The sequence below is a fragment of the Lonchura striata genome, chromosome 2 (assembly GCF_050655825.1).
Source record: "Lonchura striata isolate lonStrDom1 chromosome 2, ASM5065582v1, whole genome shotgun sequence".
NCBI lineage: Eukaryota > Metazoa > Chordata > Aves > Passeriformes > Estrildidae > Lonchura > Lonchura striata.
This window is the reverse complement of record NC_140704.1, coordinates 14,337,728-14,477,055: the sequence shown is the minus strand read 5'-3', so window position 1 is coordinate 14,477,055 and position 139,328 is coordinate 14,337,728. Positions and strand designations below refer to the sequence as shown.

The 139,328-nt window shown below is 40.4% G+C and overlaps 1 protein-coding gene across 4 annotated transcripts; it reads right to left on the bottom strand.

The window, feature by feature from the left end:
* Nucleotides 1-18,189: 18,189 nt before the first annotated feature.
* On the bottom strand, nt 18,190-133,321 carry NRP1 (neuropilin 1). 4 transcript variants are annotated; one of them, XM_021542956.2, is made up of 18 exons: nt 133,033-133,321; nt 132,372-132,693; nt 128,991-129,165; nt 86,271-86,452; nt 81,588-81,815; nt 73,869-74,024; nt 71,043-71,209; nt 51,754-51,909; nt 48,936-49,080; nt 47,182-47,513; nt 42,565-42,709; nt 39,567-39,671; nt 36,527-36,586; nt 29,392-29,523; nt 25,418-25,692; nt 24,841-24,934; nt 23,187-23,246; nt 18,190-21,942 (listed from the first exon to the last, which is right to left on the bottom strand). In XM_021542956.2, the coding sequence occupies exons 2-18, from the start codon at nt 132,436-132,438 to the stop codon at nt 21,656-21,658; spliced, it is 2,766 nt and encodes a 921-aa protein (XP_021398631.1). In that variant the 5' UTR covers nt 132,439-132,693; nt 133,033-133,321; the 3' UTR covers nt 18,190-21,655. The 4 variants fall into 4 exon arrangements, with proteins under 4 accessions (XP_021398631.1, XP_021398632.1, XP_021398633.1 ...); XM_021542957.2 differs by having other exon boundaries at nt 25,418-25,689; XM_021542958.2 differs by having other exon boundaries at nt 39,588-39,671.
* Between the last annotated feature and the right edge of the window lie 6,007 nt (nt 133,322-139,328).

Genomic DNA, 139,328 nt, shown 5'->3' with positions numbered 1-139,328 from the left:
GCTGGCAACTAAACACCACACAGCCACTCACTCATACACCTCTGCCCCTGGGTAGGGAGAACTGGAAAAAAATTAAAACATGTGGATTGAGATGAGAACAGTTTAATGATTGAAACAAAGTAAAACATAATGCTACTAATAACACAAATGAAAACAACAACAACAATAATTGTAATGGAAAAGAGGGAGAGAGAGGAATACAATTTAAAAACAACACATGATGCACAGTGCAATTCCTCACCACCCACTGACAAATGCTCAGCCTGTCCCTGTGCAGCAAACTTTAGTTCTTGGACAACTCCCTCAAGTTTATATACTGAGCACCAGGTCCTGTGGCATGAAACATCTCTGTGGCCAGTTTGGATCAGGTGTCCTGGCTGTGAACTTTCCAGGCTTCTTGCACACTTGCTTGCTGGCAGAGCATGAAAAACTGAAAAGTTATGGGTTTAGAGTGAGTGCCACCAGCAACAACTAAACCATCAGTGTGTTATTGACATTGTTCTCTACTAAATTCAAAATACAGCACTGTACCAACTACAAAGAAGAAAATGAACTCCATCCCAGCCCCAATCAGGTATGCATATGTACACAGAGATGTGAACTTTATCAGAGATCTTAAAAGAGAACTCTACAGTGTAACTTCCTGTTTAGAAGAGAGCAAAGAGGTTATCAGTCATATATGTGAACACAAATACTTTGTATTAAAAGAAATAAAACATTATCAAACTAGAATAAAGTATTTGTTAATTTCAGGAAAAATCTGAAGGAAAAATTAAGCCATATTAGTACTGTGAGTTGGGCTGCGTACAATTACATTATGATGTTGGCACATTGATGGATTTCTATAGTTTTAACTGAGATCTTATATTTGTGTCTCCTCAATTTTAACCATACAGGAGTATTTGTTCTTTCTTAAAGCTCATATCTGAATTTACCTCGCTAGGTTAAATAACCTAACATTTACTGTGTTCAGAAAATAGTTAGAGAGAGCTGGCAGCAATTCTGCAGCTGCTAAAGGTCCACAATGCTGTTAGGGATAAAGCAAAGGCTTCTTGATTTTTAACATATACAAGTTGTAACTACTATGCTGTTATTGCATATGGAGCATTTGTTACAAATCTGAGCCAGTTTGCCTTCAATAATCAATCATTTGCTGTGAGAGGTTTAATTTCTTGTTTGAAGCTGCTGGTGTAAGTGTCTCTCTGAGACAGGATGCTAGACTTGATAAAAACAAAGAAACTGCCAGGTCAGTTCAGCCTGCAAACTTTGCAAAATACCAAAGGAGTATTTTTAACCAAGCCTCAGCACAACTCTCTTGACTGCACTTATGATACTCTGTGACAAAAATTAGGCTTGATTGCAGTTTCTTTTTATCATGGTATAGTTTTTCATCTGCAATAATAACTTTTTTTTCCCAGTGTGAATGATGAACATAGAATAATGTTCACTTCTAAATAGGTTTGTTCAGTGAGAGAGACAGAGGGACAGAGGTTGTGCTCCATTTGGCTCAACTGAAGTCATCCCTTGAGCCCTCAGCAATTCTCTGCCTTTCTTATATCTTTTTTCATGTTCCCTCTGGTTCCCATAGAAAACCAGCAGAAACTAAACCAGCTTTTTACTGAATCTCTGGCTTCCATGCATAGCTCTTTCATGATCCTGCTGATGTATTTATTGGCCTTTGGAGATTAAGTGAGGCACAAATAGCACATATAGCTTTTGGAGATGAATTCCTTTATTCTGGCTATGTCTGGACCAGAGTTTAAATAGTTGAGCTCACACTAGTTCAACTTATTAGTACTGGTATTAAAATCAGAACCTCTAATGTCATTGTACAGCTTGATTGGTTTCAAAACTCAAGAGGCTTGTTTTAACTAACACTTATTGGTGCACTTCTGAGCCTGTAGGTGCAAAAGCTTTGACTTTCATTTGGTTTCTTCTCTGCAAGAGAGCTGGAAGTGTCCCTGTGCAGTGTCCTGAGGCCAGCAGTAGAGCTCCTGGGAGTAATGCCAAATATATGAGGCATGGAAAAAATCATGAATTGAAAATAGTACTAACTAGGCCAATCTAATTAATACCTTCTAAACCCAGGAGTTTACAAAATGAAGGATGCAATTAGGAATAATGCGAGTCCTTTGAAATCCTGGCCTTGAGACACATGGATGTTATGTGGTGTAACTAGAAAACAGGATTGGGATCATTAATAATATTCCTAAAAGAAAAAGCAAGTCAGTGAATGGAAAAGACCAGGCTCTGATTGTTGGGTGTGGAAGTGCTTAATGATCAGGACGCCTCAACTCCTGTGACTGTGCTCAGTGAGTTGTGCAAATTGAGTGTGGCAAACAGTATGAGACAGAATCTTGGGCCCCTCTTTTGCTATTTAAGCTATGAACAGTCAGCCTAAAAAAAAAAATGTCCCAGGGAATTTGTGGGTTTTGGGATTTTCACCTGGAAGGTGAAATAGGTATTGCTGGTATGAAGCTCTGACATCATTTATAGCTTCACAGTGATTTAATGGAGACAGAGATTCCTTCTTGGGCTACAGAGTCTCAGACTATGAGTACTTGAGTGGCAGTGAATTGAGATTTTCCTTTTGAGGTAGAAAGCCTGTTGGTAGGATAATTCAGAGTGGAAATCACTGCTGCAATGATATTCTATTTTTGACATAGCCTGTGCTTGGGTTCAGTTTCCTAGAACTTGCACAGTAATAACCCATGCACAGGAAAGCCCTGCCTTTGGCTATCTCTGCTGCAGCACCCTCTGTTTCTAGGATGAATGGAAAATACAAGAAGATCCAAACGACCATGAGCTTTTTCTCCTCTGTTAGCCATTGTCTTTTCTCCTCTAGCCATTGTCTTTTCCATACCAGATCGATTCTGTTCAAAGAGCCTGGTCCAAAAGAAGAGATTTGCCATTAACCTTCCATGTGCAGTTGCTTGGCAACACAAGGTAAAGATCTAAACAAAAGGACAAAGAAAAATTATTTAATTCCCAAGACAGCCTGAACAGCTTTGGAAGTAGTTGCTGGTAGTCTTTCTGTTTGGCTTATGCTACAAAATTTTGCTCACAAAGCAGTGTGACACCCTCAGTTATCGCCGGTAGGCTGAAAAAAAAAATCCTTGTTGCAGACACACATATGGCTTCAGAAAAGAGTTTCCTGGCTTGGCTCTTGCTGTCTGGGGAGGAGGTGTAAATAGAACAACAGAAAGCTGCAGCTTGGTGGCATATGTTCCCCCTCACCTGGGAGCCCTGGCAGCAGCGTCCCCTGCTCCTCTGGGCAGAGGGTACCCCAAGCATGTGTCAGCTGTGACCCCTGTGTCCCGCTCCTCTCATCTCTGGCCGGGAGGAAGCACTGGGGGCTGATTGATGCACGTCCCTTGCTGTCCCCAGCGCCGGGTGACACGGCTCATTGTGTACCGCGGTGGCAATTGGCACTTCCACTCAGTGCTGGAATGAGATGAGTCCTCGCAAGGCGTGTAATGTATGCGCTATCCGTGCCAAAGTGGAGCCTATCTCTTGTAAAATGGCTTTGATACATCGATAAATGGAGCTAGCTGACAAAAAATTCCTTAACAATGAAGTATCATTTCAAAGCCAATATTTTTTTAGAGTGCTGAAGGTACAAGAAGCCCTAATGACTAACAGAGGATCGTTATGTATGCAGGTGAAAAAGAAAGATGACAAGGATTTTAAATCAATCTATCACATTATGCAGTTACCTGCCAGCAGTGAGTTTTTCACCCCTTTCATTTTCCGCTGCCAAATACCACATATTCAGGCTTGTAAGCAGAACATTTGGGGGCAGAATTTACATTAAAAATGAACCTTTTACATAAATTATGACCTCTTTTGTTTCCCTCCTGACTGATGCTCTTTAGCTGTCACATGCCCATTGTAGAGGGACTATTCTTTCCCTGATGCGTTCGTGCAATTCTCATTAACATCAAGGCGACTTACAAGTACTCATTTGGGAAAGACAGAACCCAAAGTGCCTCTAAATGCTTATGACAGGGGTGCTCAGATTGCCAGGTCCTGCAAGCAACAATCCAACATGTTCATCTGGCTGGGAGCCTTTCCCTCCCCAGTGACTCTCTCAGCCATCCTGCGAGTCCCACTGCCCCAACCCAGATGTCCCCCCAGACACTGGCACAATCCCCTTCTGCTTCCCTCAACCCCCCCCCAGCAACTTGAATCCCTCACTGCCTCCTCCACACTCCCACATCTCCAAAGAGCCTGGGCCACCACACCTTGCTGCTGCTAGCCCACCCTCTCTGCTGCGTGTCCCTGCTGGTCCCTGCTTGGTGCAGCAGCAGCACTGTCAGAGGCAGGCGGTGCCGGGCAGCACCTGCAGTGCTCCCAGCTGCTCCCTCGAGTGCCCCACGGCACAGGCTGGTTCTGCAATCTGCTGGCTCCTCTCACATCATGGAGCTCCCCGAGTACCTGTGTATCATCCCTGAATCATCCCTCCTGCCTCCTGAGCAAAGTGGCCTCCTAACCTGCCACACACATCTCCCGTCCTCTAGTCTGAGCTGCTGTTCTCCCCAGGTCTGGTTCTGTGTCGCTGCAGTTCCCAGCTGGGTCATAATTAGCATTGACTCCATGATTGCAGAAGATTGATCAATTGCTTTATTATATCATCTTATCCTATACAATACTATACTTATTAAGAAACTTAATAACCCCTACAGCCAGTCCCATACAGCTTTGTTCTAATTGGTCAATCCATCCAAACATCATCCAGTGTCCAATTAAGAACTCACCCTGTGGTAAACAAATCTCCACGACACATCCCACATGTGCACAACAGCAGGTACAAGTGGAGGTAAGAATTGTTTCTCATTCTTTCCTCTGATCTTCTCACAGCCTTCCCCAGGAAAATGCCTGGGAAAATCTGTGCCTGCTCGCTGTGGCCAGAGAGCTGCTGCCACACATCTGGGTGTAAGAAAGTGAGACCATGCTGGGAGTAATGGTAATCCAAATTGTGTGGATCACACACCCTGCCTTGTGGTCACCAAGTGCTGGGACTGTAAAGTAATGGTGCCACTGTGGGAGGTTACCCCTGAAATGAGGAGTTATTTGCACTTTGAGAAATGCTTGCAGCTTCATGCCCAGCTGATGTGATCCCTATGTTAAGCACAGGCAAGGAATTCGGCTACCTGCAGTTTCTCTTATTCCCAGATCCTCTTGCAGCCTTAATACTGCCACAGGAGGTGTGAGACCAAATCTGAGTCTCCTGCAGACTGGTGGGATTGGTAGGTGGGGGAGAGGAAAAACTGCACAGTTATTCAAAGGGGAAGGGGAAAACAATTGATGAAAGTTTGATAGGACTTGTGTTTAGTGTCTGTAACTTGTCTGAACTGTAAAAGAACACTGAGGCTTAGGTTCTCATTTGAATAGAGCTATCATTTCCTCCTCTGTAATACCTCTTTCCATCAGTGTAAAATAAAAACCAGCCAAAGTAGTGGCCTAACTGATGTAGAGAATGAGAACATTTCTATATCACTGATTTTTAAGGGAAGTCAGCCCCTGTTCCAGCCTTTGAAGAAGCTGAAGATTAATCACATCAATACACTAACTCACGAAATAACAAGATATTTACAACATTAGACAGAGAGGAGAGAACAGCGTCACGGAGGAAAATTCCCTGCCCGTGGCATTGGCATCATCTTAAAAGTAGAAGTCATGAAAGAGAGAAGTATGGCAAAACTGCAGATATGAATCATAGTTTCACCTTTGGGAAGATGTAGCTCTGAGAGGAGAGAGTAAGCTGCTCCCTGGACAAGCTGTTTGAGTGCTGAGGCTGGAGTGATTCTCAAAATCATGGGGATATTGGGCACTTGAGGTTTAGATGAGTTTAGAAAGCATTTTTTAATCTCCAGAATTTGCTCAGTATGAAGTCTTGTGGGTCTATCCTAAATTAAAACAACAGAAAAAACCCATGCCTCTGGTTAGCTTATAATTCTCTATAAAGATCAGTCTGGGGATATGTAAGTTTGAGTTAGACATTTGCCTCCTGCCAGGCAAGTGAATGAATTTAGTTTCATAATATGTTGCATTCAAGTTAGTTCAACAGGCCCAACAACACACATTGTGATATTTAATTATGCAGCTATTTTCAGTGAGAAATGTAGCATTCTTCCCCCCTCCCTGCCCCCCGCCTTAATATCTCCTTCTTTATTACTAATCTTATTTAGCAAAAACTCATCTTTTTAGCAGCAGAATGGATGGGTGAACTGAGAGTGGCAAAATGCTCTTTGCAGAGAGTGAAACTGGCAAGTGCTTGATAGATCATAATTGTATTATGTGGCAGGGCTTTCAGGCTGGTAAACATGTGCAATTCTCAGTATTTGCTTTCATGTGGGGGGGGGGGTGTGTGTAGTCTCAGTATTTCACATATGTCACCTCAGAGGAAACAGAGCCATCATACTGGTACAGACCAGGTGTACTGGTGTCTGTGCTGAGACCAGTCTGTTTTTTGGTAGTTCTAAAATATAACGGATCTCACTGACTCTAAAAGCTCAAGTATCTTTCAAGAGCTACTTCCTATGTCTGAAGGAGGGAGTAGAAGGATGAACTATAGAAGTTAGATGTGAGAGAAGATCAAGGCTGTGGGAGTGGTGAGCAATGCATATATTGACATTTCAACCCTTGATGAACCAATAAACCTTGATTCAGAGGTGGCTGTAGCTACATGCCTGCTGGAACACGAGGGGTTAATCTTACCCAGACAGACACCAGAGAATTGTGAGCTGAATTGCCATGTGGAGGTGCCCATCTCTACTCACAGGAGGAAATTACATGGCTGGTTTATACCTCACTTTGAATGACTAGAGAGAGATGAAGATGAATCCCACTGCTGTGACTGAGTGCTTGCCCTCTTTTTTTGGTGTTTTGCAGGAGGATGTTAACTCACTCCTTTCAAGTTTCCAGCTTCCATGTTCTTTTTTTTGTTTCTTTCCACCCTTGTCCTTTCCTCTTCCTCATGATATGACTGAGCAACTCTTTGGCTAGAGACAGCAAATAGGATGGAATAGGATCATAGAATATCCTTGGCTGAAAGGCTGCGATATCAAGTTTTAAAATTTGTTGTGTGAATGTGGAAAAAATGAGACCCCCATTTTGTGTTGCTTTGTTTTCTTTTTGGTGGCTGACTGATAGCCTGGTGACCATACTTACCTACAGGATTCAGAGCCCTCTCTGCCCTAAGATCAACTGAACTGTGACCTTGGGTTCTACTGGGTTCCTCTCCACTTCTAGGAAATCTACCACATCTGGACAGCTAACATAAGAATTTTAATAGCAGAAGATGTTTAATGGCAGAAGGAGTAGAAATCTACTCTCCTAAAAGCCTTTGTGTTTAATTAGCTAGGATTTTCAAAGATGAGTAAAATAAAGCTACAAAATACTGCCCACTGTCAATATATTTGGGATTTTGGCTTCACCCACTCTGTGACTCCGGGTGGGAAATCTGTCCCCTTTGTTTGTGACATGAAGTCACTGCACCATGTATAAACTTTTCCAGTGTGATTTTGAAGTGATAACTTGGGTTTTACTAACAGGACAGATGATGCCTTTCTGAACTAATTTTAGTTGTCTGTGCTGAGCTCCGTGTTCTGACCATGACACCCAGTATGGGGTCAGAGTGTGAACACAACTGCCTTCCTCAGACAATTGAACATGTAAGCAGTGGAACGCTTTAGTTTTAAATAGTAGCTTTGTGTTACATCCCTTTTATGCAGGAGACTTTCTGTGTTCTAGGACTGCCTTTATATGTGCTCAGATGCAAGGGGAGAATCACTGCAGCAGTTCAATGGTAGCAGGAAACAGTAATGTCTGGAGCAAGAAGGAAAGAACTATATCCAATTGAATCCAGGCAGGTGGACTTCTGCCAAGCTAGAACTCAATTAAAACACTGGGATTAAATCCACTTTTCTAGTAGCACCCTCTTTAATTAAGGCAGTAATATGACTAAGCTGTGTATATTCTTGTTAGCCATTCAGTGCAAAATGTTCAGAAAAGAGACAGATGAACCTGTATGTTGAATAGTTAGAAAAACGAAACAATTTGCCACAGCCAAATGCTCTGTTTTCTGAAAAGGCAACAGTAAAAGGTGACAGCTGGTTCTATTTCACAAGCTAAAGAAAACAATAGAAACCATTGTCTGTACAGAGATGAAGACATATGTTAGGAAACTGCAGTTACACTCATTGCTTAATTAACTATTTCTCTTCACTTATATTTAATTATTCTATCCATGTAGAATGTAGGGTCACACATAAAATATATAGTATTTTAACTACTCCTCAGTAACTCTTTCAATATACTCAAGCAGGTTTCAAAGCAAGCTTTAAAAAGGTTCTCAGAATGCCAAATCCCTGCTTCAGGGGATCATTTCATCTTGATGGGCTGACAAGGTATGTTTTTATTCACTCCATGGGGGTAGTTTGTTTTAGAGGTCCAAAAATATCCATAGTCTTTGGAATATTAATTCTCAGAGGCTGACTTGCATTGCTCTTCAGTGTTTGGAAATAAGTGAAGTTTTTGCAGTCAAATTATAATGATTTATTGGAAGGTGGAATTCAAGCTTCTAAGATCAGAACTATGGTGCAAATAGAGTTCAATTAGTCTAGAGATGAGATGGAATTTAAAAAGACAAATCCTGTCACTACTAGTGGCCATCAAACAGATTTTACAGTCATATAGTTTTGTTGTGTCTGGAATATTGAGATGATGCCAAACATTACAGATATATTTTAAAATATTCTTGCTGATGCACACAAGGGCCACCACATTCTTGGGTCAAAAATCCTGGAGAGATTATATGTCCATGTGAATCAACCTCCTCTGTTTTTATCCTTTTCAGTGAAATAAAGAGCAGAAGGGTTTGAAAAAACCTGAAAAACTGCTGAATGTTTTTGATATGCTTGCCAATAGCAAACAGGCCAGCAAGTTCTCGAGACTTTGGCTTGCATTGAATAATAATTTACAGCAGGAGCTGAGCACTGGAACTGATTTGGAGGAGAGAAGACGAGACTTGTCTTCTAAAGTTTCTTTTCTATTGAGAGAAATAAGCTCTCACAAACTGTAATTCAGAACAGCTAAATTGGATGTTTAATGAGTTCTGTGAGTTACGTGCCTGAGGTGAACCCGTATCTGCTGCAGTCACGTACCAAACACCATGTCTAGGGAGCAGAAGACATTTCAACTGCTTGAGGAACGAGGAGCTACTAACCTTATGTAAAAAGTGGCTTTGTATATTTGTTAGCATCAGGAGTTGTTTGAAACTTGCCATATGGGAGCTTTTTACATTCTGAATGTACATTACAAACCTACAGATCCTGGTTTTCATACAGTAAAGTCAACAAATATACTGCATTGAATGTAAAAATAGATTCAGTGCTAGGAGATATAGCTAAGCTGTTAGGATAAAAGGCTGAAACTGTGGTCTATGCAAACAGTTATAATGACTATTTCATATTTGAAAGCCTGTGTGAATGTTAATGGGCAGTCTTCTCTGCTTCTCCCATCAGTTAACATTAACTTTGCATTTTCAATTTTTTCTACAGTCTTTAATTTTGGCACTTACTACTTCTCTGTTAGCAGTCCTCTAAGACACTGACATTGTTTTTCAGTGGCAAGAGTGTGCAGTGGCCCTGAACATCGCTCCAAAAAACTCCATCTGACTTTCTGTGCTGCTTTACTTGAGTAAGACCTGTCAAACTGGGTCTGGCAGCACCATTAGCAGGAAGAGCAGTGACATTTTGATAGCTCTGTACTTTCTGCAGCTCCAGCATAGCTCAGCAGATTTGGGGACGTCTGATTTAAAGGGCTTGGAAATGACTAGCCATTTTCCATTTCTCTATCCCCTGTGCATTTTGTTTGCACAATATCTTCTGACATTTGATAACATATGCACCTAAGAGACCACAGATGTCTCCTGCACACACATGCACTAACCTGAGACAATAATCATAAAAGAAAAAAAAAGTGGGTTTTTTAGAATGATTGAAGAGAGAAAATCTTTATCTTCATTCTGCACAGTGAGGATGGAGAAATAGAAACTGTTCTTGGAAGTGACTATAATATGAACCATAGAGATTTGCAAATATATTGAAAAGTAACATGAAAATAATATGAGTAGCTGTTTCTTTAGTGCAGCAAGCACCAAAACATCAGAACAAGATTCTTCAATATGGTGATTCATATGGCATCTACTGGGACTGGTCCTGTTTGCCCACATAAATGCAAAAAGAAACAAGACATGTCATGGCCCTTTTATTAAAATATATGTTCAGATAAGAAGCATGATTTTTCCTAATAAAAAACAATCAGAAAAGAGCTGGAGGTTTGCTGCAAGCACAATTGTGTCAATAATAATAACTGTAGTAGTTCTTACTAACACTTCTGATGATAGTTTCTTCCAGCTCATTTCAGGGTTCTGACAGGTTTCATTAATATACTCACTAAGACTTTTTCTGTATTAAAAGCAGATTATGATTTTGGGTCATCCTCATGCTGCCTGTCATGGACGTAAGTATTCTTGTTGCTGAGAAAAATACTTAACAAACTATCTAAAGTAATGGTTAGAAATGTATGTGAAGTTATAAAATAAAGCTGTAAGTTTCAGAAGTTTGAGACTTCCTGAAGAGAATTAAGAGCTGCACCTCTGAAATAGATGCTTTTTATTCACAGAGTTACAAGAGAATAAAACTGTAGGTACAGCAAATCTATAAGAAGAAAACCCTAAGCTTTATGTGAAGTTACACACATAGATCAGAACAAAACCAAAACACAAAAAGAAGTGAGAAAATGAATAGATGATTGTGAGGTAGGTGACTATGGGTCTGAACTGCAGCACTGTAGGAAAGACTATAATTACCTTGTAGAGCCAGAGCAAAACCAATTTAGGAAGCAAATTTAGCAGACCTATAAAAAACGAAGTTGAAATCTTAGTTCTAGACTCTGAATAAAGACATGACTAGACCCAAGGCTACCTAAGTATGAGGGTAGGATAAAGCTTCTTCTTCTTCAAGGCATATCATAAATCTGGAAGTAGCAGTGGCTGACACAGTGATGAAGGATCCCGTGTTCTACCTACCTTCAAACAGTATTTGCATCTATTACCAAACCTGAGCCAGTGGGCTCTGAGACTCCTACTATGGCCTAGGTGGTGAAATTTTTCTTGTGCTCACTGACTAGCAGGTGCACAATGCTTTCAGATGTCAAAACAAGCTATGGTAAAAATCAGTCAGTGGAGTTAAGATCCTTGTCCTTGGTAAAACCAAAGCCACAACTAGTTCGCATGTAGTTAGAAATTATTAGAAGTTTTTTTTTTTTTTCATTTAATTTTATCCATCTAAATATAAGTCCTTAAATCCAAACTATTAATTCAAGCTACTGTACAGACAAGAGAAACTGGGGCTGTACAAGAAAAGTTATTCACCTCATCATGAAGGTGTTTGAAGCAGTGAATGAAACTCACACTTTGGACATGATGTCCAACATAGCCAGTAATAGACAAGCTGGATGCTACTCTTGAAGAGTAATTGACCACATTTTTTCTTAGCATCCCATGCTTTTGATATATTGATCCTAAAATCCAGTAACTGCTCTGGAAAATACAAGAGACAAAGCTGGAAATAGAGGCACTTGATGAACACACTGTGCTCAGAACCACCTGTGGTCACAGCAGCCATTACAGCTCTTCTCTGTGAGGCTGGAAAGCACATTTTCTGTATCTTTTAATAATGATTAGCTTTACAGGACCATGAATTGTAATCCTGTAGGGACTATCCAAATATAAATACTAAATACAAATTCATTTATCTCAAAGAATATTATATGCATAAAACAGTAGAGCAAAGTATTTGCCAAACATTAAAGACTTTCTCAAATCTGAATTAGGAAGTGAACTAAAAGAGCAGAAAGAACAGCCTGAAAATACTTCTGCTTGTAGAGAAGCTCTTTGCATTTTGAAATGCATTATACCATCAGAAGCAACCCACAAACCTGACTAAAACCTTCAGATATTAAGTAACTGCACACACCTTTACTTTTAGACAAACACTCCATTCTAGTGCTTCTAGTGCTTCTTCACTTTCTGATGTAGAACCACAGCTGCATCTCAGCAGATATGTACATATGTGTGCTTTTGATATTTAATCAAGAACAATGTGACATTGGTTAATATGTATATATTGTTAATCAGCAGCAGATCTGAAGAAAGTTGGCAACAAGGTTGAAAGCTCTATTGCCATTGATGTCTAATGAAGTGACTTTAGCAAGTATGTGCCTATATGAAACCACAAAGGTCAGGCTTGTGTTGAACTGTACACTGTATTTGAAATCCAGAAGAAACAGCAATCCATATTAAAGTTCACAGCCTGTGTGAAATGAGACTTGATTAAAATTACACAAGTTGTTAGCTCTGAATGGCTTCTTCATGTGAAAAGAACAAAACTTACCCCACATAACTGTTCAGTATAAAAAGCAGTGAAATCTTCTCGTGCATTTAAATCAGTGCTTAGGATTGTAATAAAACGCATGGTTCAGTTATAATGTGGGGTCAGTAATGCAAGGAGCAAGAAGTATAGCGTTAAATTAAAGAAAATGAGAGATCTGACTGACTATCAGTTTAGCACTATTACTCATGATGAGAAGTAAAATGAAGTTCATGACCCCATCTACTCAGCCTCTACTCTCTGCTCCTTTGTGTCCTTCATCAGGAGTCACTTCCTCAAGGAGATTCATAAATCCATAGTTTTCTCCAATGAATTGGCAAGCACAAATTCTAACTCTTCTAACCACTATACTTCTGTAAACAGAGAAAGAAAAGCTGCTACTCTGAGGCAAGTTACTACATCTTCTAGTTGTGAGAAGTTTGGTATTTTTCACTTAAACCATATGGTGACATCCTCACAGCATTTTTTCAGTCTGTCTAACTAGTGCTGCATGCATTTGCATACAGTACACAGCACAAGAGAACCAAATGGTGTATAATGATTATTATAATGTATATAACCTATATATTACCCATAGTAATAAGCTGGTAATGGTTTATTTCACTTAGAGAGCAACCTGATCTTTTCCAGAAAGCACCTACAATTCAGGTTTTCATAAGCAGGACTACTAACAGGATCTTTGGTAAGACACTTACCCTATCGAGAAATCCATCTTTTGCAATAATGGCTATTAAGAGCCATAAACTAATTGTAGATAATGGGCTCCCATTCAGCAGCAGTAATTCAGCCACTTTATCAAGATAGATGGCTTTAAGTTGACCACTTTAAGACCTCAGTATGCATGAAGAAAAGGGTATAGATTGTGAAAAGACTTGTTAAAAGTAGCAAAGATGATCCTTAGTCACCTAGAGACTATGGCAGTGAAATAAGAGTCCGGATTTCAGGTGAACTTTCAGTGACCTCCCATTGCAAACAAGGTAGTGATGTAAAACAATCATCAAGCCAGTAGAGGCTGGGTCAGAGGAGCAGCATCAGCTGAGAGAATGGGAGATCTGATCCCACACTGGGCTTCCCAAGCTGCTAAATGGGAGCTGGGGTGCCCTGCGCTGTACAAGACAGAGCCTGGGGAAATGTGGCTTAAGTGGCAGCCCTCATCTTAAAAAGAAGAAAGGCCAAAGAAATGAGAAAGGAAGATAATGTAGCGTAGGGCATGAAAAATGCATTGGAAATGCAGGTTATGAGTACAAAATGGTATAATTTCCTGCACATAACTGTTTGGAGAACATGCAAAGGTCTTGGTGTTGAGGGCCTGTGACCTTGCACATGAAGAGTCGTGGTACCACCTTCTCCTTGCCTCAGTCTCAGAGGTGCATGGTTGTGAGGAGAGGGTCTGAAGTGATGCAGGGTCCCCAGGCAGGTGCAAAGGGGAGCCCTTTATTCCAAAAACCCGGCCTTTTTAAGCAATTAGACAGGCATCAGCTACATAGTTTTTAATCATAACAAAAAGTTCAACCAACCACCACAATGTGAACATGTGATGGTTTTTCTAGTTTTTCTTATTTTTCTTGTGTTTCTACCTCTAATTCAGCTGAGTCACTTTCCCACAGCCCTTTTCTGCTTAGCTGAAGTAGCAGCTTGAGCTATGATTTTACATGGCCTTCCCTTCGGAAAGTTTTACCTATATGCAACATGGATTAGTCCATGTGAGTTGTAGGTGGGAACAAGTTGTAGTTCAGTCCATTCCTTGTTTTGCCTCCCATCTTCTGAAGACTGATTAAAAGAGAAACTAATAGAACCAAGATCAAGAAGGTCCTTTCTGATTTACTCTTAACACTGTTTTCCTGCTTTTCTTCCATTTTGTCAGCCATGCTTGGGGTAAAACCAATACTTGCCTACTTTGATATTCCTGTGTTCTCATCACTTGGCAGACTTGTTGACCCTTTCCAGATGTTACAGGTTAATTTTCAGAGGGTTTCAGTAGCCTGTCTCCTTACTGCTTCACAGACATCTCAAATACTACCTTCCTCATTCCACAACTTTCCTTTTCACTCCACAAAAATATATTTTAAAATAAAATAAATTTATATTTCTTTACACATTCAGTGGATTTTTAAAGTAATGTAAATAGAAGGTAGATAGAGCTATCTTTTGTATTGTTTGTTTTGTTTTTCTTGATGCTAGACCTATGAGAAACATAGATTAGCAGTTTAAAAGTAGAGAAAGATGAAACACTGTGGTCTACTTAGTAGTCTCAAAAGGCAAAATGAGTGTGATACACTGACCCACCCTGGTATGCTCACAGTTATAAAGCTAGTAAGTAAATATTTAGTAAGAATATTGATATAAATATTTAATTAATGCAAAGATATCAGGCATGATGTTGAAAGCACTGAGGCTTCCTGAAAGGTAGATTATTTATTAAAGATGTAGTGTCTGAGTCTCTGATATGGAGTACACTTCCCCAGCAGGGATGTGGAAGAGGAGGTGCTGGAAAAAGTGGGTTCTTCTCTCTTCTGACACATGGTATGTGTGGCATTGGGTGGCTTATTTCAGGCTATTCCTTCCTTAGTAATGCATAGGGAAATACAGAAATATTTGAGCAGTGAATGAATCAGAAATTGCACTACAGAAAAATATATCAATAGTAGATCACACAAGCCAGTAGTTCAGCAATTTAGTTTGAAACAAGTGGCATAAACCAACATGTTGCAGAGAAAAGGGAATAATGGTGAAAAGATTTCAAGATGAAAATGATGCATGAAGAATGCCAGTGTTACAGCCCTGAGATGCTGCCTGGATCTTCAAAGCCACATCCACACCTGTTGCCTCTCTGAGTTAAGTGATCCACCATTCAGGTTCAGCTAACAGACGGGTTGGTACCCCCACTCCCTTCTTCCATGCCTGTGGATTTAAAAAGTGCCTGGCAGGTGCTGGAAACATTTTTATATTGCAGATTTTTTTTAGAATTGTGAAGTTGTTTTTTTTTATTCTGTCAGGGAAAATGAAGTAGTCAAAATGAAGGGAGTTTCCTGGTAATTCTCTTAGCAGCTCCTGTCACCAGAAGCACTTGTTTCCTCAGGCAAGCCCTTTATCCTTCAGACTCAACAGTGAATCCCTCAGTCTGTCATGGCAGCACCTGCCAAACCCTGCCAAACCTTGTCCTTACCTTCTACCCCTGAGAGAAACACCAGACCTCTCTCTCTGGTACCAATATACTTCAGTAAGACTGCAATTCCTTTTTCAGTTCAGACCTACATCACTCATTATGGAAACACAACTATCTGTAATAAAATACAGTGCATGGTGCACAGTGATGCAGTACGATGACAGGGATGTGAATCAAATGTCTGAGAGATGAGTAAAAACAATGTAAATTTAAAGAGGAGAATATGATTATTGAAGATGGAATTAGGTTTGGACACACGATAAGACTCCATCCATCTGTGAAAAATGCCAGAAGATTTTTTAATGAGATTTTCCATTATAAACGTGGAAACACCATCAGTCCTGAGGTGATAAGATTAGAGCTTGATTGTGTGTAGCTATGAGAATGGAAATACATATAGAGAACTGACCTACTGTGGAAAAGCAATTAGGGACTACAGGGGGACTAATCAGCAAATAAAACAGCTATACAACATATCCCGTGGCAAAGAAAAAAACCAACAAAATCAGACATACTCTGTTACAATTTAACAGACATTTGTAGATAAAATTGTGGTTATGGGTGACTTGAGGCATAAAATGTTATAAAATAGGAAATTAAAGCTCTAATAAATTAATGTTGCTTGAACCAATATACTGTTAGGCATAATGTATTGCAAAGGACAGGACAATTAAGGAATGGGAAGGGAAGTACATATGGATGTCCATATGCTACAATCTGAAAATCCAACCCAACTTTGACATTTCACTTTGGCAGAACAGCTTAGAAGAATCGACTTGGGAATGGACTAACTGTACATATGACAAGACTTGTGAGGGTCAAAATTATGGCTGTATTAGCTTGGACCTGTCAGGTCTTCATGTGCCTCATAAAAAGTAGCTTCTGAGGCTGGAGGGGCTTCCTCTCCACCAGGACTGGCAGCTTCACTTCGAGGGCAGGTGGCACAGGTGGGCACTGCTGTCATTTCCATGCTGCTCACACAACCTTACACCAGCAGTGCTGCCCCCACCCTCTCCTCTGCATCTGCCTTTCGCTGTGCAATTTTATGTCCTGCCAGAAGGAAAGGAAATGGGATTGGCTACATGGCTGCTGGATGTGGGATGGTACATTTCAGTGGATAAATAATAAATGGGTTTGCTTTCACTACCTGCCACAGACCCCTCTTACAGACCATGACCCACATGGCTGTGCACTTCTGGCACTGTTTGTCTGTAGCTGACCCATCTGTTATTTCCATCTACTCTTTTTCTTCAAGTTTTCAAGTTATATTCTGAAAAGTGATTCAGATTGCATGGCACCATTTTTGTTCTTGCTTTATGCAGCCTATTTAGTGTGGAAGACTGAAGGTTTAGTGCCAAGCACTTGTTATCTTCTAGGCAAATTAATGTTATCTGAATGAAAGAAAGAGAATTTTACCTTTAAATACTTGTCTCTCTTTCTTGAGCTTCACCCTCAATAGATTCACTTTATAGATTTCCCTTTTTCACTGATCAGTTCTATTGCCATTAATTTTGGCTAGTTATCACAGAAGCAGAATGCCATGAAGTACACCTCTAATGAATTTGGGTATAGGGGTTCTATGGACAGCAACTTTCACAACCACCTTTTGGGAGCAATCCCTACTCTGAGCAGGCATTTTGCTCAGGTGCTTGCTGGAGTTTCATCTCACATTTTAAACAGGTACACACAACGCTGCTCCCTTGAGGAGACAAGATTCAATACATTCTTTTCAAGTGTTAATGATCAAGTTTATGGTAATAGGTACAGTATTTTTCCCATGAGTAGTAAAGTAGCTGAAGTAAAATGTTTATACTCCACCTAATGACATACTGACAGTCTGTGCTTTGTTCGTGTGTGCAATGTAAAGAAAAGATTTGTCAAACTTTAATGTGCAGAGTGCTGAGTATTAAAAGGAAACAAAATAGGCAAGTATTGCATAGAGCATGAAATGTTGAATCTAAAGCTTCTGATCTGGATGCAAGCTTAGTCAAGGTCTCTCTGCACATGACCATGTGTTCCACACATGAATTTGGCACCCAACTGATGCCAAACCAGGCCAAATAGGCCACCCTGTCTGCATTTGCTCCAATCATCAACCTGTGCTCTGTCTTGGGCAATTTGGCCATGGTTGAATAAGTCCTGATGACTCCCCTGGAAATTTGCAGGGAGCTTGGTGAAAACCTTACCACAGGAGCAGGGACTTTGTGGAGTAACACACCAATGTGGGCAGGACTTGGCAGTAAACCTCCCCCCTGCCCAAGGGGGGTGTAACACCTGCACAGGGCGTTACATTGGGTGGCCCATGGCAAGGGGCAGTGGTGGCAAATTTGTCCTCTTAAATCCCAGTTGTTTGGCTAAAAAGCAGGTTGTGGGAGTGTATTCCATCAAGGAAAGAGAATGGGTCAGGCAAAGGTGAAAACCTCTATCCTAAACAATCAACAAATCCACCAAGATGTCCTCTGGAGCTGCCTACTACCAAATACATTGTGCTTGTGGCAAGATGCTAAATAAAACCATCCATTTAATAATACCAATAAATTTTAGTATAATAAAATACATCAGCTATGGGATATTTTATGAAAATGTTTAATTCAACTGTTTCTTTGGAATGTAGTAGTCATAGTTTGGAAATTTAAGTTACAGTTCAGTTCTATGTGATTTTTTTATGCTACTCAGTGTCTGAGAATACAAATGTCATTTAAAGTTAAGGCTTCGCTGTTCATTTTGAAACAATTTACAAGTGTCATATTGTCATAGAAAATAAAAATTTCTGTAAAAAAAATTTGCACAAAGTTTTATGATGGTACAAAACATGAAGCAATAATATACCAGTAAAATGAAATCATTTTACTACAGAAGATTTTTATAGTTTTTCAATAAAGAAAAAAATATGTTATTTTACACTTTAAAAATTATGAAACAATCTAAAACAATATAAACTGAACATTTTGTAACACTGCCTTTACAAATTAATAACTTTATAAACATATAATTTCTTAAATATATTTATCAGTGCAAGATACTTTTCAATGTAAAGTTGCAGTATCATTTTTCCTTTATTGAAGGGTAACTTTAATTCTATTACCTTCAGAGAAATAAAATCTTCAGTGCTAGATCCTCATTATCATAGTTATGTCTGAAGACCACAAAGGAGATATTTTTTTTTTAATATTCACTATTCTCAGTATGTTAAAAGAAGGAAAAAACCCACCAAATACAGCTTTTCTATTCAAACAGATCAAGAACCAAAGCTGGTCTGGAATCTATTGAAATCAGTGGGAATATTTCAAAAGGTTTTGGGCTTGGGCTCCCCAATGGGATTTTCTCTTCAAGGCAATATGAGCATGTAGCTCTTAGTCAAGTTAGTGGACTAGAAGTTTTTTCAGCTAAGGGGAATAGACTCTTAATTCCTGACTCACACAGTGGTGGTCTGATGAAAATAGTTTTGAAAAATCCTTTTCTTCTTTGGGTTAATTAACTAGCTGCTGCAATGCCATTATGGTCCAATTACAGTGTTAGAAACCAATGAAAATTCTACCTCTGACAAAGTGAGTCTGTCGCTTGGGACATCTCATGGACTAACTTTTAGGCAAAACTTTCAGGCCTTAGGTGAACTGTCTCACCCCTTGGAGGATCCCAGGTTGGGAGGCTGGGGAGGTAGCTCTTCCATCAATCTAAGGTTTGATGATCTGAAGTGGGTGTTTGGGTTTTCATGATAGTCATTGCCTTTAGGACTCCTCTGAAGTAGCAACTGTCCATGCTTTTTTTTCTACTGGGTCATCCTTTAAAATATTTTCAACTTCAAACCTCATTTTCACCTACTGTCTCCCTCCTTTTTCTTCAATTTCTGGGTTACTAGTGGATTTTGTACATATTTTTCTATTTTATCGTTCATACTGGTGAAATTATGCACTTACAAAACATATGGTGTGTAAATGGAGGTGGATTCTTTTGCTCCAAGCAATTCAAGGCTGAATTAGCCCTTCTTTAATCCTAATCCTGGACAGGATATTTTATTGCTCTTCTACAAAAGCAATTTTGGAAAAGACTAACTCAGGAAGTCCCAATCGCTTCCCTGACTCTACTCAAGAATTTCAATGAGGAAAAACATGAGTTCAGCACTTGGTAGGATGTTCCTTTCCCCATGTTTGCACTGGTTTTCTCTGCTGGTTGGTGGATACCCAGGGGAAGGCTGATGCTGCCCCCCATCATGGCTGTGCTGTGTGCAGGTCACTGCAGAAAGCCAGGGGCTCCCCTTGCACCTGCAGGAGGGGAATGACCCCTCTGCTCTCCCACTGCCTTGTACAGACCCCTGCAGGAAACATGCTCTTATTTCTTTTTACCCTGTTGGACCAGCTGCATAGGCTGTTGAATATTATTTAACCATTAGTATTTGCCCTAAAATATTTAAAAAATTGTCCCACCATTGTCAAGCACATTTTCCCAACAGCTTAGAATACTCAGTTCACTGCATTGGTCACTGCCTGCACTTGTGGTCAAACAGAAACCTCCTGGTATGAAATGCCAATTGGATATAAAATGATGGTAAGAACATATATTGTGGGATTTCATTCTGCCCTCAGCACACACTCCTAAGCTCAATTAGCATTGATTAGCATGAAAATACGTGGTTACTGAGAGAACAGAACTCCGAGTTCAGGTAGGGGCAGGAGGAGGAAAGTTTCTCTTTTTAAAGGCAATCTTTTCTGTAAGGGAAGCATTTTCCCCAGTGTAATTAACAGGCATGCTGTTCAGGATAAAAGACATGTTTCATGACATTCAGGAAAAAAGATACTGTCACTTTATGCTGTTAAGAAGAAACCCAAAGTTCGACTTTGGAGGATAAAGTTAAGAATTTTCCCTTATTTTTTAACACAAACTCTAATAAAATCCTTTGCCATTACCAGCAAGTTAAAGCTGAAGTTTTCTTTCCTTGGCAATGGCAAATGCTTATGAAACCTACTCAGAGAGACAAAGAGAGAGAGAAAGAGAAGAGAAAGGGAGAGAGATTTTACATTTGAAAATACATTCTATATGAAAGAACAATAAAAGGGAATATTGCAGCTTTATACAAAAGGGTCAAGAGACATGAATTGAAATACAGAAAGCAGAACAATCAAGCCAGGTTGTCAAATCTGATTAGCCCTTGCCTTGGCTGAGGCTGTTTTCTTACACTAAAATATACTTTTCTTTTAGTCAGTGAGCCATCAGAATATGATTAAAGACAAGGGCGAAACTGCAGAGAAGCTGTAGTTAATGTTAACACAATGAGAAGCAGTACAAACAAAAAGGCACTTGAGAGGACATACACTAGCCAGTGCCAAGGACTTTTTTTTGTTTAGTTTTTAGGCAGTACACTTGGTTACCAGTTGTGTCTGATGATGGCACATACTCTTTTATGGAGTTCACAAGCACAAAATTTAGTACAACACTGAAAAACATCAATAAAATTTGACAGTATTGCTTCGTAAACAGAGCTGACACGCTATATCGGTACTGATGCAGCAGTACTTTCAAAAACATCCTAACCCTTCTTTGCCTATGCACAACACGAGCAATTATACACAAATACAGGTGTAGAAGTCCACTAAATTGCTGTTACTCCAATATTTTCTGGGCACTGAGCTACAGACAGCATGTCCATCCAAAGAACCCCACTGAATACATTTTGTGACAGCATCTTGGATTTTGCACAGTAAAAACAAAATTATCCATTAACAGAAAACAGAAGAGAGGGAGAGAAAAAAAGACAAAATGAACTATAAGTCAATCATACTTGGTCTCAACACCAGCATTCGATTATTTCAAATAAAACCAACAGAAAAAGCAGACTGTACATGATTCAGGTTGTTAACACAGATTGTTGTCCATGTTCATCGGTTACACACTCATTGAAGCTCCTGAGAAAAGCTTGGCTCAGTGTCATCAATGCACTTTTCAGCCTGTACAGTAAAAGATCAACAGTTCCCCAGCACGACTGAGCTATGTCCTTCCATCCCAACTCTCTGACTTCTCCAGTTGCTTTATGCCTTCATGCTTCTGAGTATGAATTCTGTGTGTTTAGTTTATCTTTTTTCAGTTTTACACCATCGACCAGTTCAAAGTTATAATTCTCCAGTGCAGACAAGTTCCTCTCCGACATCCCATTGTGCCAACAGGCACAGTACAGCACAACTCCACAGATGGCTCCTAAAAGCACCCCGAGTGCACTCATGGCTATGATGGTAATGAGGATTGGATCTAGGGTCTTCAGGACATTGCCTGGCTTCCTGGAGATATCATCATAGTCATCACCTGTGCGGTATGGAGGTGTAAACCCTGAAATTGAATAAAGAATTGCAAAATTTTCAGAACTGATCTTAGTGAGAACTTTGTCTAATGAATTGGAAATTTTAAGAAGACCATGACTAATTTTTTAACATAAGTTTTTTACATAATTTTAAAACCTAGCTTCTGCAAGTAGCCATAAATAGATGAAAACTGTATTTTGGCCTAAATAGCTGTGGATTTTTTCCAGAATGTTGTCCAGTCTTTAAATCTGCTAGTAGAGCTGTGGTTCTGCCTTGGATTAAGTGGGAGTCTATGGAGTCAGTAAGGAGGCCTTATAATTATATTTTGCCATGTTGCAGTATATAGCTCAAAAATATTTATCAAATCCTACTCAGCTCAGTGTGAGAGGTTAGAGCCTTAGACATCAGTTAGGAATATCTAGCCATTTTATTTCTACTTCAATGACTTTAGGATTGAATCTTGAAGTGCAAATAGCGGCAGAACTGACACAGAAGAGTACTCTGCCCTCTTGTGTAAAATATTCACTGGGTATCATAATGTTCTCCCTCAACTTATTTAGTTTATGAAAATGATCCAAAAGCAGCAAACCCTGTAATTGTTGCTGGAAAAGCCAAAAAGTCTTTTTGGACAAACTCACTCTCTTTCACTGAAATCAATTATAGCAATCCTGTTGACTGTAACAGAAAAAGATGAAGCTCATTGCCTGAAAAATGCAAGTATATTTTATTATTGGAACAATATGAAAATTATGACCCATTTAATGATCCGTTTACTGTCATCATCATTGGAAATGATAATGCTTTGCTAGACTGGTCATAAAATGGCATTTTCAGCCAGGTCTGTGAAACATTTAACCTGAAGAGTTTTGAGCCTAATTACTGAGGCACAGTACGAGTCATAAATTGTAAGATATAATGATAGTGCTTTCTTCAGCAGTGGACAAGCCTTCTAGGTAACAAAATATTGAGGAGCTATAATGTGCTTGCATATATATGAATATAATGTAACAAATTAGGTATATGAAATTTGAAATGTTTCAGATAGGCAAAAGTAATAAAAAGGACATAAGTCCCTATGACATGGAAGAATAAAACTATTACAACCTTCAAATAAATGTGACACTTCTAATAATCTCATCCAGAAAAATCATAACACCTTAATACAATATGCAGTCAGAGAACAAATCTATAAATAAATAAATAGAATGCAAAAATTCACATTAAAATACACATTAAAATTCATTCCCTTTTAAGAAATAACGCAAATTTTACCTGTTTGATTACTTTCTGGGTCTTCTTCTTCATCTATTTCATTCTCCACATCAGTTGATTCTAATGAAGCAAAAGAATTGACATTGATTATTAGGGTTACAAACACTGATTGACTATCATGCTGGCAATAATGGTATAGCAGATTTTCCTGTGTCAGAGCATCATTATGGTGGCTTGACAGAGCTGTTCATTATAATGGGCTCTGAAAATTAATGGAGAAAAAAAGAAAGATTAAAAAACTCCCCTCCGCCCAGTCTTGGCACAATTTTAGTTATCAGCAGGGGATTTCCATGCTTGGAAAAGAGAAATCAGTGTGATGAATTAGCATCTCGTTCACTGTATTTACAATTTTGGAGCCCAATTCCATAACACTTCATCAGCATAGGCATAGTTAATCACAAGAATAATTTCATTGGCTGCAGTGAGACCACTTGTGTTTGGATTTCAGACTGAGCTTTTGGGTTTTGTTCCCTCAGGCAGAAATCTTTGCTCAGCATTTGGTTTGAACAACCAAAACACAGTGATAGGAAAGAAGTTATTTTCCTTGCTCATGCTGGAGTCAATTAAATGCAGACATTGTGGTCTCATCACCTCTCTTGGCCCTGGGGACACTCCAGGAGGACTAAGCAGTGTGTCCTGCCTTCCTTTCCTGCCAATTGCCACTCTGGTGGCATTTGATAAACCCCAGGGGTTGGACTACATGGTAAAAATATTGTTTCCTCATCCTCCAGTGAAATTACCACATAGCTGAAGACTGTCATGTTACCCTCAAAAGGATGTTAGCTACAAAAGGTTAGGAACACCCTCTATTATTGCTCTTAGTTGTATTGTTAACTCACACAGAATAAATTTATCTTCTTAATGCTAAGAGTTCTCATTTCTATTCTCTCTTTTATATAAAAGTAATTGCTTCATCTCCACTATGAAGGACAGTGTTCTGTTGCTTGTGTCTATCTGGGGCTGCTGCTGCCAAATTACGTGCAGTATGCAATGTGCATATGATCAGCAGTGACTGGAATAACTCAAGGGCTGGAATAAATAACTGGCCAGGAATAAAAGGGCTCAAAGAGCATCTCAGGAATAGCCTGGCACAGATGTGGGAAAGGCCATATCCTAATATTGCTTTGTGTCCCACATGTCTGGGAGCTGACAACTACAGCAAATGAGCTACAGCAAACTCAGAATGACAGGACATCAGAGGACAGAGCAGAGGCCTTTTCACCCTTTCTGCTTATCCTGTAAGGCTTTGATATGGCCCTTTAAGAAAAATTAAGAGGGCCTAGTAGTAAGTGATCTAAAAAAGGGAGAAGAAATAAAATTGGATTTTGTGCATTAGGTAAAATAGGGTCCTGCAATAGGAAAATCAGAGAAATTGAAAAAGGGCAGCAATATGAAATACAGGGAGAGACATGAAATTGTGAATTTGCTGTGACCCATGTCAGTAGGATGTCAGTTTTGATCCAGACTGCTGCCATATCAAGGTGACACCAGTGGCACTGACCATGAATAAAGCTATGGGCTGAATCAGGATATTTTCAGTGGAAACATAACGAATAATTATCTATCCCTTTCTCACAGATAAAACCAGCTATCAAAACAAAATAAATAATATTTTGGATGAGAACCTCTCTATGTTCTTGCTAGTCACACTTACTTCGGCAATCCTCTTGTGCTATGTGATTGTCAATTTTAATATCATCCACAGCAATTCCTCCGGTTCCTTTTCCAATTTCTCCCTCAATAACCACCTGGAAAAACAAGACAGTGTGTTTTCATGCTAGCATACAACTGCAGCAGTCAGGATTTCTTAATCAGTTATTAACACTTATCTTCACTTGCCATGATGTCACTCTCATGCTTCAATTGTGGCCTGAAAATCAGCATTGCTTTTATTAACTTACACAGGCAAATGTAAATTATGTACTGACACGACTTTATGACAGACTTTTACATCAGCAAAACTGTGGCAAAGAGGCAGTTTTGTGACTGATGATAAATGATATATAAAGTATTTATCTGGCCTCTGATAAGAAAGTACTTGTATCACAGTAATCTGAGATACCATGAAATATTTCACTATTATTAGTCACAGCAAGCGTAGCTCATCTGTAGGTGTAATATTGTCTACATAAATCCTCCAGTGCCATCTTTTACTGTGGTGTATAAAACACGGCCAGCAAGGTGCTGCTGGCCTTGGCCGTGGTAGCTCAGCGAGGAGCAGCCAAGCTCACCTGGTAGTGTTTCACAGACTTGTGAAGAAGAACACGTCCCTCCTTCCAGTAGTTTGCCTGGTGGCCGCTCAGGGTCCACAGCACCTGGTCGTATTCATCCGGCTTTTGGTAGCGCAGTTTGATCTTGAGGGTGCCGACGTGCGCGCCGGACATGTGGTACCAGAACGTCATGCAGTGGGCAGAGTTCTGCGAGTAAATCACGGGGCTCAGCAGTCGGGCGACTTTGCCTTTCTGGCTTTCATCAGCTTGTGAGTAAATGAAGTTGCCATCTCCTACTGTGACAGAAGGACTGTGTTAAGAATAGCCACCAGCTTTAATTTTCTTTGTCAACATAAGAATCCCTGACCGCCCCATATCTTTTGCTTTCTTTCCATGCTGATGGCTCAAGCATCACAAAAAAAGAGTCAGAGTGCATTGTTTTGGGAGCTCTAGGAAAGCTGATACTCTTTGAGAAGAGGGCCACAAAGCTGATCAAAGGGCTGGAGCACCTCTCCTCTGAGGACAGGCTGAGAGTTGGGGTTATTCAGCCTGGAGAAGAGGAAGCTCTGGGGAGACCTTATTGCAGCCTTTTAGCCACTAAAGGGGACTTACAACAAAGATGAGGACAAACGTTTTAATAGGGCTATTAGTAACAGCCTAGAGGGTAATTATTTTAAACTAAAAGAGAGTAGATTCAGACTAGATATAAGGAAGAAATTTGGTGGGTGGTGAATCATTGACACAGGTTGTCCAGAGAGGAAGAAGACCCAACCTCTCCAGAAACATCCAAGGTCAAGCTTGAAGATGTCCCTGGTCACTGCAGGGATGTTGGACTAGACGACCTTTAAAGGTCCTGTACAACCCAAGCAATTCTATTATTCTACCCTTTTTTTGGCCACCTCCTCTGCTTTCCACCAGGGTGTTTTGTGCCAAGAGTAAGCCCTTACAACGTGCTCACCTCATGAAACACACAAGGCATTTGCTTTTGTTAAGGGAAGGAGGCACAAGCATGTTTGGTGAGACAGCATTATGTGCTCCATTAGACAGTGTGCACCTCCTGAAAACAGCCATCCCTGGTTCAACAGTCTAGAGAGAAATCCCTGGGGCCTACTCTATGTTAATTGTGCAAAGAGCTATTAAAAAAAAATTCTGTTTGAAGTAATCTGTGCTCAAGAGGCAAGATTAGAACAGAAAGAATGCTGAGAAGGGTGAAATGGCTTTGAACACCCATGGCCAGAGATCAGGAACTGAGATTTGAAGCATGTTCCCAAACAGAGGCTGAACGTTGTTGCAGATGGTGTCAGAATTACGCCCTTGATTTTTGTAACAATATGTTGGGGTCTATATATTTATGAACCCTTTTCCTGAAAGAGTAAGATTATAGCTGATACTTTCTCAAGGGCATGATGGATTTATACTCGTTGAAATCTGAGCACCTAATACCCTTAACTTGGAAACTTACTTTCTCAATCATGCTGAGAGAGAAGCATGTGGGAATGTGATTAGTTTGGTAACAGAAAATTGCTAAGTAAGATACTGACTATAGAATTACATCAGCCACACATCCATTCCAGTCAGCTTTTGAACAGTGTCTTTGCAGAGAGTCATGGTGGAAAAACACCAAGTTCATCCTGGGGTGTGTAAGAATAGATTGCATGTGCAATGCACTCACACAAAAGGATGGAGTCAGCATTTATTGACATCATCCTACTGAGAGTAGGAAGGATAAAAGTAATAATAATAAAATACTATTTCTCGAGTATTGCTGAAATAAGTATACATATAACTTTTTATACTGACACCCAAAAGAAAGAAAAGTAAAAAGAGGCAAAAGAAGATGTCTTGCAAGGGTGGTGTTTTGTCAGCATTGGTCTTTGCCTATACATAACGTCCTTGAATTTCATGTGAAATAGTGCATTATTAGATTGCAATGGTATAGTCCTGCACCAATGAAGACAGGAAGATGAGCATTGCTACTCTTGTAAGCAAGACAGAGTAGTGAGATGGGAACTAGGAACTAAGAGGAGGGGGTTAAACTCAGTGGCTAGACCTAATAAATAAGAAAGGAGCATGTTTCTTCTAACATGAGAAAAGAGTGTTTTCTTTTGTTTGGATCTTTCTGTGAGCAGTAGAGGTATCCTGTCCAATATGCATGTTGAACAATTGTATAGAAGATGATGTTATATTGTAAAAAAAATTAAGCTTTTTTTTTTTCCCTCTGTCTTTCTGCACTAACATCTTGTCCAGCTTCTCAAACAGGAATGCTTATGTCTATATTTTCTTTCCAACTTTGCTTCTGTGCAGAGCAGCACAACGTGCAAATCTCATCAAAGAATGGGGAAATACAGAGGGAGGAAAAAGGAAAATAATCACAGCATTAGGATGGCTGTCTGAGTTGGAAGACCTAACACTGGCCAGATTTCATCACAAGATAAATAATTTGAAGTGACATGCAGTGTATCCTGCCGTCTACAAGCAATTGCTGTTGAAGATTACACCTGTGTATTTTTTCAGCTTTACACGTGTCTGAGAGAAAGATATGCCTGGGAGTTGCTCACTGTGCTTCTCCAAAAATATATGGTGGCCTTGTTGTGCAGCTTTGGGACATCAGTGTCATTCAGACTGCTCATGATCTATGTTCACACCCATCCCACTTTGCCTGCTGGCAGGCAGGTCACAAAACTGGCAGGTGAAGGTACTCTTAGAGTCCAAGGAGAATCTTGGAAAATACTGAAACTGCAGTAGAAGAAAAAGGGACTGCCTTTAAGATTTACTAAAACTACAGCTCATGGAACAAATAAGTTTTCTGTACTAGCAGGGCCCAGTGGAAACAACAAAATCTCATTTGAAGAATATAATTTCTTCATCTCCTGATTGAAAACGAGTTCTTTCTCTATAATCCTTGATGGCAAAGTGCAGATAGCTCTCATTTTCAGAATATTATTGCAGTGCCAGGTCAGGAACTCTGTCTTCATTGTCTTAATTAGAGCTTTACTTATGCATGCCTTTTAGATTTTGTCAGTCTCTGGCTAACATAGCTTTTAACCTCCTTTCAATGTCAGATCCTACTGAGCCATTTCACTTTTCTCTACATCAATTTTTCCACCATTACAGCCTTCACTTCAACTAACTGCATTTAGTTAATTTGATGCCATTTATTTGTACAATGCCATTTATAGTCAAAGTATTACAAGTTTTTTTTTTTTTCCCCTGAAACTACTGTTCTTGTCTTAAGATTCAATTGAAAGTGTCTCAGAATTTAAAAAGTCCAATTTTGTCTAATTTCCTTGTCATTCTCATTAAGCAAAGGGTAGCAGAAATGGGAAGGGGGATTCATCTCAACCCATTTGATTAATCTGCACGTATGCAAGCGAGAGCACTAAAGTAAGAGGCTGTACAGGTCGCACAGTGCCCTCCCTTTTCCACTAGCCTGCAGCAAATTTATTGCCTAATTATACTGAGCTATGAGTTAGTTACTGCAAAACAAACCAATCAATTCCCCAGCGAGATATTTCTTGAAAAACTGTTTGTGAGCAGAGGATGGCTATAATATCCAACTCCTGTTGGAAAGGAGAGGGGTGTGGTAACACACCCTCAGGGAAGTTTCACTTACAGACAACACTTTCTTGTGGTGGATAGTCCCTGTAACTACAAACAGGAATAATGTGAGGTCATTAACTGACTGCCTGTATTACTTGGTCAATGATATTTTTAAAATATTTGATGATTCTGATTTTTTCTACCCGAGATTACCCAAAGGCAAGTCAGGGGAAGGGAATATCTTCAGTTCCTACCAAGAAACAATATTCCCCAAGAGAAAGGATAGTTACAGTCAGTTGTGATTACCAGTAATGGATTAGGTTTACTAGAGAGCCATCTTTGTGACTTAATGTATTTTAGGTATAATTCACTCTCCTGTGATTTTGGAAAACACTGGCATTAAAAAGAACAATCTCCTCCCATGTAAAGCAGCTACATCATGAACTCATGATTACCTGAGTGGTCTTGAATAGGCCCAGTTTTGCTGGTCAGGATTGCCCACTTTAAATCCACCTGGTTGTCATGTTCCCAGTGGCACAAAGTCTTTTGGGATCCCCAGCCAAAGGCACAATTGTATAGTGGTGGCTCTGCAAGGAAAGATTTAAAAGGGGGGATGAAATGTGAATATTAATTGCATAATTCATATTTTGTACTTCAAAACAATTGCATACATTTGACATTAACAGAACCATTCCTTCCTGAGACTCTGAGAAGCCATAGCAAGAACAGCCCCCCAGGGAAACAGATGAAAAAAATCACTATTTTTTTGTAAAAGATGTGGTTGCTTCTTGTCTCTTTATGACCCATATGATGGGATTTTTTTTCCTGTGGTTAGATTAATTCTTCTGATTCACCCGCATTACCTGATAACTGCGTTGCAGCACAGAAGACTCATAAAGAAAGCTCTGGCTTACTTATCAGATGTATTTTCTGGTTGTCAATATCTCTGCACCATAATGGTGCCACAATTTGCAACTCTCAATGAGATTTGGACAAAAATAAGTACAACCAGAAACATTAATGGAATATCCTTGGCAGGAAAGGATTTCTGCTGAAGTCTACAGTTTTTGGCTTAAATAAGGAACTTTTTCAGCATCTTCCAGACAGTTAAGTAGGCCCACAAGATGGCAGCATTGAAATGGACAAATTGAGAGGGAAAAGGGACAAATGTGGCTGATTGCCAAATGAACTCAAAATAAGCTTCAAAACAAGCTCTGCATAAAATAAGGGAAGTCTGGTATTATGGTCAGGATGAGATCATATCTTGTTTTCATCTTCTTTTCAATTCTGCCCAAAGGTTTAATACATAGTAGGTTATTTTCTTCAATAGAACTAGGAATTTCAATGGAAAGATTATACAAAGATAGCATATAAATCCTTTGCAGTTCTTATTTTCAGAAGCAGTTTGAAATCTTTTGGTTCCTACCGCATTGGTATGAACTTTTATCTCACCTTGAGCAGTGACAACTCCCAGTAGAGCAATACCCTCCCAACAGCAATGTGACCAAATCTTGAGTATTTTCTCAGGCATGACTCACGCCTTATTAAAGGAATAACTTAGGTTTACTTTAATGAGATACTTTGTGCAAGTATGAACTAAGAACAAAGGACTCTATGCTTCCATCAATATCAGCTCTGGGGGAAGAATTGTGTTTCTTGCCCATTATTAATAAAAAAAGCCAGGAAAGATAATGCAACTCTTAGAATGTGCTTGTTTATTGTGGGAAAATAATGAGAAATATGGGAAGTGTGTTGAGACCTGCAGTTGGCCAGACCTTTGAGGTGGAGCTATTCCAGTCTGAAGAGGCAAAGACCTCCTGCATGTACTGAGCTGCCAGGGAAGACTGGTAAAGCTTTTGAACTCACAACCCAGATTTTAATGGAAGGTAAACTAGAATATTAATTTTAACAACACAAACCCTCAGGTGAGTACGTTGAAACAGAATAGATGTAAAAAGGGTTCATCTATCATTCTCTCCTTGCCTGCTGTGTCCTTGTTTGGCAGGCCCTTGCTCCCAGACATCGTTTTTTCTCAACTCACTAGATTCCTGCACTGTGGCTACCATGCCCTCTCCCCTCTGGCCTCTAGAAAATTTCATTCTGTCTGCAGAGACATCTGAGCCTATGGCAGATACTGCCCCTCTGCTCTGCCTGTCAGTGGCTGTGCTGTGCTGTGGTGTCTCTCTGCACTGAGCCCTCATTCTTCAGTCCTTTCTTTCATCCTCCCCATCCCATCTGCCTCCCCCTTCTCTCCTGCTGGCCTCCAGAGGGGTCTACTCCAGATTGTCATGAATGCAGCATCCTAGTTGGGAACAAATGAATTCAACAGATAATGTCTGGCACAAGAATTCAACATGGAGGAAAAATGTTTCCCGGAGCACCCTAGCCCTTTCTAGGAAAAAAGCAGATAGTGGTGAATAATCTCTCCTTGCCCTCAAAAGTTGAAGAAGCGGAACTGAGTCTGTGCACACATGAATGCAGAAAGGCAATCCTGGAATTGTGGCTCTTTCGTCAGTGTATTAGGTATTTTTTTCTAGACAATGTGGCCATGATCAAAGACATCTTGCCCAAAAGGGGACATCTGAAAATCAAGGGGGGTTTTAAAAGAAACAGAGTGACATTGCAATGAATTAAAGAGTATTAAGATTGTGACAAATAGCCTTTCATTGTCAAGGAGGCCTAGGGAGAGCTATATTGCATGGCTTTGACATCAGAGCCATGAGACAGAACTTTATAAAAGGTTTTAGAAAATGTAGAACAAAATTAATCTTATTAATCCCAAAGGATTATATCAGTCAAAGTACTGATAGCCTGTGTGTTATTCAAACCACAAGAAAAGAGAACAGTGGTAGATAGATCACATCCATCTGAAGATACCACACAGCAGAAATGAGCATATAGCACAAAGACAGGACTGGTATTGTTCAACACTGAATAAAAATAAATAGCAGAATACATAGGAGAAGTATGTAAATGAATGATGAATCCAGAGACTCAGAACAGAACAATATTCTGGTTTTTCCATTTCACAGCCTAAGTAATGTGAGATACCCAGTGAAGTCTGGTGTGGATCAAAGGAGAAAAATTCTCATATTATGTGAGTGGTACTTGCTCCCTTGAATGCTGCTAAGATTGAACACAATTCAAAGAGAACTGGACACTGACATGGACAAGGAAAACATCCAGAATTTAGTTGTTAATTCTGAAGTGCAGGAAGTGACAAAAGCCTTTTACTTCATGCTCTGATGACAGTTCTGAACACTTGGATCAGAAGGAAAGTTTCAAAACAGAGCTACATTTCACAGCTCCATCTAATAAATACTTTCTTACACTTTCATTTGAAATATATAGTCCAGGAAATTGGCAAAGAGCCTAAGTCTGATATGCTTTGGCCATGCCTGTGTTCCTTGGCTTCAGACTCAGAGACAGCATGGTGTAGCATAAAAATGAACTTGTTTTCCATGCAGAAGTAGAATCCACTGAAACTGAGAATTTGACAGTAACCTGCACACAGTTAGGTGTTTCTTGCTAGGTTCCTATTGTTTTCTCAAAAGTTATTGTGTTACTATATTCCTTAGACAATCGCAGCAATGGGATTGAAGGTCAAAGGCAAGGCAAGAGTGCTCTTATTTTACAAGCTTCTTAAACATGCCATCTCTTATTGCCTATTCTTATACCTCTTCCAGTGCTTCTCCCAGGGACTCATAAAAAAGGAAAAATAGGCCTGCTAGCCAATTAATAATGGACACTTGTAGCATCAGGATAGGTTCATTATGGCTCAGCATGGACAATGGATCTGCCCCAGGAAAGACAGGCTAGTTCAGCCCTTCTATTAAAGGTCCCAGGGGGCTGATAGAGTAGCTCACAGCAAGCTACAGGCAATCTGTCCCCTTCTTTGTCCTTGAACTATAGCCTGGCAGCTCTGGTGGAAGGAAGGAAACTAGGGACGAGTAGCAATTGTTGGGCTCCCTCTGCATTGCTAGCCCATTCCCGTGCTAGGATAATTCTCCTGGCAATAGGTGATTGATCTCTGGGTTTGTGTATATTGAGAGGACAAAGAAAACCAGCTATTATGTAATCAAATAGCAGCAGCTCAGATGAGAATCTGGGAGGGAGGTGTGACAAAATCCCATATGCCTTTTTCAAAATGTAGGGTACGTGATACTGAATTAAAACAGATTTATCCTCTCAAAGTATAACCAACAGCTGTACTTTTTGACCACATCTTGCTCACAGCTGGGACCATTACTGCACATGAACAAAGTAATTTGAAAATCTAGTTGAGTGAGTTTCTTGCGAGTCCATTAATCTTTTGTGGCCCACAGACTTTGACATATTTTTATAACTCCTCCAACAAGAGGCAAGAAGAAGCAATAATGGCATTAAAGATGATATGAAAATGTTCTCTAAGATGCTCTTGCCAAAGGGTAAATCAACATTAAAATAGGAAATTACAAACATAATTTGGACCACTTCAAAGTAGTATATTTGGTCTGATTTATATTTGCATTTCAGCATTTTATACCATTTATGCTGGCAGCACAGAATTACCTTAAATGATAGTAAATGATAAGTTAACAGCCTTAATATCCCTTTACTGATACAAAGTTGCTCCAGCATAAATGAGAATCAGTCTTATTATACCTTTAAATAATTTCTTAGCAGAGCTTTAAACTTCAGGATTTTTTAGTTATGTTTTTCTGACATAGCTATTACATGCATGAAAAACAAGGTACTTCTCAGAACAGTCTGCTTTACAAAGGACTCAGATTACACACTGAGAGCATGTAATGTAAATGAACAGCTTGCTTTGTATGTAAATAGCTAAGAGACAAGCATTTCAAATAGTCCTTTAGAATTAAAAAAGATGCATTCAAAAATGACTAGATGTTAGAAAGTCTTAGGGCTGAGAACTGAGGTATTTACCTTGACAGATGGATTTGTAAAAGGCATCTTTTTAAGTTTGAGGAGGAAAGTAGGTCCCCTCTTAAAAAAAAAAAAAATCCAAACATTTAAACATTTTTAGCATTTTGAAATCATGATTCTTTTTATTTTCTTTCAATTCAGTCCCCTTGAAACAAAATGTAAACGAGTCCTTGATGGAACAGTTTGTTTATACACAGAGGCTTTCCAGCTATTTGCTCTTAACTGTTTCCATAGTGTATGAAAGCTGGTTGGAATAGGATAATCTCAGGCTTTGACACATACAAACATGTTAGTCTCGGATAACAAGATTAGGGATATTTGCAGGCTGGAATGCAGGCAGAAGGACACTGTACGTGGCGCTGGCACCTACTGCAGAGCACCTGTGCCATGGCACGCGCTGCTGCTGGGAGGGCTGGTCAGCCTCTGTCCCCAGTCACTGTGGCACAAGCTGCTGTGGCCACCACTGGCACCATGTACCTGCTGCAGGGTCACCCGCTGGAGTCTGCAAACTGCAATTGATCTGGAATAGCTCCTTGCCTTGGAGATCATCATTTACCTCATGGTGCTTTAGCACCTTAAGGTAAACCAGGCCTTAAAGGGAATTAAGGCCAAAGTTGAAGGCTCAGTCCTTGATGTGTTAAATTCCTACCTTGTTCAGTTTGAGAAGAGTTGAAAGAGTGCACTTATCCTTAAGCAGGCAGAAATTTCCCTGTGGCACTCGGGTCCAGCCATGTCCCATCAGCAGAGGGAAATGTTTCTACCACCTCCAGGCCAGGAGGGGTTTCCTCATGCTCAGGGAAATTTCTGCCTGCCCGTTTTTGGGAGTTTTTGGCTGGTTTTCAGTGAGGGATTATGAGGCAGCTGGAAACCTTTATGTCTCAAACTGGAAATTCTGGAAACCTTATTCTTATTTATTAGCGTCTGGCTGATCTCTATCTATAATCTTTGTAATGTGCTGCCATGTGGGAGCCTGGAGTTTGGGATGTGAACTCGTCCCTGATTCCCCGGAAGGAAATGGTTCCTACAAGTACAATGCAGGGAAGTAACATTGGCATGCTCTGAACAGAGGCTCAGAAACTCTTTTAATAGAGAAAAATCTTGACACATGGCAGATTAAGCAAAGGTGGTGCAGGAGGGAAGTAAGGAGAAAAAATGAGGATATCTTAATCTCTGGTAGTAGCAGTCAATCTGTTACTGCAGAGTCCCACCCATGCCAAGGGGATTGAACACAACCTGCAAAGCAGCTGGCACTGCTGGATGGGAGTGAAACTGCACTGCACAGAGGCACTTTCTAAGTCTGCCATTTGTTTAAATGCAAGAAGACTGTAAAAAGTCCTTAATCTCATCAAAATAGAAACCTAACAGATAATTTCAGACATAAAAATTAAAATGCTTTGCTCTAAATTCACTGCACAGAATCTTTTCTTCCTCTGCATCCCCAACCCCTTTGCAGAACTGTGAGACCAGCAGCAGCCATCCAGTCCTTCAGCAGCACTGACTGTGAAGAGGAGGGTGGAGAGGTGTCCCAACAGGGGGGACTGGCTCACTGTTGTGTTTCTCATTGTACTGGTGCTCCACGATTTGCCTCTGCTTATAAAGCAGGGCAGAGGTAAAAATAGTGTATGCTGACTTAGGCAATTGGGTGACCCTGGAGACAAATTTTGAGGAGAGTAAAAGCATTGGCCTCTGCAATATCTGAATGCAGAGGCTGAGACTGGGAACAACGTCTGAGCTAAGTCAGCTCTATCTCTTAATCAGATCAACACCATAAGTGTCCTTTAGGAATTTTTTTACATTATTAGTCCCTTTCATTTGAAGCAAGACTGGATTGTGTCACATGGTTGAGGAAACAATGATAAACATTTACCCACCCTGTTAATAAATCACTTGCAAGACTGTGCCTGACTGTGCTTTAATGGAGGAAATGGAAGTAACTGAAAACTGACCTCTTTACCACTCCACAATTATTGATGCAAAGGATTTTTAACCAGTGCTTATAGTTTTTGGAGTTAAGGTTTTCTGCCCAAATCCATCCTCTCCCCCACTCCCAGTAAATTGTACAGGATATTAAAAAAAGGGTATGAAAGCTGAGGAAGCAGCAAACTAAGGAACTTAAAAGCTTCTAGCTATTGTATTAAGTAACGAGGACCTGCTGCCACTGACAACTTGATTTTCCCTTTTCAAGTACATGGTAACAGTTTATGTAACCCCATTTTAAGAAAACTTGCTAGAAAACAATATTGTAGAACTGCCAGCTCCCTAGTGGAAAAAAACTGGCAAATTTTGCTTGTTTTAGTTTTGCAAAACCATGGATATAAATAGTGAGTGGGCCTGTGTGGCTGTTTTTGTTTTCCTGGAGTTTGCAAACACACTTTGTGTCACTGACATGCCACATTTAAACAGTGCACTGTGTGATTAAGTTAGTTTAATTTTGTCAGCACTTGGCATTTGCTGATGCAGAAGGAAATCTTGTTCTCTGCTGTATCTACATGTGGATGAAAGGAATAAAATATTTACTGTACAGAGCTAACAGACCAGATGCTTCTTTACTTCAGAGACTTCAAGGAATGGTAAGTCAGGAAGTGCTGCAATTCATTATTTTGTCTCTGGCATGAAATTTGGGTATGGAATTTATTGTGGTTTTAATAAGAATTTTTTTTTTACCTGGTTGTAATGTATTGTCAATTACTGTTGGCTTTTCTGTATTCAGCACTGTAGTCCCACCTGGAAAAGAAATTATGTGTATCATGATACATGTGACACAACAAAGGACACAGCAGTCATTAGGAATAACCTATATATAAACCTGAAATATTACTGTCTTTGTTAGACATGTAGCTAACTGAGTATGAGAGCTTAAGCATGAAAATATGACATTAAAAGTCTGTTTTCCTTTATCAAAAAAGCCCCACAAGAACTCTTCATTAAATAAAGCTGTGTATTTTTGGAGTCCTTGCAAACGCCAACTAAATCATCCTCACCGTGTCCCTGTGACCGTCCTTGATTTATAGACACTGATTTGCTCCAAATCACATGGGAAGTGAGCAGCTGGTCTTCATGACACCTCCTAAGAGTCACTATTTTATTCATTTACCCATGACCTGCTGTTTCTCGTACCAGGCATGTGAGGTAAAACTGGGGCTCCCTGTAAGTCTTTTCATAGCTGTGTTGTGAGACCAGCTCACAGGAGAGGTGCATGGGAATTGCCAGACTTTAGGATCTAGTCTAAGGTAGGTTTCACTTCTATCTCAAAGTGAAGGAAGAATTAAGGACTTCCCCTTTGTCCTTTTCTTCATGCAGATAAACAAGAGGTGAGTGGGGTCATGGCCCTCTCCTAGGTTTACTAATTGATATTTTTAAAATACTTGACTTTTTAAAGGAAGCCTCATATTCATAAGGAAACAAAAAGGAAATTAGTTCAATTATAAATGCACGGTGGGGTGCTGATTGCCAGTCAATGACTCCTGTTTTTCTTTTCTCCAGCAAGCAAGTGCTTAAAGCATTATAGAAAGGATGACTATGATGACTTCCAATGAGAATGAATGCCCAAGCTGTATCAGCTTTATGTTTGTGAGAATGATCTGATGGGAAATGCTATAAACCACACAAATAGAGTAGCTCTGTATGGGGTCCAAATAGAGCAGGAAGGAATTTGGCCTACAGCACAATTACAGTTAATTGCAAGGGAGGCTTCACTGTGGTACTCACACATGTGCAAGTGCTGTCAGGGAAGTGACTCTGCAGTGGCACCCACGAGAGCACACACGTCACGCTTGCACTGGGAACGGGTAAGAGAGGGTAAGGCACTCATGAAATCCCCTCTGCACTGCCCTGCTACCCTTAGTGGACCCCAAGACTTACACACTTGCCTTCTATGCAGTTTGGAAGAAGAAAAGAATGTTCACAATTAATTTATTGGTAAAATCATTTCTGTGCATTTTTCTGTTGTAAGTAAAACCATATGTACAATGCAGCATTTCTCCAACGTCCAGAAGAACTGGGCATGCACTGCCTAGGGTTTCTAGGTGTTGTAATAATAAATTGTACTTAAATGTCTGCACTTTTGTAGGCAGGCAGTGCAGTAATTTTCAGTATTGATACTGAGAAACATTCAGTTCCCTAGAAGAGATGGTGCTCAGGAAGGTTGGCAGCTGTTCCCTTGTTTTAGAGATTATAAATTGCCCCCTAAGCACAACCTGCAGAAGCTGCCAGAAGGGTTTTCTTCTGCTTAATAAACCTTCCCTAAGGGAGATGTGGGATGGAGTCCTGAGCTCCTTGAAGTGCAGAGACTATGAACATGGAAGGTGCTTGCATAGATCTGTCTGCTTTCCTTGACAGAGCCTCCTCTATGTGCAGTATGACTCTACCTATTGGGCTTTGCAAGACAATGTAGGGCTCTGCAGGAAGATCTAGTGTTTCCTGACCTGCCTCTTTCTTTTCTGAATAAAAAATAAATAAATTACATTGTTTAGTAACATTGAAAACTTTCTGAGCTACCTTAACACAATACAGACTATTTTATCAGACTCCCTTCATGGCTGTTTTCAAAAAGAATAAGGTTAATCTGAGACACTGATTTGAAAAGCAGTGACAGTGACCATGCACTGTCTTTTCCACTCAAGAATTGTTTTTTTCAATTTATGATTTGCAACACGCAATTACAGGAGATATTGGCAAATCTCAGAAAGGGTTTGATATTGAAATTTCACTTTCATTTGTATCTGTTGCCTGATGTTCAACTTGGCTGATTCCAAAAAGCCAATCTCTTACCTAAGCTCACCCAATGACCTCTTGGACAGCTAGTCCCAGATTTTAATGCTATTTTATGTCATGGATATAAGAAGCAATGAACATTTATTAGATAAGCACATCAGGGAGCAGTGATGAAATAACTTGTGTCGCTGCATCTAAAAACAAGCTCCGTTACTGCAGATTATAGACCTAATCAAACAGACACAGAGATTTGTGGAACAAGGGACCTCCAAGAAGAGATCAAAAGCATAGAGTGCAGTGTCAGCTGTCTTAGAAGGGCTAATGATTCTGTGCAGAAGTGTGAGGATATGAAACCTAGCAAGCTTCCTCTATTTCAGATGCAGTCTATGTTACATCTCCCACTCCTACATTTCTGCTGCTGATGGCAGCTTGGAGAGCATCAGCCCCTCTGTGGCTGTAACACTGTGTAGGCAGGGAAGATCATGGAAATATTACTGTCAGCATGAGTATGTGGCAGTGCAGTTTGATGAAACAAATCTGTTTTGTTTCTATCTGGGAAAGATTTGGGAATGAGATTTGAGTCCTATACTAAGTTTTAGGTAGGAAGCCTATAACTATAGCCTATAATGTAAACCAAGTAATATTTCAAATTCTTCAATCTCAGACAATAAATCTCAAGAGTATTGTCCAGCTTTTCTTCTTAGTAAGAGAAAGTTTGATTAGAAGATTTGATTAGACACAATTACCACTCAAAAAATTGCCCTCTCTTCCATCTAGTCACTATTATTTTCTTCAAAAATTACATAGCTGAGAAAACAATCAAAAGTATTGTCATATATAAAAGGCAGATGCCCATGTTTTGACAGCACTAACAATACAAACTGCATACTAATGTCCATTAATACTGAGTGGTTAAATCAGCGCAAACATTAAGCTGGTGATGGATATGAGCTACAATGAAGCTGCAATGGAATGAGGATGGTTTCTGCACCTGTCAGTTGGTAGTCATCACCTGTGCCACTGTGGCAGTTTGCCTGGTCGTCATCACACTCATCCACAGGCTTGCCTTCGGAAACGGTAGGGACAGCAGTTGGAGCTGAAACAAAATCCAGTTGTTCAGTTAAAACACGAGCTGGAGAACCAGCATGCAGTTGGGAGTAACATCCTGATGAGCACATGTGTTGTGTCTGATGATTGAAGCAACTCTACTTTGCAGGTTGCTTAGCACTTCTTTGGCATGGGGAGTATCTGTTCTGCCTCCTGCCCTGAGGCATAACTGAGCTGAAGGGCTGAGCAGAGCTGGGCAGCGAAGCCTCAGACTGTCTATTCACTGGCTGAGGGGTGTTTGTTGCTCCTATCAAGGAACAGTGAAAGCCTGGCCAGGCAGAATGAGAGTCCTGAAGCGCTGTGTGTGGCATAGAGATCCCATACTTTTCTTGCTCTCCGAAGTCCCAGTGAGTGAGCCTGTGCAGAGGGGTGGGGGGGTGCGTGCTCAAGGTGGTAACTCTCTAGCACCCAATGAGTTGCTGAAGAAACCTCTCTGCAGAGCACACTTAAGGGAGGAAATGTCTGAGCACGGTTCTGGTAACAGCAGCAGGAAGGCATTGTGATGTGGAATCACTTTGTGCACAATGAGGACACATGGAAGGTGGTTTGTTTTGTTTTTTTTTTTTTTAAGCTATAAATAAATAAGACATCAGTGATGTCAGTCATCCCTCCCAGCCACCTGCCTGCTTCTTGCTGGTGATGACTTTCCGGTAGCTGCTGTCTAACCAGTAAAAGTCTGAACCTTGTTATTACAGTTAAAAGCTTCAGGTCTGTGAAGATGCCAGAAAACACAGAGCCCAGAATGCAAAGCACACCACATCTGGAAAACCAGAGCACAGACACTTGGTGCTGCATTTAAGTTTGTGTTTTATGCTGCACGTATGAAAGTTCCCTGGCTTAAGATAAGCACTCCTGGAATGTGATCTAGCCTTTTGTCTCTTCTCACTTACTGTTATTTTCATCAGCAATCTTTTTCACTCATTATAGGCTATGCAATAATGTATGTCTTTTGCAGATTCTTCTTTTCCCTTCTACTGCCCTCAGAAGATCACATATGCTGACTTCTTGGCCTGAAAATGTCAGGAGAGGTGGTACTTTTTGAAATAGCTATATTATGGGATAAAACATGCCTCTTTAGGACCCTGACCTATGCTTTACAGGTTCAATCTATCCCTAGTTAAAGAAACAGTTCTGTACCTATTGTAAATTATGCAGAACATTTGTTACCCACATTGCTATAAGAACCCCTCTGGGGGATCCCTCTAGATTTCTACATCCAGTTAAGTTTCTTATCTTGATCTTTGTGTCCCTGTATAGCCTCAAGCTTGCCTACATCTCTGCCATCATTTCATATATGCCCCCCTGGGATGTTTCAAGAACACAAAACTTGCCCACGCTCATTATTGCTGAAGAGCTGATTTCTACTCCACTCTGCGCCAACCTCCACGCTTCTTTTCTCATCTCAACTCTCTTCTTGCTCAGTAAATCTCAAGTGACTTCATTCAACTCCCTCCTTAAGATGCAATTATACAACATTAAGCATTATTTGCTTCTCCCACAGGCAAATGGGAATTGACCTCACCTACCCATGGATGACCTACAGGAGAGCATACATCAAAAGTGTACCATAGCAGAAGGAAAACATGTGAAAAGATGTGTCCCAGTGGAAAAACAAAAATGTACTTGCTGTTTCAGTTTGCCTAAAAGCAAAGGGTCCTCCATCTCACTGGGCAATATATTCTTGTGAGGTGGTGCACAGGCTCACTCCTGGATGGCTGGGTGGCTACAGAAGGCCTGTGGCTGAAGGGCTTTGTCCAGAGTTTGTGAGTTTACATAAAGCAGGTGCTGGGTTTTCTTTTTTTCTGAGCAAGTAGCACAATAGTCTGCAGGAACTAAGTATTCTCACAGGAAATGAGGGCTTCCTGCGGGAACTAAGAAGTATTTCCAACCTCCCCACTTTCCGGGCCAAGTAAAATCATACTAATTCAATCACTGAACTAAAAAAAAAACAACACAGAACTCATCAGTTCTCACAGCAAATGCCTCCCACACTTCCCTCTTGGGGGAGAAATGGTGAGAAAGAAATGGAGGTAGAGTTGTTTCCATTCATCTTGGGAGCCTGTTCTATAAGAGCTGCTTCTAGAAGAGGTGCCATATGAAACCCCAAATAATATGGTTTGTTATTCTATATTTTTAAACTGTGTGGTTTATAAGCCTCACCACTATACTATCATCCACCAGATAAAATTGTTAAATTCACATAGTGTTATCTGTAGTTATCTATTAAGTTAAATAATTATGTTTATATAAGAAAAATCAAAGCGGGCTTTATGTCACAGTCCAAGGACAAATGTCTAAACCTTGCTTTTCCTGGTCTTTCATCTCCTACATATTCTTGCAAAATTAAAGCTTAGTAAAGAACAAAGAGGCCCCCTTTACCCCCAAAAGTAACACCACAGACACTGTCTACTCAAGTGATCTTTGCCTACCATAGTTTGTGGTGTGACTTTCAGGCCCTCTGAAGGATAGAGGAACATAATTACTATATTTAGAGCAAAGCTCCCTCTGCAGTCTCGGAAAACATCTCCTCCAGGGTTGTATCATGGTAACATAAAATTTAAGTTCCTGTCTTTATTCTCTCCTAATAGCTCTATGATTCTCAGAAGTATAATCATAAGACTGCTTAAGGGAATGGAAAACCATGTGGAGAGTGTCACTGTGATTTAACAAAAGAATGGGAAAAAGAATAATAAATGTGCCTTGGGCAAATTCAAATGTTGCAGAGAGGAACTGAAGAGGCCAAGAACCAGCACTAATGGCAGTCATGGAAGTGAAAGTCCGATGTGCTGCCTGTGCAGACACAACAGTCTTCAGCAGCAGACCAAGCAGAGAATGTATTTATGAAAATAATAAAGTGCATTCATTTCTAGCAGAGCAATTACCTTCAAGTTCACAGCCCAGCAGCTCCATTCGCAGCCCCAGTCCCCCGTGTGTGGCTCTCTCGGGGTAGACACGTATGAATCGTGTCGATACCGGTTCAAAAGTCCGCAGCTCAGGCGTGTCGTAGTTGGTGTTGCCTTCAAAAGTCTGCAAAGCATGACAAATGCTACTTGTTAAAAAAGCAAGAGAAGTCTATTTTTCACACTCATCTTTTTTCCTTCATTCTCCAGCCTTTGAATTAGGTGAGCCGTAGGCCATATTCTAATGGCTTAGTAAGTGTCAGGCATTCCTATCCTAAATGAGAATAGAAAATACATTGTTAAAGCTTCTCGGAAAAGTAATGCATTTCATTTTTCATAAACTCGGTAGCAACTAATCCATCAGGGTCATAACAAGAGCTGAGTGTTTAATGAGACATGTTTTTAAATGGCGTTCTGATCTGAGGTTTAACTGGGTGACATTTCCAACACTTCTCAGAGAAAAAAAATGGCTGAGGTGAAGATCCTGTCACCTTTTAAGTGGTTACAATAATAATCCAACTATTCACAAGAAGATTTCAATCTGATTTCCCCCAGTGACAGAGCTTCACAAGTTGTAGCTATTTCAAAAGGCATAAATTAAACTTCAGGAGCAGTAGCTGCAAGAGTTTTTCCAGTGAGTCTGCTATTGAAGAAGAATTAGAAGAAAGAGAAAAAAGCTGCTTCCTGACAAAACTGCAATATAATCCAACAGGCAAGGCAGGTCAGCAAATGTACATTTCAGACAAAAAATATATTCTGTGAATTGCAGTTTGGGCTTTTCAGACATAATGCAACCCTCAATAGCATTTGTTTGATACCTTCAGTTTCTCATTTTCATTAATCTTTTGCATATAGAGTACTGTATAATTTTTACTCATAGCAACACCTCAAGTGCCTCCATGTAGATGATCAGTCCTTAGAAGGAATCAACTGAACAAAGAAACAGTTCTTGGCATGAAAGCTTTATAGCCCAAGATAGGCAAAAGTATTTATTTTTACCCTATTTTACAGCAAAAAATGCTTTCAGAAGTTTTTAAAGTACAAAATATGAAAATGCAAATAACAATGAAGTAAAAGTATTTTCACATTTCCCATGAATTAGTGAAATGGCAAAACTCTAAAAACCATCTTTGAACTGGTGGTCAAATTTAAGATTAGAAGTGCTACCCTAAGATAGTTCTACGATATTGCTGTGAAACTGGAATCATTCTTAAGGAAGAAACCATCAGATGTCCTTCATTTTGGACGAGAACAAAACCCAACTTGCAATGAACTCCTTGTATTCATCTGTAGCAGAGAAAACAGAGGCCATGGGAAAAGCTGGCTGAATTCCTAAGGCAGAAAACCAGCACAGGTAATTCTGATTGCTTCTTATATTTTCAGTACAGTTGTAAAAGCCTCCCTTATTTTTACTGTACGCCTCTGCATTATGATCACATTCCTTCCAGCCACTGCTTACAGAGTGCCAGTAGCAAAAGCCAGTGGTGATGGAAGACTGTGAAGAACTAAACCAAAAAAATAATTTTAACATCAATGCTGCTCCTTCTATTTCCTAGGGAAATTGCACCTCCAAGATGGCTTCAAGGGGCACTGGTTGACCCAGTGTACTGCTAGTGCTTGGAAGACAGTTGTCACAAATTCATGTGTAGAGGGCCTGTCAGATCTAATTGACATGGAATTACATATTATTATATTTGAATAACAATATAGTGCAAATGATCAGAAAAGCTACCTACTATATGAAAAAGAATGAATGCCATTTTATGTGTAAAAAGCAGACAGACACATGTATCTGAGGAATTCTTGCTCCCTTTTTTAATAGTAGTCTTAATAGCAACATATAATAATGAAAACTGATTTATAAAAGACATCACTATGGAGTACTGACACATAGACATTAGGATTCAATAGGCATCTAGAATTACATTGAATCACTGTCCTTTGTAGAGCAGAGCTGCCTGTGATTCAATTTTGACTGTTCATTTAAAACACATACTGATACTCTTTGTGGGAGAGGAGAGAGGAGTGTACAGCAAAACTTCAGTTTGTGAGTGTCCTTTATACGAGCTATGTCACAAATTGCTTTACTCCACTACAAAGAGAAGGTATAATAAATAGTAGTTAAACAGAAGAGGCGCTAAGATGGTGAGCAGAACAAAATCTGCCTAACTTATTTTAAAATCAAAATAAACATTACAGAAAATTTTTAAAAGGATGTTCCAAATGGCAGGATGTTCTGAAGTTTCTTGTACAGAAATTATGAGAGGAACTATAAAAAGAAAGCAGCAAAAAACTCCCACAAAACAACTTCATCCCACCCCCATAAAAAGTAGAAGGATTAAAGAAGTATGAAAGAGAAAGACGACTTTGTGGAGTAAACTTGAGTAAGCAAGCCCATGGACAAGAAATACAAATTGGACCTTGAAATGGAGTTCTGCATGGTTATTTGATGATTTGTGATTTTCACTCCTTTCAGCACTTGAGCTAAAGCATTCAGAGGGGGAAACAGTTTGCACACTCAAAAATAGCTGAAATTGGGTCAGTTAAAGAGGAAGGAGTTATGGTAGTCTTTGTGAAAGCAGCTGCAGGCATGAATGACAAGATCATGTTAAGAAACAAGGTGATGCTTCACCCTTTGGACACATTCTGTTATGTTTAGCCTCTCACTGCTCTTTCTTCTCTGAAATGCAGTTGTTTGTTTATTGAAAGTCATGACTTTAACCAAATGAAACGATGTGTTTCATTTCATATAAAGGGCTGTTTCTAATCCATGTTCCTTCTGTGACTCATTATAGCATCCTGTCCCATCCAGCTCTACTTACAGTTAAAAACACTACATTCCAGCATTAACATTTTCAATTCCTCAGGCTCCAAAATCATGGGATTTATCCTATTCTCTTTAAAGAAGACTCTTGCTTTGGAATAAAGTTTATTAAATATATTGAATTTTTAGGAAGGATTATAATTATGCCACAAGAGATTTGAATTCTAGCCCTCTCCATTCCATTAATCTTGAAACTTAATTTCTGGTGGTGGTGAAAACTGAGGATGGGCTCAGCGCATTAGTTAGCACACTAGTTTTCTTGTCAAACTGCTAACTTCTGACAATGATGGCAAGTGCCTGTATTAGAAAACAGAAAGCCGTGCAGCAGACGGCGCGCTGCTTCGAAAGCATATGGCATTATTTTTTTCCCTCGTTGAGCCACAGTGTAGAAGTACATGTCAAAACAACATCTATTTTAGAAAGAAAATGGTAAAATCCCATTGTTGATTTACACTCCCTTCACACTTTATGATGAAGTCAAAACTCATGGTAACAAGAGAAAGGAGATGACTGCAAAGGCTGAATCCATTTAGTTTTAATCGCCCAAACAAATGATGAAAAGTGAGAAAATGCAGACATATTCAGTGAGATTAAAACAGGAGAGAATGAAGTCCAATATTTACCAAATGCGCTTGGAAAAGCTACATCCATGGGCCCACTCAGCTTTTCCTTCAGGGAAACACAGGTTCCTCCAATGGATGAGTCTATACAGCCAAACAGCTTTTACATCTAATTTTCAAACCAACACAGATGATATATGGAGCAACTCCCAGGATTCCCATCTGCCAAGCACCACAACAATTTGCCTTTTGAGGGCACGTTTTGGTACATGATTCCCTGGTCATCTCAGTACTACAGCACCACTTTGTGTACAGGGCTGCATGCCTACTCATTTTCTCAAGCAACTGGGTAGCAGGACTAAGAAAGAGTTGTGTCTTTTGAGGCAAAAATGCACTTTGTGAGCAGAGATAGCAAAATGGGATGGAAGAATTCAATGGGATCTGGTGTAAATAACCTAAACCCCCAGTATAATTTAGGTCCTGAAATGCATACATCCAAAAACAAATCAAAACAGATACATTCCCAGAAACTCTTCTGGGCCTCAGTTACTTTCTTTTCCTTGGAATCTAATTCAGTGATTCATTTGGCCCTCCTCTGGAAATGTCTTCCCAAGCAAGCTCCAAGATTCTTCCCTTGTGAGAGTACAATAGTACTTCCCACTTGGGATGGGATAACATGATCAAAACTTCATCACTTTCTTTTGGAGGGACTTGGATCAGATCATTACAGAAAGCCTGTAAAACTCTCAAAGCAATCTACAGGCAGCTGAGAAACACCTGAGATACCCCATTGAGCTGAGTAACACCATTCTCATTCTATAGCTCTGGCAGAAAGAAGCAAAACAAAAATAATTCAAAAAAATGTCTCAAATAAGTTGGATTCATTCTCAGTTTTAGAGTTTGGCTTTTTAGAGTAGACTTTAAAATCCCATTGCATGGGATTTTGCAGTAAGTTGTGGGCCACAGAGGCATCAATGTTGCCAGGAGTCAAGCCTGAGCTAACTGTTGAATAAGCAAATCTTTAAGGCCAGTTCTTGCCCTCAGGCATGGGACAGCTCCCACAGCATTCCTTCAGGGCTGCTCCCCTTGGAGTCCTCCTACTTGGCTTCACCCCAGCTGTGTGCCTTTCCTAGGGTCAGATAGAGATGTGTAGAAATGTAATGCAAACTATTTTTTTTTAACTCAACTTTTCTTTAGTGCAGTTTTTGCCCTTACCTTTATCTTTTTCTTGCTGGAATCCATGATCATTTTCCAATCTGATCCATTGTTGCTGTAGCCAATTTTGAATTTTTTCATGAACACTTTGTTTTCTCGGTGCTTGCCTCCTTGGACAATTATGCCCCTCACTATCTTTTCCTCCCCGAGGTCTATTTGAAGCCATTCATTTGTGTATGGATGCGTAGTTGGTGGCAGCGCCCAGCCTGAACGGCTCGTTATGAGACGAGCATTTTCTGGGATCCAGTTTCGATCCACTTGAGTAGATGCAGTGATCTGAGAGTCAGGAATAAGGCCAGACACCATTCCCAGCATCCCAGAACAAGGATAATCTACAAAGAAAAAAAATCCAAATAAATTAAATAGTTATTCTGAACAAGCACCAAAACAGAAACAGGACACTTCAGTCAATTCAACTATTCCAGCTGATTACTTATGTATTTCTTGTATTCAAGTAATCTAATGGATTTTTATATAATTTTCATTTGTTCAAACTTACACATCCTAGTTTTAGCAGGAAGTACCAAAATACCACAAGTATTTTTGGCTTGGTGGGAGCCAAAAGGATCAGAAAATCCTATTCTATTCTTGTTTTCTATTCTTCTTGCTAAGGCAAAGAGTGTAGGGCCATCTGAATTTGTGAATATTTCCTCAGAGAAAACTTCCAAAGCCAGCCAAAACCTGGTTGCAGATTACCTAATTTTGGTGACATTGGAAATGGAAATCTTCATACATTAAAATATAATTTACTGATGCACTTGAGATTTTCCTAATGCATTTTTTGTCTCTCAGACTTTTTCAGGTGACACAGAAACTAAATAGTTGCTTCTTTTTTGATCCTAGATAGAAATAAATTAGAAGTACCTGCTAACAAGAAATTAAGAATTCTAATACAGAATGAAACACTAGATCTGATTACCTACATCTAATCTGAAAAGATTTCATACAATGACTTGGAATTCTCTAACAAAGAAATCAGTAATCTTATTTTCTTTCTATATGGCAACCAGTTCTAAGAAACATCTTCAAGACTAAAGAAACACCACAAAAGAAGAAAAAATATCCCTAAGTATTAAAAATTAGTACAATTGAACTGCATTAAGTACTAAAAAATGTTCTAGAAATATTAGCTTTTTAAAGTCTAATAAATCATTATAATTTTCTTTCAAATGTAAGTTGTATTTCTACTTTAAAGATCAAGGCATTCCATTGCATAGAAATTACAGAAAACTTAAAATTTAAAAAAAGATATTTATAAAAATTAACTGTGTGATATAAAGGAATTACATTACAATACTGATCATGACTGGGAACTTGACTACAAACATCATTATTTGCACAGACTTCAGACTTGAGTGTTTGTACCTTGCAATTCTTTAAATTTAGTCATGTGTGTTTGTTCCTTGAGAAACCTGCTGAGAGCTACCTATGACTAGCAGACATAAGAGAGAAGAACTGGAGGGTTAGAAGGGAAAAAATGAGATGGGAATTTACAAAATATCAGTGTATCTCAGGAATTTTGCATGAAGCTGTAAAGTGACTGCAATAAAAGTAACTAAAACTAAAATATAGTGTCATAAAAATATTCAGATAACACTGGATGTATGGATTGTGGTGTTTTATTGTCTTTTTTTAATAATTTCTACATTCAGATCATAGTGGAAATAATGATCATTAATTTTACTCATAAAAATAAATCCCACAGCATAGGCACAATAAATCCCCCTGATTTTATACCCTTTCCCAACACCTACCTGTTATCTTGCAGCCATACACTTCAAATCTCAGTGAAACTCCATTTTCCCAAGACACAGGTCTAATTCTCACAAACCTTGTTAAAACAGGTTTGGCAAAAGCTCTGTAAACAACATCAGTGGGATTGCTATTCCCTTGAAACACCTTTGTGTGAAAAGAAAAATTATATATTTGTTAGGTTTTCACTTAACTTGTGTTTACAGTTCTTTGTTTTACAGACAGTTTTGATATGAGGTCTAACCAGGGTTGGTTGTGGGGATTGAGACAAAAGACTTGCATGGGAAGCTATTTAATTAATCTCCTAGCACAACTTTTGCAGACAGGTTTGCTTTCCTTGGGGAGGAAAGAAGATGTAAGGCGTTCAATGATACTAAAAAAGTTGTTCCTAATGCCCAAATTTATATGCAAGAATGACAAACACTGGTCTTCATCACCCAACAACTTCTGTGTCCTGGAAGAATCCCCCAATGACCCACTAGAGCAGTTTTATTTCTTGTACTCATAGAATGATGCAGGAAGCTAAAGAATCTCAGGCTCAAATTAAAGATATGGTTTTCAATTAGACCATGTAAAAATCCTATATAGAGTTATGATAAAAATATGCATTATCTTGCTGAACTTGGACTTAAGATTTTTTAAGGTGTATTGAACAAATCTTACTTTGTTAACACTCTGTTTTCAAATCCCTTTCAACAAGGTCTCAGAATTTCTTTTTCCTTGCATATTGAGATTGAAGTCTATTTAAAATCTGCGTAGCAGGCTCCAAGATTTTCCCTGCATCCCCCGAGGCTGGCAGTCAAATTAGATGAACAATGAGACTTCCACCAGAAGCACATGACTGTGCTGTGCTTTCATGTTGAGGATCCTGCAGACACACTCTTTCCTAGCCCAGCCTAAACCTTGCAATGTTCCAGTCCAAAGAAGGTGATTCAGCTTCCTGCTTCTTCCTCCTGTAGAGGGGACCAATTTCCTGTTTTTTCCATGGATGCAGACCCCTCTCCTTTTATGGTAGATTCTCCCATTTCTTACACACACTGTCCTGCTTTCCTGTTTGTTCCTTAGAGTAGCTGCATTAATTTGGAGAGGAGGCCAACAGCACACAGCTGTCAACTCATAAGGCTCAGTTACAGCTCAAGTAATTTAACATCATAGTTTTATATCTAGTAAGAGATTTTTTAATGGAAGTGCATTTCTTTCCATCAACTCTTTTTTTTTTTTTCTGTGAGGACCAGCTGTAGTTTTCTCAAAGTTTGCATCTGACAGAGAAAAGAAATCTTTCCTCAAAAATACACAGATTCTTATATGTAGTTAGTGCAACACTGGTATATGGCTGCCTTGAGACCTGCAGCTGCAAACTTTTAATTTGAATTAAAATATCTGGGAGGGAGACTGGCGCATACGTTTTTCTTGTCTTGATCAACAGCAAAACATTGCCATTTTAGAAAACTTGTTTTTTTAATGAACCCTTTGTATAAGTGACTCAGGTTTAGGAAATGTTCTCACTAATTAAAGACAGCATGTGCAAGAGAAACTCATGTAAAATACACTTTTGGAGAGTTTACAAATTGAAGCTGGTAATGAAAATCAGGCATGGTCTGATTTTGAAAGAAGCATTTGTTCAGATTACAGAATCCAGAATCAGGACACCCCGTGTCTCATACCAGCCACTGTGCTGGCCCCTCTTGTGACTTCGGGCAAGTCAATTATTGTATCTTTATATACATCACTCTACAGTGCCCACATTGTGTCATCTGAGTTTCAGAACTTCCAATAAAACCAGGATAATACCTGTCAGAGAGAAACTTTCAGTACTCATTTTTTATTGTTTTCCAAAGTGCTTCAAAAAACCAAGATGTATTTGTTAAACACTGCTACCACATTGATTAGATAAATATAGTGGACTTGGCATAGAACTTAGAGATGAGTCAGAGACAAACCAGTAACCAAATATTTAGAACTAGATAGGGTTACACTGATAGAGTTTGATATTGTACAGCTCTTCTGTGTCTTTACAGAAGGGTCACAAAAAAGCTGTTTTGAAGGGAGGTACCACAAAACTTTCCCAATTGCATCAGACCCTGGCAGCCTCTGGGGATGCTGCTCTCAGACACATCCTGAGAAAGGTGGGAAGGGAGGCACAGCCTCACTGGGGCTATTCATGTGTGAGCTGGAGCAGAACTGACTTCTCAGTAATGAGCTTTATGCTCACAGTAGCGGATAATGACAATTTTTCTTACGAGTGTCTAAAGCTGTTTCATAGGGAGGTCACAGAGAGCAAATCTGCTGATAAATAGAAAGGTGATAAAAATCTATAAGGATGGAAAGATGTGCCTAATAATCTGTCTGCATGACCCCTATCACTGAGATACTTGGAAATCTAACAAACCACTAATCACCTGCTAGCACTCCTGCATGGCCATGCACAGGGAGCTGAGGCACTGACACATTGCATATCCAGAGCTGCACTGCATATAGAGGACAGACACATTTTTTGGTAAGTTCTGCATAATGCTTTTCTCAAGGTCACATAGAAAATCTCTGAGAAACAGGGAAACAGCAGAACAGTCCAGGAAAAAGACACAAAATGACTCAAATTATGGCAAGTTCAATACATAGAGCATCACCTTACATCATTTTCAGCTGCTCTAGGCTTTGCATAAACAATTTCTGTGTCCCATTACTCCTGAGACACCAGCTGGCTTTTGGGAAATAGTGCTGATCAACCTGACTAAACCTTATTCCTCTTTTTTAAACAGATAATAACAACTAAACTTCCTCAGCTGAAGAGAGATTAAAAAAGAAAAAAAAAATACTTACAACAGGCTTGTTTCCCTCTTTCAGTGTAATCCAGTCCTCTCCATTGGAGCTGACATCTACACGATATGTTTTCAGGTAATATTCTTTCTTTGTTTCTTTTGAGATGGCTCCTTGGGTCCCAATTCCAGAAACAAAGCGGAGAAGGCCCAGATCTACCTGTGGTAGAGAGTAATTTGGAATGTGAAGACAGCCAGTTTGGAGTATAACAATATTGCAGCAGTGGCACTCTCTCTACCTCACCCTGATTTACAAAAATCATAAGGATTTTATATAAAGCAAACTGCCAAATATTGTTGACAATAACATAGACATAACTCCTCTTTTGTAAAGAGTGTCATCACTGTTTACAAAAGATGGGAAAATTTGCCTAATTAGCCAGGAATGTTATTCACACACCAGAGAATTCTCTTCCCTCTGTGAGGGAGGAACCAGAGACACCATCAGTGCAAGTGGGAACCACCAGACTGCAGAGGAGTTACTAGAGAAATTCCTCAAGGACTGGTCTGCTGAGCAACCTTACTTAATACTTTCATTAAGCACTTGCATAGATGCTAATGAAATTTCCTAAGGACATTCAACTGCAAGGTGTTGTCAACACAGAGAGGACTTATGCAATGAGAGCTGAGTGACCCAGAGGACTATGGCAGTAGAAATGGGGTGAGATTTACTAGGATAATGCCAAAGTTGGGAACTTATGGAATGATAACAAGAATTCTGCTCAAACGCAAATAGAAGAGAAAAAAAGAATCCCAATGTATATTAGTTGGTCACAAAATAATTACAAATCACTGTGTGATTTTGTAGGGAAAAAGGCAAATTAGTTGCTAGTACTGTATGATGTATTTGAGGAAAACAGCAAGAAGCATTAACACAAGTGTAGTAATTCTGTTCCAACTGTCAAATTCCATGAACTTCTACCATTAGAAAATGATGTAATTTTGAACTTGCTGGAGAAATGCACATGAATATGCATTAGAGGTCATCTCACTTCTTCACTCTTCTCTCTCTTCCTCCTTCTCCTGTGGAAGTACATTGTCCATTACAAATGGACGAGTGATTTAGGTTAACCTTGCTCTCGAGACCCCATTATTTATTTTTCATTCAGGTCTTTTCCTTATCTAGTTCATCATGTGGCATCAAAGAAGTATCAACATATTTGGGAGAATGACGTGGGGTGCAGGAATACAGCTACTCAAGTAGCTGGCTACTCAGTTCTGCTGGCAAAAGAAACCCTTATCCCAGTGCACAAGTCCAGCTGCCAAATAGCTGAAACTGGGCACAAAACTTTCTCACAATCAGGTTGGTGACCACAGTTTTGAAACCTTTGCCATTTCCTTACATCCTTTTTAGTCATAACAACAAACTAATAACTAATCAAAATCAAATTCTTCACCCTTTTTCTCTGCAGCTAGAACTTTCTCTTTGTTTCCTAAAGCAGGTAATTTAATTTCAGTGTAAAATGACCCTATTCACAAAATATTAATCAGTGTAATTTATTCCCCTAACTTCAGTTGTCCAGAGTTAGTAGGATAATAATAGTTTGAATTAATTTCCTCAAGTGAATGGCCCCATGATTGTCCCAGTCTTTTTCATTATTTCCAAAGTACGTAGGATGCAGAATATATGTGTCTTGTGTCCCACAGGCATCCTTTTTCCTGGATGTATGTCATATATCCAAAGGCACTGGAGCAGTTAAATCAACATGCTGTACATTCTCTCAAAAGACTGAAGGAAGTGCTATTGAGGACAGAGTGCCTGCTCTCTCAGTGCCCATGTCATATGCAAGGCATTTTGGAGTCCTCCAACACAAGAATAGCAGCCTTGTGTGTGACAGATAGAACTGGCTTTCAGGGCAAAGCCCCTGACCCAGTTTGTAAGGCTCATAAAGTCTATATGTAACATTTTAGCCCTTGTCTGTAGAGATGAAATACTGCAACGTTTTGTTTTCGTGTGCTAAAAAAAAAATTCAGTCTTAAAAAAAAATCCCAGCACCACCTCACAAAAACAATCAAGTGATTTAAAGTAACTGGAGAGTCTCAGATGTTAGATTGTTGCAATCTGAAAGTTAATGGGGGAATCTGGGCATCATTGCTCTGAGCAATCTCAGCTTAACTTCAAATGCTCTCCAAGCTGTACTCTGCTGATTGTAAAGTGTGCTGCACTGAGTTATGTCCAATACCACATTCACTTCCAGGCTGAAGTGCACTTGAAAATCTGGAAGTCTGAGGGAGCACAGAGCTAAGTTATTTAAATGATCTGCCTCTCTTACAATTTGAAACAGCTCTTCAGTTTTGAAATGATTAGGGTCCCAAGCCTGTACCATTCCAACTGATTTGAAATTATTCTAGTAGAGGCTTTTTAATATACAGTAAGTACTTCATTGTGAATAAAGTCAAGCAATGGCCTTTTACAAGAGTTCTAGGTATTTGAAGCCAGGTTAAAATTTAACATTGGTGGTTTAGGAAGATTTGATTATTTGATGCCTGACTTATCAATTGCTACCAGTCACTGATAATGCAGGCTTCAGGCTTGTTCTTTCAGAAAACTTCAGGCCCCCAAATTTTGCTTGGTCCTGAATTCTGAGTTTCAATACACCTTCTTAACTCCAGGGCACTGACTATCCTGCAGCATCCATCTTACTGCCCAGGATTAAGTCCCAAACATACAATTGATAGAGAAATGTACTTTCATCTCTAGAACCTGGCAGAACTCTCTCACTGGGAGAGAGGGAGACTCTGAGAGTACTTCTGATTTATTGCCTATAAGTAAGGAAGGAAAGGCAACCTCATTAGTACTCCTGGCTCCAGTAACTGAGAAAGACATTACTGGAGGAAGGAGGGCTCTCTTTGTTAGGGAGCACATCTCTTCACATGGTGTGCTTTCTCTCCAGGTCAGCAAATCTTTATGTGCTCTTGAAAACTGGAACTATGTCAGCAGTAGTCCTCTCCTGGAGTGCCTGGAGTCTGACAGCTCGAGTGCTCAGCACAGCTTTAAACCCCTTGCAAAAGCAAGCTGTGACCCCAGATCTGCTGCGTGCCAGGGGCTGTTTGCTCACAAGCTGATAAAAGAAAGAAGAATAACATTTCTCCATTGGTGTTTTGTGAGAAAGAAGCAGTGCAAACAAGAAAGGTGAGATTAAACAACAGAGAAGCAGAAGGGTCTCTTGGAATTTTTAGTACTAACTCTGTGTCAGTGAAAAAGTCCAGGAGAGAGGTAGGGCTTAAGGCATTTAATTCCCATTGACAGTTCTTTGCTGTGGCCTCTGGAGGGGAGCTGCTCCTCTCCAGGTGCATGCAAACAGAATTGCAACTGTGCACCCCTCTGTGGTGCCTAAGTATGTTTGCAAATTAAGCTCTAAATGTTGCAATCTTATCTAAGTAAGGTGATAGAAATGAATTATGTAGAAGACTACCTCGAAAACTGCATGACACATTTTAATGGGCTGTTAAGCTCCCCCTCATTAATCACTTTGTGATGCATTTTGTTTTTGTTCCAATGGTTTTTGAAAGCTTGCTTTCTATAAAATGCAAGAAGTTGTCCATAAAACACAGATTCTAAATGTCACTGTGACTGTACAGAATTGAAATTCAACCTTATCAATTGCTAGAAACAGTTTGGAACACTTGGGAACCTGAAGGGACCAAAGTGTAGCTGTGATAAGACACAGGTCTTCTCTATTTTTCCCAGAGGAATCAGTGCAGAGAGTAATAGCTCTGGAACAGCTGTGTCACCAGACAGGAAGTCTTGCATCTTGAAGGCTTATGCCTAGAGAGTGCACCTCTCTGTATAAGTTCTAGTCCACACAGTATGTCCTTTCCAAAGAAGTCTCGAAGTGTTACCAAGAGGTAACCCATTTTCCTCAGATGCAGGCTACTCCAGCTATGATTTAATATAAGTCTTTAATAACTAGCTTTTTGCTTTTTCCTTCTTGTCCTTTTTATTTCAAGAACTTGTGTTTCATGTTAGAGTGACAGTGAAGAGATGTGGTGTTGAAATACAGTACTTTTGAAGATGAACATCAAATGCATTTCCCTGCAATTATTTGACATTTAACGTTCTGCACATATGATAAACAAACATCTGGTATTTATTTTAGAAAATGCAAGCGATTTTGTAAGTTATTGCAAGCCTTATGGCTGTGATCTGAGATAGGCAGCTGTCTCCAAACCTGAAATCTTCACATTTCATTTCCATGACCAGACTTTCAGCTTTGACTAACAGCAGCATGTTTCAAATTCTCTTTTTTTTTTTTTTTTTAGTTTTCACTTTCATTCAGATTAAGAAGTATATCTCTCTTGGAAAATGATGAATAAGGGCCTTATCCAAAAACGCATCCTTTGATAGTTGCCTGTGCTGCAATGTGAACATTTTTTGGAAGTGCAAGTCTGGGAGCAGACTTGCCTATAGGAAGTACTACCAACTTAAAAAAATTAGGAGCATCTTGAGTGGTTTTTTTCCCAGGAGAGAAGTGTTCATGTTTTTTTTTTTTTTTCAAAAAAGCCTTACTTGTTCCTATTTCTAAAATCACTTTATTTCCTACAGAAGCATATTACAAGGCACTAGCTGTTTCTACATATTAATTACTTCCTCTCTATTTAGTCTACAATATCTCCTAGCATCCAGGAGAAATATTCTTCAGAATGAAAATTTGCCTTCTTAAATAAAATGCAGTCATTGAGGGAGCTGTAGCAAGGGAGTAGTTTTGCCAGCTTTTAACACTCCTACTGTAGGTCTGTTTAACAGCCTGAGAAAATAAAGTACTGAGTGCTGGAGTTTGATTAACAACAGGAAGCTTTTTGTTGTGGGCATCTCTTGTGGCTTGAAAAGCTGTACAATCCATCACTTGACACAACATACCAAAGCAAATATTTTTAGAGAACCGTGTCATTTCCCTAGATAGCATACAGTGCTTTGAGTAAGATTAACTGTTGTGATGCTTCACTGTTCTGTCAAATATTTAATTAAGCAAGAGTTGATCTACTTTCTTAACACTGCTGTTGATTTGGCCAATCATGCTTTCGCATGAGTATATACAACTATGACTTAATTCCTTAATTTCTTAGATTGTAATGCTAAATAAAAATGGGACAGGCTCCAGTAGAAATTCTGAAAATAGTCTAATTAGTTTGGTTGGAAAATTACTTCCAAAAGTCTTAATTCTTGACATGAGTAGTCATTACAAGAGCACAACTCCTTGATTAATGACAGGTTGTAAATATTCATCCTGGATTTAAGTGAAAATAGTTAAGCTTGTAAACTACCTCAAATCTTTGTGTAAAACTCTCAGTGATACTTGCTGCAGCTCCACAAAGAAGGTGGGGAGAAAATATTGCTCATATTAAGATCTCTCCTGAAGAGACTGAAGTCTTTCTCATTGACCTTGACAGCAACATCCTGAAAGCCCCAAAAGGGAAAGCAGCTAATCACACGCTCAACTTGTAGTCTGTGCCTAACAACTGTCCCCAGTCAGCATGTTTTACCAAACTGATGCTTATGTGACTTGGCAAAATGGGGAAGCGTAGAAGAAGAGATGAGAAAACATTCAAGCCAAAGACATATGAATTCTTGGCAGCAAAAGGGAAATGAACCTTTCTTTAGCAGTTGAAATACATATTTCTCACAATTTTCAAGTCTTCTGCTCAAATCCCTTTCTGCAGAAGGAAAAAATGTAAGTGTAAAGATTCCCCCACCTGAAAACAAAGAATAGAGTCAAAAGATGCTATCAAGTTGAGCTACTGATGCTGTGGTCACAGAATTGAGTATAGTGACTTTTCTCAGAAGCAGATCAGCCAGTTTCTATAGGAAAAAAATTAGGATAATGGTGAAAAACTATGACTGATAAACATTAGAGAACCTCAGTCATCATTATGAGGCTGGTTCAAGAAGGAAAAGATGAAGAAAGCATAAGAAAAATGAAATCCAGAAACATAAAGGAAAAAAGAAAATACAAGAAAAGAATAAAAGAAAAAGCTTCTGTGTTTCTGACAGAGAAAAGATAATGCTTGTGTGGGCTGTGTTGCATCTGGATTCATGGCACATTCTCCCACTCTTATGTTAATTTTTTTTTTTGCATAAATCAGAAGCAACTAATTAAAAAAGAAATATTTAATTCTGACATGTTCTTTGAACTGGTGTTCCATCTGGTTCTGTTTGAATAGTAAAATCTGCTGTAGTCATAAAAATTGGCAAGCAGCACTCTGGTAAAGAGAAACAAAAGAGACTCAGTACAGCAGGTTAATACACTAGCATTTTAACTGGAGACATTTCCAGAATTCAGCAAACCAAATCGCTCCAGTATGGAAACTATAAAGATCAAATGGGAAAGAGAAATGCAGCGAGGGGGCTGGGAGCGGTGCTGCCAGCGGGGCTGGAGCCCTGTGTGACAGCGGGGCCAGGGCCCCGTGTGACAGTGGCACTGGAACCCTGTGTGACAGCGGGGCCAGGGCCCCGTGTGACAGTGGCACTGGAGCCCTGTGTGACAGCGGGGCCAGGGCCCCGTGTGACAGTGGCACTGGAGCCCCGTGTGACAGTGGCACTGGAGCCCTGTGTGACAGTGGCACTGGAGCCCTGTGTGACAGCGGGGCCAGGGCCCCGTGTGACAGTGGCACTGGAACCCTGTGTGACAGCGGGGCCAGGGCCCCGTGTGACAGTGGCACTGGAGCCCCGTGTGACAGTGGCACTGGAGCCCTGTGTGACAGTGGCACCAAGGCCCTGTGTGACAGTGGCACTGGAGGCCTGTGTGACAGTGGAACTGGGACCCTGTGTGACAGTGGCACTGGAGACCTGTGTGACAGTGGCACTGGAGCCCTGTGTGACAGTGGCACTGGGGCCCCGTGTGACAGTGGCACTGGAGCCCTGTATGACAGTGGAACTGGGACCCTGTGTGACAGTGGCACTGGAGCTCTCTGTGTGACAGTGGCACTGGGGCCCCGTGTGACAGTGGCACTGGAGCCCTGTGTGACAGTGGCACTGGAGCCCTGTGTGACAGCGGGGCCAGGGCCCCGTGTGACAGTGGCACTGGAGCCCCGTGTGACAGTGGCACTGGAGCCCTGTGTGACAGTGGAACTGGGACCCTGTGTGACAGTGGCACTGGAGCCCTGTATGACAGTGGCACTGGAGCCCCGTGTGACAGTGGCACTGGGACCCTGTGTGACAGTGGCACTGGAGCTCTGTGTGACAGTGGCACTGGGGCCCCGTGTGACAGTGGCACTGGAGCCCTGTGTGACAGTGGAACTGGGACCCTGTGTGACAGTGGCACTGGAGCCCCGTGTGACAGCGGGGCCGGAGCCCCATGTGACAGTGGCACTGGAGCTCTATGATGCAGTAGCACTGGGGCCCTGTATGACAGTGGCACTGGAGCCCTGTGTGACAGTGGCACCAAGGCCCTGTGTGACAGCGGCACCAAGGCCCTGTGTGACAGCAGGGCCAGGGCCCCGTGTGACAGTGGCACTGGAGCCCTGTGTGACAGTGGCACTGGGGCGCTGTGTGACAGTGGCACTGGAGCCCTGTGTGACAGTGGCACCAAGGCCCTGTGTGACAGTGGCACTGGAGCCCTGTGTGACAGCATCACTGGAGCCCTGTGTGACAGTGGCACTGGGGCCCTGTGTGACAGCATCACTGGAGCTCTCTGTGTGACAGTGGCACTGGAGCTCTGTGTCACAGCATCACTGGAGCTCTCTGTGTGACAGTGGCACTGGAGCCCTGTGTGACAGTGGCAATGGAGCCCTGTGTGACAGCATCACTGGAGCCCTGTGTGACAGTATCACTGGAGCTCTCTGTGTGACAGTAGCACTGGAGCCCTGTATGACAGTGGCACTGGAGCCCTGTGTGACAGTGGCACCAAGGCCCTGTGTGACAGTGGCAATGGAGGCCTGTGTGACAGTGGCACCAAGGCCCTGTGTGACAGTGGCAATGGAGCCCTGTGTGACAGTGGCACCAAGGCCCTGTGTGACAGTGGCAATGGAGCCCTGTGTGACAGTTGCACTGGAGCCCTGTGTGACAGCATCACTGGAGCCCTGTGTGACAGTGGCACCAAGGCCCTGTGTGACAGTGGCAATGGAGCCCTGTGTGACAGTGGAACTGGGACCCTGTGTGACAGTGGCAATGGAGCCCTGTGTGACAGCATCACTGGAGCCCTGTGTGACAGTGGCACTGGAGCCCTGTGTGACAGTGGCAATGGAGCCCTGTGTGACAGCGGGGCCAGGGCCCCGTGTGACAGTGGCACTGGAGTCCTGTGTGACAGTGGCACTGGAGCCCTGTGTGACAGTGGCACCAAGGCCCTGTGTGACAGTGGAACTGGGGCCCTGTGTGACAGTGGCATTGGAGCCCTGTGTGACAGCGGGGCCAGGGCCCCGTGTGACAGTGGCACTGGAGTCCTGTGTGACAGTGGCAATGGAGCCCTGTGTGACAGCATCACTGGAGCTCTCTGTGTGACAGTGGCACTGGAGCCCTGTGTGACAGCATCACTGGAGCCCTGTGTGACAGCGGGGTTGCAGTGCTCACCGGGCTGCGCCCAGCTCCGCTCCTGGGACAGTCGGGGTCACTGTGATTGTGAAACACGCCCAGGGCACACGCGGGGACTCGGAACCTTCTCCCTGCCACCCATTTGCAAGCTCAATGCCACACATTTATGTGGGGCTTTGATGCAACGGCACCGTTATTCAGAGGACTCAGAAAATACTTTTTTCCTAATTTATTTTTCTTACTTGAACACTATTTAAAACCTGAACAGCAAGATACAATAAACTCTGATAACAAAGGGAGGAAAATGTAATCGTATTGGGTTTTCTATAGACTCTGGGATCTAAGCAATCAGCACCTTATGCCATTCAAATCCTCTCTGTAGCAATGGAGAGAAAGGCTGATTAACTCCCAGTGCTTTAGAAAAAGATTGTTTTACATCTTGCAGGAACATATCTTGCTGTGAAATATTACTTCTTTAAAATGAAAACCTTTGCTTCAGCACTACATTAACTTGCAAATGGATAACCTAAGACATATACAATGACTTGGTCAAAAAAAGGAGGAATGTGAATGGCCCCTTTCTCCAGCTAAGATACTTAGGAACCCTTGCTGAGCAATAAATGAGTCAGGAACGTAATACTTTTAATTAACGTTTTCTGAATACTTATTTGTAATTTACATTTAATTTTAAACCTGAGCTTAATCCTCTGATCTGGAATGAAGACAACTATTTAGTGCAGTTTGAATGTGACCTTCCCTGGTTTGTGTTAGAAACTATAGAAAAGAGAAACTCTATAGCAATACTTGCAGAACCACTCTTTTCTGAGAGTAGGACATAATTGTAGGACTTTCTTTCCCCTAAGTGTACTGAGCAACTAATGCACAAATGAGAAACAAGTAATCCAAAGCTTCTCATTCAGCCTTCTTCACATGCGAATACCCAGACTTTAGGCGGAAAAAATTGAATTTTGCCTATTAAGTTCTTTTGGTTTTTTGTGCCAGCTGCTGTCCTGTCAAAATCAGGGGGTACAGACAGAAGGGCTTGATTTTTAATTGTGGTATTTTGAGTATAAGTACAATGTTACATGGGTAAACACACAGTAATAACTTCTCCTTCCTGTTTCACAGCATGCCTATGCTAATGGTAGGAAGATGCTAAGCAAGGGATGATATGCTGTGTAAAATTAAACCTCTCCTGTCTCAGACAACACACCTTGATGGCATAGATAGATCTGACTGTGCAATCACTGTGTTCAGCATCAGTTCCACTGAAATAACTGGAATTTACTACATTCAGATATTTTTCAGAGTTCAGGCTTTGGGTTTTCTATAAAAAACCACAGCAAAATGAGGACAAAGTGCCAGTGTCTGTGATATAATACTTTTTAAGCCTAATTTCACTGGAATAGGTGTACAACCTGTGTCACATGGAAATACATGTATTTTCTTTTGATCAGCTTTCTCATCTTGGAAAATCGGCACAGTCTCTTTAAATCAGTCATTCATCTGCAGGAGTCTGCATTCATTTATTCTCTGTTAAATGGAACTGTCAGTTTTGTTGCATCAAAATTCGATTTTCTATTTCATACACATTGTAGATGATGATTTTAATTTACTGCTGGGTCACCAAGCAAGTCACTGCTTTTTTAAAATACGAGTTTCTGCTACCTTCTAGAAAAGTGTCAGGTAGTTACAGTTAGACAGTGTGGTGAGGTGCTGTAAATGTATGGTGAAAAATGAGAGACAGACTGCACATGCAAAGATTATTTCACTTTTTCTGGTATGTTCCTCACAGCTCTAAGGAAATGAACACATGCAGATTAAATACTTCAGAAGCTGTGACTTGGAAAACCCACTGCTGAGAGTGGTGCTCTTGTCCTGTGCCAGAGAAGGAAGTGGGACAGCAGAAGGGATGCACAGGTCACTGACTACCAAGACAACTTCCCCCTAAGTGCTAAAGCAAACCTGGGAGACTGGCTGCCCCCAGCTTCATCCTTCCCTCAGCATGGCATGCTCAAAATTCAGGCAGGAAGATTTTATTTACAGGGTTTCTTTGGCCAGATAATGGTGCCTGGTTTTTGTATCCCCACTCTACCTATCTAAAAGTTACTCTATCTGCAGTTATGTAAAGAGAAAAGCTATTGATTTTTAAGTGCTGTGGCTTTTAAAAATAAACACAGGATGTATTTTCTTAGTTAAGCGTATCATGAAAGGGGGGAACCCTCCTATGGACAGCTAATTTTAAAGGCCTGGTAAGAACATTTAAAAATTATTCTGTGCTATGTTAACCTCTCAGTTCATTGCCTGAAGTTAATAGGATTTGCATTGGAAAAGAACCTGCTCCTGTGTTTGTAATTGCTGAAAGACACTTTAGTATTTAATACAATAATCTGGAAACTAGTTAAAATATACCCTGGTCTGATGTGTGATGGGACAGATTGATCCTTTCATCATCTTCAAGAGGATCAACACCAGAAATTAGTTTAGCCTGAAGTGTTCAACACAGAATGCTGCAATGAAGAGAAAGATCAGACTACACAGGTACAGCTGGTTGGTGAAGTTATGTGTAAACAGTACTTCCCTGGTGAGAAGCCAGTTGTGCCTGAAAACAAAGGAACCGAATCTCAGCTTAGTGTTTGGTAAACTGTATTTTCTCTGCTAGCAGCTTTTGTTTACCAGTCAGCTTTGGAGGTTATTCTGATACCTTTTAAAAGACTTTTTTTGAAACCTTAAATGAAAACATTAGAGGCAAAGACAAAATGAAATTAAGTGTTTCCTTTTTGAAAGACACTTTTTTTTCTTTTTACTGTGGGGGCAAAAAGACAAATTGCTTTCTGAAGGGCAGGTATTTACCACTTGGGAGAAATCTCATTTATCCTTCCACTCTACCTATTTTGCTACTGCTGTGAAAATGTCACCTAATAGGCAGAACAGAATTGAACTGGGACAGAAATGCAGGATGACACAAGGACAGGAGAGGTAACTAATAGCTCAGCAACAGAAAATGTGGAGCCTGGATGCTGGGATGGGGAAAGGCCCATAGGACTCATCAACTCTACAGCTTCATACTACTGTGCAGGTGTGGAAAGAGTGAATAAAAATGCATAATCGTCTCTGCAAAGCACTCAGCAGCACACCTCTCATCTCCAGCCCAGGGTTGGCCCCACGAGAACAGAGACCTTTAGCTCAGTAATAACTCTGCTTATTATAACACACCTCAGCTGTGTGTTCCTACCCAAGGCTCCGTCTCTAGCCACTGCCCTTAGTCACTTAACTTCTAGCCTTGAGCTTTACCTCACCCTAGTCTGACACCTGCCTAGTCTCATAGATTAATTTATTTCTGCCAGACTCAGAAAAATCTCCTTCTGAGATTTCTTCCTTCACATCTGCACAAGGTCTTGGCTGTGATGTTGCTTAAGATATGTTGTTTGGTACTGAGTGGGCAAAGCTGCCTCAGCCCCCACAGGGTCTGCAAATTGTCTGAGAGAGAGCTCCTCTACCCAGCAGAATGGCACAAACAACTCATTTCTTGGCATGATGGCAGCTTCAAACCCAGCAAACTATAACAAATATTTTGATTCAAGCCAAACATCTGAACCTGGTGAATGGGAAAAATAAAAACAAAAACAAAAGGGAGCGAGAAGAACCACTTTGTACAGAGCAAGTGGATTTAATTTCTGTGAAATAAAGAACAACAAGATGTGATGTAAAAAAAGCCAAAATTAAAATGAAACAAGCCAGCGGTTGTTAGTTGAAAGCTAGTTTTAGTTTAGATTTAAAGATTTTAATTTCTTTGCCTCCTGGAAAGAACTAGTGGAAGTGAGATAAATTTACAAAATTATTTTAGTAGTTGCAGAATCAGTGCTTTTGGTGGACACATTTTTAATTCGCTATCTCAGCTCTAAAGGGCCATCTGTCTCACAGCCATTGAGGGGATGCAGGGCTGGACTGGGAAGTAGATGCATAAGTAATTACAGAGCTACATACAAACTACTCAGATCTCTGCACAGTGGATCCCCTGAAAAAACAGAAACTATTATCATGATTAGGCTGGCAGTGGAGGCTCGGGGGGGCTCTGCTTCTGCTGCTCCTCCATATGCTGTGCTCAGGATTGCTTGAAGCCACACAGGACTCCCCTCTGTATTAGGCCTGATGCTGAAATATTTCAGAGGGAGGTAAAGAGGATTTTCTTCTAAACTGCATTTTGCACCTGCACTTCCAGAGCAATAAGGCTGCCAATGGTTTTGCACAGTTCTCTGAGCATCTCTTCAGCCTCCCCAGAGTGATAAATCTATGGCTGGGAACTTTCTGGTACTAAAATAGCTCTTAAAGCACTTTGAATAATCAAAAAACCTTCATACTTTGTAGGGCCCTTTTATTTCTCCCTTTCCCTCGAGTTTAATTTCAGTACTTGCCTTTGTGAAACTCTACCATTTATTCCCATGTCACAGTAAATAAAGGTATGAATGTATCCTGCTGGGTCAATTAACCCTGGTTCTGTGCTGTGTCACAGTCTGTGCTGGCTGTGATTTCCAGAAAGGAATATTCTTTTGTCATTCTTTGCCCATGTGTAAAGCATGTTAAGACCGCTAAGATAACTGTAACACTTTCCTACACAAAGCTAACTCTGCTTTTTGTGATTTCTGGAGTGCAGTTATGAACTGTAGAATGACATGAACAAAATTCATGACTTGTAATCTAAAGTGGTAGAGAAGACAAAGAACTGACAGTTTTTGTGCTTTAATGTCAGTGTGTTCCCTAATGATGGGCAAACCCCACCACAAAGCCTTGAACTCCAGCTCTCAGGCTGTCCTTCAAAGGCCAGGAAAACTGGGAGGCTGAGATTTCCCAGTTTCCATGCTATTCTATACAGTAATCTGCACTTCACTTCTGTACCAAACTCCAAAAAAACCAGAAATAATAACAGGCACTGTTGACAAGAACATCCATAACCTTTTATGTGAAGTATTTAGATAAGCTTGCTGGGTAAAGTCAGCTAGACATCTGCCTTACCTAAGAATAAACCTGTTAATGAAATGAATGTGCTGTGCAGCAGCAAATATAAATACTGACTATGTTTTTAAGTGAATACCTGATAAGGAAATCAGCTATGACACAGATGAAAGGTCAAGACACCAAATGATGAACTGCAATTATTTTCAGAAGTGATATGGAAATAAATCAGTATTACTCTATACACCAGTTCACACCAATGACATGTGCTCCTGGGTTACGCTTACAAAGGAGCAAATAATGAAGAATGTAGGATAAAAACTAAAGGAATGAAGACAAATGTGGAGGGCAAATTCCATCTCAGAGTTCCCTCTCAATTCTGATGAAGTAGTGTATGCAGAGAAATGCTTTGAATCAATGGGAGCATATTTTCCTTGCACAGCAGAGTTAGTTTTAAATAAACAACTGATATTTCAATCAGTGAAGGAAAGGGGGATCTCCCAGGTTGTTATTTGAGGAGACCTATTGTTACCTCTCTGGCCTTTCTCCAGACTCCTGAATGATGAAAGATGCAGAGGGAGAATTTTGCAGATCAGCTGACACTCCTAGGGCTGACTGCTCTAGGGGTCTCGAATTACTGCAGGGGTTGTAGGTGTCAAAGGGATGGGTGGGCAGTGAGATGGGGACTGGCAGGCAGAGGCCAGAGGGAACCTGGTTCTCCCTGTGCCAACCCGAGTCTGGAGGTTCACACCTCGTGTCAGGTCTGTGTCCTGCTGAAAAACCCAGCAGTATGAATTTGGGCTGGATTGGCTGGATTTATGTCATATTAGCCAGAATACACAATAAAGAGTTCATCTTAATGTATGGCCACATGACAGCTGCAGAAAGTCAGATAATGCTCAATCCAGAGCATAATGTCTACTTATGTTAACCCGCTGTTAATGTTTTTGAACAAATTTGACCTGGCAGAGTGTGTTTATACCAGACTAGTGCTTTTTAGTTCATGGTTGCAAAGTTTTGATCTGATATTAGGATTCTTAAAGCTGGATTTACGGTTTTATCCTACCCCAGACATAATGTGAACTGAACATCTAATGTTATTAACAAACACATTTTGGTCTCCGGGCAAGCTGGAGCCACCAAAATGGTGCCACCCAGAAACTGTCATCCAGCTTGGTGGGAGTGCACAGATTTGTGTTATATGAATTAGAAGAAACATTTTGATAGAAAACATACAGATCCTGCAGTAAAAGTGCCCAGAAGGTGTTGCTCGTTGTGGGTTAGAAAACCCACCCCATGATGAGGATTGATGGCAGCTGAGGTTCCCAGTGACCCTGGTAATAGGCAATCAGTCTCCCCCCAAAACCACACACGTGGGTTTCAAGTGTCCCTGTGGGAGCTCCTCTGGAGCCCCCCCTGCTCCTGCCCTGGGGCTGCTGGCCATAACCCATCGGGGCATCCCTGAGCCAGAAGGTCTTGCCATGCACAATGGCCGGTGGCTCTTTCTCAAAGGACTGAGAAATAAGATGCCAGAAGACCCCTAAGTATAAAGATTTTGCATGTTATTTTTTCAGATAAGTGTAAATGTAACTGCTTTCTTAAATGTGAACATTAAATCTACTCTGTAAAAACACAATTACTGCTGCCATGGCAGGCATCAGTTGTCCCTTTTGAAGGAATGCCTTGAAAATGCAATCATAAAATCCTTGTGCATTATGGATTTCATTAACATTGTACTCCCCTAGGATTCCCAATTGCACAATAACAGGAGTTCTTTAAATTTTAAATACCACAGACAGGAACAATTTCACTAAAACCAGATGTGAAACCCTTGCATGGGCCTTCTTACTGGTTCTAAGTACTGAAACTGGCTGGTAATTGATACCTATTAACATGTTTGTTGTTCAGATTACAGAAATGGAAACACTATACTATTTTTCCTGTGAAAGGGTCCGTTAATGAGGGACAATGACTTACATTGCAATGGCAGTTCCCTGCTCTTGATTAAATTAAAGGTCTGGTTTTATTTCTTATTTTAAATTATGCTGTTTCAAACTGAAGGGCAGTCAAGTGTGTGAAACATAAGTGCAATAAACAAGTAGGCTGAGCTTAAGGTTGAGATGCTAATAACATCCCATATAACAATAAACTACCTTCACACATATTTTTGGCAGTCCTTGTTCCCTCATGCATATCTTTATTCCATTCATATTGGAAAATTCACAGACTTATTAATGTGTTTTTAAAGAAGAAATTCAATCTACAGCAACTCTGTTTCTGATTAAGCAATCACTCCAAAGCTCATGCTAGTTGAAGAATTTTCAAAGTGTGTTTGAGGGTAAAAATAAAATGGAGAAAGTACTGTGCAGACTTACAGTGTGACTGTACTATAGTTATTTTGAATCTAAGCTTTGAAATTAATTTTCAAACAACTAAGGAAAAGAAGGGAAAAGCAACTTTCACTTAACAGAGCCCTGTAAGCAGGTGGAACTCAGATGGACTCAGGGGTTCATACCAGTCAGCCACAAAGGAGCAATCTAATTTTTCCACAAATGAATAGGAATCAGGTCCACAGATGGAACTCATGCAAATCCATTACTAATAATTAGCCAACACTATTTTCCTAACTTTTTTTCATCAAAATGAGAAAGACTTCAACAGCTCAAAGGAGACAATAATATCTCATGCCCTCTAGATGTCCTCTATAGATACCAATCTCCTTTGGCTGATACTCAATTGTTTCTTTTGTCTTAACAAAAACACTAACCTTGAAGGGACAGGCAAAAGGAAGAGAAAGGAGAACTATAATATTTCCCTGTACAAAAAAAAACCAACACTGAGAAAATTAATCTTTGGAGCTGAGTTTTCAAGCTGTTCTGTCCATGTATGACTATATACACTTATATATATGCCCTAATTGCACGTGCACATTAGCAGCTCAAAGACAGATAACACTATTTAACCAGCTGTAGTGTTTGTGTAGGTATGGAAACATGCAATTATGAAAAAATTAATGATTAACTGATATACACTAAACTTAGTCTCTCAGACAAGGGCATATAGGCAGAAATTTTCACTTTGAAAGTTCTAAGTTCAGCATTGCTGTATCCTTCAGCTTTGTTTTTTGCTGTTGAATATCTTCTAGAGTTCTGCACTGTGCAGCAAAAATCCATTTATGCTACACTGCACAAAAGCAAATACTTCATATAAATGACTAGTTTACAATAGCATGCACAACAGAGCAGAACAAAGTGACCTCAGTCCTTCACATACAAGTGCCTTCCTCCTTTTTATAAAATATTAATTTTTTCTATGGGTAATTTCAGAGTACTTTATCAGTTATGTGTCCTTGGTTATTTGTCTGTAAGCTCTTATGGAGATGAACATCTGTTCCCAGGGATATTTGTACAGAGGAAACATGGGACTTCAATATTTTATCCAGACACAAATTCACAACATGCAGTTACTGCCAGTGGCATCAAGACTTTGTAGAAGATGGAGGTTCATATGCACAAGGACCCTCTTATTGAGATTTCTGGGGTTCTGAAGCCCTTAGCACTCATCACAAGATTGTCAATTAACAGGAAAGCATTTAGAACACAGTGGGAAGTTTAAATTATTAAAGTCAGCGTAGAACTAAACCACAATCAAATAAGATAATCAGAGCCAAATAAGAATTATCAGAGCCAAAGATGAGTTAAGGTGCTGTACCTTGTGGAAGGGGGTGATATACTCAATCTCTGAACTAGCTCCGTTCCTCCTGCTGCACAGGCTGTTTTCTGCAGCATGTGTAAAGCATCTCTACTCAACACAGTGAATCCTCAAGCAAGAACTTGTAGGCTCACTCCTGCCAACAGGACACAGCTACAGCCCAATTGCTCTGTGATGAAATCTGCCTTGGGGATGCTGGTCCTTCCACACTGGCCCCAGGCAGCGAATGAGGTGTCTAAGGGACTGCTCAGGGAAATGGTTTGTGCTGTTTTTTCCAGACCAAGAGCTGGGTGAAGAAAATTAGAGCTGTGGCATGAGCAGCACAGCATGCAAATAACCAACTTCTGGGCGGATGTAGTAGCTGAAGGCAGCAAAAAGCTGCTAAAAATTATGCTCAGTGTTTTTTTCAGCCCCTGAGCACCCTGGTTTATGGCAGGAGGAAAGGGAGTCTGAGAAATACATGTCCAGGAGGCCTGAAGTACCCTGGGCTGTTTTAAACATAAAACCTGGAGTAGTTGGAATTCTGTTATGGGTCTGTTATTAAAGAAGTTTATGGCAAAAGAAATCCTTTGAAACTTTTTCTTAGAAAGATCTAGTTCTAAGTGAAAGGATTAAGATATATATATATATATGTAATATATAGGTACATAGTTATCATAACTTAATAAAGTTAATAAGCACACAGAACACATGAATGAGATTTGACTAACTCTCTTGTTTTGATTATCTGGTCATAAATGTGCAAGTGACAGCAGAAAAGAAGGAAACAAAGGAAAAGTGGTGGCCCTGTGACCAGATGAAACACATGGAATTTGATTCTGATGCATTCCATCCTTTTCCCATGCGCATTCCATGGATTGCAAGTGGCAATGATTAATAACAAGCCTTGCACTTAGATAAGGTTGAGGAGATTTTAGTGTTTATTCCTAAGTAATGAAAAAGGATCAACAGGTTTTTTTTTTTTTATTTTGCCACTCTGGAGTCTGATTGGGTCCATTGTACTCAATTGCCAAGAGCTCAGGATGCATAGGGGCCCCCATGCAGGACACCTGAGAGTCCCGTTGTGTGTCAGGGATCAGAAATGAAAGATTTCCCCCTCTTTCTTCCCTTTACTAACTACTACTCAACATGTTTTTGAGCTTTCTTGCAGACATCAAACCTCACAGGAAACATCAGTGTGAACAGTTGCATGAAAGGCTAATAAGGCATTGGTTTTATATGTCAGTTAGTAATTTCCTATAGAAAATAACAGAAGTAGGAGGAATGTTTCAAATCTACGAACAAGTTTTCAATATTAATAATTTAGATATAATATGCTTAAGCATTTCTCTTAGCTTTTGCCAACAGAAATAGATTCTAGGTTTCAGGTAAGTAGTGTAGAGTCAACTTAAAATTGAGGATAATCAGTGGTTTTTCCTATGATGATATTAATACTTGTCTGCTAGTAAAGTTTTTTTGTACACAGTAATTGATATGAATAATCTGAACCTGTTAAGGGTTATGTGCCATTCAGCTTGGACCCGATAATATATAACAAACAAGTACAAAGAGACTGTCTGAACTCAAGGAGCCTCTTCATGGTAACAAATATTTGCAGGATTTCTCCTGTGCTAACAGAGCAAAGCCAAGGCAGCCCATCTTGGTAATGAATGTTGTGTTTAAGGATGTGGAAGAATAGCCACCAGACAGAGACCATTGAACTCATTCTGTGAGTAACACATTCTAGCAGGGACATAGGTCTTCTGAGGTGAAATTTGAGTGCATGAAAACACCACATTGTATTAATGCTTAACTGTAATCAGCTAGAGACATAGCACATGCTCAGTTTACTGGGACATTCCACTTTAAGTGCATGTTAAACTAATATTGACTTTTCCACTAAACCAAAATCTCTGTTATTTGTGCCCAGAAGACTGCAAAAACAATAGATGTGGGAAGCAGAAGAATTAATCTTCCTGACCTTTTCTTTTTCTATGCCTTTGGGAGAGAGTATTTTTTTTTTTTTCTGTCTAATGGGGAATATGAGCTATTCACTTGCAATGATTCTTAAATTATGTAGAAGTACTTTACTGTGTTATTTTCTTTCTTTCTTTTGCATTCTTCACATTCAATAAACTCCACAGAGTATTATTAATAACATCTTTAAAATGTTATCTTCTTACCTGTATCCATTCTCTGATTGAATCTTCCCCTGGGGTCCATCCATTCTCAGGGTAATTTAGCCGGGACCTTTCTGAAGACCACATAGCGCTGTACTGGGAGGAGACAGTGATTTGATCAGAGTGAATTTCTCCTGACTCCATGCCTAGTGGTTCCATGCACTGGAAATCTGAAGAAAAATAAATTACCATCATTATTATGGTCAGCTTTTTGATTTAGACTTTGAATAATAAGAACATTTACCTGCTTTGAATATGAATATCTAAAGAATTTATTTTTATGTGACTTTGAATACTTTAGCAACTTTAAGTGAGGCAGTGTTGGGCTTATGGTGTCATTATTAATACTGCCATTTGAGTTGCCATGGCAATTCCTGCAGCAATAATGCTATACAAATATTTTAGCCCAGTATTGTGGCCATTTCAATATAGGACAATAGAAGTGTCTATCCTAGGCTAGCACACACATTCCTATGGATTCATAATATAGAACAATGTATGTCCACCTCAAAATTATGCAGAAACCTAGAAAAGACAAATTAGATGACTTTATGAAATAATTTTATTTTAAAACTATTTACTTTAGTACAAAAAATATAAAATGCTTTAAAAATATTAAAATTTTATCCATTCTCTTTGGATTCTGGACACTAGAATTAAGTAAATCAACAAAATTTTAATTTGGGCCACAAAATTATTGACCTAGGGAAATTACCAGCTCTTCTGTAATGTGGTGTATTACAAATGAGTTGATCATCGCCATTCAATCTCTTTTTGTTTACACAAAAATGATCTAGCTAATTTAGAATCAATTGACTTCCTAATCATTATAGTGAGTTCAAAGGCTGATAGGGCAGAGTGACTCAATTCTTCTCTCAGTCTTTAAAAATAAAGGCTCCAGCCCCTACTAAGGCAAGAGAAGGCACTAGCTTCAGACAGATCTTCACACCCAGGTGCTCCTGGGTCTTCATGTCAGTGCAACGGCAGGAGAAAAAAAATCCATGTGCCTATGCTTCTGTTCAATGACTTACACTATAAAAATAGAATTAAATACTTTATTAGAATTTAAGCTAAAATAACTTTGAAATAGATTTGTATATATGTTGGATATATGCTCCTTTTTATTGCACCTTCCCTGGAGCTGATGTTTCTCTAATAGGGGAGGGTGCTGAGCTGAAATTTTCAACAACCATGAGTTGGAAAGATGAGCTTTAAATAAACAAAGTTTTGGTGGAAAAAAAAGCTTAAATCTTTTATCAGGGATCCAAAAGTTTACATTCAGAAATATTATCAGGGTTGTTTTTAGGAACTGTAGTTGGGGCTTCCCATAACTCAATCATACCAACTGCATTTCCTGTGGAATAGGACACTCTCCCCCAGTCCTGTGCTGCTGCAATGTATTAGGTACGTGGTGAAGTACTGAAGCTGAACTACAGTAGGGTAAGACTCAAAGAAAAGGAGCTTCAGCTTGAAACCTAAAGGAAAACCATAAGCCACTACAGAGAATGCAGAACATGATAGGTGGGAGTAATATCAAAATACCTAAAAAGTGTCTACTTGATCTAGACGCATTGGCTTTCCCTGTAGTCTACTGAGAGGGACAAGTAACTCCTGGGGACACCTCACATGTCTGGGATAAGTAGATTGGGCTGTCCTCTGGAGGTGGCCAGACAACACAAAGAGTAAGGATGACTGAAATTAAATGAGAGAATTCACTTCTAAGTCTGCAGCATTTAAAATGCTTCCTCTTGTCATCCAAAAGGGTTTTCATACACACCAATTTCTGTTCTGCTGTCCTGTGTTTAAGAGCTGAAGGCATCTCAGCATAACAGATATTATTAATTCTGACATCAGTGTGATGGTGCATCTACAGCCTAGGGAGAGTGACTGTGGAGGTGCACTTGGGGACATAAGCTGCTTGTGCTGGTTATGAAGGGATGGGAGCAGCACCTACATGAGAAATCAAACTAGCTGAAGGTACAATGCTTCCCATCCACAGAGGCTGAGTCCCCCATTCCCTCTTCCTGCCTACATGTGTGTAAGAAAGCTGTTAAAAAGGCATGGAGTGGAGGAAAGATGGGGAGTTACAGTTAAGTTTTCAGTTTACTCATTTTAATTTTGTCCCTTTTCTGATTAAACAAGTACATAAAATTTGTGTGAATCTGCTCAAAACTTAGTGAAGATGAAAAAAAGAGGGAGTTTGATATAAAGTGTGTCTTTTATCATTGAGGAAAGCAGTGAAATCTGCAAGGACATGGTGTAACACAGCATGTTATTTTCCTGTTTCCCTCACTTCATTTCATTCTCTGTCCAAAGGGTAAGCATGAAAATGAGTCAACTGAGAAAAAATACGAGACAGAGAACAAAGCTTAGATAGCTTATGAAATGGTTTAACAAGAGCACATATATTAAATGGGTTCTTTTTAGTCAAGAAATCGATCATCAAAGCTTATTCCATGTTATAAAAGAAGGCTTTGGATAGTGCATTCATTGTTCATGTTTCATTGTTTTAATGCAAGTGTTCAGTTGCTGTGCATTCCTGCGTTTCCTTGGTCAGCACAGTTTTTCACAATCATTATCCCAACTTCCTGGCAATACAGTGGAATAAAACTGTAAGGAGAATTCTGCTTCTTGCACTTCTTTTCAAAGGGCAGCTGTTCTTTAAAAAAAAAAAAAAAAAAGAAAAGAAAAAAAGGAAAACAGAACCAATCCTTCTCTACCCTCTTATTTATTTAAGGTTTCTTTAAAGCTTCAGACAACACCTGGTGTGCAAGAAGACATAACAGAGAGTATTTTCCAAGAAGCTCTGCGGGATAGATAAATACTGACCTTCTGAGACACTGCTCTGTGACACACTGTAGTTTGCTGAGAAGCCCTCCTTTGCTATTGCACTGTCAGTGTAAAATACCATTGAAAGAATCCCTGTTGAAGACCGGACACGTCCTGGGTTGTTTTGCCCACAATAACGCCCGATGTGTGGGCCAACTGCAAAGAAACAGGATACAATAGTAAACTACCAGTGCTGCTACAACAATAGATGGAACTACAATATCCTCCCAAAGACAGTCCCTCAGCAGGAAACCCTCAACCTCTGTAACAGCTCAAAATAACAATGCCATCCATAATTTAGTGATGAACAATAAATTGTTTGTCCTACCCTAGCAATCGTACTTCTAAAATGTTCCAGATAGCACTCCATGAACCTCTGAAAATGTACAGAGCCGGGATTTAGAAAAGTGTCCTTCGAAGTGTGAAGAGAGGGCAATGATGCACAAAATTACTCATACAAAGCACCACAAATATTTCCCAAAGTGTGATTGAAGTACCAATTTATGACAAGAGCAACTGAATGGCCTGATTTGCCAACCTAGTACACAAGATGCTGTGAGGAGTTCAAACAGTGCCTTCTGGGTTTTATGCTCTATACTGCAGATGATCTGTTAATTTAATCTCAAACTTTGAAAAACATTTTTGACTCATATTGAGGCTATGAACAATGACTCTTCATTCCCCTTTATTTTGGCTTTCACCCCCATAGTTCTTTATGGTCAATAATGTCAATATTAAAAAATATTGTTAAAGAATTTGGCAGTGAAATCTTCAGCCTTTCAAAAGAGCAAGAATTTCTTAAGTATTTCTCCATGTCACAGAATACACACACATACACAGTTACATGATCTCTCTTCATATTAATACCAATTTTGGTATTTTTCAGCATTTCCTGTGCAGTGAGACAATCTTTTTCCTTAATTAAGCTACTCAATTCACAACCACCATATGTGGCCTTCTAGCACTTGCGCATTCCCTACAGATAGGTCCTTAGGCTGTGGAATGGTGGTACATCTGTGCTTACAAACAATAAGAGAAGATAATGCTAAAACCCACCCATGGAGTCAATCATGAAAATAATCATGAGGCATCATTCTAATGCTTACACCACTGGCTTTCCAGGCTTAAATTAACACTTTGTCATTTCTCTAGGAAGTCCATTACACTTTCAGTTTAAAATATAAAATGTTTAGATATCCTAATTATTCACAGTTCAAAGAAAATCTACAGCTAACATAATTTTCTAGTCCTTTATTGGCATTTTCCAACAAGTAAAACAGTTCCAGCTTGGAACAGCTTAATACTTACTTATGTAAGCTACACATTTCTGTAAGGCCCTAGAGTTGCCAGAAAGAAGGGAGCTCAGATGTTACAGCTCTTGCTGCCAGCATGTGCTTTTCTATCTATACTCTGGCCACAGTTACTCTTCAGTTGCCTTGGCAATCCCGTGGCATTTGAAATACCTGCCAATTCAGACTTTTCCCACTAAGGTTGTTCAATGCAGCATTGATAGAATGAAACATCCTATAGAGGATATGAGTTGAATTCTTTCTCATCCTAGAAATTATTAAAACTTCATAGTTCTATTTTTCAAAGAGAGAAATTTGTTTAGAATGTTAACATTAGCAGTTTTTAAAAACACAAAATAATGCCCCCACATTCCAGTTGCTGCTGGTTTTTTGTTTTGTATTTGGTTTTGTTTTCTTTTGCATTTTCTGTGTACAAACAGCTCTGATCCTGATCCTTCTCAGAATGACTTTCAAGATTATAGCTGCTGCTGGTGCTCTGAACTGAAAGAAAATAAGGACGACAAGGGTACCATGTTATGGTACTCTGATCCTCCCTCCTCCCATTTCCTGTAGGGAAGCCTCTTTGAAAGGACAAACAGAAGAGAACTTTGTTTAAAGCAGACAGGCTTTAAGATTCCCCATGACTCACTGGTATATAATTTTTAAGACATATTTAGTGATTATGCATTTGGGTCTTCAACAGATTGGGCCTGCCATCACAGTACCATTCCCTTTGCCAGCTATGTGCATGCAAGTGCCAAAAGCGTGCAGAATGTGACACAAAGAGGTATTGAATTCTTTTGTGCAACATGTAAACCTTAGCCTGCTGAGCTAATATAATATTGATCTGAGCACAACTGGATGAAATAGAAATTCTCCTTCTTCTATAAATAGCTAACACAATGTTCCTCCCTTCCATTCTTTTTTTCCATTCAAGTCTTGAAAACTTTTGAATGACAATAAATTATCAAATATTTAGTGAGTCACCACATCAAATAAATGCTGAGAAGGAAACCCATCTGAGGAGTCATTCAGGGGGTGAGACTGCTGTCTTTTAGGTAGACTATGCCACTGGTTATTTTTTACCATCTTCCTGACAATTCCTTAGGAAGTGAAATGGAATTTCATATTAGACTGTATAGAGTTCTAAATGGGAATTTTGGGGCAGAAGGTGCTGAAAAGTCATTAGGTCAGCCTCTAACTGTGGGCTATCATGTTGCTATAACAGCAGCCCTCCAGAAGGGCTACTCCAAATGTGAGTCTCTTGGATTATGTCCTCACTCAAGGACGCTCCTACACGACCTGCAGAACAAAGGCATTCCAGTGAGCCAGCTACCTCATCTGACTGCCCATGCTGAAGCAATTTCTGAGACCTTGGCTCTTCTTTTCACTGACACAGTATTATATAGTGGAAAACTCAGTAACTTTCTGGTTGAAAGATGTTGGGACAACAAAGAAACCCATTTTGCATGCATTTCCCAAAATGCAGAACCTAATTCTACAGCTTGAATAAATCCTTTATTAGCCTTAATAAATATTTCTGTAGGTTTACAGATCAGAGTGCAGAATATATGGCAAGTGGCTGGTGGTTCTAGACTAAACAGAAAACTTATCCTTACTGATTCTTCTTTTCTTTCCTTCTGCACAAAGAATATTGATATGAGGAAATTCTGAATATTACTGAAATACATTTTTACCCATCTAGCTGAAATATTAGCTTTAGGAATTTGGTTAAGAACCCCCCCAACCAACCAAAAGCAAGGAAAAAAGGTATATCTAAACTTCTAAAATATCTAGACTTATAAAATATTATATATAGACTTCTAAATTATTAAAACAAATGTTGTGTTAACTAGCCATGTATTTAATTTTAAAGCTGCTTTTATAAGTATGCACATATGTTGTGGACAGTATTTTCACATAACTATGATTTTTATTGAAAAAATACTTGCACCAAATTTAGGATGCTGAAGAAGAAGCAAACAAAAAATTAATTCCATCCTCACACTCCAGTAGTCAGCTACACTGAGCTTCTGTATGCTCTTAGATCTTAATGGCTTCTCACAAGAGTGTAGAAAGCAACCACAACAGGAGAAACACACTTAGATTAATAGCAACCTTTATTTGCACTGATGTTAATGACTGCAGTAAAGCATTCTGCTTTGCTCTGTAATTCAGTGGGAGCTCTTGTGGTATTGACTGAAGCAGCAATGCTTAGGCTGTGGTTCTCAAACCATATGTAAACTTCTTTAAATTACGTTTGAGCCCTAGCAGACAGCCTATAGAGCTTCAAAGAGGGATGTATGATGAATATGTGCAATTCATCACTAAAGCTAGTCCTCATTTTGAGTGGGCTATTTTTCTTCAAAGTCATCAATGGAGTGTTCTCAGCAGATGCTGGTTGAGATATATCTGTGCCTTGGGCAAAGATATTTTTGGTATCTGGTTTATTCATGCAAAATCATATCTTTCTATTCTGAGATCTACTCACTCTCCTGCTTTAAATCCACCTGCTATCTCTTTCAAACCATGGTCCCTTTTCTGTACAATATTTGCAACAAGCACCTGTAGTTCTCAGATTCTCCTCAACAGGTCTTATTTCATGAAACAAAATGCCAGGTTCAAGACATTCCTGAATGCCTACCATTCCCCTCTCGAAACAGCAGAACACTTACACCACTGTTTAACTTCAGTCCTGTAAGTGTCCTTGGTGAATTCCTTTTGAAGGCAATCTAACTGTTCACATACTTCAAAGATAAGCACGTATTTTGTAGAATCAAGTAGCAAATACTCAGCACTTGTCAGCTTCAATCCACTGAAAGGACAACCAGGTAGGCTGAGGACTCCACGATTGTGACAGAGCATTTCAGGATTAACATTTTTTTGAATGACTTACAGTTGCTGTCAAATTCTTTAACAGAAAATTGTTTTCCATCAGTGAAATGGAAATTATGTAGAAATAAAATATAAATGGAAGCTTACTGACTTTGACATATCCTTTTAAACATCATTGTGAAAAATTGTTAAAAAGAACATTTCTGTTCTTTATTTTTTGCTTTTTTTGGGGGGAAGGAAGGAAAAAATAACCACAACTGTATAAAACAGCAAATTTATTTCCTGCTGATCTCTAGTGACTGTAGCTTATCAAATTCTATAGTGAAAACATTTTCCACTTATGTTGGGTTTCATGTGCCCCAACTTAGTCATCTGAAGTTTACATCTGACTTAGGGACTCATAGCTTTCATGACAGTCAGCGAGACAAGACACTCCAGAGGTCCATTAACTGTGTCCTAAAGCAGATGTGGAGACAGGTCAGAGTGGGATGCTGTTCTCTGCTGGGAACAGAGAGACTAGCTGTGCCTGGCTCAGATGTTCATGCCTGTTTTCCACAGCTGCATGTTCAGGGGGCTGTCCACCTAATTCTGCTGTAGTTGAGACCACAACCATTTTCCAAAAAACTGTTCTCTCTCTCCTATTGCAATACTGCCATCATCCCAGGAAACCACAGCTGTGTTGCTGTGGATCAGGGGATGTGAACTGAGGGATAAACATTTTTTCCACATATTAAAAAAACCTTTTTCCACATATTAAAAAAACTGTCACATTTAAATCAATGCAATAGCAGCTTCAACACAACTGGGCATGAGAGCAGCAATGCATTACAACAAAGAAAAATAACTTCCTTTTCTATCACCAAACAGAGCAGGCCAGGGGACACCCTCTGGACCTGCAGCCAGTAGCCAGGGATTGCTCCTGGGACCAGACTGAGAGTGACACAGCTTGCCCCTATTGGGCTCTTCCCTCCGAAACTGGCTGGCCATGTCTAACTTGCCTGCTGAGAATGATCCCTGGATTTCACTGTCCTCCAAATCACACTCAGGAATTTCTTGGGAAAGTGCAAATTGATGTGTGCTAAAACTGTGCAAGGGTGTACACCAGCAAATTAGAAGTGCACACAACCACGCCTGTGTTTCAGTTAATAGTGCAGAATATTTTTGCACAGACTAAAGGGAAAAAGACAAATGGCTCAAGGACTCACTCTGGGTGAATCTCCCTCCATCACAGGGAACCATACTGTCTAATTTACTACTGTGTAGAAATTTACTATTTCCATGTGGATGCAAATTAGATCTTTCCCCCCCCAGATACTCTCTCTATATATATTCTCCAGTATCCAGACATTCTCTACCTTCAGTTCGTGGCCAGGTTGTACCAGTGTTTTCCCGTGCCATCTTTGCTCTTCAGCTGAAATAGTTCTCCCTCCCAGGGATTCATCCTGCATTGCATTTATAAGCAATCCCATTCTCTCTTTCTTTGTAGTGTTAAGTTAAACAAGAGAGACTGACTGCTGGCTGAGGATCATCCTACAGTGAAATGATGCAGAAAACATTTTTCCTATAACTGCTGCAACCTCCAGCAGTTTATATCAAAGAAAACATTTTTCCAGCCTACAAATTCTGTTGAATATTTACAAGTAAACATGCAAACACCCTTAGTGGATGCCAGGATCATTTTGAGTGTAGAGAGTTTGTGAGACAGTTTGCAGAAGGCTGATAATGCCTGTTGATAATTTGTCTTCAGTATGGCTCAGCCACTTTCTTGAACCTGGAAATTACTTCTTTGAAACCCTCTACACTGACAATAGTGCATTTCTTTTGGTTATATTACACATAAATTGATTTACTGGATCATCTTTTCAAATATCAGTTTAAATGTAAGCTCTACAGGACAGATTTGGCCTATATACAAATAAACCTATTATTAATTGTTCCAGACATCATTATTGTACTATTAAAATATTGTTTTTCTAATTGAGGCATTAAATACTAAATAGTCTTTTAGCTACTGTTATGGGTGTTTCTTCACTCTTTATTGAAATGGAGTGAAAAGAGCCATGATAAACTCATTAAGCATAAAATATGAACAAAAAAGCACAAATATATGTTAAAAGATATATATTTCCTGCAGTATCAAGGAAAGCTTTAAGCAAAATTATATTGGGGATTTATATAGGAAAACAGTCAAGTTTTAATTTGTTATTAAAGTATATTCCTTAAGTTATATATTTTCATTTAAACCAAATATTAATGTAGGATTAGCAGTTCGCAGAAACTGCCACTGCTGTTCATAAAACAAACAAAAAGAAAAATCTATTAATATGGGTTATCCACTAATGGAAAACTGAATTAGTTTTAATTACTGCCCAACACAAACAACATAAATCTTCAGTCACTGAATTTTGCTACAAATTTAAAATTAAGAAGAAAAAAGACAGTTTCAAGATGCTTCTCTTTATTGGCTTATGCCAAAGACAGAAACAGTGAAAAAGGCATCACTAATAATCAGCTTTACACAGCTGCTTCCACACAGCTCATATAGGCATTTGGGCACCCTAAAGCTTGGGCATTCAGCTTGAACAATCCGTCTTAGGCTGGAGCTGCAGCCTTTGGCTCTGGGTCCTTGGAGAATTGACACATGGCTGCCCTGCCTACGGGAGATTTGAATCTTGCAGACCCAAGATTGCACATGAAAAACGTAGAGAAATCATGTAGCTATTTTGTTTGCCAGACTCAGTGTAAAACAGGGATATGGGGTTGGGCAGAAGATGAAATGGGAGCTCTCTGGCTTTATAGGGTTAGCTAATATCTAGCTATGCACTTAGTGAATGTGCACAAGGTCAAGTGTGGTCAACAACTAAGTGGAAAATTACTGAGATGGCAGAGGCATTCCAGAAGGGTACCAAACACACCCACCCTGACAAGAGGCCATCTAATCAGAGATTATAAATTAACAAATTAAGATAAAACCTTTGGATTTGCTTAAACTGTTGAAAGAGAGAGAATACTATAATGGAGGAACCCTACAGTGCCCAGTCACTGAAGTCACCTGAATGAATAACTCAGTGACTGTTTACTGACCTGTGTAATTGTTTAGTCACTATGATTTCAACTGCATGGACACCACATTTTCTCTGGCAAAGAAATCCTCTGCTTTGGCAGCTGGTCTGTAACACAATTCCTCTGCAAGTCAGAGGGTCAGTACCTGAAGTCCAGTTTCTGCAATTTGTTGGGAATGTCTGGACTATAGTCTTGGATTAGCTGTGAAAATTTGAGGACTCATTATAAGACTTCACATTTAATTTATTTTAGTGTAGGAAGTTCATCACGTATTACCACTGAACACAGAGGTTTCTGCTAAGCCAACTGTTAAAACTGAACATATTTCATTAAAAAAAAAAATCATTCACACTATGATATCCCTTATTGAATGAATTTACAGAGCATTTTCTCAATTTCTTTTTAATTCAACTCACTTCACATAAATCAAGCAAGGATCTCTCTAGCATGACAGTTTAAAAAATGGGACTATGCCTTCTGCAGGCCACTACATAGTAATGGTTATGCATATTACAGTCCATTTTTCTCTTACCATCAGGGAATCCATCCCAGATTTCCAATCGGTCATAGCGACAGAATGCTCCTCCTGGAGTATTTGAATCAGGTTCTAGCTCAAAGCTTTCAAATTCCAGTATAATCTCTGACATCTTTGGTGCAAAGATAATGTAAGTGCATTCAAGGCTATTGGGATATTTTTCAGGGAATCCAGGGGACTTTATCACTCCACTTGATGAAGTGAAGTTTCTGGAACATTCAGGTCCTGTAGGAGAAGGAGAAAAATCAACTGGGTTAACACTGTGCTACTAAGCAAAGCAGTTAGCTGGAAAACAAATTAGGTTGTATTGTCTCTCCAGCAGCAAAGGTGGCTTTTCAATGAAACACCTCATTTTAATCGCTGCATTAATCATTCAGCCAGCTTGTTCCCATTATTGATAGTCAGACATTTAAAGCCCAATCCACATATAGTGTCTGATCTTCAATTTTCAATTTGTATGGAACAATATGAAAACTTGTACCAGCTCTAGAAAAAATTGTGACAAATACAAAGTCATGTGGGAACAATGAAAGTGTAAGCTGCAGAAATCTCGACAGAGCCCTAGAGAAATAATTATAGCCCCTTCAAGCTCAAATCTCTAAATCTTATGGCTGACAGGCTTTTATTGGTGAAACAGAACTTTTTACAAAAGCGGGTGAGTGAATTCAGTAGAGGGAGTAGTGGTTTCAGATTCCTGGAGCACTGACTCAGTAACTCTGCCAGATGTGACCTATGCCTCCTTGACAAACTAAATGTGAAAGGTAATTCGTACATGTACTGAGGGTGAGTGACTCAATCTGAGTGGTGTTGACACAGGTGCACCAGTAAAATGTTGCTGTTAGTGTGGGCATGATAAACTGTGTGATTACAGGCAGTGTTGCTAGAAGTCACCTAACGTCAGTGTTGACACACCAGCTTTCCCTGATGTTCCCACCATGGCATAATGGGATGCTCCAAACAGTGCTCTTGGTGGAGCAGGAAACTGGCAGTAAAGCTGTAAGGGTATAAAAGGCCAGGCCACTGGATTTGCCTTTGTGAATACAGGGGACAAACTGGAATCCCTCTCTTGTTGACAGATCTCATTTCTCCTTTATTCGGGTCCCTCGGGAATCCTCTCTGTGGATCCCACACCTGCAGGTGTGCTCAGAAGTCAGCTGCAGGCACTGCCCACACATCTTCCCACAAGGTCTGCCTTTTGACACTCCAAATTTAATAGAGTGATTACAGGACTTGGGGCATTGGTGGATATCAGCTGGCCTGGGGAGTTGGGGTAGGATGACTCAAATGAAGGTCCTTAGACATGGAGGAGAGGAAGGACACAGAGAGCACAGCTTGGTTGCAACAGGCAGGTCTGTGCTGGAGGATGACGTGTGTGAGGCCCCAATCTGGATGAGGATGCCCAGCATCATTAGAGACTGTAGGCAGGAGCCTTAGAGGATTTCCAATGCCTAACACAGATCGTTGAAGGAAAACAGTCTGGCTTGTTGCATATATGAATACTCTTATTTCACTATAAAAAATGTTTTCATTGTAAATGTGCCAAACATATTACCCCCCACAGATCTGGCCACCTCCCAGCTAACTTCAGCATGCAAGAGAGAGGTCTGAATGAATTTACTCAGTTCAGGTATTCTTGCCCTTCAACAGACACCGAGAGGAAATTCTTGAACTATCACATCAATATTCAGAACACTTCATGGCATATTTGGAAGATGTGGATATCGATGCTCATGTAACCTGACCTATTCCAATTTGGGAAATTACATTTTGCCTATAATTAAATCACCCCCTTACACATTAGTTGAATATTCCTCTTCTCTCCCTGTCATTCCCTTGTCTCCTTGTCATGTAGGGGAGGGCTGTATTCTGGTTGTTGCTCTTCACTCCCACCAGTAGCTGCTGTTCCAGGATAAAATAGCTTTGCTATGCCATTCATAGTATAAAGTGCTCTGTACTCCTCTTGGAATCCAATAAAAGATGCAATATAAAATGTAAGCCAGGATCATTATTGCTTTATTAAATACAGCCAGATCCTGGCTCTGAGTGTGCTCAATTGTCAGGCTCTTACACTCACACATGCTATCTCGATGCCAGCTTGCTTTATTTTAAACATGTTTGAATCAATCTGCTGCAAGAAACAGAAACTGTTTTCAGGGGAGCTGTCTCACTAAAATGCCCTCCAAAGATTTTGACCCTTTACTGACAGTGTGAAGCAGCTGCAGGAATTATATCAATACTGAGGCTATGAGGAGCTCCGTGGAACAGTGCGCATGGAAAACTGGCAGTGGAGATACCAAAAGTAGATGCTTCTGAGGTGGAGAAACTACATGTGTACATGTGTATGAAACAAAAGAAGAACTAAAGGAAATACAGAGAGGAGGCAACAGAGAGAGCAAAGAAAAAGAGATTACATTTTGTATAATTTAATCTGCTATCTGTAGGTGTCACTGAGCCAAAAACTCATTTGCCTTCTTGGTTCACACTTCCTTTTCTTTCAGCTTACACTATAAATTTAGTTGACTAAAGTTAGGAATGTTGAATGTGAACTGTGTAGATCCTTCCCTAGTGAATACGTCACTCGTGCACCCTAAAATAGAATGTCTGCCCAAGCCAAAATGATGAACATTTTATGTGGGCTAAGTGTTGGGCAAAATGTGATTCATGTTTTAGTCCTGTTTTAGTTTTACAACTTCTTCAGTGTCTCTCAGGCTACGGATCTGAATGAGAAGTAAAGAGTAATGGGCAAAAATATGCTGTGTGCTGGAATGAAGCTTGGCCTTCAGCTCAGTACCACAGGACCTTGGGCTTGGGATCATTCTTCCCATACCTGGGAAATTATGAACTAAGTTGTGAATATGCTAAAACAGACATACTTGTCTGGTATGAACAGCTGAGCTTCACCTGTGCAAAAAGGTGAACTGCTTTATTTGACACAGATAATAAAATGCAAAACTGGTACAGCATATACGCATTTTTTCAGAAGTTAAATAGGGCTGTACTCCCACAGCAATGATAATATGTATCCTTAGTGTACACATGGCATTTTCTAACACTGCGTGGTGATAACTGTCCTGCCTTAATATACAGTTTATGTGGAGTGAATTGGAGTTAAAGTTGCTCTGGGAGCCATAATTTTGCATTTCCTGACTTCCATGTGTGTAAAATCACATTCATAGTGCCATCTTAATATGGTAAATGTGTATCTTTGAGGCATGTAAATGACCACACAAGGAAATAAACACAATGTTCCTGTCAGAGTTCTGAGTTTTCACTACACTGTCAGGAAATAAATAAAACCTTTTTCTTGAAAGGGTTCAGTTACTAAAATAGTTTGTTTCACAGATCATTCTTTCACTTCATCTTGTGTTTCAGCCTTGTTCTTTATGAAAGATGGTACTGCATATATAAGCACTGAGAAACGTCAGAACATATTTTCAAGAGTTTAGGCTCCAAAGGATATAAAAATAAATAGAGATTTTTTTTTTTTTCAGGAAAGCTTGGTGTCATTTGGGTGCTGAATTCTTTCAAAAAATGTGACCCTGAAGGTCAGTAAAAGAATTTCTGGGAGTCAAGAGTGGATTTACAGACAGGGAAGATGGTGAACAAGAGGTCTGTGGCCCCAATTAGCACTGTGCAGAGCTGCAATAGCAATAGAAAAGAGACTTCACTACTGTGCTTCTCCTCATTAACAGTACAGCTGCCACCAAGGGTGTGTGCTGAACCCAGCTGAAAATCTGGCTCTGGTTTAGATGCATAAAAGGGACTTGGACTGGTTCTGAAAATGGGGCACTGACTGGGAGTGGTGTGCATTGGAAATTTGAAGTTTTGAGCTGCTTTTGTGAATATGACTCTAAACATTGCCGTTGAAGTAGATTTTTTTTCCTATAAAATGAATGTTATTGTCTTTTCATATGTGATGGGTTTTGGTCCTGTATTCTCCAGGAATGGAATGTATTAATTATTTATCTCCATTTCAGCTACAGGGAAGATGTATGCCAAAAAAAGTGACCTTACAGCCCTTCTAGCTATTGACTTGGGAAGAGTTATAAAAGAGGGAGTGTCTGTCTGGTTAATCCTGCACTCTCTGTTTCTCTGGGCTTTATCTGTGCCCCCATAAAGTTAATTGTTCTCACTGGCACTGACTCCTGGCATGAACATCCAGCAGGTCATGCTTGTGATCAGTGTGAGCTGCTTTTCTCCTTTACCTCCCAAACATGATTTGTGAAAGCAGCAGCAGCATCATCTGCTGCCCACGTGTACTCGGGTCCTTCCAAGACTGCAGACATCCCTTGGGAGCGTGGAGAAAACTTTAAACAAAATAACCCAGCCACTCAGAAGGTTGCAGTGCTGCTGAGGCAGTAACATTGTAAATCATACAGTAATTATTATTTTTTAAAAAGGAAAGCAATAAAGGTAATGGTTTTAAGATGGTTGAAACAAACAGCTGACAAAAACTACCATATTTCATGCAGAGGAGTCAACCCTCAGACTGCAGCTGACCCATTGGATTCATGATGATTTACAGCCACTGAACACACACCCCACCTTGGAATGACTAGGGTAATAAGATTTTCTCTTTCAAGCTTTTTAATGCATTTTCCCCATTCCAAAGAATTAAGGTGAACTTTCTGATGCAAATAAAAATCACAATGCACAATGTAACAATGAACGGTTTCTTACCTCTTTTGAAAACTTCATAACGGATAGAAAATCCTGCTCCATGTGTCTCATAGTCAGAAACAAACTTAATAAACAGATATGGTCCTGAAGACACTAAAGGAGGGGGAGCAATTTTTCCACAGTACTTTCCCCATAAGCGTCCTTCAGCATTATCTCCATCAATCACTTCAACATAATCATACCTGGTAGATAAATGGAAGGAAGAAACTTTTAACTTCCAGGAAAGAAGGAGACCTAATTAATTTAGAAACCATAACACAACATAGATAATCAAGAAAAATGCTAGCTTGCTTGGAAAATGCATTATGCTGAAAGATGTAAGCAAAATGAAATAATTAAAATGGACTACATTATGTCTGTAGACATCATCTGGCAACATGGAACTATTAGGAAGAATGGTGTCCATTATGCTTGCAGACAATGTCAGCTAAAGTAACCAATTAACAAAAAAAAAAAAAGGAAATCTCACGAGCACAATTCTGTATTATTAAATTGTGTTCCTTTGTCTGTGTAGTGTTGTTATCAATACATAATGCATAGCATTCTTTTCAAACTGTGAAGTTCTGTTATGAATTCAAAAATGTCTTCTTGGCTGTAGCTCTTTATGAACAATACTTTGATTTCCATATGCTGTCCTCCAAACATATGTCCACAGAATAATAAATAAATCCCTAAACATTAGATTTTGTTCAAAACTCCATGATGCTGCAGATCAGTGGTAGAAAAATTTGTTCTTTTCCTTATTATCTGGACAAATAGTTTTGGAGCACATCACAAAATCCACAAGTCAGTTACAGCGCTTGGTTTTTCTCAGACAAAAATTGTTTCAATACAAATGACCTTCTCTTAGGTATTTGAATCAAGAAGTGCATGCTACAACATTCATATTTGCACAGCATGTGATTACTAGACAGACTGAGCTAAAACTTCTGTGATTATTTACATCAAACCTAAAACTGTATAAGGAAAAGTATATAATAACTAAATAATGTTTGGTTGTAAAAGTTTGCCTGTGAGCAACACTTTAGGGATCCTCAGCCCTGTCACCAGATATGCCAACATGTAGTGTCTGATCTGAGATTTGGTGCTCAAGGGCTGAGGAGAGCAAGCCCAGCAGGCTGGTGGTGCTAAACCAGCCCAGGGAATACAAACGAGAATGAAAGTCATGGGAGGGAGAAGCTGCAGGTGCAGAGACAGGTCTGTTCTTAAGTTTTATTAGCAGATGATTTCACTTGACCCCAGCCAGGAAGGAGGATCAGACCAAATCTGCAGAATCAGCTTAATCTTCTCCTAGAAGGTGGTAGCATTTGGAGCTTGGGTTGTGTCCTGTGACTCTTTCAGACAGGAGCAAAAGGCTTTTCCCTGCTGCTGTGTCTCTGTGTCTCAGCCATGCTGCCCTTTCATTTAACAAGTTGCTGTTAGCCAGACAATCTCATTTAATTTTCATTATCTTACCACTACTGACATTAAAATGTTGCCATTAATTTGTTTAGACCTTTATACTCTACTGTTATGCTTACTGAAATGTTTCAAGCATATTAATATACAAGGAAGAGCTAGAAATGACAGGACAATAAAGTGTGTCTGGCATTTTTAAAGAGATCAAAGGAAAAAAAATGTCTTCATGATGACCAATGTCATTTTTAACAACTCTGCTCCAAACCATCCAGGGCACATTACTTATGTTTACATGAAGTCTTGTGAGACAGCTGCAAAGATGATATCACTAGTTAAAGTGGACAGCTTAAGGCTCCTTAAATTAAAAATGACATTACCTCATCAGTTAAAATTGTGTGCCAGCTTTGCTGTATATCAAATAGAAAATAAAGCTGACACTGATGGAACTGTAAGCATTAACATATGTGAAATATTGTGCTAACTGCGTTTCTTCTTATGTATTTGGTTTTTCTAGTAGCAATTGCTCAGCTCACTAGCTTCACTGTCCCAGTGCAGACTAGTGGAAATACAAAGCGGAAATATGCATTTCTGAGATAATTTTACAGATACTTAAGTAGCCTGTAGTTTTTAAAATTAGACTTCTGTTCTTTCTATAATGTCTTTATGATATGTGTATAACGGGATTTGGAAGCCAGGAGAAGAGTTGTAAAGAGACTTCAGAATTGTTGGAGTTTTTTCTAGTTTGTTTTTTATTTTCCCTTCTCAGAAATATCCTTTAAAATTCTGTCTCTAGGTTCCCTGCAAAACCTATTGAAAGTACTCAGGAATACATGCTACTAGTTTTTATATTTTAGGAAAAAATTATGCTGAGAATTTTTAACAAGACAACCTTTCTCCAAATAATCAGCTGCTTGTTAAAAAGAACAAGTAACCACATAAACCCACAGCATCTCAGTGACAGTCTTTGCTCCATTTACCCCACAGTGACACCATTTCACCAGTTTCCCAGGCAACTTTCTTTGCTCAAGCTTCAACAGTAGATAAATTTTCAAATGGCATGAAGTAAAATTAACTAAATATTCTAAGCAATTTTTACATTCTTTTTTCCTTGATATATAAAGGAAATAAAAAATTCAAAAGTCTTGGATTAAGTGTTTTTTTTCTGCTACACCTTAAAAATAAACAATGTTATATAGTCTTGCTAAGTTTTCCATATAGAGCCAAAAAATAACTAACCTGTAAGTAACAATTTTGCTATTATAGGAAGTAAATTAGGCAAACCCCCTCCATTTTAATTAAATTCTATCACTCTCCTAGTTTTTCTCCTTTATAGCAATAGCCTGCCCACACTTTCCATTGTCTGCTGTAGTGACAGAATTGTAATTTATGGTGCTCTTCCTGGCTGCTGTGCAGTTGTAAATGACACAATTTGGTTACTAAAAGGCTTTCTTCTAATGGATTTTTGCAAGTTAGAGGTCATGCAGCCCCATGGAAGATTGGAGGATTTTTCAATTTTTTTTCTTTCATTTTGAAAAATTACTGACAGACAGAGAAGAAGTTTAGCTGTGAGACAATGGGTAAGAAGAACAATTTGGAAACAGGAAGCTTTAGAGATCAGCCCCACAACCTTCATATTCTAATGATCATGTTTTACATTTGGCAGCTAACAAATGGATTTGGATTCTCCCACACTGGTGGCAACATATGATATCTGGGCTGCAGTAAATGAGTATCTGTATTATTTTTTCTTAAAGAAATAAAATTACTCTGGATTTCACTAGTTTATACTTGGAAACCAACATCCTGCTGTCATTTTTGCACTTTTCAAAATCCTACCAGAGACTGCAGCATATCACAAACAACTGGTCTTGTAAATAGGAGAAAGTACAGTCACAACTTGGAAAAGGAGTTGCTGCCAAGGAAGCTCAGAAAGCAGCTTGCATGTCCCTCTGGACTTGGTAGCAGTTCTTTTCCATAAGTTTGTCAGAAGATGCTGTGCCAGGGATACAGTTGGCACGTTGGCATCCCTGTGAGAAGACTAAATGTGTCACCTCTGCAGCATCCAGACAGACTTGGCACACAGCCCAGAATACTGAGTTTGCAAATTTGGATTTCCCATTTGGCAATTCTTCACTCAGTTACTGCTGTCAATGGTGTGGCAAATATTTCTTGTAATTTTATAGTCCTTTAGGGCTTATGGCAGAGAGATGTAAATATAAACATGGTGCTAGCCACTGAGTGTAGTTTTGGGTGAAAGACTAGAGCATGAGTTCAGATAAGAAAATAGGAGATGCCTGCCCAGAAGAGGACACTCAGTGAATATGTTCATGGAGCTGCTTTGCCATGATGCAAAAAGCATTCCTTTTTTGCTTGCCTGGGTCTTTCCACTTCTGTTTGCACCCTTGGTAGTGTGCAAGGCTTTTGGGTGGGAGACTGATGAAGAGCAGTGCAAGAGCTCACGCACACTTCCTGCTCCTCCCAGCTGCTGCCTGAACAGGCCATACTACTTAACCCTAATTTTATGGTTTAGTAAAGCCATGTCTGGGAGAGATTCCCTGTGGAAAGATAAGGGAACCTAGGATTCCTTTACAAAGACTTTAAGGAATTGCAAAGAATTTATTATTTTTTAGCAAAGTGCAAATTATAGTTTTAAGGAAAAGGCCAAACAATACCTATAAAATGAGCCCTGGGCAGTGAAAACCATGAAGACCTGCAGAATTCAAATTTTTGTGAATTTTCTAGTACCAGTTTCTAGTAAGTGGTAACAGTGCTTACATAGGGGTTCAGTTCTGAACATGCTGGAGAACCCTGAAATGCACCATTGCATGTTGTACTGCAGAAAGTGAGGTGCAAGTGCTGGAAAGCCCTGCCTGCTCCTGAAACCAGACATTCTGCCAAGCTACACTCCACTTCTACACATTTGCCTATTACCAGGGCAGTGAGATTTTCTGCCTTTTTCCTTAAAAAATTCCTTTTCAAGAAACAGGAAGAACTCAGCTGAAATCTAAATATCTGCCATTTAATCTTACAAAACACTCAGTGAAATATATAAAACTATAATTTACATCCAAGTATACCATGCAGCCTACTGTGATCTATATGGTTGTTATGAATACTTTGGCTATTCACTTGTTAGGATTAATAAATTTCCCAAGTGTTTCTTTATTTTATCACTCTGATTCTACATCCAACCAAGCTGCTAAATTTCTTCCTGACATGAATTATCCACCCTGGTCAGACTATCTTTGGTTCTGAAAATTTTTTTCTTAGTATGTATCTTTCTTTTGCCTTTATTTTATAAAGATTTTTTTTTATTCTTCACAAGTCTCCACTTTAGTCGAACAGAAGGCATCGCAAGAAGAAATCTAAATAAAGAGCTTCAAGTTGTTCTGCACTGTGGCTTTGTGCCCCATTAGTTACTGAGGGTTAGAGGTGTGGGATTTACTGCAGTGCTTGTGGCACAAGGCAATCTGTATCCCAGAGCTAAAAGCTTAAAAGCTGCAGGCACTTGAGGGACACCAACTTAATCCCAGTTTATTAGCAACAAGAAAAAGAAGTACATGCTATAAAAAAAAAAAAAAAAAAAAAAAAAAATTAGGCATAGCCCTGAATGGGCTGATTTTCTGCCTGTAACTTCAGAATCTGATGTATTTCTCTTCACATGATCTTCCTCTGTGAAGCCTGAGCAATCTCCAGGGCCTCCTGTAAGGTAACCAGTCTCATGGGGACTGACCCATCATGTGAAGACACACCAGCCTTCCCTGTAGCTGGGACTGTCAGTGCAGGTGTCCTCACCAAGGGGATAGAATTCCTCACACATGGGCCTCACAAAACATCTTGATGGAGGTGCAAGCAGCCTGCAGCCCTCCGAGGATCCTGGGTGACTGCTGTGTTCTCAACAAGTCTAAGCAGGGCACAAGTGCTCCCTGATCACTGGGTGGCATGGGAACTGCAGGGGTTTTCCCCTTTTTAATCCCCTTCCCAGTGTACTTAGTGCCATGGGATCCTGCATGGTGTGTTCCTGACTACTTGCTCCTGTCACACACCATAGTCTTGTCAATGGAGAGGCCCTTCACCATCTTTATAAATCACCTGTCGGTGTGGGCACGTCTTTGCTGACCTTCCTTCCTCCCTTTCTGCCCTCCTTCCTTCCTTCCTTCCTTCCTTCCTTCCTTCCTTCCTTCCTTCCTTCCTTCCTTCCTTCCTTCCTTCCTTCCTTCCTTCCTTCCTTCCTTCCTTCCCTTTCTCCCTTCTACTAAAATGCCCAGCAGATCATTTCTCCAAGGATGGACATGCACACAGTTGAATTAGGATGAGCCAAGCAGTGCAAACTCCATGTGAAGGGAAGGTGGGAGTCAGTGCCCATGGCAGGAAGCTTTTAAACTGGTTTTGCCTGTACTGGATTCAGGGTGCAGATGCAGCTCCCTAAGGGAGACAACAGATCATCTAAATCCCAGAGTTCTTTAAAGTGCTGGATATTTAAATGCACTATTTGCAATTGAGTAATTTACTGTCGGTTTGGGGGGCCTTTGTTTCCATTGGTCTTTTGTGAGCTGGTGTTTTTATGGTGTTCACCCAGGGCCAAAATTCACTGGAGTTATTCATACAAAAGTCCTGTCAGCCTAAGAGATTTCTGGGAATAAGGCCATTGGGATTTGGCCACTGTTCAGAAATGTACTAATGCCATTAACTGACGGTGGGTCTCCATTAAGAATGAACTACTGAGGGTCTATTTTAGTACAAAACAATGGCGTAGTGAAAAAGAGAAAAGATGTAACAAAGACATCAATGAAGATCTACAGTTACCCACTGCAACAGTTAAATTCCAACTAATGTTAGCAGCAGTCTTGTTATTACACTGGTTTCTTGAATAATTGAATGCATTGGGATTTGCACTTTCATTTAAAATTAAGCTTTTAATTCTCTGCTGAACAAAGGAATCTGAAATGCATCATATCTTAACCAATAACATTTCAAAATCCAGAAGTAACAAAAACCATCATTACTATTTTAAAATCTGAGTATCCTTCATCTTATCACATGCTCGTATTTTGGCTCATGCTTTTTGAGTATCTGGGACTGGCAGAACTGAAGATCTGAACCAAATAAGCAAGATTGTATCTGCACTTTTATCTGTACAGCTCCACTGAGAACAATAGCCAGATCTTTATCTGCTGCAAATGAGATTAGGCCTTTTCTACCAATGGATCTAAGTTGGTTTAAGCTGACATATAGCTAAAGAGGGTGCAAGTGGTGACAGAATATTTTACCTTGTATTTACTTGGGTCTATTCTATTAATACCAAATAAAATATGGAAAATTCTTCAACAGAAATGAGAACACCAGGATTCGCTTTTGGAATGCATGTAACCTTGTCATGCAGAAAATGAAGAAGAACCAGAGGTTATGGGTTGGATTTTGACTTTTTAGCATTACAATGTCCTAGGGGAAGTAAAAGCAAAATTCATCTGCTAAGGTCTTCAGCACATCTATTTGCAAAAAGCATTTCACCAATGAAAAGATTGTTCTTGAAGTTACAGTAAATTCCACAGATTTCACTGCTTGCCACATACTGTAATAAATTATAATATAATGATCCAAGTATATAAAAATGAAAACCTCTTCTGGGAAGAAACATTCAATTTTAAACCTCTTCAGTGAGAAACTTCAGTTCATAACTTTCTGGCATAGAAAAATGCTATCTTTTCATGGTAAAGGTTTCTGTCTGTCAAATAAGACAAATTTACAAATGCTTGACTTCCACTTTAAGTGGGGGGAAAAAGAAACACTTAGCAGTTTAAAGACTTCAGAGAGGAAGGAGCTTTCTAGTGTCAAACTGGTGAAGTTTAGTATTTATAGGAATTTCACATGCCTCTAATTACTCTAAACTCAGTTCCCAAGTAAAATATGCCATCTGGAAGATATTAGAGTCATTTACAACTTGTTCACTTCCCTATTTCACTGCAAAATCTTACCTCTTGCCAACTTTCCAGTGTTCTTCACAAAATGAAATGCAGTCTAAATTTTACTGGTTGTTTAATAGTTACTTTATCTATGTTGAGACAGCTAAGTGTTTTAGAGACTGGGAAAATAGTGACATTTTTAAAAAAACTAACTTTCTTTTTACTCACTGTACCTCAAGCTTGTCATGTGGATGTTTCAGGTGTGAGGGTTATGCCTAGGCTTAATTTAGTATTTAGCTACTAATTTGACATGGTTAGATTTGGAAAGATATCCTAGGTGATAAGAGAGAAAAGAAAGATGACACAAACTGCCATCAGGCATAAGAATAGGCTCTTTAAAGAAAAAAAAATCTGAAACCTCCACTATATGGTTTTGTTTTTGTTTCTATGACCTCCCAAGAGATGCCTATCAATCAGAAAACTTCTTGTTAGTACAGCAACTTCATCCAAGTATGCCAATCTGTTTATAAGTGAAGCTTTGCGACATTCCTCTGAGGTAAAGTTGTCATTCTCATTTTACATATGTGGAGAGGGAAGAGAGAGACTGAGTGCCAGCAGTCTTACAGAAATTTTGCAAACAGCAAGGAACAAAGTTTAGATAGCCATATACTGCATTTTAAGAATAAGAGCCCAGTCTATCTTCTCCTGAAATAATGGAAAGATTCCTAGTGGTTTCTGTGGGTTTCAAATAAAGCTTCTTAACAGAGGCTTGACACTTGGAAGTTTTCCTAAGCTATAGAATGACTGGAAGAAGGGGCTGCAAAGCCTCACACAGAATCACAAATACATTTCTGTAGGGGAACTAGACTAAATAACTTGCATACAGAGACTCATGCATATATACACACTCACACACACTGTACACCTCTGTATCCATCAAACATTGTTTTCATGTGCCTAACAAGTTTAATGATTTGTGGTTGGATTAGTGCTCTGTGCATGTACTGCTGAATTCACTGAAAAGCCTGACTAATTGGTAAGTTATAAAGCCTTGGGTTTGCTTCCTCGAATGCTGAAAGAACAGAGAAAGAGCTGTATCAAATGGAGATCAGAATCAGTTGTGATTCCTTTTTCTTTCTATGAAAGGAGAAAAGAAATGCTTTAAAGTTATGGCAACCTTATAGCACTCCATCTGGGAGTTTTGAACTGCTGATTAATTTGTAATTATCCTTTGGGGATCTATGTAGTATATTAATCACAACCTTAGGAACTCAACTTTTAAAAGTATAAGGTAGATGTAAGTTTTTCACAGAAACTGTGAAAGTTCAGAACATAAAAAAAGTTCCACACTTTGGAAACTCAGATATTTGTCCCTCGTGGGCTGTCTACAGCCTCTCTGACCAATACCTGTAATTAATGAAACTAAAAGAGGCTAAAGGAGAAAGGAAATTACAGACATACGTATCAGCTTTAGATCAGAAGTTATGGCAATTCTCTTCCATAGCAACCATGTCCTGAAGCTCTGTAAATCAGTAAAATGACGGGCATTTTCATTTATTTCCATTTAGGAACTATATAAGGGAATATTAAGGATGCAGTGTTAGGAACTTGGAGCTCAGTGTTGGTCAGTATTTCTCAGTGTTGGTTCATTTGTTGGGATTTCTGCATCACATGCCCTGTGGGCAGACCTTGAGCCAAGTGGAAAATCCGCTGTGGGATTAGTGTCTTCACATATTTTGTAGTGATATAAATGACTGCTGTGGGTCTTCCTTGCCTGAAAGTGTGACACATGTAAATGATTGGATTGATTTTTTGCTGAGACTGTATCTCAAACCTGTATATAGCCATGCAATTAGGCATATGTACAAACAAGTGGAGTTATTGGAAAATGTCCAGCTTTGCTTTTGAAACTTTTGGCTTGTCAGTGTTTCATCATGTGCATATATTACAGTTTTTCCCATGGATTTTTACTGGGGAAAAGGGGATCATACTCTATTGAGTATCACAAAGGAAAAAAAAGTTTGAACTACATAAAGGAGATCCAAAGTTTCAAGTCTTTTCTGTATTGAAAACAGAGTCCTTAAGTGTATGAGATACGTGGCATTATTAGGTAAATATTCTCATAATGCTGAGAAGACCTTTGGCAGACTATTGTAACATCTAGATGGAAACCATCTCCTTATTTCGTTCTTATAATACAAACTTGGGAAGGCAAAGTTTCTGGCTATAACATCTAGGAGTGCTCTCTGGCACAGGAGGCACACAAAGCTGAATAAGAAACATTTGTAGTTCAGAGATCAACCCACTTACAGTGTCTGCATGTTTCCTGGCGAGCCGTTATCTCAGCACAAAATCATTTGGTTGTGTACATTGCCACTTTAACAAACAACCCTTGAGCACATGAGTAATACTTAGGATTGGCAACTTTAAAGGAGCCCTGGCTTTGTGAAATCTGAGTGATATTTCCTAAGAGCAGTGCAAGGAACATTTACTCAAGGATGGTGCTTTCAAATTCCAGACTTCTGCTCTGACTAAGTGTGGTTGAAGAGCTGCCTGAAAAAGTTCCATGGCTTGTCTTCTGTTTTGCAACTGGGACATGTATGCACATATGTGTGTGTGTTTCTGTGTGTATATTTTTATATTCTTTATAGAAGAAAAAACCTGAATAATTTCAGATGTTTTTTCCTAAAGTTCATTCTCAGCCAGAGAACAGCCTGGGAAACTCAGCCTGGAAGACGTTCATTTCAAAACCACTAGAGCAGATGAGAACAGGGAAGCAGACTATGTAGATTTAAACTATAGTAATTGATACCAATGCTTTTCTATTAATTTGTTGTCTAATTTCAGTAGAGACATTATAAATAAAAACTCTGTTGATAACCCATGCATTTTCTTAACAGGTGCAGTTTGGTTTTGCACACATCAGTGTGTCAATCCAACACGAGTGCAACTTCTTCCTGAGATTTTGCTCTTGAAAGCTGCATTAGGAAATTCAATATTACCCTCAGAATTATGATTTTCTTATAAAGTATGATTACTTAATGCTTATTGCAAATAGCTCACTATTTAAAGTGTTTCAGAATTACAGTATTTTGTTTTTGTAATAGAGCTCACAGTTAAACTGTATCAATTTGAAACATCAGTATACAAAAGTTTGTCCCATTGAGCAACTTCATTGCCATTTTGTTGTGGGAATCCTAGAACTGAAAAGTATATATAACTTAAATAAATGTATTTATCTTATGATAAAATATACCATAGATGTTTAAAGTTGCTAAGCCTCAATTTAGTTCATTTTTGTGCTATATCACAGAGAATGTCACAGTTTTTTATGTGTTTTGTGACCTTATGATTTATATGGGTCTTAAGAAATAACTATGTCTTTAGAAAAGAGGAAAACAGTGGCCAATAAACATTCCCAGTAGCCTAAAAACAGGAACAGCTTGTTAGCTGAGGTCAGCCATATGACCCAGTGCCCAGTGAAACTGCATTGTTATAGCCGGAATGTGGGGCAAGCCAGCCATGCAAAAAAAACCCACCCCAGTGATCCACCTTTCATAAAAATGTCTTTCTTAGAAAGAGAGGCATGTGATAATGACTTACAGGAAGGAAAATTTGCACAGCAGATCAGCATCATCTCTGGTGCAGATTTACAGGGTTTAGTGGCATTTCATCTGAGGTGCATTGCCCTACACTAATTTAAAATAGAAAACTAAGTGGAAAACCTATCAGAATTCACAAGTGTTTGCTAAACAATTTTGTATAGTTTTCTTCTTGTACTTAATATTTTGGAAAGCAAGCAGGGTAATGGACATACACACAACACAAACACATGCACAGCTCACGGGCTTCAGTAATTGGGACCATACTGAATTGAGCATGCCAGCTCAAATCCCCAGCAGGAGCTGCACAAATGTCAAGGAAGTATTCATTAAATGGGACTAAGTTTGTCTTCTTTGCACTTCCTTTTCCTTCCTCATCAGTCCAACTTCTTGAGATATACTCTCTCTTAAATCTGCTGAGCATTCGGGCTCGTACTCAGTGGACGCTAGATCTATTTTGGAGCGGCATGGCTGTGAGATGACCCCTGCCTTTGAAATCAGGGCAGCGTAAAACCTAAGTCAGGAGTAGCACACTCACAAAGAAATTGCTGCTTTTGAGGTCAGAAGTAATGTTCTCCTAGAACCACTCTCCCATCCTTGTACAGGCTGCTTCGACAGCTGTAATCAAGAAAAAGACACTCTTCAGGAAAGAGCTGTTACTGGGTCCAAGAAAGTATGGATTATGATGTTGATATGTTTTGTGAATTTCATGGGTCAGGCTTCTGCCCTTGCTTTCTACTTAGAGAAATGGACAGTGTGACATGGAGCTATAATATATTACCTTACAGACCAAGGGGATCTGCAAATAACTCAATGAATTGCAAACAAAAATGGCATTGCATCTTCTTTCCTTTCATAATGCATAAGGGATTGGTGTTCTAAGTCTTCTTTAATTACAATAAATAATCCTTGAAAGGCAATAAAATATTATGCAGCTGCACATTGAAAACACTCTGTAATTAAATGGATAAAATCCTGATTTGATGGCTTTTGTTTAGTTTATGCTTTCAGTAGGTATCTCTAAATGCTTTAAATTTTGTTTGTCTACATAGTGGTGATAAGCACATTCAAGAGCAACCTGTGTAAGACTCTGTGGTATTAAACATTGATTCTTTCCTCTCCCTCACTCCTGGCAAGCAGCACACTAACTCAGACAGACAAGCCGTGAAATGTGTTTGGGCCAGATCCTCTTGTACGTGCAGAGAATCTGTGCGAGATAACGCCAGACTTTCCTTTATGGTTTAATAATGCAAAAGACAGGCTTTCACACACTAGGGAGAACAAGGTTTGTTTGCCTTATGCATTCTTAAAGGTATAAATTGCCCAAAACAGTAGTAGGAAGTCTGGGAAGGAAATGAGATAATACACCATCCCTTTCCTCACTTTGAGCCATTCTGAGAAGGCTCACAGAGATGTCTGACTTGCACAGAGGGACTCGGAGACTCCATTTGGCAGCACAGCCTCCATCCTTCTGCTGCAGACACTCCCCGTGCTCTGTGAGGTGGTGCAGGGTGCTGCACTGCAGGGCACACAGTGTCCCTCTGGAGCTGTCCTCCCTGGCCAGCAGTACTGCCAAACACTGCCACCTTGCAATGTAGCAATGAAAGAGAAACCTGTGGTTTGCTCACTCGGCACCCAAATAACCAACAGCACACCCAGCTTTGAGCCAGGTGGTGAATGCATCCTGTTCAGCCCCTACTCTGAATAAAACTGTTGGTGCCTGGCAGGTGAGGGTCTGTAGCTGCAAAATTCTCAACCTTTGTGTCAAAACCACTTATCTCAGACTGAAACATAATTTTCATAATTTTAAAATGCAAACCCTTCCTGTCTGAACAGCTCATGGGTTTCATGCTGCTGAGTCTAGGTGTCCCTGCTAGTACTCCTTTAAAATTTTACAGTGTAACATAACCTCATTTTGTTACACTGTAAACATTTCCAAGATACAGGATCCTGCTTTTTATTATGGAGGGAAATGGTAATAACCACCCCCCCCTTCCCTGAAACATGCAGAAAAAAGAAAACCCTGTCAACAAATTAATTGTTCACATTCCTCATTAGCTTTAACCTGGATTTGGTCTCGCGGGCACTGTAAAGCCAGTTCCTCTTTCTCTCTGAACAAAGGGATGTTAGGAGACTTACAGACCACTGGAGAGGCACAATCCTACAAGGTGCCAACATGTTGTGATGAACAGATTCCTGAAACAGCTCCACCGAATTGAATTTTCACATATTTGGCATATAACATCCCATTTTTCAGCTTTTCCTCAATTACTGAACATTACTCCTCAAACAGGTACAACAAAGTGTCCTCTGTCCTTACATGATTGCTGCATGGCTACTAAAGGAACCATTCCAGCCAGACAACTTTGAGAAAAATTTCAAATCTTAGTCCCTTCCCCTGTAAAAATTCCACATGGGAATTAACAAAAATCAGAACTAGCAGACGGATAATAGACGAACTGATGAAGGATTACCTCTTTTTTCCCCTCAGGGATAAGGATCATGGAAACATGTTTCATGCCAGCAACAAAAGGATATGTCAGCTGGAAAGAACCTAAGGTTTCTGCACAGCACTGTGCTCTGGGAAAATCACAGTATTGCTTGTTAATGGTACTGCTCAGAGCAGTGATAAACTCTACCAAAAACTGCAATCCTTGCATTTGGAGATGTGATTACAACACATGTCTGAACTGTTTTTATTTAACTGGCTGAGGTACTTATAATGTCATAGACTCTGCTCAGTGCTGAATGTTCCCACCAGGAACAATAAATCCTGTGCCACCACAGCTTTGCCACTAACTGGGCAAGTATCTGGCACTGCTATGGATGCTGCAGTCATGGCTTTGACTGCAGTGCAGATGCAAATACCCAACCTGCAGCAGGTTGGAAGCTGGGGGACAATCTGCTTTCATCACAGCCACTCTCTGGGAAGGCAGGAGCATTGGAAAGGAATTAGGCTGCTCATCGTGAAGATGGACAATAATACGATAAGAACAAAGAGACCTAAAATACTATGTCTTTTTTGTGACTCTCCATTCCATCCTGTTGCCACTACATCAAACTTTCTATGAAGCCCATTATAACAAGCAACAAAATTTCTCTATAACCCAGAAATAATCATTGATGTAGCCTTGCCTAGACGTGCAGGGATTTATACAATTAATACTCAGAAGTAATAATAAGCCCTCTGCATAAATCCCTAGGTGCAGAAAAGGAAAACATGTATCCTTAAGCTCCTTAGGGTAGGTACTTACAAGGAGCCTGAAAAATAAAGGATTTGGGGCACAGTCTATACTTCAGCAGAAAATGATTGTTTGACATCTGAGGGACTCAGATTTACTCTGAGCTACCCTGAGTGACCTGTTGCTTTGGAGAACTGGTTATCTGAGGGACATGCTCTGGCACATCACGGTAGGGTGCTCCAGCAGATTATCCATTCTTGTTTCACTCTTGACTAAACACATTGGGCAAGTGGATTCAAAGGATTTCTGCTTTGAAGAGGAGTATTTCCAGTACCTGAGCTCAGGTGTGAGAGGTTTGCCAGCTTTCCCCTAGACTATCCAAATAAGTGATGATGATGATCATACTGCTGTCAGTAAAACAGAGTAGGAAAAAGGAGGTATGCGACCTCCTTCATAATCCTGGCAGGATTTTCTATTTGAATCTCATCTTATTATGCTTTTTTACTCTTTGATAATCAGGATACAATCCAGTAATTTTTCTGTGAGGTGGATTCTTTTCACATAAAGTTATTGCAAAAAAACCTCTTGTTGCATAAAAGCCTTAGCTAAATTGTATACAGGATAGATTGCATACACACCATGAAATTGTCAAAACATTGTGATTTGATTAATGAGGCTGTTAATTTTCAGACTTGTCTCCCATACAGATCTCGAGCCTCTTCAGTCACATCAAGACTCGTGAGGTTAACTATATTCCCTGCCAGCCTTAGTGTGAGTCTGGCACATTATAAATGACTCTCCCTTCATTTGCCATGTAGGAATTGTCTTAGGTACCTGGGGCAGCATGAGAGGATGAGAGCACATTAGCAAACACTTTGCTGTGGTGAAGCATTCTGAATGTGACATGCCAGTATGACCAACACCCTTTACACCCAGAAACTTGCTCCTCCTCAACATGCATTTTGGCTCCTGATGATTTCAATCCTTAGGGATGCAAGTCCTGCCCTGTTTAATTTTGCAGTCTCCTGCCCATCTGCATTTAGCCAATGTAATTGTGAGAAGAAATTCAGGGAGTTGCTATAATGTGAGTGAACATGGTTTCATATGAAGTGAATCCTAAAAGTAGCCTGTTTTGTTTTCCTAAATCTGCAATATCTGTGTTACTCTGCAAAGAATCCCAAAGGCATTGACATAAGTAAGGAGCACAGAACAGTGCTGAGATATTTTTCCCCTTCTTTTAGCCCATCCTTCATACAGACCAACACACAGACGTGAAAATCCGTGATTAGGAGGTTAAAACCGCTTTTAAGTGTGATCGTTAATCACGTGTATATTGATGACCTTCTATTTGTATTTCTTTCATGTTAAACACATAAGTCTTGACTGATTGGAGCTTTTTAAGTCAGTACTATCCACTACTCATACAATTTAGAAACATGAATTACTCACTAAGATAGAGAATTTTAATATTCAGCCAGTCTCATATTCAGGCCATATGCTCTACCATACAAAATCTGAGATAAAAACGACAGCAGCAGGAATTTATATGAACATGACTTATTTTAAGAATTAGACTGTGCAGCCCTGCTTTTGCTGACGTCAGTGAGACTATTCATGCACAAGGATTTAGCAGCATAGAGGTTACACACAGAGCTTGGGAAAAAGGTTTTAATGTTCCGCAGTATGACATCAGGTTGGAACTGTATCTATCTTTCTGCAATAAAGCCAATCCAAATAACAAGACAAAAAAATCTCTGTTTATATGGTTTTTACAATTTCAATTGTTAAAAACTCAAAAAACCTTTTAGCATATGTATGTGAATTAGAAATGCACAATTCTTAAAGCTGAATCACTTAGCAGAATTACAGATAAGCCCTTCTGTGTTCCCCAAGTGCTTATCAGCTTCACCTAAGGCAGGTTTCTGGGTTATTTTTCATCAAATACGTTTTATTTCAGTCAATGCAGGTTAAGAACCTGTTACAAATCTCCCAGTTTCTGCATGACTCAAATACCTTTGTATATTACACTGTTGTACAAAAACACATTTTCAAACAGTGTCCAAAGTGATGCTGGAGAGCAGAAGTACAATTTCTACATGCAATTGCAGCAGCCTGTCAAAATCAGCATAAAGGGAGAGAAGAAAAAAGGCTATGTGGTATGTTTTGCTATTGTCAAACCCAAGAGGGCATCTCACCTAATAATTTAAATGAGATCCTGTTGCCTGACATTTTTAAAGCCTTTTGATCTCTTTCTTCTGGTTGCCTGGGTTGTGGCTCTGTAGGGTGCAGTAGACAGAAAGCTATGGATTAAATGCCATGTTGCCTATGCCCCCCTTCACATTGCCAAAACCCCTGTTACTGGACAAAATGAATGTTTGCTTTTATGAAACACTACTCCTCTGGTGATGGCAGAGAGCAGCATTTACTAGAGGTTTTTAGACATGGATCAATCTTTAAAACTGCTAAATTCAGATTTTCTGTTATTATCAAGGTCATAATTCTTAGGCCCTTTGTTAAGAAGATTTGACATTTTTGTTGGCACAAATTAGGGACAGAGACTAATCTGATTTTGAAAATCAACATAATACTCACTGATTTTTGGATCCCCAAAATCATGTGGAGGGGCTTGTTTTGCAATTTGCTGTACTTGGATATAATGCTAGGAAATGACAATTTTTATCTTTCCATAATAAAGATAGAAAGAAAGATACCTTATTATCACTGGTTTAGTGAGAGTAGATAAGCTTCAACAATTTGAGGATAAAAAACTAAGCAGAATGTTTAGAACTTGAGCCACGCATCTAACTTAGGCATTTTCTCATTGAATGCAATGACAACATGATCATTAACTTGGATAGAGGAAGACATTGCTTACAAACTTAGAGATATTAAATTATAACAAGAATTTAGTGAAAAATAAATGAAATAGGCATAAGAAATTATAGAGATTGGGAGCAGACCTTTTTCCTGTTGTAACCCAATTTGTTTCTAAAGAATTATATGAAGCATTACCACAAACCCTTATATTTCCAGTGGCTCAGATTTAGCGTAGGAGATTGTAAATTGCTTTGTGGTAAACAGCTCAAAGCATTTGCATTCAATTTACATTTAGAATATGTAACACAAGCTGAGAAGAGGTTGTAAAAGTCCTTTCAGAAAGCTCCATTTTATCTGTACATAAGCATTAGCTCCAAGCATATCTGTGAGATCCCTCGGCTCCTTTGGTTTGGCAGAAGCCTCTGGGGGAGCTGGGTGCCACTCCCCCTTCATGGGGAAATGCTTATTAATTATTCTCCCAACCACCACTGATAGAAAAGTGTCACTTCCAGCCTTGACTGTCTCCCCTGACAGCCTGCTACTTTGTTTAAGTGATCTCATAGTTACAACATTTTTCATAATATTTAACCTAAATTTTCCTTGCTGCAGATTAATCTTACTCCTCTTATCAAGTAGAATAACTTCACGGCTTGCAGACAGCATTTCTAACATGAAACAGGGATCTAAGCAAGAGCTCTTTCTTAGAGTACATGATGTCAAACTGACCTTTGACTCTCACACTTTAAATACATCTCTTGGCATCCTGTGCAGAAGAAAACAGACACCACTTGTTTCCTAACGATTTTACAACTGGCTTGGGCTAATTAATCGGTCTCCAGCACACAGCTCTGTGCTTACCTGGCTGGGGGAAGTGCAGATCACAGGCACAAAGTGAAGCTTCTCAAATCTGTTGTTCTCCAGGTACTTCATTAGTAACCAAACAGACAGAGGGAAATCTCCTCATGGCTGCTTCTTCTTTTCTGCTACTGTGCAGCAATCCCATTACCCATTTGACTATTTCATTGTATGCAAAAATAGATTTTGGTTCCACGGCCCATTTCGATTCCTGGTGTAGTTCAGCCAAAGCCAGTGAAATTCCAGTAGGAACAATTTGGCCCACTGTCTTTAAGCATTTAACCATCTGCACAAAAGCCACAAAAGAGACGCCCAAACCAAAACCACTCATTTACATAATAAGGATGTGAACCTACTACAACCATGTGAAACTATCATTTTTCACATGTGCTTGTGAATCTTTTCCCAGGCTTTTGCAGAGGGAGGGGCAATCTGAGGGCTGGGATATATGAAGTGAAGAGAAATGTGTGGGTGGGAAAACCAAGAGTTTTAATTTTTTTCCTTTTATTCTTTAAGAAGTATGCAGCAATTACTTCTCTATTTTAAAGAAATGGTAAAAATACCCAGAGGTTATAAAATGATGTTTTTCCTTAATGTTTATACAAATATAAACATTCATCTAACATAAATACAGAAGTAAATGGAATACACCCACCTCTACAATTACAAAATCACTTTCCCATGGGTAAAGTTTATCGTATCCCCATCTGTTAGAACTTGGATTGTGCCATGAACCATTATGGCTTATATTCCTTAATTATTTTGTATCATGTGAAATGTAATTGTGGATATTCCATGTCTTCATTGAAAATCCCTAATTTTCTTTTGTAAAGCTACCTATATACTTGGCCTAGTTCTGTGTTGTGGAAATGAATTCCCAGGGTTAATTAGGTATAACAGAGTAAGCTGCAGTCCCGGTCCCACAGTCTCTATGTAAGTTAAATTCCCACAGAGAGAACAGAACTTTTTCCAGGCTGAGAAGAAAATAAAAAAGAAAAACACACCCGACACTGCCCTGTGTCTGAGACCAAGAGCCCCAGGGGAGACATGCAACAACTGTATTGGGCAGAGGACCATGACAGACACCTTACCTAACAGGGAATCCAAAACCCTGTGCTCTGCAACTACACTCTCCTCTCTGGCATCTAGCAAAACTTCAGATTTTGGTAGCAGAGGGTATGGCAGCACAAAGGTGATGCTGTCAGGAGGAGAAAAAATGTTACTGAGTGAAGAATCTCAGCTCTTAAAGAGCAATTTGAAATCTGCGATTGGAAAATATGTTCAAGTCTTTCTCGCAGAGCTTTTCTGGTCCTGATTGCAGGATGTGCATCCCATCCTGTCCCACCACTCCAGCTCCACCAAAGCTGAAAACTGACACAGCTCCATTAGTTTAAGTGGAGGCAATTTAACCCGCTGAGGTCTAGCTCAAGGCAAGTTCTCCTGGTGCACCTATAAACGTGTAGCAGTAGGTATAATTAATAGCTGCTTTTATACCTTGCAGCTGAATCGTGGAATTCCTTGCGTGAAGAATGTGGAATTTATAAACTGTGGCGGTTTGACAAAACTCACATTAGACCAGAAACTGCAAACCTCCTGGTGTATCCTATAAGCAACCAGATATCTTGCCTCTGAAGCAAGTATGACAGTCTCCTAAGAGCAAAGGGAATCTATACTCCTGGGTTGTAATCCTAAAAGAAATAGTGCTTGTGATATTACCAGGTAGCTGATGAAAAATAAGAATTTTGTGACATGGATTTTATTTTTCTAAGAACATTCTTTCATGACTTTGAACTAATGTCTGTTTTCAAACTGTGCCAGTTTTCACATATATTTCACATGTACAGCTGTTTTGCCTCTTGGTCAAAAACCAGGCTTCTTGTGGCAGACATGAAAACAACATCAATGTATTTTCATGATAGTTCAGCAGAAAGCTCAAATCCTCAGATCCAGAAGGCTGATATAAAAAGGAAGATAGACAGCCTCTGTTTGAATTACAGGGCTCTCCTGACAGAAAAGAGGTAACGGATTTCTTACACATAATTTCTTACTGGCTATTAGATATCCTCTAATAGACTCACAATAAACTGCAGCAGATGTTTGAAAAGCACATAATTTGCAATTGATTATACACATACATCACAAATCAAACATTATACAAATAATTCTCTGTAATCATATTGCTTTTGTGAATGAGAGATTCAACTATTCCAGTATTTGTTGAATTTTTATAACTGGTCTTCTACAGTGTCCCAGCTTCGACCATAATAGAGTTAATGCTCTTCCTAGTGGGTAGTACAGTGCTGTATTTTGAATTTAAGCTGAAAATTATATTGATAACAGTGATCTTTCAGTTGTTGCTGAGCAGTGTTTAAGTCAAAGACTTTTCAGCTTCTCATATCACCTGACAAGGGAGTAGACTGGGGGTACAAGAACTGACGAGACACAGAGCTGGGACAGCTGACCAGAAGGATATTCCAGACCATGCAGTGTCATGCTCAGTTGATAAATTAGAGTGGAAGTTGGCTGGTGGCTGCATGCACTTGGCTGGACATTGGTCACTGGATGGTGAGCAACTGCACTGTGCATCACTTATTTTGTACATTATTATTACTGTTACTGTTATTATTATTATTTTCCCTTCCACTTCTCTCCTATTAAACAGTCTTTATCTCAACTCATAAATTGTACTTTTTCCCCCTCCACATTCTCTCCTCCATCCCACTGGGTATGGGGAGGACCAAACACAGCTGTGTGGTAGTTAGCTACCTGCCAGGTTAAACCAAGACATACAGGAAATATAACTTTGAGGTACTTAATACCTCCCAGTTACAGTGACTTTTAGGATATACATTAAAAAGCTGATCTGTGACTTCCCTGTGTGCAAGCATGCTTTTTACTTGCAAAATGAATCAATCAGATGAGAGCAGCTGTTTTGCATAATTGCATAATTTCACCTGCAATTTATTACTAAGCATGGATCTATTTAGTTATACAGTAAAAAAAGGAGAAGGTATTCTGTTTTGCTGTCAGGTAAGGAAGAAAAGGCAGTATTAGGGTTTGGCCTCCAGGCATGAATCAGCTGGAGCAGAGGAGAAGAGTCAGAGCTCTGAACCCAACACCCAGAGCAGAGTATCAGGCTGGAAGGGGTTGGAAACAAATTTCCTTCCACTGCTTGAAAGGTGGAAAGAAGGGTTTATTCTGAAGATTTTGAAAAGAAGAATAGATGCATCATGATCATTTCAGTATTATTCAGCCACTTTGACATAATCTTTGTCTCCTTGGTTTATTCCTGTCTGCTTTCACATGAACTGAGAAGTGTTGAAAATATACAGACATTTCCACACAAAAGAGCACAAATACATCATTTGAATGTAAAAGAGGTGCTCAACAGTGTTCTCATCTAAATGATGTGTAAAGCCAAGAGACACAAAGTCTAAGATATATGAGAACAAGACACAAAACCATCTCTACTATGTTTAAACGCACATTTGTATAACTACTTCATGCTGAGATTACATTCAGCATTTTTCCTTAGGCCTGGAGTTGCTGAGACAGACAGAACATAGCTGACCTTTGGAGCAGGATTTTTGCAAAATAAATAAACTGGATGGATGAGCATAAAAGTTTCAAACCCCTTTAAAACGCCATATGTGAAAATCTTGTAAACAGTCCATAAATATCACCTGCTGGGTAAGACTTGCAGAAGCTGCTGAAGAATTTGCCAATAGTATCTCCTCACCAAAAACACTGAACCATCTCATAATGGCAATTTATGGTATAGCTTTCCTGGTTTTGTGTGCCTATAATTATAGAACGTGTTATTAGCAGCTTTGGTCTGGAAGCAGCACCATCCCACAGCCTGGGATCAGCAGCACTGACACTTTGACTGAAACGCTGGTAAGGCTGAGGCACCCGTGGTGACACCAGCACAGTATTTATCTTCCTCCCTTTGGAGGCAACTCTGCTGATATTATAGGTGACAATTTTAACAAGCATAGTGATTGTAAAAATGAGCTCTTCGTTTTTCTTCCAGACTTCAACTTCCTGAGGAGGAAGTTAGCATTGATCTAATTCTCACTGATAGAAACGAGGTTTTTCCATTTGCAAGCCAGAGCTGCACCAAGCTCAATAGTGCAACTTTTTGTGACTATCTCTGCTAGGACTGATTTTCTGAAATAAAAAAAAAAAAACACTGACTGCTTTAAGGGCTAATTTCTTTTTGCAGTAATTTTTGAAGTAGATTTACTTTTCAGTCACAGATTCACAAAAAATGTTTGAAGAGCTTATTCTTTTTTTTTTACACATGAAATTTCTTAAGTGTAAAAATGATGCCTTTTTATTTTAGTAATTTGGATTTAAATATTCACTCGTTGGTTGACTTTAATCATGGGAGTGAATTTTTATGGCTGATATTTAAACCCTTTAAAATAGGGTCTTATAACAGAATCTCCAATGCAGTTTAAACTACTGTGCAGCAGTCATGGCTGGCTCTACTTTAGGTAGCACTCCTTCTAATCTACTGTTTGAATACACAACTGAAGAAATACTCTGGATTTTAGGGGACAGAATAGTTATAGATCCTAAGTGACTTGCCACAAGAAATGGAATTAAGAATAGTACATATGGTTTAATAGCTTTATCATTATGAACAGGCACAAAGGCTGACATTTGAAAGTCATCATCCTTTTGCACAAGCTGGTACAATTATACTTTTAATCAAGAATTTCTACTTATTTTGTAACTTCCTGTGTTTCCAAGTTCCTGTGATATACAGTTCCCATTTTGGCCTCATCCTGTTTTGCCCTGCTTTTTGTATGTTAAGGAGTCTTGCTCTACTGTAGCCTAGCATTTTTCAAATGCAGCAGCATACAATAAACAGGAAAGATTCCCTTAGAGACACTGTTGTTTTTAGCTGATCAAAAGGCCATTCTGACATCCGCTTCTTACTCAATAAAAATATTATTTAAGGAAAAAGAGAAACAACCCCAGATTAACATTGCGTCCCTAGCCAGACTAAAGCCTCAGCAAAAGAAACTACTGGCATCATTACTGCTTAACCTATCGGTGTTCAAGTCCACCCTATTTTAGTTACATAAGGCAGAGACAACAAATCAGACTGTAAGTGAAAAAGCAGTGTCCTCTGTTTTTTCCAATTTTTAAATAGAACCTCTTACTACAGTTTAACAAAACATCACAAACTTAAGGACACTGCTCTGACCATTTGCCAGGAGCCCATGAACTGCATCCAGTTTGCAAATTTCAAATCTGTGGGAGTTTTGAAAGCAACAGGAACTTGAGGGTTTGGGCTTCATAAATTGCTCTAAAACAGTCATTGTTTTGACCCTGATTAAAAAAGAGTTTTGAGCTCAGACCCAAATGGATGCACATGAACAGCCTTCTGAACAGAAGCATTTCATAGTGCTTCATCGTCCATGTGGTGTGGTCTGTACTGATTACAAATCCTAGCGTGCAGTGCTCCATCTTAATGGAAACAGTCTTGTCCATGTGTTAAAGCAGAAATATTTTGGGCCTTAATTCAGGCACATTACTAAGCATGTGCTTAATTGTAAGTTGGCTATGTTATATTAAGCAGGATTTAAGCATATGTTAAACAGGACTGAACGTGTGCTGAGAGAAGAATGAGGAAGTCTAAGTGAATTAAAGACATTTGTTGGATTAGGCAGCCTGTGTTGTGTGCACTTACGCTCCAGTATTTTTCTTTCCGTTCCACTTCAGGGATGTTGCTCATATCCCTGTGTCCTACCAAGTGCCTTTGCTACAGGAGCTCTCGAGCTGCTGACCCTGTGCTCTGCAGGAGTGACAGAGGGCACAGAGCAGCGAGCACAGCTCTGTCAGCCTGTCCCACCCAGACTCCCACAGGCTTTGAGCCAAGCCACGGGCGCTGCAGGCAGCACTGCCTAAGCAAACACAATCTGACACATCAACGTGTGGTACAGCGCAACACAACTCTGACAGTTCTTGAAGAAAAGTTTACTTCTATAAGGGCAGAACATAAAGGTCTCGTGTTCATCTTCTGTTTTAATTTCTACTTGTAAACCAATTTTGCCATTTGTTGTGCATTAAGCCTGTGACACAACAAAAAATTTCAAAACAGTAGCAATATTTTTTTAATCTCATTGACATGGGCAATACTGTACCAACCTTGGCAATCAGCTCTGTGTCTGCCATGACAGAAATGAGCTCCAGCAGCTAAGACTGCCAGCTTTCCTGTCCACTTAGGGCAGCCATTTGTGAGGATTTTTGGGTGGAATTTATTTCACCTTATAATAGTTGTCTAAAACCCAGGGAGATACTCTGAGCTAGTTATCCCTTGATAGTCTGGGGAGAGAGATAAAGGCACCTGGAAAGAATGATTTATCCTGGTGATAAGTCTTAAGGTGGGATTTATTTTTGTGCCATAAGCCACAGAAAAAACCCACATACCCAGATTAGAGGACACACACATTTTTTGGAAGACGAATTAGGTAGGTTTTGATGCTTTTTCACCACTTTTTCCATGATTATTTTTAAATGACACTTGCTTATCATTCCTGCTTATGCCTTGCACTTCCATCTACACAGCAACTCTGCAGCCAAATACCTGGTTTATTTCCTACCCATGTGCCAACACTGTTTTCTGCTACATGTTCCCTCTACAACAAAATTAATACTGGGCAGCATTCCTCTGCCAGGAAAAAGCATCTTTGGCAGATCACTGTTTCTCAGCTGTTTAAAAGGGTATCATTAAGAGCATTTTTGAATTGCCAGATGAAGAGAAAAAGTTGCAAAGGAACAACAGGTAGGGTAGTTTCAGACATTAGCAGCACTCTTTTGAAATCTAAGTTGGAAATGCAGTTAAAAGTGTGGATGAGAAAGGTTTAATGTTGGGGAAGGACAGGAAATTTAGATTCTAAGTTTGGCTTATGGCTCTAATTTTCATGTGTGCTGCATACAGTTACTAGACACCTGTGCTCGGGACTTGAAACTTGGCTGGCGTTGCATCCACGTGGTGTAAAATGGCAGAATAGGTCTTTGATCTAATGATATGACCTAATCTTGCAGGAAGAACAACTCTGGTCCTGACACTCCAGGTCTGGGTGAGCTAGCAATTTTTGTGGATGAACATGCAGCAAGATTGGAGAGTTCAAAAGTGAGGGTAGCTGCTCTCGTGGACAGAGCCAACAAAGGCAGGCGCTTGGCAAATACAACCAATTCCTGCCTCTCTTATCTTTGACATGCTGCCACAGCTCTCCAAACACCGTTCAAAGGAAACGTGCTGCAGTCGGGCCAAAGTAGCACTGTGTGCTTCCACTGGCTGGGACTCACTAGGGTGCTGAAGTGGCTGTGCACGTAAGCAGGGAGGATGTCAGGCTTTCCCAGAGGAGCACGTAGTTTGCAGGCATCAAAGGAAGCTGAAACCCAGGACTTGGCCCCCAAACCATGTGTTCCTGCTGTTTGTGGCTTGCAAAATGCAGTGAAGCACTCCCGGACAACTGAGGTACAGATGTGGGAGCTCTGGTACATGAGACAAGACTCCAGAATCAGTCTAGGAGCTACAGAAATATTTAAAGTCTGATTTATTGCAAATTGGATGTTGCTTGGCTGTTGCGTGTGATCAAAATGGGTCATCCTTGCCAAAGAAGGCAAATGCAATTCTGTCAAATAGCATCTAAGTGCTTCCTTTGCTAAGTGGAAACAATTGCTTCTCCTCACTTTGCAGAATCCTCTCGGTATTTCCTTAGGTGGCACTGACACAGTTCACAGATCAAGCATGCCAGTGCTGCTAATATTAAAGAAATAATTGTAACAAAATGTAGGAATGTTTTTTTTTTGTATTTCCCTCAGCAAAATTTCAACTTCTTCTACAAAGAAATATGCAATAATGTTACCATCTGTGTCACTCTATTCAGGCTCTATCCACATTGCAGCTAGGAGAGTGCTCCCATGCTGAAACACTGCATTATTAGCAATTACCAGTGTAGCTGTGTTATTAGCAATGGGACATCTACAGCCAGTTTGCATCGTCTGTGCTGCTCTTATTTATTTTGGAGAAACAATGAACATAAAATGTCCCTGAAGGACGCTGACGTGGTGTGTACAAAGGCAGATCTCTTGCAGTCTTGGGGGTGGACAGGGAGGAGGTGTCCGAGGGAACTGCTCAGGCACTGAAAGATACTTTCATCAGTGTTTCATTTGGAAAAGGCTGCTCAAAAAATGCTAGGGGAAAGGTGGGAGGGAGGAGAAGAGGAGAGGGAAGGAGAGAGTCAAAAAAGCCAAAGATGAAAAGTATTTTTCTCACTGTAGTCAGCTCAGAACCTTTTTTGACAGATAATTGCTAATTATTTGAGAGAGATGGGCACTTTTCTGCAGGTAACGATCTCTCATGCCTTAAAACCCTGTAGAGCTAGTCTGGAATAGCCTTTAACACCTACTTTAAAAAATCCTAAAGACAGTAGACAGTAAATGATCTAAATTTAACACCTTGGAAAAGCAGATACACTGCAAGAAAATATTAACCTCTTTTCAAAAACAGATATTCAAAAGCATATTTTTAGAGTGCCTTTTAACTTAGACACCAATTCAGTTTTCTGGTTACTGGGTCAGGGTGTTTAATGGCTGCGTCAGACACGGGACGATGCATGAGTGAAGTCCTCGGCTCAATGGCGAGGGAATGAGATCTGCTCTAACGTCTGAGTGCACAGTTGTGACTGTTTCTCTTCAGAATTTGCCAAGAATGCACATTAAAAGAAGCTGCAGGGTAAAAAACTACAGCTGCCTGACAGACAGGCAGCAGCCTCATTTTGCACAACTCTTGTCTGTACTCCGCTGAAATAAAAACAACAGGCTGATTCATAACTTCTAAATTATCCATGTGAGAAAAGTGGATTTTCCTCTGCTATAATGAGACTATAGGAGCCTCCTTCCCCAGCACCATGCTGGGGCAATGGTCCACAATCTGCCCCCTCACTGCAGCTGGTCCAGACCATACACACTGCTACAGGTTTCAACAACTCATTTGCTAAAAGCTTTTCCATTGACTGTGCTTGATACAGTCCTTAAGAGAAAGCCTACTTTTGATCCTTTTCTCCAGATCCCAGTCTTGGTTCCAGATACTTTGGGAGGCTTTGCCATGCTGCAGCCATGACTGCGTGCTCTTGCGGGGGGTGGAGGTACAGTGGTGATTCCTCAGTTCAGGGTGAAAATTGTCAGCTGCAGCCCTGATGAGCTTTGGGAAAAGCTTGCCTCCACCTAGAGCAAAGCTGGGTATTTCGGTGCTGAGTCCTGCCTGCCCCAAGCCTTAACACTGAGGTGTCCCATCTTCATGATCTTTCTTTAAAAAAAGTCTTTTCTGGGCTTAGCAGAGGGGATGGACCATGACCCAGCAGGGTTCTGCCACCGCTGTGTAGGGACGTGCTTGTGGCCCTACCCCTCAGCCCTCCTCCTAGGGAAGGCCAACACTACATGACACTTCCATATATTGTAAAAAGAAAAACAAAATGAAATCTTCTTTTCAATAAAAACATTTGTTCTAAAGTTTTAAAATTAATAACCAGAGCTAGTGGAAAAACTAGTATTGACTTAAGTAGAAAGACTGGGATAGTCAGTGAAATAAAGGTTCTGAAACACCATAATTAGATCTTTGTTTATATGGAAGTAAACAGTTGGTTTACATGGATTGCTTCATTTTATCTTTTGCATTGGATAAAGTGCAATTTCTTTGATTAGTAAGTTGAATAAGGTGACCTCCTAGTCCCTTCTAACCCCAATGTTCCTAGGATGGGTGAAATAAATCTAATACAACTCAGTAAAATTTTATTTTCATATAAAAATAATAATAAAAAATAAAATTCTAAAGATGTTTCATCATTTTATCATCAAAATTCAAATGAAATTCATGATAAAAATTGAATTGAATGCTTCCCTTTTGCTTTGTGAGGGAAGAGAACTGGACAGTTGGAATTTAAGACATTCCGGAGTCAGACAATGGACTTTGCTGGGTTTATACAATACATGTTTACAATAAAACTTTCCAATGTGATTTAAACTAGTTTTTCCCATCATAAAGACATTTTCTACAAAAGTCTTCAACTGATAGCAATTGTTGCAACTGTGTGGTGTTTTTCAGTGCAGTTCCTCCCCCTCCAGTCAAAACCAGCCAGTTATCTAAATAACACTTTCTCTGATGCTGAGATGGAACTCATCTGGAAAATTCTTGTAGTACCCTCCTGCCAAAAGCTATCTAAGATCATACCTTACTAAAAAAGCATTTTCCCTCTGGGTTCCTTAGTGGCAGTACAGCAAAAAAAGGTGTTCCTTGGGATGCAATAAATAAGCACATGCATGTGTAGATGTGCAGATGTGTGAGATTTCCCCAGCACAGAAACATACAATTGAGGTTACAGCAGTGACAGTTCCATTATAAACCCATTTTCACATGTTTGGAGCTTTCTGAGCTGTATTACTTTGTCACAAAGGTTTACATTTGGCCCCTAGATTATAGGTGATTTTTTTTTTTAAGTTTCATGAAGTCTATTAATCCATTTTTGAGTTACCAGAGGGTAAAGAAATGCTTTTCCCACCTCTTAGATTCTTGTAGCCCTGTTATGGCATTGATTTTTGCACAGAAGTCTCTGCAGAGTTTAATAGCAATCAGCAGCCTGATGTGCCTTAATGACTTCCTCTGTGCATTCAAAAAATGGCTAAACTTGACAAGTTGAAACCTTCCAAGGGGCCAGCGCTCACTGACTAATGGCTCCCAGGCCAGTTTGGGATTATTATTGTAAAGCAATAACAGAATACAGACATTAAGATTTCCTTGAGTTTATAAAAATGTTTCAAAAATTAGTTTTGTCTTCAGAACAGCCCCTGAGTTTAGAGCTATGCATCCACTTCTCAGCTCGTGCACATCAGATTAGACCCACTGCAGTTACCCCTGTAACTGCAGCAGGGAAGGATCCAAACCCATTAAGGAAATTCAAAGTGGTTGGCCACAGCTTCATTTACTTCACTAGAAACATGCTGACAAAAAAAATTGGTATAGTTAAGTGCAGGATGGGCCCCTTAATGTCAGTCTTAGCTGCTTTGCACCATATTTTTGTGTAATATCCGAATAACAACAATCCCCTGCAAACATAAGCCTGCACAACACATGAAAGAACATGGCATAGGCAAGTCTTCTGTGTCAGTGCACTTAATTTATTGAAAGCAGGACTGGCAGAGGACAGCTGTGGCACAGGGAAAGGATCCTGAAGCAACCAGTGTGATCTTTCTACCAACCATGCCAGCAATTTGCAGATCAGGTTCTTCCTGAGCCAAAAGTCTTGTCCTGGTATTTAATGGCTTTCAATCAAATTTTTTCTCATTGGTGTAATCTGGCTTTGAAGCCAAGCAAATATATAGCCACCATAACAATTTGACTCCTAATGTTATTTCATGTGTTCTCAGAGAAAAGAATGGTAAAATCAGAAGGATTTTTTTTCTGGGATGAATTTTGATTTCTGCAAATTTTGATCATACAGTGATCAAACATAGATCATAGGGTGAAGAAACATAGACATGAAGTGAAATCGATATAAATTAACATTTCAATTTCCTTTTGGTTTTATTTTTCTTCTGTAAATCTTCCCTTCAGTGGGAGTTTCAGGGTGATGACTGAGAAGAGCAAAAGTGTCAGGAAATTGTGACTTTAGGAAGAATCTAACATTGCCAGCTCTCATTTTTAGCATGAGTAGCATGAAATTTGGTTGCATATTTTAAGGTGTCAGCTGTTGATACCATGGTATTGCCAAACTTCTCATTTATGGCAGAGAAAAGCACACAAAATGTACTTGATAAAAAATGAAACAGGAACCAGCAGTAAGTTTTGAGATACACAGATATTTATAGTTTTGCAATTTTTTTAGGTCTGACTTACGATAGTCAAAATTTGGAGTGGACAAAACTGGTAAAGGGAACTGCTGTGTTTTTACTGAGGAATCTGAGTTTTCACATCAGCTGTAGAGAGGAGATAGGGAAGGACAAGGCATCAGGTGGAACAAGCAAATCATAAACCAGCCTAAAATGTTCTGAAAGGAGGTTAAGAGATGAGGCAGATGACCAGCACTACCTCATGCATTACATGTACTCTAGCAAAAATGGTTGTGGGGTGTTTTTTGGCTTTGTTTGTGATTGGTTGTTTTTTGATTTTATTTCATTATTGTTCTATCAGTACAAATGCCTTTGAATAGTATGCATTGAAAGGAAAATAATGTCCCAACTGAGCAAAATCCTACAAGAGGCACTGGCACCACTAAAGTGCTCTTCAGAAAAGGTTTTCTGGGGCCTAAAATAATTTTTTTTCAGTTGAAGCAAGACTGGGGAGAAATTTTGTCATTGACTTGAGGGAAGTCAGAATTTCACCCTGTGTGCAAAAATGGGGAATTCTCCCCCCAGAGCAGACAGAACAGGTCCAAAACCTTCTGTGTCATCTGCTTCCACCCAATAACAGCTTTATAGAAGTAAGTTAAGAATGAATAACTTAACAGCTGCCCAAGATGGCTCTAAAGTGCTGCTTTCCCCACTGCACATGAGAAGACAGCCATTAGTGCTGCTGCTGCGAGGTTCACTGCTCCTTGGGGGACTCTGCATTTGCAGAATGGCCTGTTCTGTACTGCCAATATGCACACATCTGAAATTGCTTGCATTTGGATGCTGTTTGGTGCACGGTTTTGACTTAGTGCCATGTCTGTTACAGATTCTCCTCATCACAGATAATGTGTCTCTTGTGAGCGTGAGCCCTGTGCTTTATTTTTGTTTGGATAACACTTTTCTCTGAATGGTAGAAGACTGCCACATGCATTTTTACATAGCATTATATTGTTTAAAAAAAATTAGCAGCTAGGAGATGAACAACACAAAACAATGGAAAATTATTATTATACTGCTCTACATTTCCACCAGCAGTCTCTAAGGGTTTTGCAAACACTAATAAGCACATCCTCAGATATTTGAAAACCAGAGAAGTATTATGCTCTCTAAGGAAAAAGAGGCACAAATATGATTGACTGTCCCAAGATCAAGCAGTAGGAGAGAGTTATCACTATAAAGAGCCACAGTACCACAGCATCCAATCCTGTGCATTTCTTTAAAGATGTCAGTGGAAAGAGAGTTTTGTACACATACAGAATTACTTTTGCCTTTATTTCATCTACTTTTAAGAAGCTCCTACCCATTTGGCCTAAGTATTAAAGTGCAATCCTGATGAATGGCAAAACTTTAACTGCCTTCACTCTGAGTTAACATTTGTTCAGCTACAATACTGACCTTTCTTCTGAGAATTTCTAGGGAGCTGTGGAAGTGTAGAGTCAGCTCCTCACTCAGCTGATATAAATCACTGGGGTTCTACTAAGTTCAGTAGAATGATCTTTAAACAAATTAGGAACATAGTCCATGAAAAACAGCTTTCTTTCTTTACATATTTAAATAAAAATTATCTGGTGTCTCTCAGATGAGAAAGAGCTGAAGCTGGGATGTTGAAAGGAAGGATTTATTTTCTTTTCTATGCTGAGCATATGGTGACATGCAAAAGATACCTGGTGATCAGATATTTATTTTCAGAATACTCAGAGTTTGATTTCAGAGCATCAGATGATCTGTGGTTACACCTATGAGCATGTTTTACTTTGTAATTTCAGGTATGGGGGAGGAACAACTAAGAAACTTGCATTCCATATAGAAGATCACAGGGTGAGAGTGTGCATATGGATAATTTCCATGGAGTAAGTCAGGTGCTTGAAAGTCATACCAGAGTAATTTATGTAGCTGACTAGTAACACAAGTTCAAAAAAACCCTTCCTGGAAAGCATAAGTTACAGCAGGCAGAGGAACTGCTTAGCTTAGACACTTTGGCTAAGCTTTTGTTTGAAGACTAAAAGCTGGGAGAGAATGGATGTGTCAGGAAGGCCCTCAATGTGCACATCTACCTCTACATTGCAATTTGCACCTTGCAATCAGTAAGGCAATCCAATTAACTTTTGCTGAGAAATGTAGCTAATACAGGATCCCAAATCCTCTACTAGCCTTGGTGACTAGTGACATACCTAGTTATGTCACACCACTAGTTATGTCACACAGAAGTAGGTTTGTACATTGTTTTTACAGGCACTACAGCTTCACCAGTTTAGAAACCTTTCTAGATAAAGCAGTACAGTCTTTGCTAGAAAATGTTGACATTAGCAAGGTTTATTCTGTGAAAATACTGACCTTAGGCACCTTTATACTAGAATATATGTATCCCCCAGTGCATGCTGAATTGTTTTAACTACACACAAACAAAACTCTAATTGAAATAATTAAATTAGTCCAAAAACCACTGCATGAAGACTAGGCTTAGAAGACAAAGATTAAAATTCCAAGGAGTACACAGGTACAGTTAGTAAAAAAAGTGTAAAAATGTGCAAAATATAAATGTAATAGCCAGTAGAAGGAGTCTCATTGGCAAATGTGAGACTGGTGCTTGGAGGTAAATTTCAAGTTTAGTTTGTGGGAGAGCTATTTGTGTGGGAAAGGATGGTTTCTTGAATAATGACTTACTATAATGAGAAGAATGGGAAGTAATTTGGGCACTATTAGCTACACTGCTCAACAGTAATAAGGAGCTTGAAAATTATGTCAGAGAAATGAGATAAAGATGACTATTATACTGTTGGAAGGCCATCATCTAGTGTAGCTGTGGAGAATAAATGAAAATGGAAACCAGTAAGGAACATAATACAATATGCTATTTTGTATTTGAGCTATTAGCAGGTGCAGCTCTACTGGCATCAGTGGAGCTGTCTTCACTTGCTTCACAGCTCAATATAGTCTTGTATCTATTTCATATATGTACATTTTATAGTCTATGTGCAATAAGAGCGCATTGGAAAACTTTTGAAATGCGTTAGAGCATTAGACTATGTGGAGTGGTTAAAATGTGTACCTGATTTAACTGCTTGCCATCTGGAACACAAGGAGATGAACCTAAACTGTCTGCTGTAATGCATGTAAAGAAGTTTTGGATTTAGGCCCAGATATGAATATACAAATAGATAAAGTTTACAGAACTGTGACACAAAGTCCCAGGGGTTCTCTGGGAATGTCAAAAAACACTCAGCAATCAGAACATATGCCTTCCATGTTAATATATCTTATGTCTCTGTCTCCAAAAGAGATTATAGAGATGACTTTGAAACATGAAAAAAAAAAAGAGTTTTCATTTAAGAGCTACCTTTGCATATTTTTCTAGACTTAGCTAAGCTACTCAAATGAGGCGACAGCCTAGGATTTCCTCTAAGAAGGGCTTTTAGCATGAGGGATATAAGCCTCTCATTTTGCATCTGGCAAAGTGGTGTGATCACTATGGAAATAGGCAGTGTAGCCTGCATTTCTACATGGTGATCAAACTAAACCTTTTCTAAATTGCTGATCTGCTTTCCTTGTTACAGATGAATACATCAGAAGAAAGTCAGTAGAAGTTGTCTGGCTTAATGACAGATTGGCATAAGAAGGCAAACTTTGATTGTTACTCATGCACTTAGGAACTTGTTCCCCTAGTAAGACCTAAGAGTTGGAGAAGAATTAATAACCTATTCATGGTGATCTATGAAGTAGGAGGCTGAATCTTCTACTGTACTGTAAATTACTCTGCAAACATCTGAAAACCACTGTTATAAAAAGTGATTATTAATTTGTGTAGTGCCAGAAATGTATGTCCTACTCATTAGCCCTACTCAAGTGAGTCTGTGGTTTTAATTGACTTCAGTGTGACTGTTTATTTGAATGAGCAAAACTTAGGCTTTGAGGGCGCATTTCTCAAAGCTTGAGGCAGAATAATCACTCTGGTGTGAACAGACCACTAGTTTTCTCTAGGTTACCAACTTTCAATTTAATACAGAGTATTGTAAGAAAAAAAAAAAAACACAAAAGGAAAAGGACTACCAGTATATTTTTTTCAAAGAATGGCATGGCCCCAGCGCAGGGCTGAGATGTGAGCTCGGTCTTGCCCCACTTGCAGTGGGGTGCTCCAATCCCACTCCCACACCACAGCTCTGGTGGGCTCTGTCTTCACATGGGGCACAGAGCAGCCCAGAGCACAAATGTGCAACAGGGCCCCAGTGCTGGGAGCGCAGGGAGGGGACTGAGCCAGGCTCTCACCCAGCGTGAGGCTCAGCCCATCTGGATTTAGGGGAGGCGTGGGACGTGTGGCCACTCAACTCCACGTCAGAGTGGAAGGCAGCAGACAACTGCCCAGTTTCTCCTGAACAACAGCTGCTTATTGAGCTTCTGGGATGTGCATAGTTTCTTCTGGGCGAAATCATCACATTAAATGGGTGTCTCTTGCACATATGGAGATATTTTCTCAATGGTCCTTTTGAGCCATCTAAATTCTTCATTTTATGGCATTACATAATATACTTGTAATTATATTAACCTTAAATATGAGTTTAAATATGCACAATCTCATATTTAAATAAATTATTATAAAGTTCACACAGTTCATAACCAGCTCTGTGGATCATAGTGTTTCACAGTACCTTATGCATGAGAAACAATCAGAAATTTGATTTCTGAGGTTACACTTTTAAAAACCTTTGATACTGCCCATGAAAATCAATTTCCTCCATGGAAGTTTAGGACTTCGGAAGGGGGTTATTCTCACATTTTTGTGAAGTCCTACAGAATAGCAAATGACCTATGCTCCCAAAAAGTTGGCAGGTGACTTATTAAACTTCTCTCAAATCTCCTAACCAGGAAGTTAATTAAAAGTCTATTTGGAAGTGGCCAGGTGCTTGCTTCCCACAGTGCAAGAGGGAAATCTGTCACCCTGTTTAAAAAATTGCTTGGTTACTCAGGATAAAGAAATAATCATTATACCAAGCTGTGTGGTTTTATGATGGAAAACTGTGGCTTGGTGAGAAAAGTACCAAGGTCAATGCAATGAAAAACCCACAGTGAACTCAGACACGATTTCCGAAGTCAGTGGTGGACAGAGGCCAGGAGAACAAAGTCTTTCCTGTGGTTCACTTGAAAACAATTTTTAAGATTATGGATAAAAATAACTCTCTTGAGTTATTTTATAGCTTGAGAGAGTTATAGCTTGAAAAAAATATCATGAGAAAATATTTTTTAGATGTTTTATAAGGATTGCTAAGGCTGACAAAATTACCTTGTTTAACACTGGGTCCTGTCCTAAAATACTACAGCCAAGTCAACTAACAGGAGAATAGTAGGGCTATGCCTTTTTCATTCTTTATTCTGCCAAACCACTGCCTCTTGCAATCAGGATTGATTACAAACACCCAATTAAGAGGCATTTGGAACATGATCTGAACACTAATCCTGTCTGGTTTTCTCTTTATACCTAATTATCAGCCTTAAGATGGGTATTAGCTCTTTAATTAGTAGATTTACTTTAGGAACTTCTACATAAACTAAGAAAGCTATAACATATACATAAATACACACATATATGCACATCTCTAAAGAGGTGTACATAAAATATGCCTATATCCAAGCAGTTTGGTGTGATATATAAGCCTAGACATATACATATGAGTGCACGTACATCCAGTTTTCAGATATAATTTAGTTCTTTGGAAACACTGCAAAAGAAAATAATTTAATTTGGTTTCGCATTAGCTGTAAAAAGATCTCTATATCATAACTATCAAATTATGATCCAATGTTATAGCTTTCAATAAACTATAATTAAGAAACTAAGAAACTAACAGAAACAAACACAGGTTTTTGTTTCAATTAGATTAGCACAGGAGAGGAGGGTGGAGAGAAGAGCAGCGTGGGGTTGACTGAAAACATATTGAGAGTTTCATGGAGCTAATTCCAGCAACTCTGGGTTTCAATTTAGAAAGGACTTAGACCTTTGTTCTGAAATTGTTTATCTCTGTTCACAGAAAGGATGAAGGATTAGGCTTAAGGGAATCCATATTTGACCCTCAAATTTTTCCTGTCTGAAGGGCATCTGGTTGTAGCACATGTAGACAGAATTCTCCTCTCAGTTAAGTGTTCAGAGTAATAGAAACATCCATATATGACTGTTTTTATAGTTTTAAGGTGCTGCTGTACTGAGACTCAAGTCAAGACTTTGCTGTGACAGGGGATGCACCCATACAGAGTGCAGCACTGGGCTCTGCATCCCAATCCCACCCCTCAGCCCTGAACACAGCCCTGCACAGACTCTCCAGATATGACCAGGAGTTTGGTCATGGATTTCCTAATACCTTTTCCTGAGAAACCAAACCACTAATTCTAAAAGAAAGAATTGTTAAACAGTTTGACAATAGAGACTTTCACAAGAGTTAACTGCTTGGATGAAAACCAAGGAATTGTTTCATTGCAGTGTATAATCAGAAAATAACATGGTTTACAACTTCTTTTAACTCTCATTTGGTCCCTACAATAAAATAACAACATCTTTATCTTTAAATACTTGCATCTGTGTGTGCAAATACATGTTTCCACATATTTCTTGTGGCAAAGAGACATTATATATATTTTCATAATGCAAAATCCTCAAGTTAAAGAAAAATTTTTGGGTACAAGTGTTTTCTGCTTCCTTAATCCTGCACAGGGTCTGAGCTGATTCCTTTCCTTGACAGGAAAATTTCCTGCAGCCATATGGAGGATACAAAACAGCAGAGGTCTCCAGAAGGGCTGTCTGGGTCTAGCAGAGCACTCCCTGAGAAAGCTTTCCATCCTTCATATATATAGCAGAGAAATGCCCTCAAAGCACACCCAGAAACATGAGATGCCACACGGCCCCAATGTACTGCAACAACTCATCTCAAGCCCAAACCACTTGTTTCTTGTTTTAGGAATAGAATGCAGGATGGCCCCCTTCATCCCTTTAGTATTTCCAATGATCTCTTAGTAACCCCAAACAGCTCTTGAGGGACAGATTTTTTGAGGGAGACAAAAAGGATAAGATGCTGCCTCTTCAGCCCAGGTATGGCCTTCCCAGTGTGTCAGTGCCCACTTCCCACTCTGGCATTGACAGAGACATGTCCAGGGCACTGCCCACCTCTGCCCGGGCAGTGCAGCCCACGGTGGGCTGGGTGGATTAGTGAATCCAGTCCAGAGCAAGCAGGGGAATGTGGGCATCCTTCCAGCTGCCCTCAGCACTGAGGAGGGGGCATTCCCATGTCTCCTGGATACCTTGTCCTGCTGAAATCCACTAAAAGGCCAGTGCTGATGCTAGGTGATGGGGCCAAGCTAGTCAAGCCATATTTCTGTTGGAAAGCTCAGAGACCTTGGCTCCTTCAGACCTCTCTGCTCAGTGGTGGGAAAACACAACCCCTGCCTTCCACAGACCTGAGCAGCTCTGCTCCTGTGCTGCTCACCCTGCCTTGCCAGCTGCAGGCACCGTCTGCCTGCCCAGCCCCAGGGTGGCCGGGCAGAGGGAATTAGGAAGCTCTGACTGACATTTGCTATCCAAACAGCTGATACAGTCATTAACCATCCTACAGGCCTGCACTGAACCCTTCCCCACAGGCATCACAAGTGATGGGAGACAGCTCTGCGGGTGTGGAGGCCAAAGTTCCCACTGCTCCCCTGGGCAGTGGGGCTGCACTGAGCCCAGAACGCCTTGGGGCAGTTTGTGGGAGCAGCTCAGGGAGCCTGTCCCAGCTCCAGCTGCCCTCAGGACAGTCAAGAAGCAGCTGTGGTGTGCAGCTGATGGCAGAAGCTTCCTGACAGGCTCAGTGGGCAGCCAGCAGGATGGCTCATGGGGGGTTCTGCAGCTGGGCAGCAAGGATATGGGCACTCTCACTCCATGGGCTCAGCCCAAAGGGCTTGAACAGCCCCTGTGCAAAAGGAACAAACACGAGGCACAAGGCCTGCACAGAGCAGACCTCGCTGCATGGAAGAATAGGAACCAGGATTTAGACAAAAGCAAATGAAAGCTTAAACTATGCAGAAACTAAAGGAAGGCTGAGCTGTGATGTTGCTTGCTCCTGTTTATTTTACCAGTCTGAGTTTATTATACCTACAGATTTGTAGCATAAATCCATTGACATTATTTAGAAGTAAAATGGATGAATGAATTTCTAACATCATTAAGGTCTATGGGAGTTATATGGAGCTATACTTTCACTCTGTAGGTCTGATACCTATTCTTTCTTCCTTACCGAAGGATCTGGAGGAGGCATTTTCTCCTATCTAAACAAACACTGATTCTGATTTTCTTTCTCTATATTCTACAACTGACCACAATTTCTATACAGGTCTGCTCTCATTTGTGTAACTAATCCGTAGTAAATGCAACATGAAGAGTAATTATCTGTGACATCTCTCTATAACTTGAATGTTTCCAAAATGGGCCATTTTTCCATTCTGAGAGATTTGTATGTAATCCACAAGTGTTAAGCAAGAATGATATTTATTTACTATATCTATAAATGCTGGCCATTAAAATAATAGTGCTGTGTGGCATATCTATGAAAACCTTGTAAAACAATACAGCCAAGTCTGGCAACAAAGTTAATAATTTGTCAGTAAGAAAACCACTGTTGGGCTTTTTCTACCCAACCCTCCACCTTTCTTAAGCCCTTTTTCTTCTGAAGCTTCACATTCATTTTCTTAATGTTTTTAACCTAGTGTCTGTGAAATTTTTATTGCTCCCTAGATAATGACATCTGATCTGAATGTAACCACACACCTCTTTGCTCAGCAACATTTGTCACAAACCATTATAAATTATCATGCTGATAGTGTGCATTGCTGGGAAACCGGAAAAGTTCCATAAATTCAAAGTACTGTATCAGTGACATTCTTGTTTATTATCTAGGTATAAAGTTTTACTAGATTCAAGATGGCTACATTTACACAGTAGGATACTTCAGCAACACGAGACTTGTACAGCCTGCACTAAGCACTGAAAAGCATTTACCACATGCAAGAAACACTGGAGCATTTTAACTAATATGTGGCCATATGTTTTGTCTCTTCTATTCATTTTAAACATGTTCCTGACTCCAAGAATGCATGCTTATTATTGGGACTTGCTTGAGAAAAGGCAAAATGGCAAAAAACCCCTACTTTTCTCTTAAAGTGCAACCATAATTTCTGTTTCTTGGCTTCCTGAAGAGGAGGCATAATGCTCATTGGAGTTAAATGTTAAAAAGACACTGTGAATTTTTTCATTATATATGTCTTTGATAACAATCTGTGGTCAACATGTTTGTGTATTTCCTGTTAAACCCAGTATTTCCATAATGCTGCTACAGTAGTCCTGTCTAGAAGATTCTTTATTAAATGAACCTAGCTTGTGTGAACATATTTTTAATTATTTGCGTATCTTTATTCTTCAAAACTGTGAAAGTTGAGTCCTTTGGAATGCCTCCAGAGAAAAAGGAATTTTCACCATGTTTACTTGAAATTTAAAACAACTCAAATGGTTCTGATTGTCAGAAAAACATACATATATGAATTTTATTAGCAGTCATTTGAGAAATACTTATTCATTAAAGCATAGCATAATAAGTAGGTAAATCAAGGGCATATTCTTAAATTAATTCCAAACCCTAACATACAAAGAGACTAACTGGGAACAGCTTCAGTAACAGCTAGTGCTTAAATGTGCTGCTTTTGATTCTCCCCAGAGAATCAACCTTTCACCAGTTTTACATTTCAATACATCTAGCCCTCTATATAGAGCAATATTTTTTAAAGTTAGGTATAGCCTCTTGATATTCTTGTTGGCACTATGGAATAAGAAGGTAACCTTTCCAAAGTCAAAATGTTTCCCTTCTTGGGCTCAGGGGGTCCCTGTTATTAAAGGTGTTTTCAATGCTAACTAAGGTCCAAGTTGTAATGAACAGCATTATAAAGAGGATTTTGGGAGCTAGGCCAACAAGCTAATCTTCTCTAGTCTACTCTAATTGTATGGGACATTTTTTGTTCCCAGACATGAATTCCCTTATCTCTCATTTTCTATCTGCATTTCATATTTAAGTGGTTATTAATTTCCAGTGCTAAACCTTTCAATAAACTAGACTGTAACCTAAATTACACATTTCTAGATTGCAAACTGGGTTTCTAATAAGCTAAGCATATTAGAGAAACAAAATGTACTTAGCTGGAAAGCAAAAAAATCTTGTGATACATTTATTGCATTAATCGCCTGTTGTATTCAATATTCAGTACAAGGAATGTGAATTTTGTAAGTAGATGCTTAAATTTCAGGCAATGGAGACTGTTGACAAATTCCTGTTGCTGAAATAATTGTTCTGGTCCTAAGGTTTTTTGTTGTTGTTGTTGGGTTTTTTCTCCCACAAATACAATTCCTCTCAAGTTAAAAAGAGCAATTTTCAATATAAATGAAGTAGCAGCTGAGTAATTTAGCACAGCCTAGAAAATTAGCATTTCAGCATAGACAAAGTAATGGTAAAGTCATCACCATCATACACTGCAAACACAATGCAAACAACCCTGTTGAGAGACTTCCTTCCACCCACTACCATCTCATTACTGCTTTGGGCTCCATTTCAGGGGCAGAAATAATGCAGCAGGGAGAGTGGACAATGAACACTGAGAAGGAAGCAACAGAGAGGGAGGGAGTCAGTCCTTCCCCTGGACCCAGTTCAGCTCAGTCTAGCACTGTTTAACACAACACTGTGCCACAAAGATTACTTGTTCTTCAAATACTTGTATGCTGTACACCATTTTACTGCTGCCAAAGACCATGTTGGTTTTGCAGAATTGGAAAAACATGCATTCTAGCAAGGGAGAAAAAAGATTTGACACTGAAATATGCTTGATTTAATTTCCTAATTTCTCTCTAAGAGGCAAAGAGTGACAAATATTTTAAAGCATTAGCAGCATTCCACAGAATGAAAGCAAAACCTGTATCAAGAGACACAGAGAAGTGAACCATTGCCTGAGTACAAGACATTAAAAATTAAAGAATAGGAAGTCAGCGTGTGAACATATGGTGTGAATATGAGCTGCCGCTCCAACACCACAGTAAAACCTCATTTTCACAAAGTTTAGTTTTATGAGCACAGGGTTTTCCTGCATTATCACTCAACTATGTCATTGAAATGCTGATCTATAAGTGGTTATAAAATACCACAAAGAAGAACTAAGTACCACAATGCATCATTAAAAACTTCAAGAGAAAACAATAATCATGATCTAAGTAATCAATTTATTAAATAATAGGTTAAAGACATGCATAGTAAATATTAAGTGCTTGAATACAGTTGCTTTCTTTCCCTAAGTCCAACATTCTCATCTCATGGTCTATCAGATCGACTCCTGATAAACTGAGCATCATTTTATGGAACCAAATCCTGTACACTACTGTGAAATACCAAACACCACTGGCTATTGAGTTTAATCTTTCTGACATGCAGAGAAAATTTTGGCTGGTAGCATTAATCAACAGCAACTCTCTTGCAGTTATCAGTAGGGAATAAAAAATTATGATACACAAGAAATATTTAAATAATTATGATACTCCAGAAATATTTAAATAATGAATCACTAAAACATTTTCCTCGTGCAACAAGCTGGCTGAATTCAGAGGGCATGTTGAAGAGGGGAATGATCTGACCATATGTTGCCTTGTGCAAGCTGTGAGATTTACAGATTTGGGGAAAAGTGGAGAACAGCTTCTGGGAGGTTCCGATTCTCCTCACTTTTGGAACGGGTGGTCAAAGGGAATGCAAGGACAAGGGACAAAGGAAGCTCAGCTCTCTCTTTTCTCCTCTCAGGGCACTACAGGAGAGCAGGAGGAGGGTAAAGAAAAGCTACTGGCTATAAATCAGCAGCAAAGGGAGAAAGAAGGAAATACCACTATCAGTTCTCCAGTCCACTGCTCCTTGAAGGGTGAGGGTAAATGCCAGACTAACTGCGTTAAGAAGACTTGCCAATTTATAAATGGCCTGTCTCTTCCATGGGCTGTTTGTAGCCGTGGGGGTACAAAAGGAAAAGGAGTTCCTTTTTCAAACTCAAACTCAAACAAGAGACTTACAAAAACAAGCGGGCCAGCAAACGGTGCCTCACCACAACCGCACCCCCACTCCGCGCATCACCACCGCGCCCCGCTCGCAGCGCGCCGGGCGGGCGCAGCTCAGACGCAGCGGGCGAACCTCAGGTGAAGACACTTTGAACAAGCACACACGCACACAGACACGGAGGCATGCACACACAGAGACTTACACACAGAGACTTACACACACAGAGACTTATACACACGCACAGCTTCCTCCCCCGCTCGCCCGGCCCGGAGCTGCCTACGGAGCTGCCCCGAGCTGCCCCGAGCTTCCTGCGGAGCTGCCCGCGGAGCTGCCCCGAGCTGCCCCGAGCTTCCTGCGGAGCTGCCCCGAGCTGCCCGCGGAGCTGCCCCCGAGTTACCCCCAAACTGCCCGCGGAACTGCCCGCGGAGTTGCCCCCGAGCTTCCTGCGGAACTGCCCGCGGAACTGCCCCGAGCTTCCTGCGGAGCTACCCGCGGAGCTGCCCCGAGCTGCCCCCGAGTTACCCCCGAGCTGCCCGCGGAGCTGCCCCGAGCTGCCCGCGGAGCTGCCCCGAGCTGCCCCGAGCTGCCCGCGGAGCTGCCCGCGGAGCTGCCCGCGGAGCTGCCCCGAGCTGCCCCCGAGTTACCCCCGAGCTGCCCGCGGAGCTGCCCCGAGCTGCCCCGAGCTGCCCGCGGAGCTGCCCGCGGAGCTGCCCGCGGAGCCCCCGAGCTGCACGCGGAGCTGCCCGCGGAGCTGCCCGCGGAGCTGCCCGCGGAGCTGCCCGCGGAGCCCCCGAGCTGCCCGCGGAGCTGCCCGCGGAGCTGCCCGCGGAGCTGCCCGCGGAGCTGCCCGCGGAGCTGCCCGCGGAGCTGCCCGCGGAGCTGCCCGCGGAGCTGCCCGCGGAGCTGCCCGCGGCGGCCGGCAGGTGTCGCCGTGGCGCTCCGCAGCGCTCTCCGCGCTCCGCTCACTCACTTGCAGTCGCGGTCCTCCAGGTCGAAGTGCGGGTTGAAGTTGATCATGATGCGCTGGTAGGGCTCCGGCGCCTGGATCAGCCACTCGCACTTCTGGCTGGGGTGGTAGGACTGCGGGTAGCCGGGAGACGTCAGGTACCCGGGGCTTAAGATTTTGATCGTGTCGCCACATTTGTCTGCGGGTGAAGCGAACACATGGGCTGGTCTCAGTGCCCCCGGCAAGCATCCGGGTGCGGCCCGCAGCAGACTGCCGTGGGATTGCTGCGGGCCCTCAGCCTTCTTCAGGCTAACTTAGCATCCTCCTGCTTTTAAAGGCATCTGGGCTACTTTCTACCAGAGGGAAGAGGACTCCCTCTCCATCCCTCATTCCTTAAATTCAGTGGCTGGACAGGCAGCAGATAGCAGAAGGTATCCCAATTTCTAAACAGTATCCTTATAAAAAGCCTTCTACTCCAACAGTACCCCTTACAGTGTTAAGGCCTTGCGTCCTCATAACAGAGTTAATACTGGCTGAGAAAGGTACATGGGATGCAACTAACTCCAAAAACTATACTCATCTTAAGTACAAAGTTCCAAGAAAAGCTGGTAGATGTAAAGAGATGCCATTTGACCCCCTGCCCAGCTATGGGATGAGTCTGGTCTGTGTCACCAACCATTGGGATTGTATTGGTGGATCCAAGCTCATTCACAGGACACCCTCCCTTTGTTTTATCAGTCCATAAATCTAGGCAGGTTGAAACTATCTGTGCTCTTCAAACCCAGGATAGAAGAGAACAAAGTAGCTCTAGTGAAGCAGAAATCATCCGCTATTTACTCTTTCAAGGACGTTTGTTCATGCTTGGAGACTGCATCAAAGTAATGGAGCAGAACAACCTCCCTTCCTCTTCCCTTCATTTCTTCCTCCCCTGAACAACAACAAAGATTTATTTCTAATAGCAAAATAGTTGCAGAAGTTTCTAGAATCACAAAGTGTGATGCTGAAATGTGGTAAGCTGCATCTTGCTCCTTTGGTTAGCATTATCAGGGTTACATTTTAAGGTTTATAGGCAAAAAAAAGGGACAAAAAATTCCAACCTACACAGTCATTCACTTCACTGTCCAGTGCAGGTTTGTGTTATCACTTTTTTACTACTATGGATTTCTTTCTGTGGATCTTCAGGTGGGAAAAACTTTTTCCAAGTGTTGGTTGTTTAATTTTGATCAATAAAACATGACAGTAAACTATGGAAAGGAAGAATGTCCCCACTAAAGCAAGACTATATATCACTACATTTCAATAATGGTATATACAGGCTGCTGTGCTCTATCTAATACATTCCCTGTGAAAGCAAAATGGCAATCCTTGCTCTCAGCATGAATTTATAAATATACAGGATTTTATTGTAGGAAAAAAAACAGGTCAAATGGAAATGAATGAGGAAGCACACATCAAAAATTCATAAAGCAACACTCTTTATAGAAATTATTTGCCATAAATTAGGAGGGAAGGGATTGATAGGTACTCGGATGTATGGTCAAAACCCAGATACTGCCAAGCATGTCACTGGGAAAGGCTATCTTATTATATTTCTGCTGTGCCTTTGCAAACAGGCTGTTTTCCCCTGACCAGAACAAAAGGCATTGGTGCTTAAAGCTCAAAAGCTGTCACTGGTGATCTTGCTAATCCGCTGTCTGGGGCTCTCAGGGAATCTTGCCTTTTCCTCCCTGTGTAAGCATACTCAGAAAGTGATCTTGTCTCATTAAGCCCACTCCAGCCCTGCAAACATGGCAGGGTCTGGCATTTGTTAAATACTTGAAATAAAGCAGTGCTGCTTCTAGTCACTTGACAGAGTCACTTCAGAGGACGCTGAGGTGGACTCACTACCACCAGCGCTCCTTAATCTGCGACTTCTGGGAAAGTGACAGTGTAATAAGATAATGCGGTCTGCTAGACTCCTTGGCTCTGTGCAATCTCTCTCACACTTGATTAAGAAGAGCAGTTTCTAATGACTTTGGACCATTAGTTCCAAATAAGGTTAATGAATTAATTTAGTGGACACTAATACTGCATGTAGGTGAAGGTGGCATTAGTAGGTCCGGTAGGTTGCAGAGGAGGTTAATGGCCTTGGTGACTCCAGCAGGACCACCACGTTAACCACTCTCCTCCTCTTCACAGGGAGAAATGATCAACAAGAGCATGGGGGTGGCCCCTTCTGTCCCTCAGAGGTACAGGGTGGCAGTATGGGTCTGTGTGGGAGGCAGCTGTCCACACCCCGAGCTGGGCTGGGGGATGAGCAAAGTGCACCTCTCGGAGCATCCCCACATCAGGCTTGGTGCACCCCTCTAGCACCTTTGCTCCTGTGCCACAGCACTGGAGGAGGAAGCTCGTCCTGATTAAACTAAGCAGCGTCCTCGAAACATATTGGGAAACAGATTAACTTCTATCATAAAACATGTGATTTTAATATTCTTGCTTGACACTCCACTTGCAGTCCCTTATTAAAACAATATACCAGTGTAAGTGGAGGCTGCTCTCTTCTTTTAATTACTCTGATTGAAAACCCAGTCAGACAAAAGTAAATATTTGATAATTAGTTAATAATAATTGCTCAGGATTTGTCAGGAAAGGAAGATTCACATTAACTGTTTCATGTGCAAGAGCTAAATGTCAGGCAGTCCCACAATTAGACCATCTTTAAAAATGCATCATGCAGTGGAACATTTACAGTGCCCTGGCATTGTTCGGGGAAGGAGGAGCACGCCGCTTTTAATTAGTTGTGTTTTCAAGGGTTGCCTGACAGTAAACTAGCCACACCACTCATTTGTTATGTGATTTCTCCTCTTGGAAGGCGGTCTCGAGCCTTCACAGAGAAGCTCAGCTCCTCTCTTGGCACAGTGTAAGTTGCATGTAAACTGCAGACTTGGGAAAGGGGTACTCTAGAGAGTTCTCTGTGTGAAGACTATTCGCAGGTACACACACAGCTAGTAGGAGGCATGATCTAAAATTCTACGCTTTGGAAAACAGAAAGGGCGGGAGGGGAAGAGAGCCTTCCCTTTAAGGTGTTCATTATCTTTCAGATATCGAAGGAGAGGCGTTTAATGGCCTATGGGACGGGACATTATTAAGATAATTGGCTGTCCTACCTAGTGAGAATGAGCAGCCTGCTTTATACAATAACCCAAGAAAGCAGAAAATAAAGTCGGAAAGCAATGACGGGGAGGGCGACCCTCAGACGAGGACTGCGCTGCGTCCCTCCTCCGGCAGAAAGTTCCCCCAGCCGGGTTTGTGTCGGTGCCGGTCCCACGGCCCGCCGGGCACCGCCGCCCGCCCCCCGCGCCGGCAGCCCCGGAGCCCGGCCCCGCACCGCCCGAGCTGAGACCCAGCGTCCCCCGTGACACTCACCGCTCCGCAGAGCCCTGGCGAGGGTGAAGGTGAGGGCTGCACAGTGTAGGAGAAGTCCCCAATCCATTTTCCCTTCCGACAGCAGGGAAAGGAGGAAAAAAAAAATAAAAATGCCTTCCACGCACAACTCTTCTTTAAATCCTCCAGCCGGAGTGAGGAGCAGAAAGCACGGTCCGCAGGGGCAGTCTCGGGGACAGAAGGAGGCTGGCTTCTCTCTGTGCCTCAAGCCGCCCGCATCCTGTCATTTAGCTCCGGCTCCCTCTCTCTTTCCCCACACTTGTTCCTTCTCCAGGCGCGGCTGCCTTTGCCATTCCCAGCGAGACTAGAAAGCCAAATGAAAACGAGGGGAAAAAATAACGAAAACAAAACCCAACAAACACACAAACAAGACAGATTAAAAAATACTGGCGGCTGCCGACACCTCGGGAGCGCTCTGCTGGGCGAGGGGCTCTGCGGAGGGGAGATAAGGAAGGGAAAGGGGCCGTGGGCGGAGACCAGCCGGGCGCTGGAGTTTGGCAAACTGCTTCCCCCCTGCCTGCCCCGCTCTCCAGCGGCCGCGGCTCCCGCGGGGCCGCAGCCGCGGAGCCCCGGGGCGCGGTGCCCGGCGGTGCCCGGCCGTGCCCGGCGGTGCCCGGCCGTGCCCGGCCGTGCCCGCACTCACCTGCCCCGGCGGGAGGCGAGCGAGCGAGCGCGCTGCCGCAGCAGGGACTGCCGGCCGGCCGGGGAAGTGGGAAGCGCCCGGGCGGCTCCTGCTCGCAGCCTGAGGAAGAGGAGCGCAACTCAGCGGCAATAAGAGAGGCCGAGGAACCGCCGTCTCCCAAGCCCCAGTCCCCTCCCCCTCCCCGCCCTCCTCCTTCTCCTCCTCCTCCTCCTCTTTCTCAGCCCCCCAAGACATCGGCAGCGCGGAAGAAAGAACAAACAAACACGGCAAGCCCCGGCTCTGGCGCTCAGCCGAGGCGGGGACTGGCGAGGGGGAACGCGAGGAGCAGAGGGGTGGCGAGAGGCGGCGGTCCCCGCCAGGGCAGGTAGAGCCGATGCGGGCGGCGGCGCCACCTGCGCCCGCCGCCCCGCGGCTCCTGCGGCCCCGCGCAGCCCTGCCCGGCCCTGCCCTGCCGTGCCCTGCCCGGCCCTGCCGTGCCGTGCCTGCCGCCCGGCCCCACACACAGACACGCACACACGCACCCACCCCTGCCCACCTCCCGGCTCGCTCGCCTCGGGTACCCCGTGGGAACCCTGCCCCGTCCCTTCCCGGGCCATCCCCTCTGCCACCCTTCCCTCCTCCGCCGCCTTCTCCCCCTTCCAACACTCTTTTTTTTTGTTTCGTGTGAGAATACGTGTCCCTCGAAGTCCCCAGTGGGACTTCGTCCCACTGCTGATGCTTCCCCCACCGTCCCTTCTTGTCCTAGAGGAAGCAGGCTGTGCTGATGTGGGGTGAGCTGCCAGGACCCACCAGGTGTCAGGCTCATCTGGCCACTCCATATCTGCATCTCGAGGGGAGACGTCCCCGTATTCCCCTCCCTTCCGACCCTTTTCCCACCTCCCTTCTCACCCACTCTTGCTCTCTCAGCTCCTGTTGCAGCTTTGCCCCTCTCAGTCTGTCTGTCTCTCATGAAGCCTCTTGAGGGGCTGAGGAGCTGCTGGGGTCCCCAGGGCCGGCTCTGCTCCCGAAGGAGGCTGTGCAGCATGAAATCCCCACTGGGGAGTGCGTGTCTCCTCCTGAGCATTCTCCCCTCCACCACCACTGGCACCAGAGGAACGGAACAAAGCGGGGACATAGCGGGCTCTGAATCCTGCTGCTTTGGCTGCACGGTCTGGTGCTCACCACCTATGGACCCTGTCTCTTCCTTGCCCTATTGCCCTGCCTTACCGGCTGTCCCTGCACCTGGGGAGTGATCACCTTGCTGAACCCAACTGCTTTTTTACTTTGCATACCCTCTATGGTGAGGCCAATCGAGTCGCTGGCGTAGGGGTTACAGGAAGAGCTCCAAGGCTGAAAGCTGAAACACAGTATTAAATGGCCCCCAAAGATGGGTCTGTGCTAGGAAAATTACCTGCAGCCAGTGGTGGATGTCAGCCACTGTCATGTCCCAGGGCAGTTTGAAAACAATTTGTTACTGTGGCACAGTCAAGGCAAACTCTGTTAATGCTTCATCAGGAAAAAGGCCTGATAGAAGACCTACTCCATAAGGAGTTTTTCTAAAGGATGCAGTAGGAAAAGTGCTGGATTTTGCTGAGGAGAGGGTCGTCCTCCAAGTGTAGCCGTGGCAGTAAACTGCTGTCCATTCTGATGATATAGCCCTATTTGAAATACTTTTCAAACATAGTTGTCTACAGCCACAAAGATTTACTACAAATGTGTTACATCTGTGTACGGAAACACAAATCCAGCCTCCTCCTTTGTTTCTAGCTCTGAGTCTGAGATTTCTACTCTCACTCTCTTGCTGCCCTTTTGAAGCCCTGAGTTTAAGGTCAGCTGAAGTCTGGAGATTAAGTCTGTAGGAAATCTGTCTGCTGGTTTCATACTGCACACTCTCTCACCACTACTTTCTGAGTGTTTTCCAGACATTCCCCTTCTCTTCCGTGATTACAATTCCTTAATATTGTGCACTAAAATGCAGTTTGATCCTGTTATACTCTCTGTACACTTAATTCTTTCCTTTGTCGGCTTCTGCTTCTGCCCCTGCCCATGACCCTGCTTCTGCCCATGCCTGCGTCTGCAGGCAGGCTAGAAACAGGCAGGCTGGAACTAGTCAGATTGAGTTATTGGGTTCAGTCTCATTTCCCCATCTTTAGGCAGTCTCTGGATCATCATTTGCAATACTTATGCATTTTCCTGATTGATTGGGATGTATATTTTATGGGTAGCACATTAAGCCCCCTTTATTTTTTTTTCTTTTAGAGACATTCCCAGAACACAGGGGAAGGGGAGAGTTAACAGTGCTTTCTGATTATTAAAACTCATTCTGCTGGACAGTCCTTGAGATAAATGGGTTCTGACCTGATCATAGTTTGACTGTTTGAGCAATATAACCTCTAAAATAAAGTAAATCTATTTTTGAAAACAGAAATGACCTGCTTACTAAGGGTTTGCACAAATATATATATATATACATGTTTGTTTTAAAACATGTTTCAGAAACCAATATTAATTCTCTAAGTGACAGATACCCAGAAAGCATGTACATCAAAAAATGCACTTACTGCATGACAGTGATGGCCCTCTTGCTTTGGGATTAGCATTGTCTGCCAGGTGATTTCTAGGAATCTGCAGAAAGGAAATAAGCATTGCCAGCTGTATGCTGTATGCTGTTGGTTGGTTTGGTCCTCCAAACCAACCAACCAACCAACCAACCAACCAACCAACCAACCAATCAACCATCCAACCAAACAGCCGCTGTGTTTCATCCATTTTTTTTTTCTATTGGATTAATAAATTACTTTTTGCGGATATAGATATAGATTTTTTTAGTAGCTGGCGAATTTTAAAGAAATTCCTTTCTCTGGAAGAAAACAAATGTAGACAGAACATGTACGCTAAGGAAGATGGCACAATGTGGTAATTTGTAAGATAATGATGAAAGTTGCTTTTATCACCTGGGCCTAACCTGTAATCACTAATCCATATACCAAGGTTTATTTCAATATTCTTATGTCTCAAATATCAGTGCTTCCTTTTCTTGCAGAGAGAGAGATGTGCAACAGGCTGCAAAGACATCTGAACAGGAATGGCCTCTGTTGGGGCTAATATGGCCTATAAAAGAGGATTTCTGCCCTTCCTCAGCACTGTGTGGGCATTATGGATTCCACAATGGGACTTTATTTATTTATCTATTAATTTATTTTCCTGTTGGTATCTCAAGGCCTAGAAAATATACCAGATTCTGGTACGTTAATGTCCTTCCTTACCATAACATGAATGACACTACTCTAATTTTTCCACCCATCTTTTTCTCTCTCATTCATGGATATAAGCACAATTTTCTTCCATGTATGAATTGCCCTGGAATGAAGAGTGAAGACATTCTATCCTTGGTTTATGTGTATTTACCTGAAAATGTTTAATCTTTAATAATCTTGAATATAAACTGGCATCAAATGAAACATTCAGAAGTCTCTTTTTATAATCCACTTCTCACTATTTAGTCATGGAATTTTAGGTCCTGATCCTGCAACTGCTTACACATTTGTTCAGCTCTCCATTTTCACATCAGTAATGGGATTTTATGGCAAGGATGAGTTAGTGCTACAAAGACTGAATCTGAATCCAATGTATGTAAAAGTTAATGGAGTGGCTAGCTTTGGGGTTTGGGTTCAGGCCCATTTTTGCTTCATTATTTGACTTGGTGTTTATAATGCTTTTTTGAAGATTGTCTGCACTTCTGTTATAAACCTGTTTCTCAAGAAGTTTATAATTCAGTCATAAAAAAATATTTGCCTTGGGCTAAATCATGTAATATAAAACTTAAAATTCCAAAGGAAAAAAACATTTTCCCATTTTAACAATAGCAGAAGGGAGCAACTTTGATGTTTATTCCTTTATGTACTCACATAGCACATTTAATTAAAAACTAAGTTTGGCAAATGATTAATCAATGGCTGAAGACACATTTATTTGGTATTATTTTGAAAAAGAAACACAACAAATTAAACTCATCCATAATATTAAAAGCCTGAAAATGGAGACTTCCTGTGAGTATTTAGTGCAGAATAAAAATATGTTTGCTTTATGACTGTGTCTACTAATATCTTCATATACAGTGTGGTGCTCATTTATATCCTTTTCTCTAATGTTTTCTTTTTTATTTTTTTTTTCACTTATCTTCCCCAATAATCTCTCCAAAACTAGGCTTCTGTGTCATCTCCTCTTCTGTTGTTTTGGCCATATGAATCACTACTTGGCTTCCTGTTGCTTACTGTACTGAACCAAAGCTATTTACCCTTATCTTTAAGATCAGACATACATTTTACCTTGTCTATATCTTTCCTCTCTCAGCCCTTTTATCTCCTGCATCTTTTATCCTCCTACTCAGTCTCTCACACCCAATGCTTTTTTACCCTGTCCTCTCACGTTACACCTCTTTTCCACGCACAGCCACACACATCTAAATGATCCTTCTTCTTTCACTGCACATATTAGCCTTTTCCAAAGAACCACTGCAAATACATTTATTTTCATAGACTGAGCCATCTGAATTGTACATTATTTAAATTCGCATATGCCCATGTGTTGCAATATACACTCATATCCTAGACTCCATTGGTTAAAGATCAGATTCATTTGCTTTTACATCATCTCCACACTGACTACATTGTTAGGGTCAGATTAATTTCACAAATATCTTACCAAACTCTTTGGAATCACAACTGTGCCATGACATAAATGCCTTATCAATGTCCATCATCCTGTCTAAACACATTCCACTCCAAAAAATTAGCACAGCCCCAGGCTTTATTAGCTGATTATCTGATCATCAGAAGTCCAATGTTTTCATTTGTGTCAAAGGCAAATTATCTCACATATCATTATACTCCCATTTTCAATTTGACAACAAGCTCATCAGGTCTCTCCACAGCCTAATTCCTCTATTGCTTGCATTGCTATAGCTGCCAAAATCTAGACACAGTCACCATGTTCCTCCAAATTGTCCCACTCCTCTTTTTTTTTTCTTTCTTCAGTAATATTTGTATATTCTCAGAGTAATCTGCTTTTATCTGAAATAGGAAGTAGACAGCATATACAGCATATGATTTACAGTTATGTTTTTAATAATAATGCCTGATCAACTCAAGGGGTTTTGAAGTAGCTGTTTCTGTGATTAAGAAAGTAATACATAGCAAATTCTCCATATGGACTAAATATCTGACTATATTTCCATTGGTGGCAATGACAAAATCCCACTGACATCAAAGGAGAAAAGCAGGCCCTGTATGATGATAATGGACCCTTAGATTATAAACTTGTTTTTATCAGCTTCAGTTGTTTCCATTTGCTTGCATAATGGGTATATCAGTGTCTATGTTTACACTAAGATAACTGCTGAAAAAAAAAAACAAAAATAGCAGTTCTTTCAAAGTAAGGTTTTGCCAGACTGAAGGTTTATAATCATTAAGTAGGTAAAAAATAGTGTTAGATGTACATTTGTATTTGTCTTCTTCTATTTTTGTCTGCAAAATTAGCGTCTTATTCATATAATCTATTCATCCGTAAAGGTCCATGTGATTATATCATATTATTGAGAATTAGGTGCACTACTTATACCTGCCTCATCTGATAGAATAATAGTAGGAAGGGTGCAATGTTATCAGGGGAATGAAAGCTGTCACAGCAACACTGCATGGTTGTCATGCACCCCCTTTAGCTACAGTGCAGCAGTCACAGTAAACAAGCAGTAGAACTGCGCTCATTACAGATCAGGATCCCTTTCTCTGCCCTCTCTCATCTTCTTCCAGAGATGCTCTCTATCATAATTTTCTTTGTCACTTATTGCAGCTGATGTTAAATGGCTTTTCAGCTAAATGCTTGTTTGGGTTATTTATTAACTAGGAAACATTTACATTGGCAGACTTTGATGTTAAACATGCAATGGAGAACCCATTTGTAGGCTATAGTGGATTAACTAGAAATTCAGGGAATCGTATTCAGAGGGATTAACTCTTAGGCAGTGGATTACCTCCAGTCAGTTAGCTTCATTGCAGGAGGTGGAAACAACCACTAGCACACAGATCTTTATTCAGGTGATTGCATACAATGGTAGGAGTATTATTCAAACAAATAGAATATACTTAGTTTATATATCTGATGCTATTGTTCTTGCAGAGCAAGAATTTTGACTGAGGTCTAGAAGGAGCTCTTAGGCTCTGCATGGGTAAATTTTGTTTCATATCAGTGCTTGAAAGTGTAAAACAAGACATATACTGGTCTGATCTATGGGGTTCATTTCCAGAATGTTGGTTTCT

Excerpts from the sequence above, each read along its gene's own strand:
- NRP1 (XM_021542956.2), bottom strand. The coding sequence starts at position 132,438 with ATGGATTGGGGACTTCTCCTACACTGTGCAGCCCTCACCTTCACCCTC. Across the intron at positions 86,453-128,990 it reads CTGGAGGACCGCGACTGCAA|GTATGATTATGTTGAAGTGA; the intron begins GTGAGTGAGCGG and ends TTTATCTACCAG. Across the intron at positions 71,210-73,868 it reads ACAGAGCAGTGTCTCAGAAG|ATTTCCAGTGCATGGAACCA; the intron begins GTCAGTATTTAT and ends ATTTTTCTTCAG.